The 144,179-nt window shown below is 38.1% G+C and overlaps 1 protein-coding gene, 2 long non-coding RNA genes and 1 pseudogene across 3 annotated transcripts; 3 read left to right on the top strand and 1 right to left on the bottom strand.

Moving 5' to 3' along the window:
* The first annotated feature begins 58,178 nt into the window (after nucleotides 1-58,178).
* Nucleotides 58,179-93,165, top strand: LOC125181329 (uncharacterized). The gene is made up of 4 exons (XR_010826509.1): nucleotides 58,179-58,216; nucleotides 89,033-89,193; nucleotides 89,566-89,737; nucleotides 90,276-93,165. It is a non-coding gene; the product is annotated as an uncharacterized lncRNA (long non-coding RNA).
* LOC136786908 (uncharacterized) lies at nucleotides 60,957-64,571 on the top strand. The gene is made up of 2 exons (XM_066982701.1): nucleotides 60,957-61,249; nucleotides 61,415-64,571. The coding sequence occupies exon 2, from the start codon at nucleotides 61,747-61,749 to the stop codon at nucleotides 63,577-63,579; it is 1,833 nt and encodes a 610-aa protein (XP_066838802.1). The 5' UTR covers nucleotides 60,957-61,249; nucleotides 61,415-61,746; the 3' UTR covers nucleotides 63,580-64,571.
* A 12,824-nt stretch (nucleotides 93,166-105,989) lies between the features above and the next one.
* On the top strand, nucleotides 105,990-109,790 carry LOC125181328 (inositol 1,4,5-trisphosphate receptor-interacting protein-like 1; annotated as a pseudogene).
* Nucleotides 109,791-129,861: 20,071 nt separating this feature from the next.
* LOC125181327 (uncharacterized) lies at nucleotides 129,862-134,253 on the bottom strand. Its single transcript, XR_007160323.2, has 3 exons — nucleotides 133,852-134,253; nucleotides 131,287-131,389; nucleotides 129,862-130,259 (listed from the first exon to the last, which is right to left on the bottom strand). It is a non-coding gene; the product is annotated as an uncharacterized lncRNA (long non-coding RNA).
* Nucleotides 134,254-144,179: the final 9,926 nt, after the last annotated feature.

The following is a 144,179-nucleotide window of genomic DNA, read 5'->3' as shown; positions in this document are numbered from 1 at the left end:
CTGAATGGCAGCACAGCCTTCTGGCGTGTCGGCCACTCCTCCCAGCTTTGTATCATCGGTGTACTTGCTGAGGGTGGACACTATTCCCTCATCAAGGTCATCGATGAAGATGTTGAACAAGACCGGACCCAGCACCGACCCCTGGGGAACACTGCTAGCCACAGGTCTCCAGCCAGACTCTGCGCCATCGATCACCACCCTCTGAGCTCGGCCAGTCAGCGAGTTCTCAACCCACCTTACTGTCCACTCGTCTGTCCCACACTTTCTCAGCTTTGCTAGCAGGATGTCGTGGGAGACAGTATCAAAAGCCTTGCTAAAATCAAGGTAGATGATACCCACTGCTCTCCCCCTATCTCCCCCTATCTCCCCAGCTGGTGATGCCTTCATAGAAGGCTATAATGTTGGTCAAGCACGATTTCCCCGATTTTATTAATTCATTCTCCTCTGCCTGCTTACAAAGTTGCATTCTGCTCAGGATAAAATGTGTAGAAGTGCAATTAATGAGATGAATGACACCTTGTACCAGCTATATGGAAGTCACCCTATCTGAGAACAGAAAATAAGAAAAGAAAATAGTAAAGAAAACCAGTGCTAAAACTATTCAATCTCACAAACAGCTGTCTGAGTCATTTGTTTGTTTGTTTTCACTTATTATGTTGTTAAAACAGCAGTGTTGTACATTTGTAAAAAAAAGTAAGGCTTTTAAATCAGCATCTGCTATTTGCTATTAAAGAATTAATTCATTAAGAATAAGAAATGAGTAATTCATTAAGAAATTGAGATGACTGGATTATCAAATTAAAGGAGTGAATTGAACATCTGAACTCAACAAATTTTTAATATATTAATCTGATACCATGAGGGTTCATTGAGTTGAGAGAGATGGTGCAATGTGTCTGTGTAAATAGATGTATAACATGTAAAATTTGTTCAAACTCTCAAACCCTGCCCAAAGCAATCTAAGGCTTTTATTAAGATTTTAATTAATATTGTGGTTCAGCAATGATATGGTAAGCACTCTTAACTGCTATGTCATTGGGTGCGGTCAATACCAAACAGCGTTACGTTAACTTTAATGTTGGCTTCTGGCATATTTGTAGGCTAATTTTAATATTTTAGTTTTAAGATTAGCTGATAGTATCTTAGTCTTTTCACGTTCTCAATTTGAATATTGAGAGCAGTGTCCTCATGACAGGAGTCCTTGTTCCTCCAGGTTAATTGGGTGGGAAAACAAAACAAAGCAAAAGCCAACCAACCAACCAATTTTTTTTTTTTTCTTTGTGCTTGTGGATACTTAAATTCAATCTAATAAGCTCCATTTTATCCAGCCATCAGGACAGGTATACCTTTATCTACCTGAGCTATATCTTTTACATCTTTTATTCTAGAATATGTGCAGACTGTTCAAGTCTTCTATCTGATTAAATAGCAAAAAATGACTACACAGACACTCAGAATTTCAAAAATCCATCCAATTTTCTGAAAAGAATGAGACCACACTAATTCATAAATTAATAATAACATCAATTATCAATAATAATATCAGTAGCATAACCTACTTCCTTCTTGGATATAAACTGGGAAGGAAGGAAGGAAGGAAGGAAGGAAGGAAGGAAGGAAGGAAGGAAGGAAGGAAGGAAGGAAGGAAGGAAGGAAGGAAGGAAGGAAGGAAGGAAGGAAGGAAGGAAGGAAGGAAGGAAGGAAGGAAGGAAGGAAAAGAACTAAAGAAGGAAAGAAAGGAGAGGAGAGGAGAGGAGAGGAGAGGAGAGGAGAGGAGAGGAGAGGAGAGGAGAGGAGAGGAGAGGAGAGGAGAGGAGAGGAGAGGAGAGGAGAGGAGAGGAGAGGAGAGGAGAGGAGAGGAGAGGAGAGGAGAGGAGAGGAGAGGAGAGGAGAGGAGAGGAGAGGAGAGGAGAGGAGAGAGAGAGGAGAGGAGAGGAGAGGAGAGGAGAGGAGAGGAGAGGAGAGGAGAGGAGAGGAGAGGAGAGGAGAGGAGAGGAGAGGGATCAGGGAGTACATTAAATTAGAAGTTGTTCTTAGTTTCGTGAGAAAAAGCTGTTGATGGAAATAGAGTGATCCTGAAAAAATACACTTTGGGAAGAACAGCAAATTCTCATATTTTTATGAGATAATGAATTAATAATATATGTTTCAACTTTCCCCTCACCTCTCAAAAAAAAAAAACTTTTTTTTTTCTTCATTTTTGTTGTCCAAACTAACTTGATATGTTGGGATTCAAGGTAGCATTCTCACTGAATACTGGAACTAGCCCTGATATTTTAAAACCAGTGAGCTGTGGGATTTCTTGGCTACAGCTCTGTCAATATAAAATGATATCTCCTCATTTTGCCTACCTCTACATGTAATTTTTCTAAAACAGATAAGGAAACTGTGAAGGTAAATATGTACTCCATAGACAGCTTTTAGATATTGGTTTGTCAAAGTTGTATGTAGCTTTGTAAGAAGACACAAGTTGAGTCATGAAAACTGTTTAGTGTGATCAGAATATTTGAGAGTTCCAAACCTTTACTAGGAATCATAAGACAGAATACTTCTGTTGAATATGTATGTGCATCCGTCTGAATGTATACACATAAATGAATGTATGTTTGTTTATTCATATGCAAATAAATATATATGTATATGCATATATGTGCATATATACATGCACGTACATATATATACACATATGTACATATGTGTATGTATACAATTTATACAAAATTTGTGCCTTACCTGAATAGAGTTCTACAGACAATAATGGCATAAATCCCTTTACAAATTCATCTAAGCACTTGATGTCTTGATCCTATTTGTGAATGAGCCCAAAAGTACATTGCAAGGGTTGGGGAAAATATGCTGTCTGGTTTTACAGTCTCCTTTGCTTGTAGTCTGTTCTTGAATTATAGAGATAGTAAAAAAGGATAGCTCATTACACCCTTTCAGTAATAGCATACTACATTTTTTATATCTATCTGGAGGCCTCAAAGTATTTAATAAATTAATACAGATGTTTCATGTAACACAATAAATTATATCAATTACATAAATGAAGACACATAAGTATCTAAGAGGTTAAGCTGAGGCTATGTTTTTTTTCCGTCCATGAAAGGAAATAAGAAAAATAAAAGGAGAAAGGCTTGATAAAGACCTGTGTTCCAGGTAGGAGAGAGACACTTGTAACACTTAATTTTTCAGCACAAAGAACTAGAATGATTATTATTATCTAATAGTGTCACAGTTTGAGATTATCATTGCTCCTCTAGGTCTGATCCTCTCAAAAAGTATACTGCATCATGCATAAATAAAGGATAACTGGTTTGTTTATTTGTATGGATTCACCTTAGGCCTTTTTTGCCCTATAGGTGTAATTCTTTCAGAATGTATTGCTACAGCAGTGTACTCTAATAAATAAAATCCTCCGGGAATCTCAAATTAATTATACCAGTTCATAAAAAGTGCTCTACTTCCCAATTAAATGCATGCCTCAGACCCAATCAGTTGGACTAATGAAGAACCTCAGAATGTTAAAACTCACAGGGCTATTTATTAATTTTGAAACAAACTAACTCCTGACTGAGAAAACAAATAAATCTGTCTTAAATCCTATTATTAAATTCCTATATATTATTTTATTTTATTTTATTTTATTTTATTTTATTTTATTTTATTTTATTTTATTTTATTTTATTTTATTTTATTTTATTTTATTTTATATTTTTATTTTATTTTATTTAAAATTATTAAATAGATAAATAATATATATATATAATTATTAAAAATAAATTTTATTTTATTTTACTTTATTTTGTTTATTTTATTTATTTTATTTTATTTTACTTTACTTTATTTTATTTATTTTATTTTATTCTATTTTATTATTTTATTTTATTTTATTTTATTTTATTTTATTTTATTTTATTTTATTTTATTTTATTTTATTTTATTTTATTTTATTTTATTTTTTGTACAGAAGAATATAACTCTAATGTTTATGGATCATTAGATTCTACTAAACCAGAGTTGAAGAGCCCTAGTGGCAGAAAGCACACGAAGAACATCATGATTATAACTGTTCAAGCAATTTCCTTTGCTATCCTGATTCCCCCAGAAGGATTACATCCTGGTTATGCTGCCCAGAAAGAATGCAGAGCTGTCCAGGACAGCACATAAGCAATATCTAGAAGATGAGCTCATTCACTACATCTCTGCGACAACTTGTATTGGCAAGCTCCTGTGAAGCCCTGGTGAAGGGTTGTACTTTACCAAATCCAAATGGGACTTGGGGAATGGAGAGCAATGCTACAGCTATTTGCCTTTGCCAGCACATCAGTACTACTGAGGCATAACTGAAGATCAGTCTACCAGTCTACACAGCAGCCAAAAGCACAGTTCTTTTTTTTAATTATTTTTAAATATATTTTCTTTTGTCATAGGAAAGTAATAAATCAGGATGTCTCCGTTCATAATTGCAGCTAAAAATTGCAGAGGTTACTCCATACAAATTTCTATTATCTTGAGCTCAGCTGACTTATACTGGAGTTTGTAGACATCGTATAGAAAGCTAGAGGTCCTTGGCAGCATACTCCAATATGTCAAGTTCAATTTGCCCTGTATAAACAGTACAAAGGAAACCTAAACTGACAGGATTCTGGTCCATGGGAATTCTTGCACTGTGAAGTCACAGAAAGCTAGGAAAGTATCATAGTTTTTCATGTCCATCTTTTTTGTGTATTTAGTGGGGGGATGAATTAAACTAAGGCTACAGAACAAAAGAAGTTAAAGGTCTGGTGTCACTGTTTTCCATAGAAATAGATATCTGATCATAAATAGAGAGAGACTATTACTATTGACTTGTATCCACATTTAAATTCCAAAATGCAAATTTAGACCAAGCTGGTATCTAGCAAAACAGTGACAAATTAAATTAGGGATTATAGATATTATTAGTTATGGAGCCAAGACAAATTTCTGTTACCTCTTGGGTAAAAAATATCCTATGTCTTTGAAAAAAAAAAATCAGATCTATTTTATTTATATAAATTTATTCATCTATTTATATGTGTCGTATGCATATGTCTGCTATATAATTAGCATGATTATATGCAGATTAAAAAAAAAAGACTATGCTATTACAAAGAACAACAGTTTGTTTTATGTTATCAACAAAAAAGGATGGCTTCTCTAAAAATAGAAAGTGTATAAATAATGACACTTTTTAATTGGAAAAATTACAAGAGAATGTAGTAAATGAAAACTATATAATATTTCTTCAGTTTTATTTATTTATAAAGTAATGTTTTAAAATACATTTCAAGGGATTTATTATTATTATTATTATTTTTAGATTAAATATTATAAATAGATTAAATATTATAAATGTTTTTAATTATATGAACAATATAAATTCATAATATTATGAATTTTATATATTTTGAATTCATGTTACTGGAAAGTTCTTTCCAAGAACTTGACTACACAAACATTGACATAGTAAGTTAATTTCAATTCTAAGCAATCGAGGAATTAATATTTCTTAGATGAGTGTCCTGAGGGACAGGACATATTGGCTGGGATAGAGTTAATCCTTATAGTATCTGGTATGGTGCTGTGTTTTGTATTTAGAAAGAATACAATGTTGATAGCACACAGTTGTTGATAAGCAGTGCCAAGGACTTTTCAGCTTCTTGTGCTGCCCTGCCAGTGAGGAGGCTGGGGTGCACAAGGATATGGGAGGGGACACAGCCAGGACAGCTGACAGAGAATGGCCAAACATATCCCATAACATATGACATCACACTTTATAAAACTGAGGGGACTTGTCCAGGGGAGCTGCCATAGCTCAGGGACTGGTCAGGCATCAGGCACCTGGTAGTGAGCAATTGCATTGTGCATCACTAATTTTATGTACCATCTCTCTTCCCCTGCCCCGCCCCCCCCCCCCCCCCCCCCCCCCCCACACACACACTTTATTTCCTAGTAAACTGTCCTTATCTCATCCCATGAGTTTTACTTTTTTCTCCCAGTCCTATGCTCCATACCACTCGTGGGGAGGAGAATGAGCAAACTGCTGTGTGGTGCTTCGCTCCTTGGTTTACTGAGTTAAACCCCAACAGACAGTAAATTTATTTTCTGTGAAAATGAACCTATTGTAAATGAAGACTCTTTAGCTCTATTAAATAAGCATGGTGTGGAATCTACACAACTCTGTAGGAAGATAACCTCTGTAACATGTTGTACAGCGAGGAATGACAGGCACACTGTACTGAGCAGGGAAAAAGAATTTATGCCTGAGATTATGTGTAGTTTGAAAAGCCTTAGAAAGAAACAATGTTCTAGTATTAGGCATTCCTTTTACTTTTTAAAGCTATTTTGGCATTCATTTTGTTCTAAACTCAAAATAAGAGAACTAGACTTTATTTTTTATCATAATTTAATACCAGATGGGAAATCATATAAACAAAATATAGGATCAATAGAAGAGAGGTGTGTAGTATTTGTCATTTGTGCTGAAACTAGACTGTTTTTCATAAGGTTTCCAGATGGTGTCCAGCAAAAAGCCTTTCTGATTTTGTAGTATTTTAGATTTTTTTTTTTAATGAGGTCTAATTGACCTCCTCATTTAATTAAACAAATTGAACCTTCTTTTTTGTTTATTCTCAAAGTTTGCAGAGAAGAACAGTATTAATTAATTGCTTTTAAGAATTTTCTACACTGTCACTATGAGTTGTTTACAGGGATTTTTTTGATAGCTTTTCCATAATTTTGTGAGTTTTCCATCTATGCATGTGGGATATGTCTATCAGTTTCTTGAAACATTTTTAGGGCCCAAGTTTTTTATCTCCCTTTGCATAGCTGCCACAGAAGCATCTTGGTTGTAGTATTAATAACTTCTCTGATAACTGACAGGAAAAGAGCAAAACTGACGAGAACTTCCATGAGAGAAAACTGTTGTATCCATTTCTTGATTTAAAATATCAGAAATTCTGAGAGAGTATTTTCTTCCAAAGAAATAAGAGAGGTTGCCCAGAGAGGTTGTGGGGTCTCCTTCTTTGGATATATTGAAAACCCACCTGGATGCAATCCTGTGTAACATGCAATACATGACCCTGCTTGAGCAAGGGGTTTGGATGAGATGATCTCTGGAGGTCCCTTCCAATCTCAACCAGTCTGTGATTCTGTGAAATAAATACTTTCCATAATATATATATATATATATGCTAGTTGTTGAAATAATTTATTCAAATAAAAAGAATATATGAGTGTATTAATAATGGACTTTCATTGAATACTATTTAATTGGAGAAAGATCAGATTAGAATTTACAGTAACATTTTCCAGCAAAATAAATCAAATAAAGCAGTGTTGTAATCAAAAAACTTTCCAGGATAAACATTCTGAAGTTTTATGTGCTTTATCTGCTCTGTGGGTCAAGTTCTGTTTTAGGCTGTTTCTTCATTGATGTAACTTCTGTACGTGTATTTTAGGAGGAGAACTATTAGCTGGTTATATGTAACCTCATTTGGGCTTGGGAAACAATGTAGCAGAAACTAAAAAGCTCTGGTGAGAAGCTGAAAATATGTCAGTGGTTTATCTGCACTCTTCCACTTGTGTCACTCTTGGGCAGGTACTGTAATTTTTATACCTGTAGTAATCTTGTACAGATGTTTTTCTCCTCAGTAAATTGTTTTATAAGTCAGAGCTCAAAATAAAAACTGTGATCATTTCACTCAGTAAATTTTATATGTAGTTATGCACAGAATATAAAAATGTCAAGAGCTGTTTTCAGAGAAACCAGTTGCGATTTTTACTGCAAGGTTAAATGCAACTTTGAGAAAACAGACCTAAAAAAAAAAATGTTACCAGAGTAGAGAATTTTTATTACAAGCATGTAAATGACTTACTGAAGTAATTTTCAAGACATTATTGAATTTCCCTTGGGATTTCCTTAGAAAAAAATTACTTCAGGTTCTCATCTATGCTGAATTGAGGGAATGTGCTGTAGGTAATTAGATATTGATTGTAGATGTCAATTGGTATACCACCTGGCATCTGTTTTCATGCCATGTGAAATGTATAGAGTCAGAATTAATCTTGAAACTAGCTTTAAGTAGTTAGATTTTAATTACATAGTGTTTGCCACCAGGAAAATTAATCCAATTAAAAATTGATGACTGTAACAAATTTTTAATGATTGAGTGATTGTAACATGAACAGTAACTGAATTTTGCTTATTGCTGTTTTTCAGATGTACATGTAATCTGAAATTGTTTGTTAACAACTATATATTGTAAAAATGTCAATAGTAATCACTAGTATCAATCTGAGCTTGATTGTTTATCTTGAAAAGTTATTACAGGAGCAATGTCTGCTTTCAACTACATTAACTATTGTTTTAAGAGCTGATAATGTAACCTTATAAATCTTTCATTATGTTCAAACCATTGAAATGAGACTCTGTGCTCAACTTGATGATATTCTCCATTCCTGTCTTCCTTAAGCACAATTTTTCTCTAATTTGGTTGAAGAGAACAAAGTAAAAGACAAAAGCCAAACTAAGTTTTTAGAAGAAGCACATAACTTTCTGCAGAACTGGCTAAACATACTGTTAAGTTATACCCATGTATTGAATATTTTGCTGGTATTATTATAGGATGATTTTTTTTTAGTCTTGATTGAGTCTCTGCCTGCACCTTTTTCTACAGATAAGGAATAGAGTTCAGAGAGTACAGGGTTACTGCTTAAATATATATTTTCTACAAAAACATATATCAAGTTGAATATGAGGATGGAGATAATCAGCCCTCCCATGAAGAATCATGTTTTCTTTATTTATATAGTGCTAAAATGACTGATCAATACTTAAGTTGTTTCTTTTTCTTAATTATTTTTTGTTGCATACTCAAGTTAAGAAACCTGCTGTTGGGAAATAGAAGAATTAACATAACTGTGCCATACCCTGCAAAACTTGTGTCTCAAATTCTGCTTGAAGTAGTTAATTGGAAACCAGTAATTGAGTTAATCTCTCTTAATTACTTTGAAGCATCACTTAAACAAGGAACGATCAAATTATATGAGCCATGACTAATAATCATCTGACATTGTGAAGACACAAAATGTCTCTGTTATTCCTCTAGAACATTTACAATATCTTAGTTCTTCCATGTCTGTCTGGATGTAACAATAGCAGAAAAATACAGAGCTTCCAGAAAAGAAAATGTACAGTGCCTTTCTGTGCCAATAACATGCTTTCCAATGAATGGATCTAAATAAATAAATAGACAAACATATAAAACACCTCATGGCAAAAGTTAAATGTTAGTGATTGGAACAGTGGTGAATGAAGGAACTGTGTCTTTGTCTTCATCCTAACAAAACCAATTACAATTGCAGCAGCTTTCCCCTCACAACATTTGATGGAGCCAGTTAAAAAGTGGCTGTCAAGTTTCCACAACCTATAGCACTCTTTCAACATTAGCAACAACCGATAATTAGTTATCTCTTCATGGAAAAAAAATCTCTTTTGGGGATGTTAATATTAATAGAATTCAGCTGTTAATGAAAAATTCTGTAAAACAAGCTATCAAAATTTCTGTTTAGTTTTTTTTTTGGGGGGGGGGGGAAGTTTTATTTTTACATGGAGCTTCATAAAATAGCTTTGGTATTAAAACAACCAACCAACCAAACAACAACAACAACAAAAAAAACACAAAAATTAGTACACTGAGACATACTTTGGTAATTGTAAAATAAGATATAAGGATTTTTTCTAAACATTCTAAACTATTACAGATTATTGCCCTTCCCAAAGGAATGAAAGATCCACAGTAACTATAGTCTGAATAAATGTGAATTCTGTCATGGCCCATTAAACTATAGGAAAAACAAACAAAAAATTTCTTTTCCGTTCTTGTAACAATTTTTGAAGCTTACTCTTTTCATGATATTGGAAATGTGTGGTGCTATTTCACACAACTCTCTCACACATATAGCAGTAGTCAACTGACCGATTTTTCTTATTTTATATTTTCAAGATTGTTGGGTATGCACATGAATGAGAAGCTTTAGCAGATTTTAAACAAATGCTCTAGTCATTACTGAAACCTCTTAAATTTCTCTTCTGTCAAAGAACATAATTTCTGTGCAACATATACTTAACATCTTTGAGTATATGTTTCTGCTAGTAGTATGTATTTTTCATAATTAGGAAACAAAACAAAAAAATACTTTTTTAAAATAAAAAAGCTTCAAATAATAATATATCAACTTCCTTCTTCTAAAAAAAAATAAAAATCTGCTAAACAAACATAATTTTCTAGTCCCAAAGTTTTAGAGATATAAAACCATTTTCTATTTCTGTAGCAGTTTATAAGAAGCTATTTTTTTCAAATGTTTTGAACTGCATCAAAATTTCTGTGAAAGGTTTGCATAATTTATTGATACTCTTTCTTTGATTAGGCTAAAAAATATATTCTTGAAAAAGAATGTCTACATGTTTGTATTTAGTTCTAGTTCATTTATATGGTAAAAATGACAACTTGACAACTGGTTTCTCTGAAGTCATCTTTCCTAAGAGAAAAGGCTCAGAGATCTGGGACTGCAGCCTAGAGAAGAGACAGGTTAGGGAGTTTATTATCAATGTATATAAATAACTGGACAGAGGGTGCAAAGATGACAGGGCCAGGCTCTTTTCAATAGTGACCCATGACAGGACAAGAAGCAATGGGCACAAACTGAAACATCAGCAAACACTTTGTTCTCTGAACATCAGAAAGCACTTCTTAACTGTGAGGGTGACTGAGTACAGGTTGTCAGAGAGTTTGAGGAGTCTTCCTTCTTGGAGATTTTCAAAAGCCACCTGGACGTGGTCTTGGACAACCTGTTCTACGTGTCCCTGCTTGAGCAGGGGGGGTTGGACAAGATGACCTCCTGAGATCACTTCCAACCTCAACTTTTCTCCAACTCTGTGATTCCATGAAATAAATAAATATCCTTCAAAACAGAAGATTTGATTTAGACCTGTTATAACCACAGCCAGAATAACTGATTATATTCCATTTTTGTTAGTTTTTCTCTTTTTGCTTGCTTTGATGCAAATTCATAATTTTTCAACCCATTTCTATACCCAGAAGTTCAGCAATTCAAAGTAGGTTTTCCTGACTCAGGAGGCAAATAAAAATAAAATTAAAATAAAATAAAATAAAATAAAAAATAAAAAATAAAATAACTCAATCAACAACAAAACATGAAAACTTAATGGAATGCTAACTATGGTTGACTATTTCATTTTCTTTTCCATTTACATAGCCAATCCTGTGGTCAGAATGTTGATTTACCTCCCACATGTTACTTTGAAGGAAATAGTATGCAATTGGTATTCAAATCACTCCCTGTATACTGCTAGTAGTGGGTTGCTTCTAGAAGGGAATAATGTCTTAAGATTCTTTAAAAAATCCAATAGGTTTTCTTATACGCCATGTTTAATCTGAAAGAATTTAAGTTTAAAAGAGTAAAATCAATTCCACATTTAATCAATAACAAGATTGTGTTTAGAAAATAAATGATACCACGTTAAAGCAAAAACAAGGCAGTCCATCACAATAATTTACATGTATTATTGATCATTTGGGTATACTTCATTTGGTATTCTATGAGATGGCTTTAAATAGAATAGAACGGAACAGAACAGAACAGAATGTCCTCCACATTTTCATGATTTCATTCTTTTTTTTTTTTTTTTTTTTTTTAATCTAATGATATGGAAATCTTCAGTGTTAAAATCAGAACTATTTTTTCCTTTTGTCACTGTGAGATGGTTAAATATATCAAAGTTTAAAACACCATGTGTAGAAAAACATGGGAATTTGAAATGTGTGTTGTGTGCATTTTTGGAGAGTGCTAAGGTTAGGACTGCTAGCAAATGACTACTCTGCTGATTAGGACCTGGCCTGAGGTTAAGAAAACTGAACAGGGTATGAAAAAAAAATGGTCAGGAGACAGACAAGATAAATAAATAAATAAATAAAATAAAAAAGCTGGATGCATTTATGTTGAACAGCTACTGAATAACAAGCTGGCAAAAGTTGCAGAGGACTGGGTCTCACAGACCTAAATGGGAGTTACGTGAGAAACAGATAAACTCTGTAGATAAATGGAGGGAAGCATGGGAGACCCTTTGGGGAGTATGATCTTGGTAGGAGGGCAGTGCCTAGGCAGCCATTTCAGAAGCATCCCAAAAGGCTGAGATTGTCTACACACACACACACACACACACACGCACGCACGCACACACGCACACACGCGCACACACACACACACACAAAAGGCATGTCATCAAAGGCATGTACAAAGTTCTTCACATGGAAAAGAAGGACCCCATGAACCCACGCATGCTGGCGGCTGACTAGCTGAAGAACAGCTTTGCAGAAGAGGACCTGGGAATCCTGCTGAACAGCAACCTGAACATACTGGACAGAGTCCAACAAAAGGCCACAAGGATGGGCAGAGGACTAGAAGAGAGCTAGGAGTGTTCAACCTGGAGAGGAAATGGCTTAGAGGAAATCTTACTGATGTGTTTAAATGCCTGACATGAGGGTGTAAAGAAGATGGTACCAGACTCTGCTCAATGGTGCTGAATAGGAAGACACGAGCTGAAATGCAGGAAATTCTGATTAAACATAAAGCCCACTTCTGTTGTGAGGATGGTCAGACACTGGAACAGATTGTCAAAAAAGGATGTGAAGTCTCCATCTGTGGAGATATTCACAACGTGACTTGACATGGCCCTGAGCAACCTGCTGTAGCTGATCCCTAAGGAACAAGGTGGACAGGGAGGGGGCTGTCCACAGCTGATGGGGGGGCACTGGGCAGGTGGACTGAGCACCCTGGGGTCTCATGGTAGGACCCATCCCACACCTGGAAGCACCGGCAGCTGCCCAACACCTGAAAACATGTAAAAGAACTTTTTGGAACACAATTGTGATGAGTGGCTATCAGAGATATTCTGATTTTCTAACATGGAGAAGCTCTGAGACACTCGTGTTTCACAGCCACAGAGAAATGTATTTCAAGAAAACTTTATTTTAGGATTCAGTTTTGTGGTTATCTGTCAACATTTAGCTGATCAGGTAGAGCTAATTAGAAACATCAGTGGGCTGCATGTCATGTCCCACTGCTTCTTTCAAGAAGCACCTGTGGCAGAAGAATAGTATAGGAAATTGACAGCAGTAGAAGGGTATGAACAATATTTCCCAATGTGTTACCCTGAAGATGAAAACATCTACCATTTTTTTTCTTTTTCTTTTCTTCTTAAATTTTATTTTATTTTATTATCCATTTCATTTATTTATTTATTTTACATTATTTATTTATTTATTTAATATTATTTATTTATTTATTTTATTCTTCCTTTCCTTTCCTTTCCTTTCCTTTCCTTTCCTTTCCTTTCCTTTCCTTTCCTTTCCTTTCCTTTCCTTTCCTTTCCTTTCCTTTCCTTTCCTTTCCTTTCCTTTCCTTTCCTTTCCTTTCCTTTCCTTTCCTTTCCTTTCCTTTCCTTTCCTTTCCTTTCCTTTCCTTTCCTTTCCTTTCCTTTCCTTTCCTTTCCTTTCCTTTCCTTTCCTTTCCTTTCCTTTCCTTTCCTTTCCTTTCCTTTCCTTTCCTTTCCTTTCCTTTCCTTTCCTTTCCTTTCCTTTCCTTTCCTTTCCTTCCCTTCCCTTCCCTTCCCTTCCCTTCCCTTCCCTTCCCTTCCCTTCCCTTCCCTTCCCTTCCTTCCCTTCCCTTCCCTTCCCTTCCCTTCCCTTCCCTTCCCTTCCCTTCCCTTCCCTTCCCTTCCCTTCCCTTCCCTTCCCTTCCCTTCCCTTCCCTTCCCTTCCCTTCCCTTCCCTTCCCTTCCCTTCCCTTCCCTTCCCTTCCCTTCCCTTCCCTTCCCTTCCCTTCCCTTCCCTTCCCTTCCCTTCCCTCCCTCCCCTCCCCTCCCCTCCCCTCCCCTCCCCTCCCCTCCCCTCCCCTCCCCTCCCCTCCCCTCCCCTCCCCTCCCCTCCCCTCCCCTCCCCTCCCCTCCCCTCCCCTCCCCTCTCCTCTCCTCTCCTCTCCTCTTCATTATTCTCTGTCTGAGAACCATCAGAGCCAAGATGAGTGGTGAATCCATTCTGAAGATGTGTTCATTAGAAATTCAGGTTTTTTCTTCTCTTTTAGCAGAGCTTTAGTCAACACTAAGAATACAGCACAGGAAGAGCTGTAGAGTATTTAGAAGTGCTGATGCATACAATCAGTCTGGACAGTCAGGAGGCCTTCCAGGTTCAGATTACCTAATTATGAGTTGAACATAATATTGCCCTCACAAAAGGGCAAATAGGCAAAGTCAAATATAAAACTACAGATGTTTTCTCAGTGTTTGTAGATTTATGTATCCTTTAAAGCCCCATTGCTTGAAAGACAAATGGGTTTTGATGAATTGATAGGTTAAGATTTAGGAAGCTTCTGGTCTACTGGTCTCATCCCTGAATTCTATTGAGTCATGGACATTAGGAAGAGCTTGGGGCACTCTGAATTGGCTGGACATACCATTTTGGCTTTTGTGGCTTTCTGTATTCTTGAAGCCCTCAATTTTTCAGATTTTCTTTAGTTGACTGTAAGCTTTATTTAGTATACTTATTTGTGGAGTAGAGATGGCTATATTTCAGGCAGCCTTTTTTGTGTGCCTCTGCCTACCTACAGAGTTTACTAAAGATGAATGAAAGGAATTAAAAAAGTGACTCAAAGTGCCTATTGGTGTTGACAGATGAGCGTTTTAAGCAAGGAACAATGCCCTTGAAAATTAAGATATTAAAATAGAACAAATTGTGAAAAAGGCCACAGGAACGATAAGTAAATTTTAATGCAAACATATACGCCCAATTAAAACTCAGACTTCAATATAATTGTGAAGGCAAGGGTTACAGCTTCTCTGGCATGCTAGATATGTGACTCAATTATTTGCTAGGAAGATGGAGACAACATTTCTAAAGTTAAACCAGGAAATCATTATCATTTAAAGATTGTTTGGTATCAGAGGGCCTTGTATGCAAAAATTTAGTCATTATTAATAGGAATATAAATAATGATTAAAATATAAATATTTAATTATTTTAAATATAAATGTGAATATACGAGAAAGAAGTGGGCATGGACATGGGCGTGGGCGTGGGCGTGGGAATGGGAATGGGAATGGGAATGCGAAAGGGAAAGGGAAAGGTGAGGGGTAGGGGTAGGGGCAGGGGTAAGGCTGTTTTTTGTTCTCACAGTTCCAGACTTTGCCTTCTGGGTCTTGGTCTATGTGGCTAGAGCTCTTGCTCGTGAAGACTGAGGTGAAGAAGTGTTTGAGGACCTCAGCCTCCTCCATAACCTGGCTAACCATGTGTCCTGTTTCCTTCCAGAGAGGACCCATACTTTCCCTACTCTTCCTTTTATAACCAATGTACCTATAGAAGCCTTTATTTTGCCCTTGACATTCCTGGTCAAATTTAATTCTAATAGGGCTTTAGCTTTCCTATCCTGATCCTGGCTGCTTGGATGATTTCTCTGTGTTCTTCCCAGGCTATCTGTTCTCGTTTCTACCCTCTGTAGGTCTCCTTTTTGTGTTTGAGTTTGGTCAGGAGCTCCTTGTTCATCCATGCAGACCTTGTGGTATCTTTGCCTTTCTCTTTGCTTGGATGCATTACTCTTAAGTTTGGCAGACTCCAACTGCAATGTCACCTGTCCCTGCCTTCTTCCCCATAAGTTCTCTGTCAGCTCCTCATCCATCCCCAGGAAGAGTTCCATGCAATCCAGCTGCTCGTTGACATAGAGGAAGATGCCCTCTCCTTGTCTCCCCTGCCTGTCCTTTCTAAAGAGCCTGTATCCTTCCATTCCAACACGCCAGTCAAGGGAGACATCCCACCACATCTTCATAATGCCAATGAAGTCATAGACCTGCAGGCATGTGTACATGCAAGCATCTCTAACTCCTCTTGTTTTATCCCCATGCTACATACATTAGTATAGATACATTTAAGTTGGGCCCCTGATGAAGTTGACTTACTGGCTGTACTGGCTGGAATTCCTTTGTGCTGCTCTTCAGGTGCCCTCCTGCTGACCCACCCATGACCCTTCTCCAGCCTCTGATCACCTATCACTGACACTCACACCATATTGGGAGGAACAGTGTGGATTGAGGTTCCCCTGCCCCAGCAGTTTTAGTTTAAAGCCCTCTTCACCAGCTTGGCAAGCCTATGACCGAAGATGCTCATCCCCTTCTCTGACAGGTGGATCCCATCAGCTGCCAGCAGACCAGGTTTCTCACAGCAAGCCCCATGGTCTAAGTATCTGAAGCCATGTCTGTGGCATCAGTCCTGTTGCCATCTGTTGATTTGCCAGATTTGACTGGCCCTTTCAATCTTCTTTCCTTTTACCGTAAGGATGGATGAAAACACCTATATATATTATTATTTTTTACTTCCTATTTTCTGAGTTTAAATTATACTGAGCATACCTCAGGGAACCCTACCTTCTGTCTTAGCTCATTGCCCTTAATCACATTCTTTCTTATGATCCACACCTTTATCTCAATGTCCATAGTGGATCTTTAAGTAATGAGCATTCATCTCATTTATCATTTCCTACTCTCTATTTCTCATAAACCTACAGCAATCTTTTCTGGCAGCAAGCATTTTCCTAGCCTGCTGAATTTTTACTGAATAAAGGAGAAAAAAATCTAGCTCTTCAGTCTCTTTGTATCTTAGTAGTATACATAATTTTAGAATATTTTTGAGATTTTGCCATGCTCTTCTAGGTTTTACAGGACCTATGAACAGATCTTGCTGCTCAGTTACAACTGCTGCAAAGAGCAAGCCTATCCTGAAATCCAGCACAACCTCACTCTAATACAAATCTCTGTCTTTGCAGCTCAGACGCTTGTCAGAAGAAATTCTTTCAAACTCCCACCAGCACACCAGTCTGATTCTTCAGCAAGTATATATATATCCTGTGGCTACAATGATTGCTTAGGCTAGAGGGAAGAAACCACTTACTGTCTTTGAAAATATAGTAGCTCCCGGTAGTCTTACTCATCACCAATCTGACATCAGTTAGGCTCGGTGTCCTCATTTTATTTTACAGTATTTCTTGAATCAGCAATAAATCTTACTTTTCATCCTCTTCTTTCCTAATCCTAAATGTATATCAACATTGTCTCTACTCTTAAATTGGGTCAAGTAAATCTATAAATTAGTAAAACTAATCCATTCATCCAAGTCAATAACAATTGTTATTTTTGTTCCCTGTAACTTGCAGGCTGCAGCCAAAAATACTCTCTGATACAGACCTTGAACATAAGCTATAATCCTAACACTGTTTTAAAAATATCTCAATCATTCTGCTTTTCATGCTCAGCATTTGTGTTCTTTCTCCATCACTTGGAGAAAATATGTTCTTAGCTATTTAGCCCATTGATTTTGGAGTAAAATAAATAAATAAATAAATAAATAAATAAATAACAATGATTAAGCTGGCCAACCAATCCTTCGTTGACCTTAAGGTGTTAGGTTACCAAAGAAAGCTCATTTAAATAATTGTATAGTTAGCATAGTAGACTATCTCTTCATCTCTTTCTTCCAAATCTTAAAGCTAAATTTAGGTTGAGAGTAGCACACTGATTTGGATTACACTCTTCTAAACAATAAAGTTTGATGTTTTTCAGCATCAGGCATCACCTTCATTATATGAGTCTTATTAGATTCACAAGGATATTTGAATGTTAAACTCATATCGTTACCATTCATACCCATACCTTAAACATAACAGAGCTCTGAAACACAAGTAATATCTATCCTTTACAAGCCAAAGACATTAACAGCCCTGTCTAGAGACTGTTCTTGCCTAAGCCCTTCAGGTCTTGCAGGACCCAGTAAGAAACCTGCATAATATGGTAACAATCCTAATAATTCAGTTTTCTATTTTTCTAATAATTTACCTAATTACCCAAATTTGCATTTGTATCTGTATTGATAAAGCTACAGAGTGGATCCAACAACTTTTTATTATCATCATTATGTTTTCTTTATTGTTTTAGTTATTTTTAATATATTTTGGGTAGGTATCTCTCACATGATATTTTATTTAATAGAATATGGTGAGAAGAGAATAATCTTAATCAAAGTAGAATCTAAATTAATATAAGCTGAGGGAGTACCAAAAGAATTGTTCAGGGCTGCTTACTGGAAAAGTACCTCCTATTCCCACTGGACTTTGTATAACTGTATATCAGTTCAAAACAAAACAAAAGCACCACCAAATACACACACACACAAAACGTTCATATGGTCATGTAACATTTTAAAAATAATTGTTCAGGACCTTTTTTTCCTTGTGCTCTTGTATCACTTTTTTTTTTTTTTTTTTCCAGATTTCACCCTTACTTGCATTTCTGTGCAGGGTCTCTGAACACACCTTCACAGACTGTTATTCTGTCCAGGTACATCAGCAGAATGAACACTAGGTAGCAGATCTATAATTATGAACTTCAAGAAGCACACAAAAAAAGTCTGATTTTTCGTTTTTCTTGTCCTTTGTAGTAGTCACTTTACACGTATAACACACAACACTAGCTGGCAAGGCATGACTGTATGATCACTGTGATGTGCCATTGTCAGCATTATCCACAATGGTGGTTTTTTCATGTGGAATAGCAAACAGTCAAGATGAATAAAACCTTCCCAAGTTTTATAATTTTCTCCAATTAAAAGATCCCATAACCCACTGTGATGATGTCCAGACTGAAAATAAAGGAAAGAACCATTGATTTTCTGACTAGGTAAGAGATAGGGTTTTCTTGAAAGGTATTCCTTATGTGTTTGAAGACCGTTATTTTTAATTTATGCAATGTTTTGCTTCTTAGACAAAAATTGGGCTGAATGACAAGCTAGCATTAAATTATGACTAACTTAATTGTAGCTACTCAAAATAGTAACTAGAAAGGTTTGCAAGTTTAAATTATTACAGTCTTTATTTACAATTGATCCCATGCAGATTTTACCTCCAGGACTCTAGCCTTATCAGTGCACAACATAGGCACTATTAATATACTGATGAGCTATTTGATGTTTCGTTTTCTTTTTATTGTTTGTTGTATGAGAGAGTCTTTATGCTATGGAGATAAAATTAATTACTTTTTGCATTTTTCTATGGTATTCTTAACTTGCAGCAGTTGAATTCTTCAGAAGCAATCTATTAAAAGATTGCTTTTACACCAATTCTTTTAAGGAGTGTATCAGTCCAATTTTATACAGAGAACTGAAGCTCAAAATTATTGAGAGTAAGGCCAGCTATTGTTTTTTTGGAAGTTCACTTTTAATGTATTTGGTATTAAATAGTATTTTATTCTCAAGCCACTGCTTTCCTTAACTTCAGACGTAGTTTGCAATGCTCTGTAAACAGACCTCAGATTTTGAATCAGAAAATAAGATACGCAGTTTTTAAGCGTGTGATAACTTCTGTTCAAGTGACTTACCTGATATAATTTAAGAACTGAAGAGCAGTTTTCCAAAGATACATACACATACAAATTCATATACATAAACATAAGCATATGCATACACATATACACATAAATATACATATATATTCATCAGATTTTCAGGCCTTAAGGCAGATGCTTTAGCAACAGAAACCTCTTTCAGAACTTCACTTACCTTATCATAACATAATAACTTCTGCTACAAATGAATCTCTACAGACAGTAATTTGTTGATCCACTCCCAAAGACATTGGTCATGAACTCTAGAGTGCAATAGTAAATGTGAAGAAGAAAGAATAAATAAGTAGAAAAGACTGTGAACGGAATCACCACTGCTAATCACCACTGTTTGGGGTTTGACCTTTACCTAATACTCTGGGACTAATAAGAAAACTGAAAAGAAAAAAAAAAAAAGGAAAAAAGAAAAAAAAAGAGAAAAGAGAAGAGAGAAGAGAGATAAGAGAAAAAAGAGAAAAGTGAAAAGAGAAAAAAGAAGAAAGGAAAAAAGAAAAAAGCAAAAGCGTCTCAAGCCCTTGCCATACAAGTATTCTCAGTCTGAATATGTGGTGAGGTTAGACAGTCAGATGATATAAACTTCTACAGCTCCATTTACTTATTGAAGTTTTGATGATTTATTCCAGCTGAAGATGACATGAAATAACGTTGACAGGTATGTATTATCTTACAAACTTTATAGAAATGATTTTGCACAGTTAAGGTTGTCAATGAATGCTTAACTACTTGGATTGCATAAATAAGGGTACAGGCAGACATACAATAAAAAGCAAAAAGGTATTTATTTTAAAGAAAAGACCTACACATTACATTTCTTACACTTGTAAAATTGATACAATCAATGTATATTATATATATCTTATTTCTGTAGTGGTTTTCATGAGATAGCTGATTCAGTAGTATACAATAACAGCGTATGAAGACATTTTTATTTTCCTTTTCCACTCACTTTCTTGCCCTATTTTTTAACTCAATCTCTTTTATATTCAGCTTGAATGTCTGATTCTAATACTGTTCTAGAGTACAACAATTTACAGAGAATTGAAAAAGCAATTTTCTTTGGACAGCTAGCTATTCTCCCTAATTTTCACCTGCCAAACTCTTTTCTATGAATGTTGATTCAATCAGATAAAATTCAGGCTTTAAAGATGTTTGATTAGCTGCCTAGATTACCTTTAGCTACTCACTTTGCATGCGCCACTTTGCATGTACCACTCTTCCCTTTCCACTTATGAACCACAACACAAGGTGAACGGCATGTTAAGCCACACGTTTCCATAGACCTTAACTGAGTAATGTAGGCGTTATCTCAGACAGTAAGGATGTTTCAGTTATAAGCTACTTAAAACTTAGTTCTCTTTCACCAACTGAAGTAGGAATGCACCAACAGTAAAACCAAAACTACTTACACTACTTATACTACTTACACTACTTATAATGTACATGTATAATTTCTTTTATTTTAATTCAGTTACTTATTGCAGCTAATTTGAAATCACTGCAACAATGACTGAAGAAAGGACTTTACATATTTTGTACCCCACCACAAAATACTTTACAAGAAATAAAAACCCAGCGACATGCCATCAGTGCATACATTTTTGTTTTTATAGTGTTCAGGCAGGGTTTTGCCACTTTTAGGTACTCTGAAGAGTCTCTTGTTAAGTAACTAATTTGCATGATTTTAGTGGAATGACTCATAAAATAATCAAGTATTCTTCATCAAATATTAGAATCAATGACTCAATAATTTTTACATGAAATATAAAGGGAAAATGAAAAACTTAATACCTCACTAAATTCTTATGGCACAAGGTGGAAAAAAGAAATGCTACCTGCTTTAACTCTTAGCTGGAAGCAACTAGAAAGTTCTGAAAAAGTTTTTAGGTTTTCAGAATATGTGCAAGCTTCTAACACAATAATGGTGTATTTGAACTTGTTTTGTGTATATATGAAAAACTGGACATGTTTTAGACTTTGAAAGCTGCTATCAGACTAAAGCAGACTTAAAATGAACTAGATAATGTAAGGACTTGATAACATAATAAACCAAAATTGAACTAAATAACATTGTTGAGGCCCATATTAAGGTCAAAGTTAATTGTGCTCTCTCAGTCTAGGAGCTGCTTCAAGCCTCAGGAATACTAGATAAGTATACATTTTCAAATTAGTTTTGTAAAACTATTACCCACCAGTTCAACGCACTGACTTACTGCTAGCATATATTTTGTGAACAACTCATTGCATATGTGATACCTCCCCCAGTGTCTAGCCACAGTTTTTATCCTTAGAACTAACTGAAAGAAAAATAAATAGTATCATGTGACTGCCTGACTGCCAGTACAGACCAACAGGGAAAAAAAAATAAAAATCAACAGTAGCAAATTAAGTCTCCCTAAGGGGATCCAGAGATTCTATGGAGCTGTAATATCTTTCTTAATGAATAAATGATTCTTATCTTCTGTGTAGTATTCTATAGTGTAATAGAGAATAAGATTTCATCAAAAAACGTGTTATAAAACAAAACAAAACAAACAAAAAAAAAGCAACAAAGCACACAATATGCTAACTATAAATATAAATGTTAAGGACCAATATTTCTTGGCAAAGGAAGTGCAAATACCACAAATACATCAAAATGTCAAATCAGGTTCAGGTGATTCAATTTTTACTGATGATTTTTTAGTAATATGCATTTTTTTGTCAAACACATTTGTTTTTAAATGCTTGATCATTCTATTTAAAACATGTTCCACAAGCTCTTGTGTTCATCAGTTTGCATACAGTATCCTTCCAGGTTTTAGTAAGCAGTTAAAAGAAGTCACTGTGTTTCTGATTCTGTGAAGAAGTAACCAAGAACTTGGGAAGAAGGAGAGTAGCTCAGGAGACTAGCAGAGGTATTCTAGTGTGATACCAGGCTTCTGAGTCATCACTTCTGTACATTAAAAAGTAAAAACCCTGAAATGGAACAAAAATAAACAAGCAAACAAAAGAAAACAACAAGAAGAAAATCCAGCACACAGATAAAGGAAAATAGTTTCAATAGAACTTCAAACATGGGATTATAAAGGACTCATTAAATCACTGGTTCTTTTATTTCAGGGACCTTGTTTGATGAAATTGCTGCCATGAACTCATTTTAAACTCTGGCTATCTGGTTGAAGTTTGCATCTTGCACGAAAAATTGAAGAAATTCACTTATCTGAAGATTAGAATTCCTCTAATTTCAAACTTAAATTTGTCATTTGCTAGATCTTCTGCTCATTCCTAAATCCTGAATTAGTCTTTCCCATATATTCTAATTTTATTTCAGTTAATTTATCTTTACTTATTTGTGGTATTTCAGATGAGAGTAAACCTGACTCTTCCTTGCCATTTCTTTAATGGGAAAATAGAAGTTATTATTTCAGATTCCACCCCCCCCCCAAACCCCCCCCCCCCCAACACACACACACACACTTCCATTGGGTTATCTTTTCTGTTATCCTACCATATGGACCTCAGGTTTTAGAGAAATATCTGTTTGGCTGGTCCTTATTTTGTGTTCTCATTTCCAATTCCGCAGACCTCATGGTCATCCCCTTCTTCTTCTAAGGATATGAAGCTCCTCCTTCAGATTTATGACTTCTAGTCTCATGTAATCAACAGATTTTATTTAAAAATTTCCCTTTGCTGTTTTTGTACATCACTGAAAATGTTAAATAACATGCTCCATAAAACTTGTGCTTGAAAAACGTTCTGATAGCTTTCATCTCAACCTATAATTTTTCTCTTTTTACTTCTTCTTTACCTCTTATTCTAGATCATTTCTTACCTAATTCCTAGTTTCTTAAATATAGCTATTTGATTGATGTGTTAGCAGCTTTCATGAAAACCAGATGTGTTAAATTTAGTTCAACACCCAGATTAATGCACATTATTTGGCTTGGTTCATTCCAGCTATTTATCTGTATAATGCTGCGAACTGCTCAGATTGGAAGGAACATGAAACAAAATAGTTTTTTTATCTTAATCTAAAACACATCTGTCTTCTCTCTTCAAATTTAACTTTCAGCTTTTAATTGCTCTAAAATAAATATGAGAAATTGTGAATAACTTAAAAGCGGGTACTGATGTCAAAACCACCTGATGAGCAACCTGATCTAGTGAAAGTTGTCTAAGCCCATGGCAGGGGGTGTGGATCTTTAAAGTCCCTTCCAACCCAAACCATTCCACAATTCTATTCCGTGATTCTAAAACAAAAAGAATATTTTTAGTATAAGTTTCTTCTTGTTCCTATGTGGAATATTTTCTCCAGCACCAAGAAAATATTAGATTTATCTGATCAAATAGAGACTTTTCTACTATATAGTTTCACCATATATATGCATGAAACTGGATTGGTTAGTTTATTTTCCTTGATGGGAAAAGGATTCGATTTATCATAAACAAATGTGTTATTTTTTTTCCCCTCCTCAATATTTCAGACTCCTAGTTCCCTATTCTTTTCATTTTTACATTTCACAGGATAATCTTGTTTGGTATATGAAAGTCTGATGCTTGTTGTTTAAGTATTAGTATTATTCCTAGTATTAGTATTATTCCTATTATTATTCCTACAATGTAGGAAAGTTATCCAAAGTCTGTTGAGATCAATAAAATGCAATAACATCAATAAAAACTCAGGCTAAGACTCTAAAACCAGGATTTAAAATAACTTTTTTTTTTTTTTTAAATCATGAATATTCTAATTACTGAAAATTTGTTTTCCAGTACTTAACATAGTATTGTACAGTTTAAAAAATCTTGAAATGTGCCATTTTGCCAGAAAACCACTTTTTTTTTTTTTCCTAAAACAACTAATAAAATATATAAGTGATAGGAATTTAAATGAAGTTGCATTTGTCATCTTTATTCAACTGTGTATTCAAAGGCTATATTGGAAAGTAAATTATGCCATCAGACAGCAGCTCAAAATGAGTCTGGATAATGGAGTACAAGATGTTATTTCTCACCAGCCATTTCTTGCTGAGTGAAATCTCTGGGTTCTTCCTTCTGTTGTGTATTTCTCTTGCAATCTTATTTATTTTTCAGCAGGGGTCTCTTGCCATTGCAGACACTGAACAGATTGTTACTTCTCATTAGCAGAAGACAGCAAGAAGTTAGGAGGCTACTCCTGATAAGAGTCTTGCAGGTAGTACTGGTTAACACCATAGACTACTTAGAAGAAACAGAGAAATAAAGTACCTAAAGCGTAATGTGTTATGCAGGGAAATACAATTTTTCCAGCATTCCCATCCTGGGATATTGAATGAACTTTTGTCTTTATTGAACTGTTTTAACTTAAACAGTAAAATAAAAGTATTCTATTTTCCATTTCTATCTCAGCTAAATAGAGTAGTACTGATAATAGTAGAATTCCTTTAGTGATCATATCTTTCTGTTTAAGAGCTTGATGGAAGCAGCCATAAATTGACCTAGTTATAATGTGAAAATGCTGTGAAACAATAAGTAGCACAGGTTTTGATTTGTCCCACCTGAAAATGTAATTGATATGCCTGCATTATGAAGTTGGTTTTAGGGTTTTTAGCACACAACAGAAGTGTGAGAAGGAAGCTTTAGATTATAAACTATATATTAACTTTTTTTTTTTTTTGACAAGATTGCCTTATTGCTTATTGACTATTGAGAGTTTAATTTCATCCTAAGGTAAACGTCCAACATAAATCAGATGAATTCTGCCTTTGGAGTTCATGCTTCTGTTCTTTAATCATAAAGGGAACCTCCTAGTGAATCACTGAGATATAAGTATCTACATCAGAAAATCCTAGTTATTTGAAGCAAATCCTCAAAGCCTAAAGTTATTTTTTTTAAAGACCTGTACCCCAAACAGTGTGAAAAACTTGCTATGTCAATTTTTGAAATTGTTTTAAATTTTTGAAATTCCTTCAAACTGACAGAAGAATGCAGAAAATATGTATACTTCTTAAAATTTAAATTCTCACTATCTATGTTTAAAACATCTTTAATGATGATGATAGTGCATTTTTCAGGGCCTTTCTTTTTTTTTTTTAATTTTTCCAGAGAAGTGTTGCAGTATGTTTAGGAAATTAACAATTGATAGTTATGTCGTCTTTCTGTCACCAAACAAAGATTAAGACATAACCGCTGAAGACATGTAAGTGCTATGCTAAAGAGACTTTTGTATATTTTGGATTTATTCTGAATTATGACTTGGTACAAGGACAAAAATAAGAAATATCAAGGGTAAAAAGGTGACAATTTCAGCTATTCAATTATTACAATCTAGTTGATAGTGGATGTTGTTTTGTCATGTTTTCTTCATATAGACAGTTTTGTTTTTTTTTCTCATACCCTCTCTCTCCTTATACACACTTGCACATCCTTAGCAAACCTTGTTTATTAAGGATACCATAATGAAATTATTTTTTTTTTCCAGTTTATGAGCTTAGAGATTGTGCTTCAAATGTTTGATAGTTTTAAGATGGTCCTAGGTGTATGTATCTAGCCTTTTTGGCTGCCAGGGCAACAGATAGAAACCTTGAAGGTGGCAGTATGATTGAACCAGCTCATATCAAAAACCTGTTATATCAAAAGCGAGTAAACATGCTTGTTTTCTGCCTTGTATGTGGGGAATAACTATATTAAATCAATCTTGACTGTCCATGAAAGTTAAATTTATTAAAGCACAACATTGCAACTGAACAGTTTTTGAAATCAATATGACTGATGGTTAACAGCATGAGGTTTGCACCTACATTTACATTTTAAAAGACTGATATTTTCAACCATCTTTGATTTTTCTTTAATGGCCCCCTTTCCAAAACCTAGAAAGTAAGAATGAATAGCTTCTTATCATTATAGAAGCAATACAAACACTATACTGTTTCTTCTAGAATGATATAACCTGCAAATGAAAGATGAAACAGAAAACAGCAGAAATAAACCCACCATTTCTCAAACTGTCAGCTATACAAAAAAGACCCATTAAAGTAGAGTAAGTGGCACACAGAAAGGCAGCTGCTGCTCCAGGAAAATCTCATTGCAAATACTCAGCAAGCCAGAGACATTTCATTTTTATTCATTTAAAAATGCATCCACAAAGCACACCAGATCAATCAAAATGACCCTTAAAGTCAGGACTTCCAAGGAACAGTACCTTGTTGGGTCCAAATTCCTGTAAGATTATTGTTCTTAGTTAGCTTTCCTTCATCACTGGAATATTGATGAAAGGGTATTTTCAAGACTAGGAAAATAATAACATTAATAACAATAACAACAACAACAACAAATCAACAATAATAATAAAATAAAATAATAATAATAATAACAATAACAATAATAATAAATCTATAGATTCTATTTTGGAGACCTGAGGAAATGAATGATCTGATGTCACCTATGCCTTTCCATTAAGAATGGTGAAAAGGGAGGTAGGAACAACTCACCCATATCACAGAATCACAGAATTGTAGGGGTTGGAAGGGACCTCAAGAGATCATCAGTTCCAGCCCCCCTGCCAAAGCAGGTTCCCTAGAGCAGGCATAGGAGACAGAAAGTTAAAATCTCCCATTACTAAGAAAGATTCAAGTCTGATCTTGTAAGAATATAGCCATACATTATACTTTATTTAGCTGTGTAATCAGGTTCATCAATTTCTGCTCCACACCATTTGTTCCTGCTTCTACACTACACTTGACAACCCCTTCTGTTGGGATATGGTAGCTGTTAAAAATACACCTAATTGAATTGCTTCAGGTACAGAAAACAAATGTATAAAATAATTTAGAATAAATAAATTGCTACAGTATCACTGAGGAAATTATTTAAGACATGCAATAAGCATAAGCATTTGAGTTTTGTAAACTCGGAAGTAATTTTGCTTTCTGTGATCTTGAAATGTATTTTCCTTTTAAAAACAAGTTATCAATATTCACAGAGGTCATTGACAAAACATTTATTTCAGGCATTCATTTGTTTAACTAGGAATCCAGCTTACATGAAATAAAGAGTAGTTTGCTTCATGTTTAAAAAATATGATGTTCTAGCTTTGAAGTAACTAAACTAGGGAGTGAGTAAAAAGAGAAACATAAAAAAAATCCCATGTTTATTAAATGGCAATGGAAATCTTGTAAGCATAATTACAATTGTAATCAAAAGACATTTGTTCTTTATGTTACCTTACAGTCTTTTGCTGTTGTTGTTTAATAAAAACAAAACAAACAAACAAACAACAAAACTTACTAGTAAGTATAAATTTTAAAAGTTTAGGCCAGGAATATAATCAAGAAAAAAAAAAAAAAAAGTAGTTTTGGCAGTATTTTCATTCAGAAAATCCTACTGTAAATAATTAATACTAAGGGAACGAAGAATTAGTTGAACCTAGGCTATTAGACTAAAAAGTACTATTTTAGTGAACATTTTCACTATTGCAAATGTGGCTAAGCTAGATCTGGGGTCTGGACCACATGACCTCCATAGGTGCCTTCCAATTTCAAACATTCTGTGATTCTGTCATTCATGGTTGTGGTAAATCTGGCTATCTTCTTCCTCCTTTAGAGGAAATAACTTTTTAAACACACTATGATTATCCACTACAGCAAAAGACAGAGAACCATCAGATCTGTGTAAGTATTGCATCATGCACCAAAGAATACTCAAAGATTTTACACGGACAATTTAGGAGCAGCCAATGAGTCAAGATACAGTTGAACAACTCTGCATATGGAACAAAATTCAAATGCTGCTCAAAACTAATTTGCAAATAAAAGAAAAACAAAAGAAAATAAAACAAAACAACGAACTATATATGCCAAGTATATTAGCCACTATGAACGGTTTGCCCAGCTCCTGCCACGAGCGAGCCTCAGCTGCTTTAGTTAAAATGTTTTAAGGGGATTATAATATGAGTCCTGAACAATATCTATAAGAAAAATAGCATCTAAGCTAAAATAAAGCTTTTACATTTCAAATGGGGCAACTGCAATTCTTTTCTTGGAGGAAGGAAAAAGACATCTAAATATGGAGTACACACATGATGAATGTTACATTTGGGGTATATCCTCTTTAATATATTTATTGATGGTTTGGATGAGGGAATTGAGTGCACCCCCAGTAAGTTTGCAGATGACACCAAGTTGGGGTTTTTGATCTGCTAGAGGGTGTGAAGGCCCTGCAGAGTGACCAGGAGAGGTTGGATCGATGGGAACAGGCCAATGGGATGAGGTCCAACATGGCTAAGTGCCAGGTCCTGCACTTTGGCCACAACAATCCCATGCAATGCCACAAGCTTGTGGGAAAGTGGCTGAAAAGCTGTGCAGAGGAAAAGGATCTGGGGGTGCTGACTGATGCTTGCCTGAACATGAGCTGGAATTGTGCCCAGGTGCCCAAGAAGGCCAACAGCATCCTGGCTTGTATCAGAAGTAGTGTAGCCAGCAGGACCAGGGAGGTGACTGTCCCCCTGTACTCTGCTCTGGTGAGGCCACACCTCAAATACTGTGTTCAGTTTTGGGCCCCTTGGTACAAGAAAGATATCGAGGCCCTGGAGAGTGTCCAGAGAAGGGCTACGAAGCTGGTGAGGGGTCTGGAGAACAAGTCTTACGAGGAGCGGCTGAGGGAGCTGGGGTTGTTTAGTCTGGAGAAGAGAAGGCTCAGGGGAGGCCTTATTGCTCTCTACAACCGACTGAAAGGAAGTTGTAGGGAGCTGGCTGTCAGCCTCTTCTCACAGATAACTAGCAATAGGACTAGAGGGAATGGCCTCAAGTTGGGGAGGTTCAGGATGGAAATTAGGATACATTTCTTCTCAGAAGGAGTAGTCAGGCATTGGAACAGGTTGCCCAGGGAGGTGGTGGAGTCCCTGTCCCTGGGGTGTTCAAGGAAAGGTTGGATGTGGTATTTAGGGATATGGTTTAGTGGGTGACATTGATAATAGGGTGATGGTTGGACCAGATGATCTTGGAGGTCTTTTCCAACCTTAATGATTCTATGATTCTATGATTTTTGGATATGACTGAATAGGAAAAAACACAGAATAGAAAATAACAATTCATTCTTATCCAACTGATGAAAGTAATTTATCACGTCTATTCTTATTATTGTTATTATTTCATAATACTCAGCTGCTTCACACAAAATACGAAAGATGTGATATTGCTCTTCAAACGTTATAGGCAATGAACTTTCATTCAACACATAGTAAAATTTGACTCCTTCCTATTCATATTGTGAAACATGCTTAGAGCAATTTACATATACCTGATCCATAATGTCCCCTCTAGCTTTCTTCTGCTCTACAGAAGGATTTGAATTGCTCCAAATCTCTGTCTGTTGCTGTGTTCTTTTAACTCTGCATTGGCTGTCACAGGGCTGGCAAAGTCAACATAGTCCTACATACAAGAGGAAGGTGGAATGTAGCCAGTTACAGAACCTGTCATGTCCATGATGAGGAATGTCCATGTCTATAATGAGTACAACACACTAAGAAAAGAGTAAAGGGCAGCTACTGTTCTCTCGTCCCCTTTTCCTGCCATGGCTTTTCACTTTGTAGTGAGTTTTTGTGGCAAGGTTTTGGTAGCAGGGTGCAGCAGGGGTGGCCTCTGCGAGAAGGATCCAGAAGGCACACCATGTTACATAAGGGTCAGTTTCAGCCAGCTCTAAAGGGACCCACCTCTGGATGGGCTGAGCCAATAAGCAATGTTTGAGCCTGTATGAGAACAGATTTAAGAAAGGCAAAAACAAACAAACATGCTGTGCAACAGCAGCTGGGAGTGTGAGTAGTGAGAAACAGACCTGCAAACACCAAGGTGAGTGCAGTAGGAGGGCAGGAGGTGCTCCAAGCACGCAGGAGAAGTTTCCCTGCGGCCTGTGGAGAGGCCCCTGGTGGAGCAGGCTGTTCCCCTGCAGCCCATGGGTCCCACACGGAGCAGATCTCCATGCTGCAGCTCGTGGAGGAGCCCCCGGTGGAGCAGGTGGATGTGGCCTGGAGGAGGCTGCGGCCCATGGAGAGCCCCCGCAGGAGCAGGCCCCGGGCCGGAGCTGCAGCCCGTGGAGAGGAGCCCATGCAGGAGCAGGGGCTCTGGGGGGAGCTGCCGCCCGTTGGGGACCCGTGCTGGAGCAGTTTGCTTCTGATGGATGGACCCTGTGCTACAGAGCCATGTGGGAGCAGTTCTTGAAGAGCTGCTGCCTGTGGGAAGCCCCCGTAGGATCATTTCAGGAAGGATGGCATCCCATGGGAGGGACCCCACGTGGAGCAGGGGCAGAGTGACTGTAAAGGAGCAGCTGAGATGATGCGTTAGGGCGTGATCGCAGACCCCATTCCCTGCACCCCTGCTCCAGTTTGAGGGAAGGAGGTGGAAGAGAGTGGATGGGACAAAAGTGTTTTTAGTTTGTTTTCTTTGTTTCTCACTTCTCTAGCTTGTTAGTAATAGGTAATAAATTTCTTTAATCTTCCTATGCTGAGTTTGTTTTGCCCATGGCGATAATTGTTGAGTGACCTCCCTGTACTTATCTCAGCCTTTGAGCCCTTTTCATCATATTATCTCCCCCTTTCACTTTGAGGAGGAGAAGTTGGAGAACAGTTGTGGTGGAAGCTCAGCTGCCCACTTGAGTAAAACCACACACACCTCTTTCCTGGATGACAGTGGTCCTTAAATGATAATGGGAATGATAACAGTTTGTACCAGCATCAAACAGTAGAGATGCAGGTAAATGGCTAGTCACTTCAGTCGTAAATTTAAATGAATAATCAACCACTCAATTGCTGCTTTCGCAATATGGAGTTCCAGTGTAATTTTGCTATTTTTCACCATGTATGTTAGGGTTATTGTGGGCAGGTGATGATGACTGAGCATTTGGGAGTGCTCTGGAACAATCACAGTTCAACAAAAAGGAGTGCTGTTCAAAAGCAGGAGTGCGGATAAAGCATCTGAATTATAGTGGGCAAATGGAAGTGGGGGACAAAACAGATATTGGAGAATGCCTTTCAGTGCCGTGGAAAGAGAATGATGGAAAAGGGAATGGAAATACGTTCTGTACAAGATTGAAAGCCAAAGAGAAACTTTCTTTATATACTTTTATTTTTATTTTTTAATTTGTCAGTGAACATTTCAGTGTCCTACTTGGTCTTTATGATCCTAGATTTCTGTTTTACAAGGCTTTTTCTCACGTTTCTGTGGATACGGCTTTAGCAGAAAAATTCCTGAATGCTTTGACCCATTGGTCAGTGCAGGTGTATTGCTAGGTAAGTCCTTCTAAAGTATTTAGACACCTATTTCATTCATTTTGATAACAGTAGGCATTTAAGGCTTAAAGTTTCTTGTTTAGACAAATACTGTTTCAAGCATGTTTTTACTAGGATAAATGCCACTATACAAGGATTTTTGTTACTGTAGTTGTAATAGAAAGTTTTAAAAGAAATGCGCTAGCTTACATAGTTATATAAGTAAAATTTTGTAAGTGCAGACCAAGCCCATGACAAACTAAGGTGAAGGATTATGTATCCCTTGAAATCCTTGAAACAATTATGTATCCCTTGAAAATGTGCAAATTCACAACAGTAGACAAATGGCCATTGGAAAAGTATTTTTTATGGATTACTCTGAGAGTAATGCAAGTTGGCTGTGAAAGGAGTATTTTTAGAGGGTGAGAAGCTCTTAAAGGAATGTAGTGGAGCTATAGGCCACTAATATGAGCAGCAAGCCTCCAGTACAGTGTGATACAAATGAGTTATGTGTGACCTAGTAAGGCTTTATTCAGGATGATGTAATAGCATAGATTTTGTGTGAAAGGAAAATGTTTTTGGACTTACTATTTCCAATTCTTATTTATTTTTATATCTTTCCAATTGATTTACCTTTCTGTGAAAAAGAATTAAAGCAAGGAAATGAATAAACAAATATAATGTCTCAGTATCTTAGGACTTTAGTCCAAACAATGAACTCAACAAAGAATATACTTTGAAAATTGTCTTCTGGGAGGATTCAAGGACATTAGAAAAGAATGCTCAGAAAGGGTGTTGCTCTAGCATATTGCTGATCCATGGAGAAAAGAAAAAAATGAAGGGTAATTTGAAGACAACCGACCACCACTTATCAGAGAAAGTGTTAGATGAACTGCTAGTTTTGACATTCTGCCTTGGAGAAAACCCTTCGGCATTACAGCATTCTTAATACCTTATTGGCCTTAGTAAGAAAAGAATTGAGAGACATGTGAATGCCCAGTTAGGGAATGATATATTATTTAAATGAAACGAAATGCTCACCAATATTAACTGTCTGCAGATCTGGATGGTTAAACAAAAAGATAAATATATTGTCCATTTTACTGTTTAGGCTTCACTGGTGATCCTGCCCCGATAATTCTGATAAAATTTGTGCAGAACTATTCCATAAAGAAAAGAAACTACTTGACTTTGGCTTCAACACTGGCTGAGATATAAGCTCAGCCATATTTTCTATATAATTTCATAGATTTGCTTTAAGAGTACTTTTTATTAATATTATTTTTCTTTATTTATATATGAATGTCTACTATTAAGTCCTCAATATGTTTTTGCACTATCGAAAAAAAGGAGGGAGACAGGGTTCTGTGTTGATTTCTCACAGCTGTGGGAGTACTCCATAAAGAAAAGATGACTCTTTATTACTGTATGTATAAGAGATACTTTGCCAAGCACCATGTGGTATTTAAGAAAATGCATCTCTGCACTGCATGGCATTTCAGTGTAATTATTGGGTTTTGCAGCTGTAAGAAAAAAATCTTCCTATGAACAGCAAGTAAATTCTCATGTGTAACTTCTACATTCAGATCTTAGTATGGATGATTATAGTTAAAAAGTGAAGCATTTTGAATGTTTGAATGTATATCATATAAAAAACGCAAACCTATTAGAGGTGAAAATGCATGAATTTGTTTGTGCTGGGGGCTTAGGGACAGAGTCCCACATATTCTCTGGTCACTCTTTATCTTCTTGATCCCTTTTTTCTAGACAAGGTCTTTTTGATTCGCAACCTATGTATAAGGTCACAACTGCTTTTTAGCCAAGTGAAACAGTCAACCTGAAACTTGTGGTTACATATTTAAGGCCTTCATTCACAGACTAGATGCATATATGAAAGAAATCAAATCCTTTGATTTACACAAAGTGAAGGCATTCATATGATGACTGAAGGTTTTCTGTCAGTGACCAGCAGATGCAAAAAAAAACAGTCAAATGGCTTTCTTTAGAGGCTGTTTGCCAGGATCTGACTATCAGAATATAAAATGAGACTGTGTGGGGCTTATGAGGCAAGCTTTTGTAGGGGAGGGGAAGGGGCTGCAGGGGTGGCCTCTGTGAGAAGAGTCTGGAAGATACCCCATGTCAGATAAGAGTCACTTCAGCAAGCTCCAAAAGGGACCCGCTGTTGGCCAAAGCTAAGTGAATGACACTGCTTGCACCTCTGGGAGAGCAGTTTTAATAAAGGGAAAAAACTGTGCAACAGCAGCTGGAAGAGAAGACTGAGAAAAATGTAGAGAGATACAACCCTGCAAACGTCAATGTCAGTGAAGAAAGAGGGCAGGAGGTTCCCCAGGTGCTGGAGCACAAGTTCCCCTGCAGCCTGTGGAGAGGACCTTGGTGGGCAGAGCAGATATCCATCCTGCATCCCATAGGGGAGCCCACAGTGGTGTAGGTGGATGTGGCCTGGAGGAGGCTGTGGACCATGGAGATCCACAGCAGGAGCAGGCTCCAAGCTGGAGCTGCACTCTTCGGAGAGGAGCCTATGGTGGAGCAGGGGGTCTGGGGGGCGCTGCCACCCGTGGGGGACCTGTGCTGGCACAGTCTGTTCCTGAAGGATGGACCCTGTGGTATGAACACATATTGGAGCAGTTCTTGAAGAGCTGCTGCCTGCCTTTGGGAAGCCCGCATAGGATCAGTTTGGGAAGGACTACATCCCATGGGACGGACCTCACACTGGAGCAGGGAAAGAGAGTGAGGGTGAAGGAGCAGCAGAGATCACAGAATCACAGAATGGACGAGGTTGGAAGGGACCTCTGAAGATCATCTAATCCAACCCCCCTGCCGAGCAGGATCAGCTAAAGCATATTGCGCAGGATGACATCTAGGTGGATTTTGACTATCTCCTTTGTGAAAAGGATGTGTTTTTATTTCCACTTCTTTTAAATCCAATGTCTGATAATTTCCAAGTTAACTTTCATTGGCTTGTTGTTTTTTTTTCTCCATAACTCAGTATTACACGATCAGTTTCCAAACCTTCAGTTAGTTTTAGATTTGAACATCTTTACATTTTTACTTTTCACAGCTTCCTAACTGTATAGTTTGCCCATTTTTCAGATCAAACTAATGTCTCACACAGGACCTCTCCTTCTCCCTTTGTATATCACTCTCTGCTGTGATAGGGATAGCTTCCTTTTCCCAGTGAAAGAGGATCATTAATGCTACTCCTTAGTCAGGGAAGATCTTCTTGTGGCTAACAGTGGCTAACTGGTATCAATCAGTCCTTATTTCATGACAACTTGGATCTGGAGAAGAAATAATGCTCAGAGAGCTCTTACAAAATCTTTGTGAAATCTTACAGCACTGAAGTTGTCCAGTAAAGTCTTTATTCATCTAAACAAACCAATATTTATTTAACTGGATAATGAATGAGCATTGAAGCTGGTCTAATAAAAATGTTCATTGTACTAGACAGTACAAATTTTAATTAGGCTTACAGTAAATTCTGGGCTTTGTATATGCACTGCAGTTCCTTTTGCCCATTAAAAAAAAAACATCATTTTGACAACACAAGTTGATATGTAAGTATTCATACACTTGTAAACATTGTATTGAGAAAATGCAGCTGCTAGAATATATATATATATATACATTTTTTTTTTCTAGGAAGTGGCATATGTTGTTGTTGTTATTATTTAATAAACCTGTAACATAAATAGCTGTAGTTTTGGAACTGAGGTTGAAAAAGATCTCTGTTAAGTCTTATATATTTTAAACATAACTACTTTTTCATATCTCCCTTCAAGAAGACTGACACTTTTAATGTGGTTCAGTACCGAAATCTTGGTTAGAAAATTCTTCATTTCAGTGTGGGAGAATTTTTTCAGGACATCTCTGGTGTTTATGATAATTCTGTGATGATTTTGCAACACTGAATGGATAGAGGTGCAGTTTTGTCAGTTTACATCAGAAAGCTTTTTTATATCCTTAAAGGCAAGAAAAAATATTTTGCAAAATAACGTACAATATTGTACATTCTGCTTCTTTAGCAGAAATACACACATTCTGATGATGAACATACAAAACACAAAATATATCTGTAGCTTAATTGTTTCAAGTTGCAATATATCATATTACTTTGAAGGAACTTGTTGCACAAATACAAAATAAAATACGGAGAAACTGCATACTTGAATTTGAGAAGACAGAAACATTTGAAAAATTCTTAATGTGATTTAAGCATGGTTTTCAGAATTGCAGTTGGCATTAGTGTGTCACTTCTTAATAGCTCATGTTGACTTATATGTCCTCTGTGTGCCACAAAACTGTAATTAATTATTCCAGTTTTGAAAGGTAACTTGTTTCAAATAGAAGTATGTGAAGTACTGCACCCAGTGATACTTAGAAATATTTTATTCTGAAACTAAGAATGAAATAATCAATGGAAATTTTACTGTCTGCCAAAAATTAATTATCAAAATAGTTTGTTTTAAAGAGTCTCATATAAAACTGATAAACCTCAGATCACCTTACATCAGTTAATTTTTAATTAAGACAGTACAACAGATTTTGGTTGGATGACTCTTCTGTTCTTACTAACAGAAAGTGTCCAACACCAAAGATTTCCCATCAGTTATTTTGTATTCAATTCTTTTGTTCTGTTTTATAACATATTTTTCTCAGTATTTCACTTCAGATACCATATCTGCAAGATTACGCACTAAATTTTCATTTATATATGCTTTAGCATACTTTAATAAAAATTCTAATTGAACTTTTCTGTATCTAGATATTCAACACACAACAGAAAGAAGAATGGTTTGGAATCAAAGGCAAAAATGGTCTCAAATGGTCTCTCCATCATAGTACTTGATGACGAATGGCTTTTGCTGACATTTCAAATATTTTTCCTCAGTCCTTCTTTAAGACTCACACTTGATATCTGCTGCTGCCTTTTATAAGGCGGAAAAATAAATAAATAAAATAATAAAAACAGTAAAATGGAAAAAAGGAAGAAAAAAAAGATGACAAAGGAAAAGGAAAGAAGAAATGAAAATGAAAAAAAAAAAAAAAGATAATCCTTTTATTTGTTTAATTCTGCTCCATATTTCTTATAGCCCTTGCCTGCTTTCTGAAACCAGAGCTTAAGATCTACCTGTGGAATAGCTGGAAATCCAGTAACACCTGAAGAGTTATGAAGTTTTGTTGCAGGCTATTGTTGGCAAGAGAAACTTAAGTTTGAATGTTCTCCATTCTGCGAAAATAGAAGACGACATTGTAGATGTGTTTTAAAAATTCTTACATTCAAACTTAAATTTTAGGAGCAAGATCAAGGTATAGTAAAGGTTTATTAAAATAAGAAGTATCATTTTTTCCTTTATCTGGTATGTGTCAAAGAAAGGATAATCAATATAGTATCATAAGTTTTCTCAGTATTTAGCTACTGAATATATGACAATATTATAAATGCAATTTCAGGCATCAAACATCAAGAATGTTCTAATCTTTCATCTAAGGTCTCTGAAAAGGAAAATCATATTGCATCATCAGGTGGACTGTCTATAGTCAAGTGGGCTATCAGGTGGACAGTCCAGTTCACCATGGACTACATTATTTCTGATGTGACACAAGATTAAATCATGATACGAATAGGCAGTGATTTCATCACATGTTCAAAGACTTAAAGGAATTTCTGTCCCATTTGAAAAAGAAATATGGTTAGTATGTTTTATTGAAAATTATATAACTAGTGTTCAAACACCATAGACTTGTTTTTCATTAAAACATTCTTTTTGTCTTTTTCCTCAGTACAATAATGTTCTTTTTATTTGCTGACATTACCAGGATGCTTCATGTAATCTGCATTTAATACTTCCTTAATATCTAATCTGTACTGCTTCTGAGCCAAATCAACTGCTCTTGTACCATCCTGAAAGTTTCTATAAGGTCAATATATTACACTTTCTCATGGGAAGGTCAATTAGACCTAAAAATAAGAATTTCATTTACATTTATATAGTTCTATTCAAATCACGTTACTTCTAATGAAAAATTCAGAATTCAATGAATAACAGGGAGAATAGGGATGAATATAGGAGAAAATAGGAGAGACTTCTAATTGTCTTTGATTCTTTTTAACTAGGACGATATAACTCAACACCTCTTTTCACTGCTCTATTGGTCTGTACTAACTTCTTTCATTCTGATTGATTAAGATTTTACTGGGTCTAGAAAAGAGTCTAAATAGTCTTTAACTACACATGCTGGCTTTGGTGATTCATCCTGAATTTAAAGAGTATCTGGAGATGTCTCCCCCATATTGCAGCTAGTACCTTTATGAGAAAGTATCAATGTTCTCATAAAATTTCCCTCCTAAAATACATGGAAACATGAAACCCTCAGGCAGAGTTTGGTAGGGTTGTATTTAGCCCAGAGGAGCTATGAATTTAACTCAGGCATTATAAGACTTAAAAGCTAGTCTTTGGGCTCAAAATGCCCTAGAAAGATCATTAGGCTCCCTGTAAAGCCAATCAAAAGGTGCTAGCACCTGGGTGGCTTACAGTGTGTGGATACAAAATACATGTTTTAATCATCTCTTTCCTTTTCACCTTTGCAGAAAATACTTTCTCACAGAATATTGTATTAGGTAACCATCCTTACCTGTAGTGTAATTAAATCTTGCTCTATTAGCCATGTTTTTATGATTTCTTATTATTATGATCTGAATGTGTAATGAAAATTAAGAAAAAAAAAAAACACCTCAAACAAATATTATTTGTGACATTAGCCTGTTTTTGTTTTGTTTTGGTTGGTTGGTTGTTTTTTGTTTGCTTGTTTGTTTATTTGTTTGTTGTTTTGGTTTTTTTGAGTATAAGTAGAAATGGTTCTTACTAGCATGTAAATAACATGTAAATATAAAGATTAAAATCTACTGCGAGAATCTATTGGTAGAAGTGTGTAATAAGATATACTGAAACTCTTTTGTCTTTTCAAAAAACCTTTTCTAGATTCTGAAGCCAAGCTTTGGAATATCAGAACTGAACACACACTGAATTACAAAACTGAATAATAATGTAAATTATATGACTATTATTATTATTATTAACGTTATTATTATTATTAACAATAATACAACAACAACAAAAAACAGCAATTCACTTAAAGTGATACATATAGAATAATGAAAATGTTACTGCTGTTTTGAGTACTTTTTTGGAACAAGCACCCACTTAAAACAGAATGTTCCTTGTATAGTCGTGAGCCCAGTTGTTTGTGAATTGACATAATGCATCTACAATGACTACAGAAGTATCTAATTCCCTTCAAGAACAAGATCACGTTGCACTGACAGATTCTAATATGCAAAGTGATTAATGAAATACGGCAACTTTTACTTGAAGGTCATGTCATTCTTTGTACCTAGAGCATATTAGGCAACGTATGTAGACATTTTCGTCTTTCAGCTATACTATATGAAATGGATCCACATATAGTGGTCTCTTAGGTAGAACTTATGATCTAACTAGCAAAGGAAAAGGTAAAGGTTTTGAAATAATATAATCAAAAAATTTCCTTCCTTTTGGGGATCAATATAAACTCATGTCACTATAAGACATTCTGCTTGAGTTAAGGACTCTTCAACAACAACAACAAAACACACACAAAACAAGAACATCATCAACAAAAACAGTTTATTAAAAAGAAGCTCTAATAAGCTAACACCTTAGGAGACACAGCTGAGCAAAATTATAAAAAAAATATACCATTAGAACAACACAATATTTCAATATTTACGCATCAAGCCCTGATTTTGTCTTTTCTTTTATTTTGCTGCAATATGATCAATAATTTGTCTTCATCCAAGTATATTCTTAAGAGTATAGCAGAGTAGAAAAAAATATATTTGTAGAATGTTACCAATTTAATAACTGTTCTTTTTTAAAAGCTTAGTGTTTTATATTGCCTCATTCAAAATGTTACTAATTTTAACCGTTTAATTAATACAGAGCTGTAGAAATTAAAAATAATATAATTGCTTTCAACAAATATACACAATAAACTGAAAAGCAGGGTAATATGGTGATGGTAACATGGGAAAAATGTATCATCTTCACAGTGTTACAGCAATTCTGACAAAGATGGAAAAAATATGATTACAAAACAATTAATTATATTTAAACAAATGGCTCATTGAAGAAGCATTTCCCAAGAGCATTCATATGTCTGTACTCAGAAACTGCATACTTAACCCCTTTTTTGAAGATCAAATTTGTAGACTATTTATATATTTGAAAGGTAAATCAAATATATGAATAACTTGACTCAAAATTTCTCCAAGTTTTGGAATTAGCTTAAGTATGCTTAGTACCAACCTTTCAGTTGTGCTTTTTCAGTATATTAGGCCCACTCCACAGGAATATATGCATAGTTAGATCTTACCAGTGGTTAGCTAGATCTAGGTTAATGGTGAATCAATGTGGTTGAAAAGAAAAAAAAAAAAGTTTGGGGACTAGTATGTTTCAGCCCTTCACCTTGCTGTCTAAATAATCACCTAAATAAATAAATGCCATGACTTAAATAATATTCTTCCTACACGTTTCAATGCATTTATTCTACGCAGTCCAAATGCTTCTTCTAAGGAAAATCTAAATCTATCAATTAGCAAATAAGACTTAAAGCACATACAATCATTCAGACATTTGAACATTGACAGAGGACTAAAAATAATATTTATATTTATAACCCCAAATTCTGATATATGAGGCAAAAGGCACAGATATTTATACTTTATCTTTCTAAACTTTGCTTTGACTTGAAGTGCATGCTTCATTCAGCAGCAGTTGGACAAAGAGCTGTATAGAAGCCAAGATAAATCAATAATGATGAGAAGTAGTTCATGCTTACAAATCATTCTGTATCTTTAGTGGTGCTAAAATATATATAAATCCAAAGCTGGATATTTCAAGAAACAAAGTGCTAAGAAAAAAAAAAGGTCAAGAAAATAATGTTATACTTGGAAAACAACAACAACAAAAACCCATAACTTCCATGCCTGCAACTGGTTAGGAAGGATATAAATAAAACAACAGGTACCTCAAGCATGAACTAAATTACCAGAGAAATAAAAGAAAAGTAAATGGAAATAAATCAAGCATATTACTAGACGGAAAAGTAACAGATGGCAGAAGAATTCAAGATAGGTACAGGATAAATGCCAGCAAATTGAACACAATAACAGTAGCCTGTATATCCAAAAGGAAAGAAAGAAGAAATCTAACATTAGGAAAGAAAGAAGAAATCTAACATTATTAGTTCTAACAGACGCAGCATATTGTGGGGGAGAAGAAGAATCATGGATACAAGTGTGGTCTTTTTCTAATCAGAGGAACACAAATTCTGATATTGATTCCAAGGGTAACAATATGTTAGAATGTCCTATGAATCCTGTAAATCTGGAAAAAAATCCGCAAATATATCAGAAGTTAAATAATAACTGACCATAAAGGAGATGAGATATCGTGAAGCGATCATATAGTTGTACTCATCATGGTTCCACTATAATGCAAATGTGTCTTTTGTTAAACACAGAAGAAAAAAAAAAAATCTAGTGGTAACTTATAGCAGCAGTTATTTCAGATATATACTTTACAGCAATCAGAAAGAAAAACCACTTTTATATATATTTATATTAATTGTTCCTATCTATTCGTTTTAGCTGTGGTTCTTAAACCTGTGAGAGAAACACCAGTTACATGATTCAAATAATATTTTATATGAAACTTCATCTGTTTACCCTGCTTTCTGACTGCTAACCAGTTCATTTTAACTATTACATCTCCCCAAATTTCTTTTGAAAGAAATTTTCATGGATAAATCACATCTTTTGGTCACCCTGATAAACTTCTATGTGTCACCAAGAAAATTTGTATCTCCACAGCATTTTTCCTAATAATTCCCTAACAAAAAATGGATGTAAGGGTAAAAATGATAATTATAATGAGATGAAGAGTAGACCAAATACCCAGACTCATACTTAATGCAATTTCAACAATGTTTTCCTGAAATGATTTATCTGACACCATTATGTCTTAACTGTCCATCTTGGGTAGACAATGTGGACAGAGATGGTGGAATGCTCAGGGAGTATAAAATATTTAATTTTCTGTGTGCTGATTTCAGAAAAGGGCTTCTCCTGGCCACAGTACCAAACTTGAGTCAAGAACAGCTTCTGTGGCCCCTTGTTCAAAGTAGGGTGATCTCAGGAAGAGGGTCAGTGCTTTGAAGTTGCTTGCTTGCAGGTCTGTGAGACTTCCCTTGGAAGGAATCTAACTGATATGTTTTCTTCTTACTTTTGATGTTTTGATACAGTGCTTTGTAAGATATATAAAAAAAAATTGTTATTACTTATATGAATCCAATTTGAATTTTATTTCTCTCTCTAATAGACTCAATTCTAAAAGCACTTTAATGTCATTTAAATAATTTCATTTTTTAGTATAAATCTGTTTTTCTGGTGAAATAGTGGATAATTTGGAGTCCATTGGAAGGACACATTAATATATACATATATATTAGTCTTTCATTTCAGCAGTATTCTAGTGAGTATACCTGTCTTGAACCCCAATCACCAGGAAACTGGAGACATTTATTTTTCACATTACCGCTAACAATTTTAAATGTTAAATGTCTTTCATAATGGGAAAGGAGAGAATTTTTTCCCAGTCTAAGCCTAAGGTTAATAGAACAAGCACACACACTCTGATTTCCTTTATGTCGGGCTTTGTGTCTGTTCTTCTATAAAATACCACTAGGGCTGAGATTACGTTCTTAGTATAAATTTAAAGAAACCAAGAGGGAGAACAGCATGTCAGTATAGGAAAATATACTGAAATTCAGTGCACGAAAGAAAATATATCAGTATATAGAAAGATCTTTTTCCTCTCTTGAAATGAAAACATTGTTAAGTTCATTAATAGTTAAAATATTTTTTACACAAATAGCTTACCATATATGTTGAAAATCTTCCTAAGCAAAAATCACTGTTGATGTTTTGTTTTTGTGTGAGTGGCATGTGGCGCAGAAGTAATTCAATGTGCAATTATTGTCATCAGTAATTCATTTTTGACATGACATTTATTATGTCAGAAAACGTCAACAGGAAAAAAAATAAGGAAATTATTGTGCTTAAAATAGTTTCTGTTGTTATTTTGACTAATCACCCATGGTACTTTTGTTACCCATAAAAGAGGTGAAGACCTTTGAATAGATTTAAAGAACAGTGAAGAGCAGCCTTTAATGAAAAAGATTATACAAATAATTAATAGAATGATGCATATTTCACTCTAGACAACTCATGTTTTCTCTTGGATATTTTTACAGCTTTGAAACAAATATTTTGTCACCTTCGATTTTGTGGGATACAAGAAATTGTAGTTCTAGCAAAATCTCAGCTACAGGTATTTTTTTCAATTAGATGTCTATATCTTCATTGTAATGCCACATCACTTTTTGGTTGATCAGGAAGATTTATTTATTTATTTTTCATAGAAGTAAACTGAACTAATGCCTGTGAAAACCACACGCATGCAGGCATTAATGTGCAGGATGGCACACATGTTTAGGGAAACACAAACATTTTATACATTTTTTACAGTTTTTATTAATTTCAAAATATGGATAAATATTTGAACTTAAATTATCTTTATATATGATCTTGAAGCAGAGACACAGCAAAATGAAGTATAACTTTCTGAGAAGATGGCTGCAGGATGGCTCTGCCATTTCCTTCTGTGGGACTCCAAAACTGCAAAGCAGCACAGTGAAAGCTGTGTCTTAACATACAGAAATCTTATGGTGTGAGAAATGTTAGTAACAAAAGTACAATTCATGTACAATTGCGGCAACAGAGAGCATGGTTGCTGTTCCATTTGAGACATTCAGTGATAAATAAGACTGTATGAATGATAAGACACTCAGCTAATGTTGAGCTATATTAGATCAGGGCTTTTAAAATGGCACCAGGTGATTATATTTAAATGGAACCCCAGCTGTTCAATTGAGCTCTCGAAATGGTCAATAGAAATCTTGTCAATGTCATCAGTGGGTCTTTATTCAGCTTAAATTTAGGTATGCAGGGCTGTTTGAAATTTCATGTAGTCATGGAGTTAACTGCCTAACTCTGTAGGCAGAAAACCTACCAGAGACCTCTGACTGTTTGGAATGGCCTATTGTTTTTAAAATTAAAGTAGATGATGACATGAATTGATACAAGCTATCATGTACCAAATCTCCAACCTTTGAATTATCAAAATGGTGATCAAAGTACAGCTTAAGACTCACATTCTGTGGATGGAAAAGGCTCTGTATGGTAAAAAGAAATTTTGGTTTGTGTGCTCTGCAGACAAGGGACCTACCTGTAGTAAAAATGAAGTTCTGAAAATCCTGATATAATTACAATCCTTAGAGAGGCTAGGAAAAAGTTATATTTCTGTCTCTTGGAGAAGGAACATCTACATTGCAGCCTTGGCTACTACATACAGTTACATTTATAAACTACATATCTATCTAGTAAAGTGCTAGAGTATTTTCCTCTCTCTCTCTTCTGTGGTTGCTTTTTGGTTCCAAAGCGTAACTTCTGTAGTTGCTGCTATTTGTCATTTTAATGACTGCATTGTGGAGCATTAAGACGAGAGGAAATACCTGTCCAAGACTGACATGCTTGTATTAAGAAGGGCTGGAATGTAGTTAGATTCTGACACTCAATACATCATAGAGGTAAATCTAAAATTTGTCCTATCTTAAAGAACAATTACAATTGCAAAAAGATATTGTAAAAAATAAAAATTATATATATATTTATTGTTACTATTATTCCTTTTTAGAGAAGATGAGGTTCTTAACAATGTGAAAATCTTCTCTGGAATCTTCAGGGTTTGACCGTTAAGCAATTTTAGTAATAACAACAATCACAAAGAATATACACTGGGATGACTGAAATAATATTTTAATTCCTGCACAGAATAATACAAAAAATAACAATTCACTTACAGAACAGAATTTTCAGCTCAGTCCTCTGCTAACCTGTATTTGCCTTCAGTCTATGTTACTTCATCAGAATTACAGTTCTGATTTCAACATACCATTCATTTGCCTTGTAGATCAAAATTCCAAGTTAACCAATTATCTCATAAATGTAATAGTCTCTGTCTCTGTCCTCTCTCCCTCTTTCACTTTCTCCCTCTGTCTCCCTCCCCACAGAATATTATGTATGTCTGGAGTCCTATAACTCTAGAAATTGTGGAAGATACCATGTGTCTGGACTTTCTCACATGTAGAATAAAGATCCTTTGAGGAAACCAAAACAGAATATTTTAAAAAGCCAAACAGAGCATACAAGTGGTAAAAAAAAAAGGTGTCTTGACCAGCATACGCTTGTTAAAAAAAGGTGTCTTGACCTTCCTCTTTGTCATCCATGCATCCATACAGAAAAAAATAATTAGTTTAACAGTGGAATTATCTAATCAATAGTCCCCTAGGCCCTCTAGATAATTTCTTTGTAACTTCTTTTGAAATGTGAAAAAAAAAATAAAAAATCACCTTTTGGAAATTGGAAATTGCATTTATTTTTCAGCTTTCATTTTTCAAATGTAAATTTTCATATATATATATATATTTTTCTTATAGGAAGTTCTCTTTTCTACTGCTTGTGTATTTGCCTTTATTGGGTGTATTTCTTTGGTGTTGATTTTAGTTTGTATTTTTGTTCTGTTCTAATTCTCATATTATAAATCAGTTTGAAAGTTATTTAGTAACATTCTGTCATTTAGTAACATTCTTCTATTCTACAAATTCGACCCTGAAACCAGAATCCTTATTTATCACGTTTTTTACAGAAGTTTTTATTTCTCTCTCTCACCTTTATATCAACTAATACATGGTTTGAATTCTCTTCCAAAGCTCTACTTCTGTCACTAGTTAGTAAAATAAATAAATAAAAAGGTTTTGTTAATACTGAAAATTATTCTCAAGATCAAAAAGTCTTTGTCTTTTACCTTGAGAAGGTTAAAGCCAGATATAGTTTCAATTGGAGAAACACAATCCATCAAGCATGAAAACTGAACCCGATATAGAAAAAGTAATTTTTTACCTTGTCACAGTAAAAATATACCACAAGATAGTCACATGCCTACATAAATCTTCACTCATTGTACCAAGGTGAATAACATCACAAAGTAATTCATCAGTACTGGAAGATGCATTCCACTTCCAAAAAAAAAAAAAAAGAAAAAAAAAAGAAAAAAAAAAGTCTTAATTATATGTAGACAATTACTTAATGTTTCTTACAAACACCTGTCTAACCAAAAATATTAAATGTGTTAAGATATCATACTTTGTAGCTCAATACTTTTAAAAAGAAATTTCTTTGCAGTTGACTTAGTTTAGTTTAAACATAGAGTTTAAGAAGAACATAGAGTTTAAGAAGAACATCAGTTCTTCAGAATACAGGAATACTCAATACATTTTGCTCTCCAAAAGCTGGAACAATAGAGAAAAAAAAATTATATATATATATATATATATATATAGTGTTTTGGTTTTTTTTTGTTTTGTTTTAGTTCAGGAAATCATTATACTAAACCAAAGATGATATGTAGTTGAAAGAAAATCCTACATACTTCAGATTAATTCAAGTTAAGATAGCAAATTTGCATAGTTGTGTATTTAGATCTATGGGGACCTGCAGAGTGCCTAAGGTCCTAAGTGAGAAATCAGTGCTACTTTCTAAAACAGCTTTACTGTCACTTCACCTAGCAGACTTCTCCACTGCTGATAGCTAGCATTTGCAAAGCTGCTGGAGTGCTGACACAGGCTTACACCTAACGAAATCTAGCACAACATGAAGTCCCTGAGGCATCAAACTAGCAATTTCAAGTTTTAGAATAGTCATTGCAACTCTTTGCCTTGCTCGTGAAAAGCTTTAACTCAGTTTCACCCAGAAAAGAAGGTCAAAGTGAAGGTACTGATCAATGATATAAAATGTTTTTGCATACACAGAAATAACCAAAGAGAACATATGGATTATATTTACATTTATAACACTTAAGAGATTTTAAAAATGAGGCTCAGATTTTGTGTTATTCCTAACTTGGAGCCCAGGCCTTAGGGCAGTGCTCTCATTGCTAACTACAAACATCCTAATTTCTCAGGAGAAAAAGATCTACCTAAAGCATTATCTATTTTTGATGCTTGTTTCACGAAACGTTTACATTTGGGAATTGCAAGGTAAAGAAAGCACTCACAACCTTTGAAGAAGTGCAGTAGCTTTATCTGAATGTACTGTGTACTTAGGTATAGGGTTTTCAAAAAAATCTAATTTTTGGAATAGAATCATAGAATCATAGAATGAGATTCATCCTTGGCTGTTTGAAAAACCTGATTGCAAAACATAGAGCATAAGGCTTTGGTTACTGAAGATGGATTATATTCTGCCTTTAGGCATAATAAATCCCAATAATTTTTAGGCCCCTATTGTCTCATGCCACTGTCTCAGGAAAAGTCTTAGTATGCACAAATGGTCAAAGTGCTAGATTAAAAAAGGATCTTCTATTTTACTTTATTTATTTATTTAAAGAGGCTTATATATGTGATTCCAAAAGTCTTCATAGTTACGTAACACAGAGTTTTGTTTACTTCGAGGCACATAAGAAATCCAATATTAAATCCTGAAAAATGTGATTATACCATATCTTTTCAAAGTCAGACACAATCTCTTAGGCTAATAGTTCATAGTTTGTTCTGAGCTGAGAGTGCAAATCTGAGAAATAAAAATACAAATCAGAGAAATTCAAAGCTATGAAACAAATCTGTTATTTTCTTAGTTTACATATATAATCACAAAATGCTTTTAGAAGTAAATGAACCTTTCTATGAAAAAAGTACACTTGAAAGCATGGTACTATGACATAGTCTGAATGCTGGAAATCAAATATTAAATAACAAAAAGAAGTTTAGAAATGTAGAAAAATGATCACAAAGGAAAGTAAGAGGCTGCATGAAGACTGGTAGTGGGAAGAACAGAAGTAGGTTTATAGATACAGATTAAAGCTATTTAGACCAGTTTTCAATCATTGGCTGTTTTTTTGTTGTTTATTTGTTTTGTTTATTTTTTTCCTAGCATAGAATATATAATTTCTTTTGGATGTAATGATTTATTTTTTCATCATTTTTCTTTTATTGTAATCACATTTCAAGGCAAATAATAATAATAAATATTTAAAATACTAACAGATATGAACAGACCATAAAGAAGACAAAATGGAGGACTGTTCCCCTACATGGGTTTACTTCTTGTTTTGATTTTCAGTCTTCAATTCTGCTCACAAATCCTTCTAGAAGAGAAAAAACAAAAGCAACCCCCCCAAACAAATTACTGTTTGTTCGTTCTATGATCAGTTTTAATCTGGAATCACTTAATAGATTTTAAAGCACAATGTGTAGGGTTGCTTTCCAGACAAAAGTACATTCTTTTCTAAAAAAAAATATATCTAGGAACAACAAAAACAAAGAAACAAAACAATATTTGACATATTACTTAAAACATTTAATTTTTAATTATATATATATATAAATCTTCTGAACTAAACAAAGTGCTATTGATTTATTCATTTTAATCAGATGTAGTTCTAACTCAAGTAGGAAGCCTTATTTTTCTTTGTGATAATTGCATTTAAGATAGGATTCAGACCATGGAAATTTTTATATATGATACACTGATCGTAGAATCATAGAATCATTAAGGTTGGAAGAGACCTTCAAGATCATCTGGTCCAACCAACAATGTCACCCACTAAACCATGTCCCTAAGCACCATGTCCAACCTTTCCTTGGACACCCCCAAGGACGGTGACGCCACCACTTCCCCGGGCAACCCGTTCCAATGCCTGACTACTCTTTCTGAGAAGAAATGTCTCCTAATTTCCAACCTGAACCTCCCCTGGTGCAACTTGAGGCCATTCCCTCTAGTCTTATCACCTAGGAGAAGAGGCCAACCCCCAGCTACCCACACCTTCCTTTCAGGTAGTTGTAGAGAGCAATAAGGCCTCCCCTGAAGCCTCTTCTTCCCTAAACTAAACAACCCCAGTTCCCTCAGCCACTCCTCATAGGACTTGTGTTCCAGGTCCTTCACCATCTTTGTAGTCCTTCTATGGACACTCTCCAGGGCCTCAATGTCCTTCTTGTAGTGAGGGGCCCAAAACTGAACACAGTACTTGAGGTGCGGCCTCACCAGAGCTGAGTACAGGTGTACCATCACCTCCCTGGTCCTGCTGGCTACACTGTTCCTGGTACTAGCCAGGATGCTGTTGGCCTTCTTGGCCACCTGGGCACACTTCTGGCTTATGTTCAAGTGAGCATCAGTCCTTATCCACAGGGACTCTACCTTACCCTTCCCAACGCCGATCTCAACAGCATTGAAATACTCTCTAATGTAGAGAGCAACGCCATGGCCTGTCATTAGTTGCCTGTCCCTTCTGAAGAACTTGTAGCCATCCATTGCAGCACTCCAGTCATGAGAGTGGTCCCACCATGTTTCAGTGATGGCAACTAAGTCATAGCTTGCCTGACGCACAATGGCTTCCCGCTCCTCCTGTTTGTTGCCAATGCTGCGTACATTGGTGTAGATGCACTTGAGTCATGCCATTGCCCTCACCCCCAGCTCTGGGACTGCTCCCTCTATCGAGTCTCATTTTCCCCTGCCCTGTTTCCCTTCATATGTAGTTTAACACCCTCTCAAAGAGTCCTGCCAGCTCCCAGGCTAGAGTCTGTTTCCCTCTTTGAGACAGATGGGACCCTGTCCTGGTTTCAGTTAGGACAGAGTTAATTTTCCTCCTAGTAGCTGGTAAGGTGCTATGTTTTCGATTAGGATGAGAAGAGTGCTGATAACATGCTGATGTTTTAATTATTGCAGAGCAGTGCTTACACCAGGCCAAGGACTTTTCAGCTTCTCGCTCTGTCCTGCCAGCGGGCAGGCTGAGGGTGCAGCAAGAGCTGGGACAGACCAAGGACAGCTGACCCAAACTGGCCAAAGGGCTATTCCATACCATCTGACGTCATGCTAAACAATATATAGGGGTGGCTGGCCGGGGTGGGGCGCCGGCTGCTCGGGGATAGGCTGGGCATCGGTCAGCATGTGGTGAGCAATTGCATTGTGCATCACTTGTTTCGTACACATTATTATTAGTAATACTATTATCATTACTATTATTATTATTGTTGTTATTATTATTTTCCTGTCTTAATAAACTGTCTTTATCTGAACTCACAGGCTTCACTTTCCCGTTTCTCTCCCCCATCCCAGAGAGGGAGGGGGGAGGGTGAGCGAACGGCTGTGTGGTGTTTAGCTGCCAGCCAGGTTAAACCACAACAGACCCATTGGCAGCCATCAGGCCAGGTGTTGAGTAAACCTCCTCATGATCAAAAAAAAAAAAAACAAATTCCTGTGATGGCACCAGCCTCTCAGCCATGTATTGATCAGCTGGGCCTTGCAGGTCCACTCAGTATCCCTCCCCACCACTGAAGGGATAGAGGAAAATACCACCTGCACACCCACTCCATCCAGTAACCACCCCAGTCCCCTGAAGTCCCTTTTGATAGCCTCCAGGCTTCTCTCCACAATTTCATCACTGCCAGCCTGAGTTATCACTAAGGGGTAATAATCAGAGGGGCAAACAACGTCAGGAAGTTTCCTTGTAATGTCCCTGACCTGGGCCCCAGCTAGGCAGCAGACTTCCCTATGGGTAGGGTCCGGCCAACATATGGCCCCTTCTGTTCCCCTCAGAAAGGAGCTGCCTATGACCATTACCCTTCTTTCCTTCTTGTTGGAGGAAGTCTTGAGGAGATGAGAAACTAAAACCTGATGGAAGTACAAGAAAGGCTCTAGCACTTGCAGCTCTTTACTTGGAAAATAAGATCGGGCCCCCTTAAATGGATGTGGTGCTATGAAGACTGAGCAATGAGTGTCAGTGACTGCTGACCCTTCTTGTGTGAGAAACAGCTGTCTATCTACCAGACGGGTTATACCAAAATATAATAATGACAAACTATGGCTTGAGAGGTTCAAATTGGACATTAGGAAAAAGTGTGCTTTTTTTTTTTTTTTTCTTTTTTTTTTTTTCCTAACATACATTACTAGAGAAACTGTGTCTGCTCTGACCCAGTTTTGGCAATAGCTATGCTTTGAGGGCAATGATGGACTCAATGAACACCAGGGGTGCCTTCCAACCAACGTTGCTATGAATCCATAAAATTCTACTAGGCCTTCAGCTGCCACTCCATAGTTGTACAAGTCACTTTGAGGTCCTGTGTCATAACTGCCAGGTCCACAGCATTCTTTAGATACCTTGTGACATCTCATACGGTGCTAGATAATTATGTTTTGTAGAAGAAATAGTCTTCAGAGTCCTAAATTATTAACAGGGGTACATCACATAAGCTAATTATCTGACTGTTTTTGATAATCTGAATGTCAAAATCCCCATGTATTTAAAATGAAGTAGTTTACCTTTATGTATCAGAAAGTGAGGGGAACCCTACTGCAGGGACAGCTGTACATTCTCAACCAATTTGTCACAGAAGCAGCTGCAGCAGTAGAACGTAAGGATCGACTTATGGCTCTTGAGACCTTTAATTCTTTCTGCCCACACATACTTTGAATTTTATCACAATATTTTGTGACAGTTGATCAATTAGTATAGCTGTAGAATGCTAACTCTATGTTAAGGAATTAGATGAGTCCTTGCTTAATGCAAAATCTTATTTTTTTAACTAAGATTAATAGCATGATAATATTAAAGAAAACAGTACTTAATATCACTTACAACTCATGTTTTCCTTACTCAAAAAAGTGACATTACAGTAGAATTCTATTTACAGCACATGCCATGGCTACACTGCAGAAGACAAACTCGCCTGTGCCTATCCTGACAGCACAGGTGATATTACCTCTAAGTTCATTCTACTGTATTTACTAGATCGCCACCAACAATGTGTAATACAGAAGCTCAGATATTTGGAGATCAGTTCATTTGCCTAAAAATAGGTGTTTAGTACAGATTGTATGGGTCCTCTTTAGATTTTGTCTTACCTGCCATCCAAAGAATATCTTTGACAAGCTAGCATAGATGTAATTATAGACTGTCTTGAAGCAATATAATTGAATGAAGGGATTAAGTTAACTGCATTTAGCAATGTAGATGTATCCATCCTGTCTATTGTGAAGACCTTATGATACTTACATACTACATAAAGGAGGTCTGAAAGGTGTTATATATGCAGATGAAGAAGTATAATGATCTACAAATGTACTACCAAATAGAAGAACTTAATATTCCACCAGAAGATTAGAAATTAATTTATTTTCTGAATAAAAACAGAATCAGAATCACAGAAACACAGACAAAATTCAAAAGTCATGTTCAGATGGCTTTTGAAGATCTCTGCTACCTCTCTGAGCAACTTACTACAGTGCTCCATCACTTGTACAGTAGTGTTTCTGATGTTCAGAGGGGAAATTCCTGTGTTTCATTTCGTGCCCATTGCCTCTTGTCCTGCCACTAGGCACCGCTGTAAAGAGCCTGGCTCCATCTTCCTTGCACCCTCCCTTCAGGGATTTCTATCAATTGATAAGCTCTCTACTCACCACCACTCACGCTGCCCCTAGCTTTCTTTTCTCCATGCAGAACAATCCCAGCAATCTCAGATTTTCTTCATATGAGAGATGCTCCAGTCCCTCAATCATCTACATGGCCCTTCATGGCTGAACTATCTCTAGTATGTCCATGTCTCTCTTGTATTGGGGAGCTCAGAACTGGACACAGTACTCCAGGTGTGGCCTCACCACTACTGGATAGAGGGGAAGACCACCTCCATCAACCTGATGGCAATACTTTGCCCAATTCAGCCCAGTTTACCATCAGCCTTCTTTGGGGTAAGGGCACATTGCTGACTCATGTTCATCTTGGTGTACACCAAGACCCCCAAATGGACTAGGGGTGCATTCTGCCTTGTTGAACTTCATGAGATTCCTGTCTGTTCATTTCTCAACTTTTTGAGGTTACTCTGTACTCTCTCATGTATCCACAATTTTCTTTCGTTCTCTCTTTCTCTTCTTTCTTTCTTTCTCTTTCTTTCTTTCTTTCTTTCTTTCTTTCTTTCTTTCTTTCTTTCTTTCTTTCTTTCTTTCTTTCTTTCTTTGTTTTTCTTTCTTTCTTTTTCTTTCTTTCTTTCTTTCTTTCTTTTTCTTTCTTTCTTTCTTTCTTTCTTTCTTTCTTTCTTTCTTTCTTTCTTTTTCTTTCTTTCTTTCTTTCTTTCTTTCTTTCTTTCTTTCTTTCTTTCTTTCTTTCTTTCTTTCTTTCTTTCTTTCTTTCTTTCTCATCTGCAAATTTGTGGAGGGTACTATTTGCTCCATCAACCAGATCATTAATGAAGATGTTAAACAGAACTGGACCCAGTATTGACCCTTGGGGTACACCACTAGTTACTGGCATCCACCTAGACTTTTCTCCACTGATCTTGACCATTCAGATAGTTTTCAGTCCACCTCACTCACTATCTGTCCATCCAGCCCATACATCAAAAGGTTGTCTATGAAGATCTTATGGGGGACAGTGTCAAAAGCCAGGAGGGCAATATCCACTTCTCTCCCTTCATCTACCAGGCTTGTCATTCATTGTAGAAGCTCATCTAGTTGGTCAAGCATGACTTTTCTAACTTCATCCATGGATACTTGGAAAATGTCTCTGTATTCCTTTCAGAATACACATACTTGCTTCCACTCTCTGTATGCTTCCTTTTTGTGTTTGAGCTTGGTCAGGTTCCTGGGAAGGGTTAAGGAATCAAACACTACTTCTAATTATAAACTTCCATGCTTAACTGAACTAAAAGTATTGAATATTCAACGACATTTTTCTTATTCCATTTTTTTTGTTTTGTTTTGCTTGTTCATTTGTTTGATTCCCCATTATCAGAGCAAAACCACCCAATTCTCTAAGCTGAAGTAGGCTGTTTGTCTAAAAATCAGAACTGTTTAATCTAAATATCAGAATGAAAAAAAATAGTAAGGAAGGCAAAGTATTTGTTCATGTCTATGACTAAAATGTAAAGAGAATGCCATCCACTAACAGAGATGGTGGTGAATAGTCTTACCTTGTTTCATATAATGATATTAAAGAGGTGTCAGATAGTGACAGCTTCTATTCAGTACCAATTTAAGCTACATTTGAGTGAGTAATCTGAAGCAGAAATACTGTAAAAAAGTTTTAGCAACTTAAGATAGGCAATCCTTCAAACAATGTGCCTTGTGGAAAACATAATTTAACAAAAATGGTAATGGACAATTCATGTGTTGATTACTTCCACTTTTCCACAGGAAAAAAAAAAAAGTTTTTTTTTTTGTTTTTTTTACTCTCCAAAATGTATTTCCTTACTTCTTCCCAATAATGTTTTTAAATTAAAGTGCCATTAAGGATGTGTTTGTAGGCATAAACAACATGAGTTCATACACAATAAGGTATATTTTTCTTTCCACATTGTTTTCTCAGTGAATGTTATATTCAGAATAAGCAAGTCACACCCTTTTGACGCTGAAGACTTATGTATGGATTATTTTGGTTAAAGCTTATATGTTACATTCCATGCTGAACCACAGTAAGGTACAGAACTGCATAATTTCTTAAAAGGATAATAAATATCACGATATCACTTTATGATGCAAACTAGGGAAACTTAATTTCATGCTTTTTTTTTCTTTTTTTAGAAATTTGGGGTAATGAGACATACAGGGATTGTCTTTTAAAATTATGTTTCCTTGTAATTCCTTATATTTCTACAATGTTTTGGTATAATGATGTTAATCTTTTTGGTTTACTTTTCCTCTCTCTGGCAAACAGACAAACTCTTTGGATTGTCTGTTTTCAAAGTAACATTCTGCAAAATAGGTTGCTTTATCATCAGGAAAATAGCAGTAGAGACATAATAAATACAACAATAAGATGTCTATAAAAACATTGTATTTAAGTAACAAAGTCCAGCATTTGAATATTATGCTATCTGAAGCGCACTATGTGAATGTATGAACTAAAACACTCTTTAATTACATCAACTAATTTTAAGCATCACTGTTTTAGTGAGTGCACAGGTTATGATTCAGAATTAACATTAATGCAATTCAGTATTATCTGTGCAAAATCAGGCTTATGTTGCTGGTGTGACAAGCCTAAATGTAAGCATACTGTAGATGTCTTATCCTGGTCAGATGAATCCTACCATCTGCACTTGGTTTGGCATAATGTGGACTTTACACTAGGTAGAATTCTTCTCAAGATAGATATTTTTGAGTTACTCTTCAGATAATGCCAGAAAATTATTTCAGTGTGAGACGGGTAAGTAATTTCTAGATTTCTTTGGTTTTATTTGGACTTTTCCTTAACTGTCTGCTACATTCATACTTTAACTATAAACATAATTTTGTGAAAGTGTTTTGGAAACATTTAATTTTATTGTTTTTACAAATACTAGTTTTGCATAAAAATGTAGCAAAAGAGTAGTAATAAGCCCATTAAATTGTCATTTCTTGCCTTTGTAATGTGTCTGTTAGCATTCCAATTACCAGAACATTTGTATATAAATCAAAGCTGTCTCCTCTATTAAAAGATGAATCCTAGAGATAGTTTTTGCCACAAAGATAATTGTCTTTTTTTTCTTCTTTTCTTTTTTCTTTTTTCTTTTTTTTCTCTATACATATTGGCTTGTACTGGCTCAATTAAAATGAAAATTATTAAAAGCTTTATTTCATTTTCTACAGCCCGTATTTACTTATCTGAATAGCATGTTGTTTACAAAACAGGTTGTCTAACACCTTCCTTGGCCATCACTTTGATACCTTAATGTATTTGAAATTATTTCAATGATCTCAATGTTGCCTGCAGTTCAAAATGTGTGCACACAGCATTTGACCAGACAGAGGTTGTGAATGTGCTCCAGGACAAAAGAGGAAAGAAACTAGATACGCCAGCAGCCCTAAGTATGGTTCCAAACATACGCAGACACAGTGGACAGGCAAGGTTCAAAGTTAGGGGTCTCTTCAGCTTTGGTCAATAACATTCATCCCTTGCAACTTTGAAGAAAGGTCACGTAGTAGTCAGGAGCTCAACAATACAGGCAGAACAGTGTTACAAATATGTTTCTTAGAATCATTGAATCATATAGTGGTTTGGGTTGGAAGGGACCTTAAAGATCACCCACTTCCAACACTGCTGCCATGGACAGGGATGATTTCCTTCTGCTAGACAAAGTTGTTTCAAAGCCCTACCCTGGCCTTGAACACTTCTAGGGATGGGGCACCCACAACTTCCCTGGGCAACCTGTTCCAGTCACTCAACTACACCTCAGAGTGATGAATTTCTTCCTAATACCTAATCTAAATCTACCCTATTTTAGTTTTAAACCATTACTCCCCTTACAGCTAGCAGGGCAGTATGAGAAGCAGAAAAATCCATGGCTTAGTGTAAGCACTGCTCAGCAACAAAAATACTGGTGTGTTATCAACACCATTACCCCTTGTCCTATCACTACATTCTCTGATAGAGCCCCTCTTCAGCTTTCTTGTAGGCCCTCTTTAGGTCCTGGAACACCAGTATAAAGTCTCCCTGGAGCCTTCTCTTCTCCAGGCTGAACAACCCCAGCTCTCTCAGCCTGTCTTCATAGGAGAAATACTCTTCTGATCCTTGTGGCCCTCCTCTGGACTCGCGCTGATAGGTCCATGTCCTTCTTGTAGTGGGGGCCCCAGATGTGAACACAGTACTCCAGGTGGGGTCTCAGCAGAGGATAGGGGGAAGACTGTAGGCTGTACACTGCCTGTAGATAGATAGATGGATATACAAAAAGACAGACTTGTATAATGTACCTAGAATAAAAGGACCATATAAAGAAAATACATCGGAAGGTATGACATATTCTGTTTTTAGCAGCTCTTAAAGACATGCACAACCTAATTTTACAGCTATAGCCTATGAGGCTACTGAATATTTTATAATACTTTGAGATTCATATTCGAAATACAATTAACAGATGGCAAAGGTATTGGTATGTTTAAGCCACATTGTGAACAGGTGCAAATTCCATCTATTTGTGCTTCAAAGCAGCCAAAAATCGTGTAAATATAGTGATACCTTCTCAGAATCTACCAAATAATCCGTATTGGAAGAATGACGATATTAGTTGTGACTTAGCCCCAAAGTCACATACCTGGAGTTTAATTTGTGTACATACCTCTGGGTACGACCCAAACTTATTCATATCTGCTCACCATAAACTGTATAGACCTACATGTGTGGAATGTAGTTGAATTAAGTGCTGGAAGTTTTGTTTTTTTTTTGTATTTTTATTTTTTCACCTACTTTTGACTTCTTCATTTAGACATTTAATATTCTAGGTAGATAAACACACGTTTATTCCCTGAATTTAGGTTCTGTTCACAACCTAGCCCCAGCAGCATATAATTTAAAGTATGTACATTCTTCAAGCAGAAAAGCAAACTGACCTGTGCTGATGTCCATTCTACCTTCATTAACCTAAGGAACTAGCTTATAATTCAGTCCATTTAAAAGCACCTCCAGTGGTATTTCATTATACGGTAGTCTTTTGTTGTATTCATACACGAGTACATAAGTTAGTTTGCATATGCCCATTACTCTAACTTTATTTTGTTTTCTAGGTATACAGGTATATATGTATTTGTATCCTTTATTTTTGAAGAATTGTCTAAACATATATCTTAATGTTGTAATGCCTTTAAAACAATGTTGTTCTTTAGATAATCTGTTCCATTTTACAATACCAAGATCAGATGATTACAGTATTAGGATGCACTACAATCAAATCTAAATACAAGTAAATACACTAACAAGGTGCAGCTAAAAATGTGTACTGTATTTGTGTTTCATGTTAAGATTTCCTCCAAAGGCTTCTGCAACATTTAAAAACAAACAAAAAACACTTAGTTGCTAATGACACCTGTTACTATGACTGGGTTGTTGAAGCACATGAAAGTTTGCAATCACTGAGTGTCCTGGTTCCAGTTAGGACAGAGTTAATTTTCCCTCATAGTAGCTGGTAGGGTGCTATGTTTTGGATTAGGATGAGAAGAGCGCAGATAACATGCTGATGTTTTAATTGTTGCAGAGCAGTGTTTACACCAGGCCAAGGACTTTTCGGCTTCTCGCTCTGTCCTGCCAGCGAGCAGGCTGGGGGTGCAGCAGGAGCTGGGAGGGGACAGATCCAAGACAGCTGACCCAAACTGGCCAAAGGGGTATTCCATACCATCTGACGTCATGCTAAACAATATATAGGGGTGGCTGGCCGGGGTGGGGGGCCGGCTGCTCGGGGATAGGCTGGGCATCGGTCAGCGGGTGGTGAGCAATTGCATTGTGCATCACTTGTTTTCTTACACATTATTATTATTAATACTATTATCATTATCACTATTATTATTATTATTGTTATTATTATATTCCTGTCTTAATAAACTGTCTCTATCTCAACTCACCGGCTTCACTTTCCCGTTTCTCTCCCCCATCCCAGAGAGGGAGGGGGGAGGGTGAGCGAACGGCTGTGTGGTGTTTAGCTGCCAGCCGGGTTAAACCACAACAGCCCTTTTTTGGCGCCCAACGTGGGGCTCGAAGGGTTGCGATATCGACAAATTTGACCAGAGTGTGTTAAACTAAAATTGGTATAAGTATTGGACCTGCTTAATAGTTGCTAGTCACGATGTTGATTGCCTTAATCTCCAGTCTGCTGTACCTGTATTCCAAATTGAGTTTTATAGTGTGTTACTTTCTGTATGTGCTCCCTGTTGCACTGTTTATCCTTTCCGGGCCCTGGTTTAAGATTGTTATGGTACTGTGCGGTGTAACAATGGCTTATGAAATGATGAAATATCTGGTCACGACTTTAACCTGGTATTTGTACTCAGCACTGACGTCGACTCTATACTTTGGAACCCATATCTCGGAAACTATTAGCAATTACACCTATTGCCTGTTTTCGTTAGGGAGCCAATCTGTGAAGGGGACAGGGGAAGACATGTTTCCCTACCTGTTCACTCTCCCTTTCTCCTTCACCACCACCCTCTTATCCCCCGAGCTAGTTACGGTGTTTCTCCGAGATGTTGAATATCCTTGGGATACTCAGACCAGCCTGCTCTTGTTGTTATGTCTCCTGAATGCGCTTCAGGTTTTGTTGAGGGTTAAACAACTACTTAGGAATCTCATCCGGAGATCTGTCTTGAGGCGGGATAGTTGCGAGTGGCAGGGAGTGTGGGAGGATATGGGCAGGTTTCTAGAGCAGTGGTCACCTCCAGTGTTTTGGACATTCACCCCTGAACAACTGCAAAATCCTAAAAAGCTGGCAGAATGCTTGAAAAAAAGGTGTCATGACTCTGGCAGTTCCAAAGTGACACAAATCACTGTAGCGTGCTGGGGTCTGGCTTGTGCCTATCGAGCTGCAATTGATGCTACTAGCAACCTAGCTCCCGCTCCTGCAGCCATTCCAGCTCCAGCTCCTGCAGCCGCTCCAGCTCCTGCAGCCGCTCCAGCTCCAGCTCCTGCAGCCGCTCCAGCTCCTGCAGCCGCTCCAGCTCCTGCAGCTGCTCCCACTCCTGTGTCTGGGTCAGAGAAACGAGCTGTAGCAGTGCAAGTTGACCCCGCAGAGGGTATTCCAACCCCTGTGGCAGACCCTGTGTCTGGGTTAGAGAAACGAGCTGTAGCAGTGCAAGTTGCCCCTGTAGACAAGGTGAAAAAATGGTATAGAGGCTCAGGTCGTTTAGAACGCAGACAGTCTTCTGCTAAGTCTGGGCATAGTGAAGACGAGGCTGGGCCATCAAAGGTGCAGGAGACTGAAGATGAGGATGGGGATGTCGAAAAATCAACAGTAACTACCCGGACTCTATACCAGCGTGAGCTACGAGATGTGCGAAAAGATTTTGGTCGCTGTATAGGTGAGCAGCTTGTCACCTGGCTGCTCCGGTGCTGGGACACGGGAGCCAATTATGTGGAATTAGAGGGCAAGGAAGCCAGGCGGCTGGGATCCCTTGCTAGGGACGCATGCATTGACAAAGCAATTGGAGATGGAGCACGACCTCGCAGCCTCTGGAGGCGTCTCCTGTCAGCTGTGCAGGAAAGGTATCCCTTCAAGGAAGAACTTGTATGTCTACCAGGCCAATGGACCACCATGGAGAAGGGAATTCAGTACCTGAGGGAATTGGCCGTACGGGAAGTCATTTATAAGGACCTAGACGACGCACAAACATCCGCAGATCCAGATGCAGTCCGGTGTACACCACCCATGTGGTGGAAGTTTGTACGGAGTGCACCATCATCATATGCCAGCTCATTGGCAATACTAGCCTGGAAAGCGGAGGAGAATCCCCCAGTGAATGACGTGGCTAAATTACTCCGGCAGTACGAAGGAAATCTCTCCTCTTCCCTACAGGCCTGTGTCTCAGCTGTGGAGAAACTCTCTGAAGAGGTCCACCAACTTAAAGAGAATTTATCTTCCCCTCCACCTGAACGAACCAGTGTCCACCAGCTAAAAGAGAATGCTTTGGAGAAACTTTCTGAAAAGATCCACCAACTTGAAGAGAGATTATTTTCCTCCCCACCTGTACAAACCAGTGTCTCAGCTATTAGGGGTAAACGTTCATCTATGCAAGGAAGACAATATGGTGGGCACACACACCGCGCCACCCTGTGGTTTTACCTACGTGACCATGGAGAGGACATGAGAAAATGGGATGGAAAATCTACTGCGACCCTAGAGGCACGGGTACGTGAATTGCAAAGGAAAACAATTGGGAAAAAGGAGTTCTCTGAAAAGTTTGCTGCTCCAACTTCCGGCAGGCAGTCCTTTAAGCACAGAAACGAAGATTCTGACCAGGACTAGAGGGGCCCTGCCTCCAGCCAGGGGGAGGAAAGGGACAATCGAGTTTATTGGACTGTGTGGATTCGATGGCCTGGCACGTCAGACGCACAGAAGTATAAGGCTTTGGTAGACACCGGTGCACAATGTACTCTAATGCCATCAAGCTATAAAGGGCCAGAGCCCATCTGTATTTATGGTGTGACGGGGGGATCCCAGAAGAGGATATTTCAAGGACCCAAAAGGGTTCCGCTGGGCTTTTGGCATAGCTGCCTTGGAGACAGAGGACATTAAACAGTTGTCTACCTTGCCTGGTCTCTCAGAGGACCCTTCTGTTGTGGGGTTGCTGAGGGTTGAAGAACAGCAAGTGCCGATCGCTACCACAACTGTGCACCGGCAGCAATATCGCACCAACCGAGACTCCCTGAGTCCCATCCATAAGCTAATTCGTCAACTGGAGAGCCAAGGAGTGATCAGCAAGACTCATTCACCTTTTAATAGTCCCATATGGCCAGTGCGAAAGTCTAATGGTGAGTGGAGACTAACAGTGGACTATCGTGGCCTGAACGAAGTCACGCCACCACTGAGTGCTGCAGTGCCGGACATGCTAGAACTCCAGTATGAACTGGAATCAAAGGCAGCCAAGTGGTATGCCACAATTGATATCGCTAATGCATTTTTCTCCATCCCTCTAGCAGCACAGTGCAGGCCACAGTTTGCTTTCACTTGGAGGGGAGTCCAATATACTTGGAATCGGCTGCCCCAGGGGTGGAAACACAGCCCTACCGTTTGCCATGGACTGATCCAGTCTGCGCTGGAGCAGGGGGAAGCTCCTGAACACCTGCAGTACATCGATGACATCATTGTGTGGGGTGACACTGCAGAGGAAGTTTTCGAGAAAGGGAAGAAAATAGTCCAAATCCTTCTGAAGGCCGGTTTTGCCATAAAACAGAATAAAGTTAAAGGACCTGCACGAGAGATCCAGTTTTTAGGAATAAAATGGCAAGATGGACGTCGTCAAATCCCAATGGATGTGATCAACAAAATATCAGCTATGTCTCCACCAACTAGCAAAAAAGAAACACAAACTTTCCTAGGTGTCGTGGGGTTTTGGAGAATGCATATTCCAAATTACAGTCTGATTGTAAACCCGCTCTACCAAGTAACCCGTAAGAAGAATGCTTTTGAATGGGGCCCTGAGCAACGACAAGCCTTTGAACAAATTAAGCAGGAAATAGTTCATGCAGTAGCCCTCGGGCCAGTCCGAACAGGACCAGATGTAAAGAATGTGCTCTACACCGCAGCCGGGGAGAATGGTCCCACCTGGAGCCTCTGGCAGAAAGAACCTGGGGAAACTCGAGGTCGACCCCTGGGGTTTTGGAGTCGGGGATACAGAGGATCTGAAGCCCGCTATACTCCAACTGAAAAGGAGATATTGGCAGCATATGAAGGAGTTCGATTTGCTTCGGAAGTGGTCGGTACTGAAGCGCAGCTCCTCCTGGCACCCCGACTGCCGGTACTAGGCTGGATGTTCAAAGGAAGGGTCCCCTCTACACATCATGCAACTGATGCTACATGGAGCAAGTGGGTTGCACTGATTACTCAGCGGGCTCGAATAGGAAACCCCAGTCGTCCAGGAATCTTGGAGGTGATTATGGACTGGCCAGAAGGCAAATACTTTGGGATATCATCAGAGGAGGAGGTGGTTCGTGCTGAAGAAGCCCCACTGTACAACAAGCTACCGGAAAGTGAGAAGAAATATGCCCTGTTCACTGACGGGTCCTGTCGTATTGTGGGAAAGCATCGGAGATGGAAAGCTGCTGTATGGAGTCCTACACGACGAGTTGCAGAAGCTGCTGAGGGAGAAGGTGAATCGAGTCAGTTTGCAGAAGCGAAAGCCATTCAGCTGGCTTTAGATATTGCTGAACGAGAAAAGTGGCCAGTTCTCTATCTCTATACTGATTCATGGATGGTAGCAAATGCCCTGTGGGGGTGGTTACAGCAATGGAAGCAGAACAACTGGCAGCGCAGGGGCAAGCCCATCTGGGCTTCGGCATTGTGGCAAGATATTGCTGCCCGGGTAGAGAACCTGGTTGTAAAGGTACGCCATGTAGATGCTCATGTGCCCAAGAATCGGGCTACTGAAGAACATCAAAACAACCAGCAGGTGGATCAGGCTGCTAAGATTGAAGTGGCTCAGGTGGACCTGGACTGGCAACATAAAGGTGAATTATTTATAGCCCGATGGGCCCATGACACCTCAGGCCATCAAGGTAGAGATGCAACCTACAGATGGGCTCGTGATCGAGGGGTGGACCTGACCATGGACACTATAGCACAGGTTATTCATGACTGTGAAACATGTGCTGCAATCAAGCAAGCCAAACGGTCAAAACCTCTTTGGTATGGAGGACGATGGCTGAAATATAAGTATGGAGAGGCCTGGCAGATTGATTACATCACACTCCCTCAAACCCGCAACGGCAAGCGCCACGTACTTACAATGGTGGAAGCAACCACCGGATGGCTGGAAACATATCCTGTGACCCATGCCACCGCCCGGAACACTATCCTGGGCCTTGAAAAGCAAGTCCTATGGCGACATGGCACCCCAGAGAGAATTGAGTCAGACAACGGGACTCATTTCCGAAACAACCTTATAGACACTTGGGCCAAAGAACATGGTATTGAGTGGGTGTATCACATCCCCTATCATGCACCAGCCTCTGGAAAAGTTGAACGATACAATGGACTGTTGAAGACTACACTGAAAGCAATGGGTGCTGGGACATTCAAAAATTGGGATACACATTTGGCAAAGGCCACCTGGTTAGTCAATACCAGGGGATCTGCCAACTGAGCTGGACCTGCCCAATCAAACCTGTTACGCACTGTAGAAGGGGATAAAGTTCCTGTAGTGCACGTAAGAAACATGCTGGGTAAAACAGTCTGGGCTACTCCTGCCTCAGGAAAAGGCAAACCCATTCGTGGAATTGCTTTTGCTCAGGGACCTGGATGCACTTGGTGGGTAATGCAAAAGAATGGGGAGGAATGGAAGAGAGAATATAAATTTATGAAGTCTTAGATCCTGAGATCACCTCTTTCAGATAAAATGGTATATAAATCAGAAGTCAGAAAAGGAAGAAACAGACATAATCTCCAGCTGCAGAGACTGTTTGGATCTCAGTTTTCTCAATAGATTAACAAAAAACAACATCCAAGAGACCAAGAAAATTAAACATGAATGATCAGAGAAAGTAGTTCATACTTTTTCTTAATTTACAGTTTTATGGTGATATTGTGTTGTAAAGCTTACCTGAGAGCTTTCTTAGGCAAATGACACCATGACCTTGCCTAAACCATTAAATGATTCTGGCATGTGCTGGGCAAACAAACAAAACGTAGATAACTGGGGTTACCCACAAATTTGTAGCACATGTAGCAGGTAACAACTGCTTATTAGCTTTAAAATATCAAAAAGATTACCCTGGCATGATGTGACCAATGAAGCCTCAGGTGGCTTTTGCTGACCATCTCATTTTGAAAGAAATAATGAAAATTATAGCATCTTGTGGGGAGCATCCATGCAAAGGACTAAGGCTGTGCTCCAAGTGGAGCCTACAGAGGAGCTGCTCTGCATCAGCAGCTGGGCACCATCTGGGAACCTGTACGGTGATTGGTCAGAAGACTTGCCTTTTCTGTGGTGTCCATCTGTACTGGACTGAGGGGCTGGGGCCTGGGCTGGTGTAAGTGTGTGTATGTGCTCTGCAAAGAGCGTGCAGTCAAGCAGAAACCCTAGAATAGAATTTGCTAGTGAGCTGCTGTACCCATACTGCTTAAAAAATAAATGCTATGTCACTGAGGGTTGTGGTTCTGTCATTGCAACTAAATTACGATATTTTTTTCCCTGACATTTTTTTCCTGAGCTATACAAATCACAGCAGCTGTATCTACATTTTATTCTTAGAGAATCAGAAAAAACACTTACTCATTTGTGAATTCAGATATCTCAGGAATCTGTACTTTTAATCCTTACTGGTACTAATAGGGGATATAGCTGTCACTCAAGTCCTTAACTGACGATGATGTGAAACAAGGAAAATATATTTCTTTAAAATAGCTGTATATAGAGTCATAGTATCATAGAATCACCTAGGTTGGAAAAGCCCTCCAAGGTTATCAAGTTCAACCGTTAACCTAGCACTGCCAAGTCTATCACTATGTCCCTAATCACCACATCTACATGTCTTTTGAATACATCCAAGGATGGTGACTGAACTGCTTCCCTGGGCAGCCTGTTCCATTACTTCACAACCCTTTCAGTGAAGAAATTTTTCCTAATATTCAACCTAAACCTGCCCTGGTTCAACTTGTGGCCATTCCCTCTTGTCCTATCACTAAAGTCATAGAATCAGAATCATAAAGGTTGGAAAAGACCTCCAAGATCATATGGTCCAACCATCCCTCTACCACCAATATTAGCCGCTAAACCATATCCCTAAGCACCATGTCCAACCTTTCCTTAAGCACCCCCAGGGACAGTGACTCCACTTGAGGCCATTGACTTCGCCACTGATTTAGCCATTGAGGCTGTTCCCTCTAGTCCTAATACTAGTTATCTGTGAGAAGAGGCCAACCCCCAGCTCCCCACAACTTCCTTTCAGGTGGTTGTAGAGATCAATAAGGTCTCCCATAAGACTCCTCTTCTCCAGACTAAACAACCCCAGTTCCCTCTGCCACTCCTCATAAGACTTGTGTTCCAGGCCCTCCACCAGCTTCACAGCCCTTTTCTGGACACACTCCAGCACCTCAATGTCGTTCTTGTAGTGAGGATCGCCAAAATGAATACAGTGTTCAAGGTGCAGCCTCAACAGAGCTGAGTACAGAGGGATAGTCACTTCCCCAGTCCTGTTGTCTACACTGTTTCTGATACAAGGCAGGATGCCATTGGCTTTCTTGGCCACCTGAGAACAATGCCCTTTTATATTCAGATGGATATTCACTAATACCTCCAGGTCCCTTTCTGCTGGGTAGATTTCCAGCCACTCTTCCCCCGGCCTGTAGCATTGCATGGTGCTGTTTTGCCCCAAGTGCAGGACCCAACAATTAGCTTTGTTGAACTTCATACTGCTGGCTTCAGCCCATCGACCAAGCCTATCCGGATCTCTCTGTAAATCTTTCCTACCCTCAAACACATCAACACTCCTACCCAACTTGGTGTCATCTGCAAACTTACTGAGGGTGCACTTGATCCCCTTGTCCAGATCACTGATAAAGATATTGAAGAGAACTGGCCGTAGTACTGAGCCCTGGGGGACTCCACTAGTGACCAGCATCCAACTGCATTTAACTCCATTCACCGTGACTCTTTGGGCCTGGCCACCCAACCATTGAAGCATACACCCATCCAAGCCATGTGCAGTCAGTTTCTCCAGAAGAATACTGTGGGAAATGGTATCAAAAGCTTTACTAAAGCATAGGTAGACCACCTCTACAGCCTTTTCCTCGTCCACTATGTGCATCACCTTGTCATAGAAGATCAAGTTAGTCAAACAGGACCTGCCTTTCATAAACGCATGCTGACTGGGCCTGGTCATTTGGTTATCTTGTATGTGCAACCTTATGGCACTCAATATGATCTGCTCCATAACCTTCTCTGGCACCGAGGTCAGACTGACAGGACTGTAGTTCTCTGGGTCCTCCTTCTGGCCATTCTTGTAGAGGGGCATCTAATTTCACAGAATCACAGAATCACAGAATCGAAGGGGTTGGACGGGACCTCGGAAGATCATCGGGTCCAACCCCCCTGGCAAAGCAGGCTCCTTAGAGCAGGCTGCCCAGGTAGGCGTCCAGACGGGCCTTGAATATCTCCAGAGAAGGAGACTCCACAACCTCCCTGGGCAGCCTGTTCCAGTGCTCCGTCACCCTCACCGTTCTTTTGCATGCTGGTACGGAACTTCCTGTGCTCTATCTTGTGGCCATTGCCCCTTGTCCTATCCCCACAAACCACTGAGAAGAGGTTGGCCAAATCCCTCTGTCTCCCACACTTAAGATGCTTGTAAATACTAATAAGATTCCCTCTCAGTCTTCTCTTCTCAAGGCTGAACAGGCCCAGGTCTCTCAGCCTTTCCTCATAGGGAAGATGCTCCAGGCCCCGTATCATCTTTGTGGCCCTCCGCTGGGCTCTTTCCAGGAGTTCCCTGTCTTTTTTGTACCGGGGAGCCCAGACCTGGACACAGTACTCCAGGTGAAGCCTGACCAGGGCGGAGTAAAGGGGGAGGATCACCTCCCTTGACCTGCTGGCCACGTTCCTTTTAATGCACGCCAGGATCCCATTGGCCTTTTTGGCCACAAGGGCACACTGCTGGCTCATGGTCAACCTGTCATCCACCAGGACCCTCAGGTCCTTCTCTGCAGAGCTCCTCTCCAGCAGGTCATCCCCCAGCCTGTACTGATATGTGTGGTTGTTCCTTCCCAGGTGCAGGACTCTACACTTGCTCTTATTAAACCTCATTTGGTTTATTCCTGCCCATCTCTAATTTGCTCTAATTTGCTCACGGCCAATCAACTGAGACCTCCCCAGATAGCCAGGACTGATGATAAATGATGGAAAGTGTTTAGGTAAGCACTTCCACCAGCTCCCTCAATACCCTCAGGTGGATCCCATAGGCTTGTGTATGTCTGAGTTGTTTAGCAGGTGTCTAACTATTTCCTCATGGATAGCTGTTTCCTCAGTGATGGCTTCACACTGTTCCTCATCCCTATCTACCAGCTCAGGGGGCTGGGTAAACATGTATGTGTATATGTATGTGTGCATTTATGCACGTGTGGTTTATGAAAACAAGCCTTTTATTTTTCTCAAGTTGGTCAGTTCCTTTGTTTCATCTCTTAATTGTTTTCCCCATCTGCTCTTTACACCACTTGAGCATCAGTAATTTATGTGGAGATATAAAATCTCAAGCTATTAAAAATTATGTTAGGAACACAAAAGAAAAATCAGCACATGGTTCAATAATCTGTAAATTAACACTGAATAGTATTCTAAAATGATTTTTTGCTTTCTTCATCATGAGGAAACAAGTTTAATAATTTACAGAGTGTACACAAGCTGTTATTAATCAATAAAGCACTCAGAAATATATTGCAACACAAACCATCCTCTTTTAGATATTCAGATCCATCTAGTTCCAGATTGCTTCAGTTAAAACTGAGAAAGCACAGAGAATTACTATACAAGGATTTTTATTTCATGATAGAATGTTTAAACTCAACATTCTGATATAAAACATGGCTAAAACTCAGTCTTACTATATATTAGTATAAATTGCAGTTATTCTATACTGTGGCACCTGCAAATATACATGGTCTTTGGTCTGTATGTGCTGATGTATACAATAATGTAACCCTAATCCGGTTGTGTACAGTAAGTAATCCAGTACTTTAAAAAAAGGTATACTGCCATTGTCAGAAAATGGACACAAGACCCCTGAGAATACTAGGATTTTAAATTTACTGTCACTAGAACCATAGAATGGCTAAGATTGGAAGTAACCTTAAACATCATCTAGTTCCAACCCCCCTGACATGGTCAGGAATGAGATCCACCCAGTAGATCAGGTTGCCCAGGACCTTGTCCAACCTGGTATTGAACAACTCCAGGGATGGGGCATCCACAGATTCTCTGGGCAACCTGTTCCAGTTCCTCACCACCCTCTGAGTGAAGAATTTGCTCCTAACATTCAATCTAAATCTCCCCTCTTTTAGTTTAAAACAATTTCCCCTTGCCCTGTCACTGTCTGCCTGAGCAAAAAGTTTCTCTCCATCGGTTTTATAATCCCCCTTTCAAGTATTGACAAGCTGCACTACAGTCTCCCCAGAGCCTTCTCTTCTTCAGGCTGAACAGCCCCAGCTCTCTCAGCCTTCTGTCCTAGGAGAGGTGCTCCAGCCCTCTGATCAGCTTTCTAGCCCTCCTCTGGCCCCTTTCTAACAGATCAACATCCTTCTTGTGCTGGGGGCCCTAGACCTGGATGCAGCACTCCAAATGGGGGACTCCAAAGAGGACTCCCCCTGCAGAGGGGAACAATCACCTCCCTCAGTCTTCTGGCCACTCCTGATGCAGCTCAGGATGCAGTTGGCCTTCTGGGCTGCAAGTGTGCACTGATGGCTGATGTCAAGCTTTTCATCCACTAGAACTCCCAAGTCTTTCTCTACAGAGCTGCTCTCAGTGTGTTCTCCCAGTCTGTACTCATGTCCGGGATTGCCCCAACTCAGGTGCAGCACCTTGCACTTTGACTTGTTGAACCTCATTAGGTTCATTTGGGCCCACTTCTCAAGCCTGTCCAGGACCCTTTGGATGGCATCCCTTCCTTCTGTTGTATTGACTGCACCACTCAGCTTGGGGTCATCTGCAAACTTGCTGAGGGTGCACTCGATCCCACTGCTGATATCATTGATAAAGAATTAAACAGTACCAGTTCCAGGACAGACCCCTTAGGGACACCACTTGTCACTGGCCTCCACCTGGACATAGAGTAACTGACCACCACTCTCTGGATGTGACCTTCAAGCCAATTCCTTATCCACTGAATGGTCCACCCATCGAATCCATCTCTCTCCAGTTTAGTGATCAGGATGTCATGTGGGACCATGTCTAAGGCCTTACAGAAGTCCAGATAGATGACATTGGTCACTCTTCCATTGTTGACTGATGCAGTGACTCCATCATAGAAGGCCACCAGATTGGTCAGGCATGATTTGCCCTTGGTGAAACCATGCTGGCTGTCCTTGTCTTTCACACACCCTGACATTGCTTCCAGAAGGATCTTTTATGTGATCTTCCCAGGCACAGAGGTGAGGCTCACCAGTCTGTATTTCCCCGGGTCCTCTTTTCTACCTTTTTTAAAGATGGGAGTGATGTTTCCCTTTTTCCAGTCACCAAGAACTTCACCTCACTGCTAGGACTTTTCAAATATGCTGGAGAGGCTTGGCAACTACATCAGCCAATTCCTTCAGGATCCTGGGTATTACATGTCATTGGGCCCTACAGAAGAGTACCTGTTCAGTTTCATCAGGTGGTCTGGAATCTGCTCTCTGCTTACAGTGGGAGGGACTTTGCTGCCCCAGCCCTCATCTTCTTGTTCAGGGAAACAAGAGACGTGGGAAGCCTGACTGAAGACTGGGGCAAAGAAGTTGTTGCATACCTCAGTCTTCTCCAAGTCTGTTGTTACCAGTTCACCCTTCTTATCCATCAGAGAAGGACACTCTCCTTGGCCTTTCTTTTTTGAGCAATGTACCTATAGAATCACTTTATATTTTTTGCATCCCTTATGAAGATCAGTTCCATCTGTGCCATGGTTTTCTTGCATGCACTACCTATACATGATTACATTAATAATTTCGAAACCACCTTTCTGTAAATATTTATTTTACATTTGCATAGCATATGGTATGTTTTAATGATAGTTAACAGGTAGATCATAAACAGTTACTTGGAAGCAAACCATACAACAACATCACAAGACAAATGATGCAATTTTCCCAGTATTTTTCTTGGTTTTGTCCGTCCGTCCGTCCGTCCTTCCTTCCTTTGTTGCAATTTTACAGTCAACATGTAGAAAGCTCTTTGAGCTGTCCACTCACAATGTCAATAATTACATAACATCTAGGAGGCTTAATGTTTGTTAATTCTTATCAGAATCATGAAAAATAATAATAATAATAATAATAATCAAATGCTTTCCTAAATCTTGGGAAGGACCACCATCAGCTTGTAAGATCATGTGCGAATTTCTGCCTTTTATTCCTGTTAATGCATGTCCTAAAGAATCACAATACAATCTGCACAATAATGGATGAAGTGTCTCCTCACTTTTCCATTTACTTTCCCAATGTCTTCAGTATTGACATAAATGAATATCTAGAGAGAGAATAAAGAGTCACAACCAGTTCCATTATGTGGGAGTGGGTGCAATAGGGCATGGAAATGATGAAACATTATCTTCCAGCATAGATAAATGAAAAGTATAAAAACTGGTATTTCAGAAAAAAATAAAAAATAAAAATTATAATACTAAGATTAGCAAAACAATCTTTCTTAATAAACATGGGGAAAACACCTGTCTTCTCCAAATCCACAGAAGCACTATATATACAGTCAGGTTTTTGTTTTTCCTTTCATGGGCTACAATAGTTATTCATGATTCCTTATCCTATTTAATTTACAAAAGTCTAGTCTTATGGGAATAATAATAGACACAAGAGTACATGTAAAATATTGAAAGGACACAAACATATAAAGGAATGTAATTTTCTTTGTTAAAACAGTGTACAGAAGGTGCATATAGGTGTTTATATGACATAAACATTGCTAACCCTCTTACTAGCAGAGCAAGAATGATTTTATCATAATGCAAATACTAGGCTTCCAAAACAAAAATGTTACTGCCAAACGAGGAAAAAAGAACCATTAAAAAATACTACTAATAATGGTGTCAGTTTAGGACAATCAAAATGGTTTCATTTAATTAAGTATTTCTATCTCAAATTTTGTATTATAATTACCTTAGAATTATCTTTGAACGACAATTTATTTGAAACTGTTTTGTTTGCGGAAATGTAATCTTTTGACGGTACTATAAGGTTTTTCAATCATATTCTACAATCTGATACCAAAAGACATCACAAATACTTTCTCTAGAAATCAATGTTTTGCAAACCAGATTTTTTCAGCAAAGTCCATCATGTTTCCCATCAGTTTTACTACATGCAAGTACTGCAACATATAGCATTTGTTTAATTGAATCAAAAAAAAGTAGGGTTTGGTATTTTTTATTCCTTTGTGTGATATAACCATTGTATAATCCCTCCAGTGAATAATTTGGTAGTGAAATAAAACAGCAATTCACACTCAGTTTACAGTCTAGAGCTATTGGGAGCTCCACTGCCTTAGCTCAGTGAAGGAGCTTCTCATTTCCACTAGCTGCTTGTTTCCAGATCTTGAGACTCTGATATAACTACCGTCACTATATTTTTAACCCTGTGTTACACAAAAGTGACTCAGGACTTCTATGGCTGAAAAGGAAACAAAGTTTTTTACTAAAGTTTAGTCACAATCATGAGAACCCTACTCCATTAAGGGAATGGGAGGGAGAGAGTACCCCCAATTAAAATTTGCAGTAGCTCATACGCAATTTCCAACAAAATGCTACGCAAACACATTCAGTTATATTAATACATCAGTCCTAATTCTGAAAATTACCTTCTCTCATTTCCATGCACAGCAGAGCTCCTGGTGTGGGACAGGTGCAGGCTTTAGTTTGGCTCTAGTCTTGTGTTTGTATCTCCAAGACTTTGCTCTTCTCCAAATCTGAAGTTATCTCAGAACAGGATTTTTGGTGTTTTTGTCACATAGTGGTTTGTTGCTCCTAGTATATCTTGGGAAGTACTTATACACTACAGCTCTGGGCAGAGAAAAATAAAGCAGTACCTAACTTCTAGGAAGAACAGTTAACCCTTTCCTCATATGCTGGCTGGGGACTGAACCATGTAGAAGGTGAACATGCAAACGTGTTTTTGTTTGTTTGTTTGTTTGTTTGTTTGTTTGTTTAGTTCTCCAAACTTCCAAACTGAGAACAGGAAATAAAATAGAAAGCAAGTAATGACATTAAAATGTACATGCAAACACACGGGCTGAGGCTTGATAATTGAAAGAGAACCTTGAATTAGTTGATTTGCGTGTGTGTAGGCAGAATCATAAAGATATATAAAAGTTGAGTCTTTCAGCAAGGGGATTTTTACAACAATAGCCTGAAAAAAAATGGAATAAATTTCTCTTTGGAGGACAGACTTACCCTTCTCAAGGCTTATTTCACAGGCTTTTCATATGTCTGCAACTTTTAACTGCCTATTCACATACTGAATTTAAGATCTAAAGAATGGTTTATACATCTTTACATCCAGCTAAAACAACTGTGGATTTATTATTATAATCATATTGAATTACAAAAATTTTGATGGGGAAAAAGTATGACTTTTAAAAGTTCAAGATATTTGCACTGGCATAAAATAAATGGAAAATTCATGAATATTTATAAATGCATGTTTTGACAGAAAATGACAGCTGAAACCCTTGCAGAAGGACCATATCTTTTTCACACTTCAAGCAGAATTTGTTTTTAAACTCATTTTTTTCCTTTTTTTTTTTTTAAACATATATGCAAAATCATCTGTATGCATAAAATAGGAAGAAATGTAAATTCAAACTGAAACTCAAAATCACTTTTACCAATTCAAATCTGTCAAACTGTAGATTTTTCAAAGTTTTAAGTATTCTTACCAGGCTCATGAGAACATTGTGGAATTTAAGTCAAAATACTATTAAGTTTCTTTAGAGGACTCTACAGTTATGCATTTCTAAACTCTACCTGTCATTTCTCCCATTATGCTACTGATGCTACTGATATAGTGCATAAAATAAACGTTTGCTCATATTGTTTAAGTTCTTCTATTGCATCCATGGTCTTTCAGCTGTAGTTTGGTCTTGTAGTTTGTAGTTGTTGTGGTCTATCTTCACAAGATGAAGCTGGTTTGCAGAGCTTGACACTGCCCAAAGAGAAGGGCCCCACTCTCTCATCATCGTTCTCTTCCTTGATTTTGGTTTCACTGTATTCCTAGAGTCACTTTTGGCTCTTGTGGGGTACTGGTGTGTGTTGATTTGATTGCAGTCCTTGCAGAAATCTACCCTAGCCAAAAATAGAAACAAAAATGTATAGAAAAAAAATAGACAAATAGAAAAAAATATAAAACCAGTTTTCATGGGTTAGTGGGGTGCATTTACTCATACAGTGAGACAGCACAAGGGAGACCACAGATGGAAAAAAAACAAACAAACAAAAGAAAACAAACAAACAACAACCACAGAACTGTAAAGAAAAACAAACAAACAAACAAAGAAACAAACAAAACTGTAAAGTTAGAAAGAAAAGCAAGGAGAGTTAATATAATTTCTTATTTGGGAAGCACAAAACCATTAGATTGGTTGAGTTCTTCATGGAACTGCACCCTCTTCACTATTCCTCCAAGACTTAGCATCTGCGAAAGATCTTGTACCTTATATTCTGAGCTCATGGTTTTCAGAAGTTTGTCAAACAATTATTCATCTCTTACAGAGTAGAAAACCATGTGATAACAGCGTTTCAGAAGTCTTTTTCTAATGGATAGTAGTGACTCAGCTCTTCCTAACTCTTTTCTTAGGGAGACTTTTATGAATAAAGAACATCTGATAAGATCAAGTGAATAGGGAGATACTGAACTGAAGTGCTGGTACAAATTCTGTGCTACCAAGATGGAGTGAGTATGAGGCATAACTGTAACTGATGTGTCCATTGAGTTACTCTTAATCTTTTATGACAAGCATTAAAACACTCACTTGATCAAATACCTGATTTATGTAAAGACATTCCATATTTTAAATTTTGGCAAAACATTTAAATCTACAAAATAGCTTTTGTAAAAACAAAACAAACAAAAAACAAACAAACAAACAAACAAAAACCATAGCAAACTTTTTATATTGGGTTTATGTGACAAGGTTTTGGCAGCAGGGGGGCTGCAGGGGTGGCCTCTATGAAAAGAGTCTAGGAGCTGCCCCAAGATAGAGAAGAGCTGGTTCCAGTCTGCTTCAAAAACGACTTGCTTCTGGCCAAAGCTGAACCAGTGAGTGACACTGGTCGAGCCTTTGGGAGACCATTTTTAAGAAAGGAAAAATCTGCTTTGCAACAGCAGCTGGGTTGAGAAAATGTAGAGTGAAACAACCCTGCAGATACCAAGATCAGTGAAGAAGGAATAGCAGGAGGTGCTCCAGGTGCTGGAGCAGAAGTTCCCCTAAAGCCAGTGAAGAGGATCATCATGGAGCAGGATGTCCTCTTGCAGCCCATGGTGTAACACACTGGAGCAGATATCCACAGTTTCACAGAAAATAAAATAAATGTTCCAATGATTTTTTATGGGGAAACTGCTGTAGAAAGTGCTGCTTACCTGAGAGAGTAGGAAGTGAATTGTCACAACTATGTTCACTACACATTTCAGTTAAGTTATCCATTCTTTTAATTTTATCTGTATCTCATATAAATATGAGCTAGTAGTTCACAGGAATGGGAGCACAGCGTTTGATTTATTTTGGACGTCTCTGTATTGACTAAAGAAGTATAAGATATCTGGATCACATGTACATAGCTGCAGTACAGATATGTACATTTGGCTGCATAAATCTAGCCCATTGTTTTCCTATGCTCACAGAGCTGAAGGCCTGAAGGCAATTAGGTTACCTAGGCTGACGTGTCTATATGTACTTGTGTTCTTCATATTTCCACCACGACAAACACTACTAGGGTTACATACGAATCATTGCTGGTCTCCCTGTGCTCTGTTGTGTGTGTGTGTCTGTGTAGTTCTTGTGTGTGTGTGTGGTTTTTTTTGTTCGTTTTGTTTTGTTTTTTTTTTGTTTTGATTTGGTTTGGTTTTTGTTTTTTAGCTTTTGGCTTTTGGTTTTTGTTTAGTTTTAGTTGTTGCTTTTTGCTTCTCTCTTCCTTCCTTCCTTCCTTCCTTCCTTCCTTCCTTCCTTCCTTCCTTCCTTCCTTCCTTCCTTCCTTCCTTCCTTCCTTCCTTCCTTCCTTCCTTCCTTCCTTCCTTCCTTCCTTCCTTCCTTCCTTCCTTCCTTCCTTTTCCTTCCTTCCTTCCTTCCTTCCTTCCTTCCTTCCTTCCTTCCTTCCTTCCTTCCTTCCTTCCTTCCTTCCTTCCTTCCTTCCTTCCTTCCTTCCTTCCTTCCTTCCTTCCTTCCTTTTCCTTCCTTCCTTCCTTCCTTCCTTCCTTCCTTCCTTCCTTCCTTTTCCTTCCTTCCTTCCTTCCTTCCTTCCTTCCTTCCTTCCTTCCTTCCTTCCTTCCTTCCTTCCTTCCTTCCTTCCTTCCTTCCTTCCTTCCCTCCTTCCTTCCTTCCTTCCTTTTCCTTCCTTCCTTCCTTCCTTCCTTCCTTCCTTCCTTCCTTCCTTCCTTCCTTCCTTCCTTCCTTCCTTCCTTCCTTCCTTCCTTCCTTCCTTCCTTCCTTCCTTCCTTCCTTCCTTCCTTCCTTCCTTCCTTCCTTCCCTCCCTCCCTCCCTCCCTCCCTCCCTCCCACCTTCCCTCCTTCCCTCCTTCCCTCCTTCCCTCCTTCAAGATGAACTTGAAGTTCATCTTTTCCATGAGGAGGATTTAGTTTGTGTTTGGAGAAAAGTAGCTGAGGCAACAGAAAAACTCCTTTGCTTCATTTCTACTTTAGCTGCATATCAGGTAAAATACAAAGCCTCAAAGGCATTATATTTCCTATTTCCCACTTTTAAAACTTTTTTTTTCTGCTTGTATTTTTCACACAATGAAAGAAAACATTATTTTTCTTATCATTCTGTTAAGCAGGTGGCAGCAAGATAATTATTTTCTCTCTATAGGTACTGACATTTCATCAGCAAGAAAATTTCATATAAGGAAAGAAATAGGTAGCATATGATTTAGTGTTTGTGAGAATCAGTGGATTTTTGAATCAGGTACGTAGTTCATTCCAGAAATCTTTTAAAGATGTGAAGTGATGCAGGTGCAGAATACTGGCTATTTTTAGAATCTGCTAGTGTGAAAGAATATTTGAAATGTTAAATTTACATAGAGACACCGGGAATCAAATAAACAACTAGTTATTAGCCCTGATTTTTGAAGAAAAAAAAAAAAAAAAAGATTGCACATACAGTAGACTTATAGCATTTGTCAGCTTCAAGATCCTAAAACCATTTTTCCAACCATTATTGTTAGCTTTCATGGTATTTAAATATAGTGAAATGTGTTTATGTATTTACCACATAATGAAATTTCAGTTGATGATAAAAATAAAAACCTTACAAATAAATGCAGTCTCTAATGCTAAGAAGTGAACATTAGAATAGCAATTTTCCATAAGTATTTGAGAAAAATATGCATAAACCCAATGTCATTAATGAACTGCCTTATATTGTTTTTTGGTTTTGTTTTGTTTTGTTTTGTTTGTTTTGCTTTGTTATATATATATATATTTAAGTGCTTCTAATAATAAAAGCATATACAATGGAAATGGTACCAAAAAAAAAAAAAAAAAAAGGACACTGGAAAACATTGAACTATTTTATCCTACTTCCTGCTTTTTAGCTTGCCAAACTTTGGCTGTTAAGGGTTTAGACTGAGCTCCTGATCTAAGTGCTGTCTGTAAACAAGAGCGAGGAACCTTCCATAGGCAAATTATTCCACCTGAGCATGGATAGCTAAGGTAGACAGTATGTAATACTCGCAGATAAGAACAAGTTCACTTTGAAGGAATCTATCTACATTTTCTGACTGCTCTGAAAGGCTGGACCTCCACCCTAGACTTTTACTCAAATGGAACTCAGTCAGATGAGTTAAATATCTCATTTTTTTATTGCAGTTAAGATCAGGCAACAGCTTAATCTAGAACATGCTTACACGACAATGATTCTGCTTGTGTGTCCTAACCTGTTGCCTTTCTGCTCTTTGTCAAGATACTGTTGTCAGAACTGAAGCTCTTTATTTTAGTCTTACCAAGACCTCCTTTTTCCTATAATTCATTGCTAGATCTTTTGATAAGATATTCTTTCAGGTAATAAATCCAGTTTTGTACTGCAGAGTCTATATTGCACATATTATATTGCATTAGGAGCTACTGAAAGAGTAATTGTTCTCTATGTCTAAATGAATCAGGTCTTTGTAAAAAACAAATCTGTATTAAGTTATATAGCCAGAAGCAAAAATAAAGATTAATACAGCTCATAAACACCTCTTTTTCACAACTCTCTAGGCCTAAAGTGATTAAGAATTGATCATATAGCAAACAGAATGGAGACAGCTTCAAGGCCTGCCATAGAACTGGAATGTAGTAAATGAAAATGGTGACAAATATGCAGTTAGATTAAAACTACTGTATCCATGTGAAAATGTCACATACTCTAATAGTTAGAGTTAAATCTTAAAAAGCTCCCTCAAAATATTGGAAGCCAAGAAATAAAACAGAAAGGGAAATATCTTCAGCTCTTCTCTGAAACTCTTTTACTGGATTCAATCAACATTCCTTCTTAATCAAGTAATTGATTTTACAGCATTTATTAAAGTTATGAAACCCAAGACATTTTCAATAAAAAGCCTGTGTACATGTAAGTAGCTATGAGATATTCAAATCTATAGGATTTGAAGAGGCACTAAGATTTAAGTGCTGCTATTGGTAGAAACATGATAGCAAAAACAATTGAAGACTATATGTTTTATACAAGATATCATTATACAAACTTGTCTCCTCTGAAAATCCAAACCTGATGTTGAGATGCATACAAGAGGTAATTCCTGCTTGTATGGCATTGATCACATTGTATTTAATCAATTTGATTGTAAAATTTTGAATATTAATGCATAAAATGTTAGTAGAAGGAAGAAAATATAGAGGGAACCAAAGTAACATTCCTAAAGAGGTTAATCTATGATGAGAAATATGAATTGTCTCCAACAGTTTGGTCAGAAGTGATGAAGAGATAAAGAATTTCCCACATATTCTACAGAATTATATACCCGATGTTTATCATAGGGTTTAGATAAAGGATAATAGAAGACCATTACATAAAAGAAAAATTGATGGAACGGAAGAAAATATGAAAGTTGCTACAGTTTTTCAAGTTAAACAGCAGAATTAATTTCACTGATTAAAACTGATCTAAGCATTATACCATTGGTTTTGTGGATAATTACTTGTGTGTTCATTTTTTATTTTCTAACTCTGGCTAACAAGAATAAAATTATCAGGAGAATATCCCGAACATTAAAGGAATACATTTCCTCCCTGAATATCTCCTTCTTGTTTTAATATTTGAATGTTCATCTTAAGTTGCAGGCTCATCCATTGTATTTAATAGTCTGATGACAGCTAAGAAAACTAGGAAAGAAAAATTTAAATAGCATAAAACCAGCATGCGACGGATCATAAACAGCATATTACAGTTTACATAAGGTAAACTTCCTAAATGTTGCTCCTCTAATTAACCTAAACTAATTTATACAGATCTATCCACTATACCAAACTAATGTATTTATCAAAACAGCTATCTAAGTCATAGAACTATAAAATCATAAAATGGTTTGGGTTGGAAGGGACCTTAAAGATCATCAAGTCCCAACACCCGTGCATTGGGCAGGGACAAATTCCATCCACTAGACAAGGTTGCTCAAAGCCCCGTGCAACCTGGCTTTGAACACTTCTAGATTGAGTCATCCACAACTTCTCTGACCAACCTGTTCCAATGTCTCACCACCCAGTACACCCTCTTAGCAAATAATTTATTCTGAATATGTAATCTAATATTTCCCTCTTTTAATTTAAAACCCTTACTTTTTATCCTATCACTACACTCCGTGATAAAGACTCCCCCTCCAGCTTTCTTGTAGGCCCCCTTTAGGTACTGGAACACCACTATAAGGTCTCCCTGGAGTCTTGTCTTCTCCAGGCTGAACAATTCCAATTCCCTCAGCTGCTCTTTGTAGGACAGGTGCTCCGCTGATCATCGTGACCCTCTTCTGGACTCATCCTAATACTTCCATGTCCTTCTTGTGCTGGGGGCCATACAGCTGAACATAATATTCCAGGTGGAGTCTCACAAGAGCAGAGGGGGAGAATCACCTCCCTCGACCTGCTGGCCACACTTCTTTTGATGCAGCCCAGGATACAGTTGGCTTTCTGGATTGCAAGCACACATTGCCGGCTCACTGAGTATCTTATCAACAAACATCCCCAAGTCCTTTTCATCTGGGATGCTTTCAATCCACTCTCCACCCAGCCTGTATTTCTTCTTAGGATTGCTCTGACCCAGGTGCAGGACCTTGCACTTCATAGGATGGTTTGGATTGGAAGTGACCTCAAAGATCATCTAATTCTACATCCCCTGCCATGGGCAGAAACACCTCCCACTAGACCAGGCACTTGGCCTTGTTGAACTTCCTGAGGTTTGCACAGGGCCACCTCTCAAGCCTTTTACATTCCTCTGGATGGCATCCCTTCCCTCCAGCGTGTTGATCAGACTATTAAATCCACACAGCTTGGTGTCATCTGCAAACTTGCTGAGGGTGCATTCAATCCCATTGCCCACGTCACCAACAAAGATGTTAAACAGCACTGGTACCAACCCCTGAGGAATGTCACTTGCTACTGAGGATGTCTCTACTTGGACATTGAGCTGTTGATCTCAACTCTTTATTAAAGTCTTAACCGTGCAGCCAATTCCTTATCCACCAATAGATCCATTCATCAAATCCACGTCTCTCCACTTTAGAGACAAGGATATAATGGAACACAGGGTCAAATGCTTTGCACAAGTCCAGGTAGATGATGTCAGTTGCTCTTCCCCTGGCTATTGTTCCCCATCATAGAAGGCCACCAGATTTGCCCTTCATGAAGCCATGTTGGATGTCACCAATCATCTTATTTTCCATATGCCTTATCATAGTTTCCAGGAGGATCTGCTCACAGTGAATAGGAACTTCACCGGACTGCCACAATTTCTCAATATGTTGGATGGTGGCTTAGAAACTTCATCTACTAGTTCCCTCAGGACCTGTGGATGAATCTCATCAGTTCCCATGGACTTGTGCACTTTCACAGTCCTTAGATGGTCTCATACCTGATCTTCTCCTACATTAAGCAGTCCTTCATTCTCCTAGTCTCTGACTTCGCCTCCTGGGACTTGGGCAGAGTGGCTAGAGCTCTTGCCAGTGACGACTGAGGCAAAGAAGTCGTTGAGTAGCTCAGCCTTCTCCATATCCCAGTTAACAAGGTCTCCCTCTCCTTATGGAGAGGGCCCACCATTTCCCAAGTGTTGCTTTTGTCACCAACATTCCTATGGAATTCTTTTTTTGTTGCTCTATTTGTGTTTAAAGAAAAATATATGCAAAATAATTTATATGTTCTTGATCTGTTTCTTAATAAGGTATAGCTTATGCTCAAATGTCAATTTAATTCAAAAGCAAGCTACTATTTTTTATCCATACAGACTTTTTATTCCCCTTGTGAATCCAACTGATATGGAATGATTTAAGTAACTTGAAATACTGTCTTTATAAAAACAATCCCTTGCATTACTTTTATCAATGAAAATCTCTAAGCAGAAAAAAAAACTTTGATACAACAGACTGTTTGTCAGACAGTTGTCACAATCGTAAACCTATTTCTAATAAATATATAGTTATCTGCATGACCTAATAGCCGAACGTCTCTTTACAAAAAAGTCAGTAACACAGAATAACATCCTCTGTCATGTAGTCAAATTGCTCTTGCCATTGTGCATGGGTATCTAAAAACAAATAGATGAAATTATTGTATCCATAACTGCTGGGTACTACCCAAGTTTTTATGGATAGGGGAGGCTGAAGTATAAGGATTTGCAACTGTTCAAAACACCTATTATTTAAACAGAAGGTAATTTTACATATTGCCCAGTTTTCCTGAAAAACAAACAAACAATACCCCATACTATGCTGGAAGTATTTTGAAAACACTCTTTGAAGAAAAACAAATGAAAAAGAAATATGATGGACTGGCTTTTCACTGCTTATTTGAAAAGCATTCACATTTCCTAATATTTCTAACAACTGTCATTTAAGTATCATTACAAAAAGGCAAAGACACAGGAAAATTTGTTACTCTCTGTATAAGACTTTCTGATGTTATTCCTCCAGAGCAGCTCTGTGAATGAGTGATGGATAGATCAGTGGCTTTGCCTTGGTTGGCAATTGATGCAGCAGATGGAAAGGTCTGCACTGTCTTGTACAGTGGTTTGTCCCAATGAGGTTTTTCTACCTTTTATGACAAAAATACTCTTTGCTTTGACACTAAAGGCCAGCAATGTTTCTTTTGAAAATACTCCTATTAACGATAGTGACACATTTTTAAAGTGTAAATTGTCCTCCTATGCTAGTATAGTATTTTTTACATAATTTAGACCACACTAAGAATATGAAACATTAATCTCTAGTAGTATATAGCACTATATGGAAAATATATAGTACTATAGAAAGAAAATGAAAACTGTATAAATATGCAATCTAAAAAAAATGTACTTGCTTGAAAAAATTGTCTCTTCAGTGATGCATTATTTCAGATTAAATCATTGGAAAGATTACAATTTTGCACAACAACAAAAAAAGATCAACGTGCATTAAGACTGGTAATCTAATAATGCATTATCTCATTGTGCAAAAAATGATACTTGGGAATGCAAGAATAGGAAAGCACTGAAACAGAGACAAGGAAGAATATTGTTTTACATTCTCTTTGTCCCATATCTTTGTAACATTGCTCACATTTAATTGCTTACCATTTTAAAAAGTAATTATTAGTCAATTTGTCCTTAAACTCCATAGTGAATTCCTACTAATACAAAGTCAGATAAAAACCGTAACATTTACAATAGCCAGCTCTCTTGCTTCCTTGCAGTTGCTGCAAAGAAACACGGGAAAACAACAGAAAATTCAAATAATATAAAACTATTTTTATCCCCCATGACAGAAAAAAATATATATATTAAAATTGCCAATAGACATTGACTAGAAATCTCAGTAACTGAACAAGTAACACTGCCTAAAAGAAGAGGGGAAAGCAGTGGGACACCCAACAGCAGTGCCTCCTACCAGCTGTTAGGAAAGGGAATGAAGAGCATTGCTCTATGGGAGATAAGCACCTGAGTTTGCATGTGACACTTAGAAATTAGATTAAGAAATTAAAATAGATCAGTTGAAAGAAATCAATAATGAAGTCCAACTACTTGAATACTTCAGGGCTAACCAAAAGTTAAAGCGTATTATTGAGGGCACTGTCCATTATCCTTTTGAACACAGACAGTCATGGGGTATAAATCACCTCTTTACACATCTTGCTTGACCACCCTCACGGTAAAGAAATTTTACTAATGCCCCATCTGAACCTCCCTTGGTGCAGCTTTGTGCCATTTCCATGTATCCTATTATACAGTGCCTCCCTTTTCACCTCTTCTCCTCAGGAATTTGTAGAGAGCAATGAGATTGCCTCTTAGCCCCCTTTTCTTCAGACTAGACAACCCAAGTGTCCTCAGCCACTCCTCACAGGACATGTCTTCCTGCCCTTTTACCAGCTTTGTTGCTCTCCTCTGAATGCATTCAGGTATCTTTAAGTCCTTTTTACATTGTGGATCTCAGAACTCCACAGAATATGCAAGGTGAGGCCACACCAACACTATTTGGAGAATATCCTCTTTTGACTGGTTAGCTATTCTGTGCTGACTCTTGATTCTTGACTGCATGCCTTTTCCTTTAGACAAGTGTGTCGTAAGAAGGAACATAATTACCAATGAAATTGTTTGAAAATATTATATTGAGTGTTTAATTATATATTATGTAAATAACAGTGAACAGAGGGACACATACCTCAGAAGAGAGAGAAACTGTGAGAAACAATACAGAAACTATGTAAATGTGGTTGAAGGTGAAGTAAGAAAAGGAAATAATACATGACAAAAATAACAAGGGGTGCTAGTAATGTTAACTGAACATGAAATTGCTTTAAAACCTTCAGACAAGGTCTCAAACAAAAATTCTAGAGGCCTGATGAAAAGAATTCCTTTGATTTTGAGGAGTTTTAGATTAGGCCCATAGAGAGTCTATGTGAATCTTTTCCCACCTATTTAACTTGCTCAGTTAATATATAACATAAGACAATTTAGAACTGAATTTATTAGGAAGAAAGGTTGAAGAAAATTAAGCTATTTTTTCAGTTATTGCAACCCCCTACAAATTGCAGGTAGAGAAATAAAATAAGTTGAATTTTCATTATTATTTGGGATGAGTAACATTTCAGTTTGTTTGTGGAATAAGGTTTCACCAGAAAGTGGTGGAAAGCATGTTAATCACAGCAGGTACACAAGAATCTGGCCCTGTATAGATAACAGAGAGCGCCATAAATTTTCCTGGGAAAGGGTTTGCCAGGGGCTATGGAACATAAAGCTGTATTTATTCCAACTAGAAATTAGCACAGAGAACAGATTAAATTAAAGCAACTGTTCTGACTTAGTTGAATTTGAAGTTGGCTTAGAGTGTAAATGCCAGAAAAACTGCAACTGCAACTGAAACTCCAATCTTAGCCTAAACTACATATTAAGTTACAATAGATGATATATAAATACAGCACTTTGATAGTATCTTGAGTGCATTTTAAGGTTTGAATGTCTTAATTCAAGGAAGCATTCAGTGGATAATTACATGGAAGTTCAAGAATTAAATGAAGAAATGATAATCCTACACAACAGTGGGTCTCCATAGAGATCTACTGTCTGTACTGAGATCCGCTAGTGACCTCAAATTCCACCCCTCTCATAAGACCAGCAGTGACTTGAAGATTAGATTATCACATGGTTTCTACTAACTGTGTATAATATCTCTCTGGTAGTATACAAATGGAATAATGACATTCTTAGGCAGTTGCCACTATTTTATGCAATTTAGCCATCACTACGAAAGAAATTATAGAAGGAAGTAAAGCTTTGGCTCTGACAGATAAACTGGATGCTCAGGAGGCTGAATTATAGTTCAATGCCCTTCAGACGTGACAAAATTAAAAAAAAAAAAGGGTGTGTGGGGGGTGTGCAACACCTAAATTTTGTTATACAGAGACTAACATCAATTAATACCTTTCAGTAGAGAACAGATTTGCTAGACAACTGTGAGAGTTTGCAAAATATTCCTTTGAAAGAAACATCATATTAAATAATCATGCCCCGAAACACCTAGTACTGAGATATGTTTTATTACAGTAGATTGTGCTACATCTTTTTACTGCCCAATAAAGGTTTCAGCTGTTTTTAAAATCAAGCTCCATCTACATGGAAACTAAAGCCGTGAGATATATTTGGCTATATACGTCATACTCATATATACACACAAATATATCTCACATTAAAAAAAAAAAAAGATAAACTTCAGTTTTTTACTGAACTATTCATACTAAATCAAAATAACCCCATTTGATTTTTATATATAGAGAAGTTTTGTATTTAACATTTACATGTGATAGAAATTACATATTGGGAAAAAAATATTGTCTGAAACCAAAGCTTTAACATGTTGATAAATATATTCATTGTATTTATTTTGACCATTGCTTGAAATTAGGTTATCAATCCATCAGAAAAGAAAGACTTTCATTGTGTCATGTATATCTTTTATTTTTCATTTCTATTATCTATATTAATTTCATTGTTTAGACTTTGTCTGTAAAGTAATTGAATATTCAAAGTTATTCTCATACTTATTGATACTTTTCCCTATATAGTGCATATGAGAAAAAACAATTTATGTGTTGTATAGATTCCTCTCTCCTCCTCTCCTTCAGGGATTGCATTAAACACCTTATATAATTTTGTGGTCAGCAAATACGCTAACAACTTGCAGCATGCTATTGCCAGTGTCTATTTAAAGCAATCTTGCCTCACCAAGTCATTTACCAGCAATTTACTTGAGACAGGCAAACATAATCATTAACACTCTGAAGCCACTTTGACCTAGGTCAGACCTGGTAAAAACAGCTGCTTCTTAATGATATCCAATTTCCTTGTAAATCGTGTTCAGATAAATTCATAAATCACAGGTTGCTATCAGGCCATGGCAAAACTCCCTTTCAAATGATAGTCCCATGGAGATTATTTGAAAACATATTATACAACTGTCCGAAAGGTCAGGTGTTGCCAACTGGAGCATTAAAAGCTCATTTATACCTGTTTACAGCTAGCTGCTGTCAAAGGCCCACGATTTGGGAAGCAGAAATATAATACACCCATCATTTTTATAAGTCACCTTTGACTCACACTTTTCAAACAAACAAACAAAAAAAAAGAAGCTACTGGCTCTAAGCCACAGACAAACATTTTGTGGAATTCAGATGTCTATGTATTTAGTGACAGTTAAGCTACTCTGAAAGTATCCTGTTTGGCCTTGAGATGCAACTCTAGAAAGGTACAGGTGCTATATGCTTCATCCACCAGACCCTAGCATGTCTTGGATGCCTTTCACCATCTAAAATCTCACTAGGCGACTATGTTTAGGCATCTCCATTACTCTTCCATTGTACCCTGAGGGCAAAAAACATTTTCCGCAATTTACTTCTAATCCACAGATATGGTGCATATATAGAATATTATTCATGAGCAAAATACCTATCTTCCCCTCTGTACAGTGAATGCACAGATAACAATTATAGAATGCCAAAAAAAAAAAAAAAGTTTATCAGAATAATACTAGATGTAAAATAGCATAGCACCTAGCATAAAATTGGCTGCTGTCTTAGATACCTGAGGAAAGGTTCGGAAACACCAATAATGTCAAAATATTATATAACTTGTGAATTCCCCTGTATGCTTATCCCCAAGCAAACTTATATATGCAAGAGCTCCCAAAAAGAACGCCCTATAACTATGCATTATTCCTAGATTTACCAACTAAAGTAAAAAGAAACCTAAAAATTGCCTGCTGTTAGTGTTGTTAACTCAATGGGACAAAGCATGTAAAAAATAATAAAAAAAATATAGCTCTATGAATTTATTTGAAATTTCTAATCTTTTAAACATATGCAAAACTGTTAAACTGTTTACGATTCAGCAGTAAAGATTTAAATGAGACTACAATGACTGATATTGATACTGATGGTATTAAACTATATGTGGAGTCATACTTTTGGGTGCATCACCACTTGTATATACTGCTGTGAAAAATCCTTGAAATACGTGACATTTCAGTATTATACTTGCAATTTTTATGTACTTTTGTCTTCTGGTCTTAACCAAGAAACCTTATTAACCTCAATGTCAGCAGACTTTTAAAAAGCCAGATATTAGTCCTCACCTTTATTTCTGTGTACAACTGACACCTTACAAATATTTAAACATAAATCTGTATTTCTATCCAACATTAAATTTTCTTCTTTCAGAATACCAATCAGCGAAGAAAAAAAAAAAAAGTATAAAAAGTTGTTTGGGCTATTAGAAATCTTCTTACTAGTATTCCATGTAATCTATTAAGAACTCATTGGAGATAACAGATTTTATAGGAGTAGAGGGAGTTTGTTTGACAAGTGTAGTGGTGCAGGTCATTATAAAAATTACAGTAAATTGTAGCAAGGCTAATTTCATGTTAGTAACTGACGTATTTACTGTTAATGATGAGGGCTGTGTCTTCTGCTTTTTTTTCATAAATGAAAAGATAGGTGGTTTAGATTATTATTATTATTTTAACATTAAATCCTACTATTAGAAGTTTCTTCCTTTTTTGAATTAAGAAACTGAGAATATTACTAAGAATATAAATTAAAAATGTGAGTATCTGATTACGAAATTTATATGAATGGCTAGGTAGATATATCTCAGTGCTTTATCATGCTATTCACAAAATTAGACCCACAATAGCTGATCAGCAGATAAGGGGAGCTAAATGAAAAATATATATATATACAAATACCTGTTATCTGTGGATAAGTATATTTTATTACTAGAATATATTATATAGCATTTGTAAAAGCATAAATTTAAATAGACTTCAGAAAAGAAAATGTTATAGGACTGATAAGAATATGGTGCCCAATTAATTCAGAACTTACTGTTAAAATTTTGCTGAACTTTAGAGAAATAAAAAATTTGGGGCAGACTATAATGTTTTTCGATTAACTAAGTGACTAAAATGTTTAAAGTGTTTCATTATGTTTCTCCACATCACTGAGGCCATTTAATCCCTAGCAAAACAAATAAATAAAATTGGTTTCCATCCAATTCACCTCTTCATTACTTGTTCATATATGGTCATAGATAAAATAAGGCATCTAAATTAATATCTTATCTCTACGTATAATCATAGGTAGATTCAGTATGCTGATATTAATCAATATCCAAAGGACAAAAATATATAACAAATTAATTATAAAATATGTTGACTGGAATTGCAATTACACTTGTTTTAATTGTTTTCCCATATGCATTGAACCCTAATGCATTAACAGTTTCTGTTTTATTACCCATATAACAGATAAATAACATCAAAACAGTCTAATTTATTTCTGAAACTTTAAGCGAATCTTGACAATGGCAGTCAGACACCAGTCCAATAAAAAACCTTTCTTTTTCAGGGAAATTAGTGGTTTCTTTTCCTTATTCTGCTGAGACAAGGATTTAAAAACCCAGTTTCTATTTTCATTCAGTTAGTGGATATTCTACAATAGTGATGCTATTTTTCACCTTGTTCAATTACTCTTTTATTACTTCAGTGCAATTTGTACGGTAGCTTTTGAAACTTATCTTCTTCATTAATCATTTTGGTAGGTTCAGTTTTTGTGATTACAGTCTTTACAGAATTTCTAAGTTTAGAAGCATTGTTTTGATCCGCAAAGAAATTTAAGTGATACTAAAGGACTTAGTAATCCTTTAGGTACTTATATTCAAAATATGGATTCTCAAAAATAATGTTAAAATCCAGGAATTCTGGTATTTATCTAAGTTTAAGTTCCTGAAGTTTTACGTTTGAAGATCTTTAGGATCATCTGTGCTGTGGTTTTACTCGGCTGGGCAGCTGAGCTCCACCACAGCTGCTCTCTCACTCTCCCTCCTCAAAGAAATGGTGGAGAAAATACAATGAAAAGGGCTCAAGGGTTGAGATAAGGACAGGAAGATCACTCAAGAATTATCGTCACAGGCAAAACAGACTCAGAGTAAGGAGATTAATAAAATCTATTACCTATTACTTAAAAGCTAGAGCAGTGAGAAACTAAAAAACATACTAAAAACACCTTCCTCCCAACCACCCTCTTCTGCAGAGCACTGCAGGGGAATGGGGAACAGGGGCTGTGGTCAGTCCCTAGCACTCCCTCTCCACCACTCCTTCACGGTCACCGTCTGCCCCTGCTCCATGTGGGGTCCCTCCCATGGGATGCCGTCCTTCCCGAACTGGTCCAGCAGGGGCTGCCCACAGGCAGCAGCTTTTCAAGAACTGTTTCACATATGGTTTCATACCAGGGGGTCCATCTGTCTGGAGCAAACATGGGTCTCCTGCAGGCAGCAGGTCCTGCTAGATCACCTACTCCTGCATGGGCTCCTCTCCACGAGCTACAGGTCTGGCCTGGAGTCTTCTCTAGTAGGGGTTCTGCATGGGCCGCAGCCTCCTTCAGGAAGTCAAATCCCCCTGCTTCACTGTGGTCTCCTCCACAGGCCACAGGGTGGAAATATGGTCCGCCATGGTACACCATGGGCTCCAGGGGCGGAGGACAGCCTGCTCCACCAGGGGCCTCTCCATAGGCCACAGAGGAACTTCATCTCTGGCATCTGGAGCACCTCCTGCCCTTCTTCTGCACTGACCTTGGTGTCTGCAGGTCTGTTTCTTGCTACTCACTCTTCCAGCTGCTGTTGCACAAAAGTTTTTTTTTTTTTTTTGGGGTGGTGGGTGGTGGTGGTTGGTTCCTTTCTTAAATATGCTCTCACAGAGGCGAGGCGCAAACAACATCTCATATTGGCTCAGGTCTGGGCAGTGGCAGGGCCCTCTGGGGCCAGCTGAAATTTGCCCTTATCTTACATGGTGCATCTTCTGGATTCTTCTCACAGAAGCCACACATGCAGCCCGCTGCTACCAAAACCTTGTCCATGTAAACACAATACAACCTGCTATATTATGAACATGTTAAACAGCTAAAATTGTCTGGGAATTATGTCTCTAAATTTACAATCTAAATAATTCTTTTTTCCAGGTTGCCTCAGATTTGATCACGTTGGTACATACCCTACTTCAACTGAAGTATCACTAGATATTCATCTTTGCCAAATGAATTGAGCCCTAAATGTCTATTTTTGGAAAACATGAGCTGTTTTCCAGACTCAGTTGACTTTGTAGACTATATAGTCGTCTTCTACAGTAAAAGAGTAAGCAACTGTTTGACATACAGTATTTACATTTTAGGCACGTATATGGTGATGCCTTAGTCTATCAGATGACTTTTGTTCATGATTTATGCTTTTCATGTTTTCCATATTTTGTAATAAAAAGTGTTTTTTGTTTTGTTTTGTTTTGTTTTGGTCCATTATTTCTTAGTAAAAGTGAGAGTTAAGTAACAGAGGTAATTATTAATTCAGCTAATGAAATTGGCAGATATCCAAAGTAAGTCCTAAACTAAAGAACCCTGAAAGACATTTATCTCTTAAGTGACCTTCACCAGAGTAAATGAGTAAATCCTACATTTCATGGTATTTAAGATATTAAACAACAAAACAAAAACTAAAACCCACTATCGTTATATAGTATTCCTTCTGTTTTCTCAGTTTCTTACTGTTATCAATCATCTGCTGACTGGCAAGTTGTCCTCCTTGTTGTGTTTGTAGAATACTTTGTGAAGGGATGATACAAAACAAATCAAAATAACTTTTTGTTTTTCTTTTTTTCCTTCCCATTTCCCTGATTTAGACTCCAGTACTGCTGCATAACAAAGAATTGCACCAACAAAACTGAATGATTGGAACAATAAACAGAAGTGGATTGGGCACAGTGGCTGTTTCTAAAAAGTGATTCTAAAAGTGATTCTAAAGGAGCATTAAGAAGGAAAACAAACAAACAAACACAACAGAAACAAAAACAAACAAACAAAACAAAAAAAGAAACAACAACAACCAATTACACTCCCATACAGAACATAAACTGATGTGTAGAGCACCACCTCACAACATTAATCTGTAGGGGCAAAACACTTCACTATTATCTGTTTCTTCAAGGTCAAGGATCATCTCCAATTAGAAACTCTGCACAACCTTTATTGGTAATGCCTGCAGGACAAACATAAGGTGCTACACTTTAATGGAAATATAAAACAATTAAAGAATATACATAAAACGATTAAAGAATATACATAATGTCATGGTGGATGATAACTTTTTGCACCACATAGGTGACAGGAAAAGGATAACACAATGTAAAAAAAAAATAAAAATATGAGAGCAGTTCAGTTCAAGCACATGCAATGAGATGGAATGGGCTTTCATGAAAAGAATAATAGGCTTTCATGATGGTCCTGTTGAGTAAGAATATGGTTTAAAGATACTGAAATCACTTAGGAAAGAAAAGATTATGTACCTCACAGTCTGGCATTTCTGAAGATCTCTTACCAAATCCTGATTCCCTTAGAGTGAAAGATTTGGAAGTTGTCACATCTTTAATACCCCAAGAAGCATTAGTGGGAACTCACATCAATCTCCAGCCATGGCTGTAGAGTTTGTGGAGTGGAGGGAAATGAATCAGAAAACCTAAAATACAGTTTTCAGTTCTAACTTTAACTATAGGTCAGTAGAAAAGTATTATCTCAGCATGATGTCTTCCAAAGCAGCACAGAATCTTCTTTAAGAGTACTATTACCACTGATGATCATTTTAGGAGAGCTGAACTGTAAAAGGCTACTGTAAATTAAAAAGTGTAGTTGTCACAATTACTGCATAAAGAAAAATCAATATAAAATTAATATATGAGAATAAAAAGGTTTACATATCTATCATGAATAATCTGAAAAACAAATTAGATTTTTAAAACTTATCTCCCTTTAGATATAGGTAGAAACACTACCCATAAGAGGCATTCTGAGCTTTTTCTTGTTTACATATGTATTTAATATATATATATATATATCGCAATTTTGCAAATTTTCAAAATCTGCAATTTTAAGATGTATTTCAAGTTCACCAGTTTCAGGACTTTAACATTTCTTTTGAAAGGTCTTTCCTTACTACACTGTCTGGTAAATGTAAATAGTGAGATGAAATTAACTGTCTTGAGTAAGGCAGAGATCCACATCAGGCCATTGTGCTCTTGCTGAATGACTCCTGTAGCATTCAGCTACCTTTGTGTTTGAAAGAGATTGTTTCAATCTGGAGGGTGGAACCAGACAACAGATGAGACAATTTGTTTTAGTGATAATGGTGCCAAGGAAAGAAAGTCAATGAATGACAGTAAAAATGTCCATGGATTTGCATACAAGGTTTTGTAAACCCCAAGCTGAAACACCAAATTGACAGCTGAGCTTTTGTATAAGGATTCTTACCGAGACAGGATTTGAGGCTTAGCAGTAGAGATCAGCCACTGCCTAGAGGAAATAAGCTTGAAAAAATCCACAGCATCTTCTTGATTTTGTATTATCCAGCACACATCAGGTATGCCTTGAGCACTGTCATTCTATGAAGTGAACATTCTGAGTAAGGAAAATGACCCTTAATAAATAACTTTTATGAGCTTTAATTTTAATGACCTATAAAGAAATTCATTGTGTCAGAAAGATGACATAAATATTAAATATTTATGGGAAAAAAAAGTCAATATACAAATGTATACAGCTAATTTTTTCTAGTTTAAATTATAGTAAAATTTGTGATTACCTAAATGTATGACAGGTAAATCTTAAGAAGTGTAGAAATAGCTGCGGCCCATCAACTCACACTAACATTTTCTCAGTGGTATTGAGGGATTTTTTTAAGTTCCTTGGGGCTCTACGAGACAATACTGGAGTGTCTTTGGTAGCAGACTTTGATGGTGTGTCAAAAGCAATGTAGGTCTTTAGACTGGCAAAAGACACTGAATTTGTGTTTGCAATGGGCTGATGTTTGAGCTATGTTGTACACTTCGTTCTTGACAGAAAAAAGAACAAGTAAAACTGGCAAAAAAAAAAAAAAAAAAAAAAACCAACCAAACAAACAAACAAAAACAAATTGTTTTTCCTGGCTTCTAGAAGTAGTTCTGATGTTTACAGTTTGTGGGTTCTTGGGATCAGACTAGATTAGATAACTGTCCTTATTGAACACTGACAGCATATTTACTACTGCTTGCGGGCCAGGGTACTGGCTTCTTGGCTAGAATTCTTCCTAGAAGAGAAAAGCTACGGAGGTGAGGGGGAGAGAGAGAGGGCATTTTGTCCCCTCTCCAACTTACCTCAATTTCTTCAGTTACTTCAATTCAACAAAATGGAGGGATGTTCAGATTCATTATTTTTAAATTAAAAATAAAGTAAAATCAACAAATGAAACTTTTTATTCAAACCCCCATTCTGTCAAGACAAGACTAGTTTCTACTGTTTAAAAATAAAATAGCTACACTGAAATTTTCCCTTGATTATCTAGAAAATAAATAAGTATAGTATACTCAATTTCAGCTGCATTTATATTTATGTATATAGGTGTACACAGAAGGATCAAAATTTCAAGGTAAATAGAGTAAAGCTCACAGAAGTAATTCAAGCAACTAATAACATTATGGACTTCCTATAGTTTGTATGTGGCCTGCCTTTAACTGTCCATTGTGGCATTATAACTAATTTCATAGCATTCAAGTGTCTTAAGATTCTGTTCTCACAAGAGTACAATGCATTTTTTTTCCCCAGGGTAGCGGATGGGGTTTGGGTCGTATTTTCATACATACCCTTCCCTTCCCTTCCCTTCCCTTCCCTTCCCTTCCCTTCCCTTCCCTTCCCTTCCCTTCCCTTCCCTTCCCTTCCCTTCCCTTCCCTTCCCTTCCCTTCCCTTCCCTTCCCTTCCCTTCCCTTCCCTTCCCTTCCCTTCCCTTCCCTTCCCTTCCCTTCCCTTCCCTTCCCTTCCCTTCCCTTCCCTTCCCTTCCCTTCCCTTCCCTTCCCTTCCCTTCCCTTCCCTTCCCTTCCCTTCCCTTCCCTTCCCTTCCCTTCCCTTCCCTTCCCTTCCCTTCCCTTCCCTTCCCTTCCCTTCCCTTCCCTTCCCTTCCCCTCCCTTCCCTTGGATCTAAAGGATCTGATAGCTGGTGGAAGGATCTTGGAATCCTAAAAGAAGGACATTGAAATCATTTTTTCTCCTTTTAAATGAAGATTGAATATCATTGTCTTCCTTTTCAGATTTTGTATTTTAGTCATCCTTTGTCATTTGGCTTGTCACTCTCCCCTGGTGCTTTCTTTTCTTCCTATAGTCCTTAGTAATTTTGCCTAGTAATTTTCCTGTGCAGCTCCATGGACTTTCCCTTTGTGAGGCTTAGTATATTCAACATCACTTTAATCCTTCAAAAGGTTGAGAAACGCATTCAAAGGGCAGCCTTAGGAACTGAAAAGAAAGAAGGAAAAGGTGAAAATAAAGCACAGGGGGAATATATATATATATAAATATATATATATATAAATAAAAGTTTACTCTCTTTCTGGTGTTGTTACTTCTGGAGGAAATGATGGAGATGAAGGACTGATAATGGCTTTTGTGTCTGTTGTTAGTAAATTCTTTATGCCCTCTGCTCCTCCTGATGCTTCATATTCAGGATCATGAGGATGGGAAGAATAAAGTAACATCTAACAGGTCTGCCACTAAAATAGTCAGTGGGATAGAAAGTAACTGCTGCTTGCTTCCTGCTGCTTTCACTCTATTCACTCTTTAATATTAGGACCAAATTCAGCCCTGTTGGTGGAAAGGGTGGAATAAAGGAGTGTCTATTAACTTCTAATCATCACTGCTGAAGCTCCTAGGTAGCTCGGACACAGCTGTGCTTAGCATTACGTAGAAGTGTAATAAAATATGGTTGCTGCCTCAAAGACTTTTATAGCCTCAGCTTTAAGACACAGGTGGAGGATCAACAAAGGTGTATGAACCTGTTCTAATGTAACTTGCTTTATGCATAGTGCCCAAGTGTAATTAATTGTCAGCAGTGATCAGCACATGCTGTACTCGTGACTGTCATGCAGAAGTTTGACATCATCACTGGAAGTCTATACCATGTTGTCTTTGGTAGTAGACTGATGATGGTTGTGAAGTCACTGTAGCAGCAGAATTACTTCTTTGTCTGATAGCCCCGGACCGGCTTTGCAACTGGCTTTACCCTCATCTCCTGGGTAAATGTGTACAACCATCCCAGTAAAGGGGGTGTAGATGGGTGGTAGGTGGGAGCAGGAGTTGGAGCTTCCTCTGGCGATTCCATATGCTACTGCTCTCAGGCACTGATAAAGACTGAGAAGGGCCAAATGTAAGGAAGGAACAGTTTCCTGTTATTTGGCTGTCAATTAGCTTTAGCTCTGCAAGCCACGTCGTGTCTCAGTTAATTAGTCAATTAGCCAATTATTCATTGATAATGCCGCAATAACTGGTGGGAGTGTTTTGACCCAAAGTTAGCTCATTGTCAGCATGATGCTATGATTTGGCTATTTAGTCCTACCATGCTGCCAACTTCATCATCTTTGTACCACACTTCATGGTATAGGGTACACATATGCTCCAGTTCTGTCTTCCCATATGAGAAATGAAATTTTATCTGATTATCTTTAGTGAAAATGTCACTTTGTTGTTGTTGTTGTTTGCAACTAAGATTTCTCTGAAGATGTTCAGATGATTTTGTACTGTTCAATAATGTCATTTTCTGGTAGCGACAAATTTTCTGTTACAAATGATCTTCATGTTTTGTATTTTTCAAGGACTATTAAATGTTAACATTCACTCTGGATCATAGTATAAACTGAACAACATCAAGTTGCATCTATATTATTATTTTAGTTTGGAACTGTAGCTTGGTTTTGGCACAAATCCATCTGCGATTTCTAGTTACCATGGATTTGTAGATTGTTTTTGGTTCAAACTAATTATATTCATTTTCAGAGGAAACTGAGCAGTCCCAGCTCTCTCAGTCTCTCCTCATATCAGATGCTCCAGCTCCTTAACCATCATTGTGGCCTTTCCCTGGACTTACTTCAGTTTGTCCATGTCCTTCTTGCACTGGTGAGCCCTTCACTGAACCCAGCACTCCGGGTGTGTCTCATCAGTGCTGAGCAGAGGGAAAGGATCACCTCCTGTGACCTGCTGGCAATATTCTTGCTAATGCAGCCACAGAGGCTGTTGGCTTTCTTTGCCACAAGGGCAGATCACTGGGTTATGTACAGTTTGTCCACCATTAGCCCCAAATCCTTCTATGCAGAACTCCTTTCCAGGCAATCAGTCTTCATCTTGTGCTGGAGCAAGGGGTTATTCCTTCCTATAGCCAGTACTTGGCATTACCCTTCACAGTCATTAAGTCATTATAATTCCCTTGCAAAACTCCATGTCAGTAGTGATGCTTTCACACAATTTTTGTACTGAGCAATCCTGAGTTTCTTCACTTTGTTTTGTTCTTTACTAGATTACAGGCCTTTTATTCTTTCATAACGCTGTTAACTATAAAATTTACTGTACTGATATGTTCTCAGTTTAGTGTTACCTAAACAGAAATCATTGATACCTGTTGATTTAATTGCAAAATATCTCTATAACAAAGCCATATAACTTTTATGGAATTTGAATTTAAAAAAAAAAAAAAAAGTATTTAAAAAGTACATCCTTTTTATAAAAATTGAAATATTTATAATCTATCATTGATGTTTTAACCCACATTTTAGATCATATTTCCTAGAATTATGGTTATTCCTTAGTCTATACAGCATGGCTATCTCATTTTAACTTTTTTTTCATATTGTCTTTGAAAGAAAAAATATAAGTACCTAACAGTTTTATTGTACACTTTACAAGCTTGACACCAAAAGACAGCAGATTACCACTCTGGTGTGAATATATATTTAGTTTTTCCATTTCCTTTTCTCCATGGCTTGAGTGCAGGTGCTCTGCAGTTTTCCTGTTCTCCATTTTTTGCCATTCTTCCTGAGAGCTATCTAGGGCTGCTCTTTTATTCCTTTCCTAACAGAAAGGTGGAATTGCTGGCAATGGTTTTTCTTTTCTTATCTTGACCCAGTGGCTGACTGCATTCTGTGATGTGGCCTGGTGCCTTTCATCCCCACTCCTGCTGCGTGAGAAATGCTGAGCCTCGGCAGCAGCATTTCTCCCCAGTCAGTTGCTTCAGTTCTCTCAGCTGAGTAAGGATAATTACTTCAGTGGGATACTGCCAGCTCTGACTGAAGTCCAGAAGAGCTAATAGGATCTCGAATAGCTCACAGAAGCACAGCTTTGTTTCATGTGGGGTTAAATATGACAAAGTTGGTTCAGAGTGATATCTACTTCAAACTACAGTACTATGACAAAACTCAACTTCTGAGATTTAATTCTCATTTTACTTGGACTGTTATGTTCCCAGGGATGTCTTTGTCTGAAGTTAGTGCAGCTCCATGCAAAAACATAATTAGCCATGTGTTTAGTTGATTTTCATAATTATTTTGAAAATACTAGTGAAAAAGTAACTGGAGAATGTATAAATCAGATCCTCAGAGGCTTAAAAAGGATCTGGGCCTGTCTGGTTAGTTATGACATTAGTTCCTATTTTCCATTTCCATTTTCCAAATGGAAATGACCCTTTCTGTTTTCTATTTTGTCTCTTCTTTTTTTTTTTCTTTTTCTTTTTCTTTTTCCTTATTTCTTTTTCCTTTTTTCTTTATCTCATCCTATTCACAATAAAATAAAACCAAGTAAAATAAAAAATATGCATTTGTTGTTACCATCCCCCATAATGTTGTACTTAGGTTTAATATTTACCAAGATCAAACAATTAAAAAATGCTCCAGTAAAAAAAAGAAAGAAAGAAAAAAGAGAATGAGGGAAGACCTCATGATGGCCTACAGATTCCTCATGAGGAGAGTGGATAGACAAGAACTGATCTCATCTCTCTGGTGACCAGCCATAGTACCTGAGTAAATGACATGAATCTGCATCAGGAGAAGTTCAGGTTAGATATCAGGAAAAGGTACTTCACTGAGAGGGTGGTCAGGCTCTGGAAGAGGCTCCCTGGGGAAGTGGTCATGTCACTGGGCCTGCTGGAGTTCAAGAAGTGTTTGGTCAGCACTCTCAGACACATGGTCTACTTTTTGGGTAGTCCTGTGCAGAGCCAGGAGTTGGACTCGATGATCCTTCTGTGTCCCTTCCTGCTTAGGATATTCTTTGTTTCTTAGGATATTCTTTGATTCTATAATTCTATGATGATCCAGAAACAAATATAATCAGACCTTCTAAAGAATCCCTCTCCTGTATTAAAGTCTTAACTTCCATTTCTACTCGAAAACATTCAAGTATGATGTTGTCTTGCTCTTGTCACCAGGAATGATCTCTAGATTTTGGCTCAGACTCACTTCACATGCAATTGGGAAGTGCTCCAGCTTTTCTAATCAAATTGGACTGATTGATACATAGGCACACTGTCTGTGAAAGAGGTGCAACAGCACAAAAGTGCTTCTTCAGTGTTAATACCTTTGCTGCTTCATTACATTTTCCTCCTCAATCTTTCCTTTTCCCTTTATGTCATTAAAAAACATTTTTCTTTTGTTCTTTATAGGGATCATTTAAAGACAATCATAATAAATTGACTACTAGATACCTATGGAAACATTGCTAGCAGTGGATTTCACAATTAAATAATTTATTTCTGTATGAGAAAAACAAAAATAATTTCCTCTCTCATTTCTGCTTCTTCAAACTGCTAAGCTTCATTAGGCTCTTACACAGTGACTTTCTTTTCATAGGACACATGACCCAGATGGAATAGCTGTTCAACACAGAGTAATGGCAAGCTATAATTTGCCACTAAAAAGTTGGATGTTTCATAATGAGCCAAATACTTATGTCCAGTGTCCTGGTTTCAGCTGGGATAGAGTTAATTTTCCTCCTAGTAGCTGATACGGTGCTGTGTTTTGGATTTACATTGAGAACAATGCTGATAACACACTGATGTTTTAATTGTTGCAGAGCAGTGCTTACACAGAGCCAAGGGCTTTTCAGCTTCTCTTGATGCTCTGCCAGCGATGATGCTGGGGATGCGCAAGGAGCTGGGAGGGGACAGAACCAGAACAGTTGACCCAAACTGGCCAAAGGGGTATTCCACACCATATGATATCATGCTGAACAATTAAAATGGGGTGCCTGGCCGGGGTGGGGGTTACTGGCTGCTTGGGGTTGGGCTGGGCATCGGTCAGCGGGTGGTGAGAATTGCATTGTCTACCACTTGCTCTGTACATTCTATCATCATCATCACCGTTGTTGTTATTATTATTTCCCTTCCTTTTCTGTCCTATTAAACTGTCTTTATCTCAACTCATGAGCTCTTACTTTTTTTCCTCCTAATTCTGTCCCCCATCCCACTGGAGGGGCCAGAGATGGTGAGTGAAAGGTTGTGTGATGTTTAGCTGCCTGACAATTTAAACCAAAACAACCAGAAACTTATGAAAGATCAAGATGTCATAACAATGGATAATTTATTTATTTATTTATTTATTACTTTGCAGCAGCACATACACAGAAAATACATAGAAATACATAGAAAAATATCCAGATAAAAACGGAAAAGGTAAGGGAGAGCAAAAGCAAGAAAACACTTGTGGTTTGAGATAAAAATTGTTTAATAAATGAAGAAGAAGAAGAGAGAGGAAAAAAAAAAAAGGCAAAACAAGGGATGGATGTAAACACAATCACTCCACTTACCACGTCCCATGGGTAGACCAATGCCCAGACAATTCTGAAGTAAAATATGGCTAACACCTAAACACTCCCTTTTCCCTTTTTGCAGTTGAATGGGGCATGGGTTTTCTATTTGGTTAGTTTTGTCATCAGCCCAGTCAACCTCTTATGCACCCCCAATCTATTTGCTCTTGAGTGTGGGTGGGGTGTAGAGTGTGAAACAGAAAAGAGTTTGAAGCTGTACTAACACTGTCCAGCCACAGCTTAGCTAGTGTTGTGTTATCATCATTGTTTTGGTTGGAAAGCTAAAACACAACACCATATGAGTTGCTATGAAGAAAATTAACTCCATCCTAGCAGACATGGTACAGGGGTAAATTTAAACTCCTAGTGCTTTCTAGAGCTTAGGGATCTAACTCAGGTCTGAACTTTTTAAATGCTGAATTTATTTTTTTTTCTTTTTTAATTGTATGACCATTAGGTATTTGTGCATTGCCAAAATGACCTCAAATTGTTCTTGTCTGATAAGAAACATAAACCACATGATCAGAAATAGTTTAATGTGATTTCTCATTGAGATAGTAAATAATGTGTGTTCCTGTAATTTTCAGATAGATACCTATTTGCATGAACCACAGAAATAATAGAAACAGATCAATAGAAGATTATAAATATGAATAATCTGAATATGACAAAAATTAACTAAATTGAAAGAAAAATCCTTATGAAATTCCACTTAAGTCATTTTTCCCTATTATTATTCTTGTTCACTAGGTCTCTTGAAACAAATTATATTTGTAGAATGAAGTGAAATTAATAATCTGGATAATATTAAAATTCTACTGTATTATGAGTAGCATACTTATATGGCAGCAGACAAATTCATTTGCTCCATTTTTTTTTTCTTTGTGTGTGTGAAATAATCAGTGTGAATTAGAACTTGTGTTCAAATAGGTATAAGTCGACCCAAGAACTGATATTTGTTTTAAAGTGTAATTACAGTGAATAAAATTAGATTGAGAACAAAAACAAACCTGGAAGCAATAACATGTAATGCTTGTTAAGGGAATATCTATAACCATACAATTTATAGTGTTGATGCACTGGGAAAAATGCTCTGGGATTTTCCCTTTCATGTGCCAAGTTAAGACAAACAAAATTCGACCACTACATTGAACCAGCCTTTGAAAGAGGTTGTTTAGCTATGAAACTATTGACACAGCTATTACTATAACTTAAAATTGCTGTAATGTTATATTTTGTTTGTTTTGTTTTACTTTAATGTAATGTGGCACTAACCTGGAAAAAAATAACCTTGTTTAGTAGGCAGCAGGTTTGATTTAATCTATGAGACAATGACAGGGAATGTTTCCACTTGCTAGAAGCATTAGAAATGTTCATTTCAGTCCCTGTGAAAGCTGAATTTTACTGTAGAGAATTGGATCAGAAAGTACAGACTAAAACATCTCAGCGTGCAGGATATCTCTTCTGCTGGCTGTTTCAAGACTTACCTTCCTGTTTTCATCCACTTTGCATGAGCCTGAACAGAAATATTCATAGCCATTACCATGATCAATAATAGCAGGCAAAATCACTTCCTGTTGACATTTTCCTCACTATACCTGGATTTTTTGTTCCTGAACGCAGTTCAGTTTCTAATGCCAAATCAGTTTGACATGGATGGTTTCAGGGAATCTTAGCCTTACCAACATACTTTCTTCTGCTGATAAATGACTTCTTCCGACCACTTCCTTTTCCTTCAGTTCACACATCGAATGCCTTTGCCTTCAAATTTATTTATTTATTTACCTGTTTGTTTGTTTTCTTCTAATTCCCTTGGGACTGTTCCCCCCCCCCCCCCCCCCCCCCCCTTTCTTTTTTCTTCTTTTTCTCATAACAAGTATTTGGCTTTGGAAAGAGAGAGTGGGAGAGAGAGAGAGACTCATACACTCATTTCTGTTATACTAACAACATTTTAACCCATGGCTTATGTTAAAAAGCTATTTTAATTCTAACTCCATAGATTTACTTGGAGACAAATTAAATGAAAAATTTGTCACTGTGATGCCCCATGTCATATGGCTAAAAGTTAGATTTCTTGGTCTGTGTTGGAGTACATAAGTAAGATACCTATATTGTGTATAGTTAGTGCTGACAATTTTTTTAAATTTTTTGAAAATGGGTTCACTGCAAGCTGCTATGTGAAACAGGAATGCTGCAACTGTCAATGGAAAATGCTAAAACCTGCTATGTGTGTATTCTCAGTTCCTATGCAATAGGAACAAATAGCATATTTATAGCTACCTCTTCTAGGTTAGACTCAAAGCCTGAAGCATGAACTCAGATGTTTATTTGAATGCAGACAACAGCTATCATACTTTTTTGGTACTTTCTTTTTAACTGTTGGATCATAAGATCATTTTTCTTTTAGAGGAACCATCTTGTTTTTCTGGAGATACACACATTAGAGAAAATTACAGTCCTGACCTGAGTTGGTCATACTACAATACTTTTAAAACTAATGAAAATAATAGGTATTTTAGGTATTAGTTCTGCTGATTTTAAAGTAGTTGCATAAAGTAGATAAGGTGAAATCTTTGTTGAAGTCCATATTCTTCCCATTTTACATAAACAGAATCTAGGATGGCAGATTTAGGTGTAATTGTCAGTTGAATACCACATTATGTGCCTGTGAATGTTTCTGCTATATAATAAAGAAGGAATGAGGGAGAGCTTCAGTTAGAGAGTTAAAACAAACAAACAAAAAACCAAACAAACAAACAGAAGAAAAACCACCAACAAACTGTGCCAATTCGTGTATAGCTCTGAGAACAATGGCGTGAATTAGAATTCCACCAGACTTTGAAAAGGCCGTGATCCTTTTTTTTTTTTCTTTTTTCTGATGAGTTAATTCATTTAAAGGAAAAAATGAATGATACGGCAATGTGTTCTCTTCAGAAATCCTCAAAAAGAACGTAGCATCTTTAAAAAAACATTCAGTATTCGACTAGCACACGTCTGTATGTCTGTGCACATGCTTATAAACATATGTGTTTGTGCGTTTATAAAAAAATCATGATAAGGCAGCACAAATTTGTAAACATAACTTTGCACATTAAAGCAATAGCTATGAATAGGAACAAATACAAAACGTGTGCATTTTTTTGGTTGTTTTTTTTTTGCTTGTTTTACACTGAGGTCAGCAAAAGCACAATGAATTATTCTGAAGATTAAATGGTTTAAGGTGTTATTCATTTGGTAATGTTAGAACACAGTCAAAATGTGTCAAAGATATGTAAGGAATTTAAACTCTTTTTTCAACTTCCTCAGATTTCAAACAGATAATTTAGGGTCCTGAATTTTGATCAGGATCTGTATCAAAAGTAGGGTTTTTCATTTTAATTTGTTCAAAGGATGCTAAGATATTATTATCAGCTGATGATGATTTTCATTTAGTAGCCTGTTTCCATTCAAATGATCGTGCAGCATGATGAAGATAAATCTTAAGATATTTACTAAACTGGCAAAGATATATGAGTTTAGAAGTCTGCATGTGTGCTGTGTACATTTCTGCAAAATAACTGACGTCAGGAACCTCGCAAGTGGGAGCCTTTGCTTTCAGGTTCTGGCTGACTATAGGACTGACTACACATCTAGGGAGGAGAGGGGAGTTATACTGGAGGGAGGAGAGTTAAAAAAAAAACAAAACAGTTAACTCCCCCAACCCTTGCTTAAATAAATAAATAATACTAATTAGGAATAATAACAAGAAGAAACAGACAAAGGAATACACACCAAAAAAATTGACATATGAATAAAAATTGTTAAGCCATTGGAAATAAATGAACATATAACAAAAAAACATCATAACCTCTCTAACTAACTAACTAAATAACCCCCATTTAAAAAAACAAAATAACCTAAGTAGGTAAATAAACATCTCCCCACAAGTAACTCCTAGAAGAGGGGAAAAGAAAACCACACCTAGCTATCCCCCCTCAAAAACAAACAAACAAACAAACAAACAAAACCACACCATTGTCTAAATAAATATATAAAAACATAGGAAGGAAGGAATCATGGAATTATAGACTGGTTTGGGTTGGAAGGGGCCTTAAATATCATCTAATTCCAATATCACAACCCCTCAAAAACTACAAAATAAAAAGGGAGATAATTATAAAATAAAACAAAACAACAACAAAACAACAACAACAATAACAATAATAAAGAAAACAAATTAGACAAAATGCTTTCATACTTTCAGAAAACCAAGGGAAGAAACACATAAAGGTTAAAAACAACAACAACAAAAACCTCACTCATACCAAAAATCAGGAAACCAACCAAACCAACAAACCAACCAAACAAAACAGTTGCCTTTCTGTCTTGAAAGTACCTATTATCTGCCTGTTTTCTGTGATCTGCAAAGCAGAGAGGCAGAGGATGCTGCTGTCAGAGGATGAAATACTAGTACTGAATCAAGCGTCTTGTGTAAGCGTATTTGCAGGTTTCTTATATCCCTAAAAAGGTTTTGTTGCTATTGGCATTTTAAGTACTGTAGGGTCTGCCTAGCTTCCAGTTGTTCCTCAAGATGAAAGTGGATTTATCCTAGGTTCTGTGTAATGTCTGCTCATACACAACGCCGACACCCCAGGGCATGTGGCTAGAGGCAACACAGCATAACATAAGGCTACATATATGGTCTTAGTTTCTTGTATTTTGGCAACTGAATCATGCCCAGAATCCTATAGTGAGTTTATATCTACCTCTGAGACAATTAGCTTAGTATTTTTTTGTAGTTCATGAAGATAAACGGCATGTTTTAAGGTATGATTCATGAAATCATGCCTGATTCAGAGGAGCCTATTTCTTCACTGACCAATGAAAAAAAAAAAATAAAAAAAGAAGACAAGCTAAAATGTCGAAACTGACTGTAGACATTTGAAGCTAGGTAGTTTTCAAGGGAAGTTCATGATTTTTATACAGTACCTAAATGTATTCTCTATCACATTTGTTACACTTTAAAGAAACAAAGCCAACAAACACTTTTTGATAAGCATAAAGGCACCTCCTACATTTAGACTCTGTAGGTTGTATTTGTGACAACACAGTAACTGTTTTCTCCAGCAGATGAAGAGACAGAGAGAGAAATAATAAGAATTTCTGATATGCTTTTCCACTGTCTTTTCTGAAGACCTCTGAAAATAACAGAAGTACCTTTGAATTCTGTACTTATTCTGACTACAAACTACTCTGTCTAGCTTATCAAACTGGAGATTTTTTCCCAGGGTCCAAAGGCTATTTTGAACTCATTATTGAACCAACAGGTCAGTCTCAAACTATAAAACATACAACAGCCTTTGAAGTTTATAAGCCAACTGGAACACTCTGATTGCTTTGTATTTTAACAGAGAAAAGTAATGATGTCAAATCCTGTGGTGATTCTTCTTTAAGAAACATAATTTACTCACAGATCTCACAGATAGCAACCAATTTCTAATTCATCTGTGAATAAAAAAGTGCTCAGTGAGCAACATATCATAATTTGTTGTAGACTTGGAAGAGGCAATGATGTCCTACATGCATGTTTTGTTTATTTGAAATTTACAGTTTAAAACAACTGACAACTATAGGAATAGAGAAACAAGCCAACATTCTTTCATTCCTTGCTTATATCTGCAAAGTTGATGACATTTATGATAGCTGGGTGCCCAAGTTTTAAACATCAGTGGATCTGAAAAGATCATAGCTACATCTATTTTGGAAAACTTAATAATACCCACTCCCCCCCCCGCCCTTCCCCTTCTATATATGTGTATTATGTATGAGGTTACTAAAGAATTACTATCAGGGTATTTCTGGCAGAGTAAAAAAGTCATATTTCTTCAAATGGTTGTCTTCAGCACCTAAATTTACAGTATATCCTAGGTAGTGTCACTGCAAGGCTACTTGTGTTTGAGCAATACTACTTTTTTTTTTGTTGTTGTTCCCTATATGAATTGTGAAATTGTGGGGAATATATATTTCTCGCAAAAAAAAAAAAAAAAAAAAGTAAAAAATTACCACTCCCTCCTATATTTTCAGTTTTATTTTGTTCTGTTTTGTTTTCCTGATAACAGAGTATACTTCAGGAGATTAAACAAACAACCAACCAAACAAAAAGTATATATTATATATCTTAAGTGGCTGCATTTTACCTGTTTTTTAAATTTTTCTATAGAAATGTTTCCCTAAGAAAATTGATAACATATCAGATATCATTTTGCAATGAATTTCAATTCCCTCTTCCCTCAATTAGAAATGGGTTCTCATTAGAAGACAAAAGGATTTTTGGAAAAGGCCAAACTTAATACAACTCTTTTTATATTTTCAGAAACAGAAGCACATGAATACTGATCAGATGCTAATCTAATTCATCCTAGAAAGGGTCTAGGGAAAAAAGACTTGGCGTTTTCTTCAAAAATATGGGGAGATGTTATGGGACAAAAGATACACTGATGTCAAATAGTAAGCTTCACTCTTTTAAGACAACCTATTATTTTTCATAAATCAGAAATAATTTCCACATCAAATGAGGCAAATCAAAAAATACTGCTCCACAATAAACAAGAGTTAAAGACAGTATCTTGAAGACATCAAAGTGTGATAAAAGGAAAGAATTATCTTTAGAACTGTAAGCCTCAAAAACTTTGCTAGGTGCCACATAAATATCAAAATGTATCAACAAACAAACAAACAAACAAAATAAGATCATTAGTTAAGGAAGGAAGGAAGGAAGGAAGGAAGGGAATGAAAGAGAAAAAGAAAGAAAAAGAAAGAAAGAAAGAAAGAAAGAAAGAAAGAAAGAAAGAAAGAAAGAAAGAAAGAGAGAGAGAAAGAGAGAGAGAGAAAGAAAGAAAGAAAAAGAAAGAAAGAAAGAAAGAAAGAAAGAAAGAAAGAAAGAAAGAAAGAAAGAAAGAAAGAAAGAAAGAAAGAAAGAAAGAAAGAGAAAGAAAGAAAGAGGAAGGAAGAAAGAAAGAGGAAGGAAGGAAGGAAGGAAGGAAGGAAGGAAGGAAGGAAGGAAGGAAGGAAGGAAGGAAGGAAGGAAGGAAGGAAGGAAGGAAGGAAGGAAGGAAGCCTGTACAGGCACAAACAGTCCCTCAGCATATGTGTATTAAGAGTACAGTTGATACTGAATGCCTAAATGGACATGCAGCTGGGACATTTCTGTCCAATGTACAAAAACCTTAGACATTCCAATAATTTTAAATGAAGAATTTGCAGCTTCCTTCTAAGATTATTTTATTTTATATTATATCATAAAACAGTGGTATATGTTGGGAGCACCAATTAGAGGCTGAAGTAATCTTAATTCCAGTCACTTCTTGTCCAAAAAAAGTTCTGTATTTTAATGGCTTATTATTATTATTCTTGATGTTGTTGTTGTTACTATTTTATTATTATCTGTAGTGAAACCATTCTATAAATGTGAACAGTTTTCTTCATAGATAAGTGCCTTCAGCACATGGGTGTAGTGTAGTGTCACATTCACATGTTTTTCTTTTGTGAGAACCTAAGAATGCTTTCAAGCTACAAGATCATTGTGTAGCAATGGGAAGAAGCTACCTTATTTTCCATAAGAAATGACAGCTCACCCCTCAGTTGTTTTCTTCCTGTGGTTTGGAGACCTCTAAGTACCCATGAAATAATTCTAAGCTGTTTATGAAATGTAATTAAGAAAAGAGAATTCAAATATATGATACATCATTTACATGCATAATTTGTAGCAGGAGTTCATAAAACAATAAAGACTATGAACCAATTAGATTTTATCTGAGCAAAGGAAAGGTGCACTGAAATGAAATTCTACACTGTGACCTCTTTATATACAGGTAGGGAACAACAAACAAATAAATAAATAAATAAATTGATTTCTCCCTTTCTTAAAGTGTGGTTAAATGCTGAGAATAGGCAAGCAGGATAGAATCATATCGTAGAATCATTAAGGTTGGAAAAGACTTCCAAGATCATCTGGTCCAACTGACCTCCTACCACCAATATCACTCACTAGACCATGTCCCTAAGCACCACGTCCAACCTTTCCTTGAACACCCCCAGGGACAGCAGTGACTCCAGAACCTCACTGGGCAACCCATTTCAATTCTTGACAACTCTGTCTGAGAAGAAATGATAATTTTCCACAAGGCAGTTCAAGAAATCATCTTTATATCTGAAGGAGTAAGAGCAAGTATGTTTTGCATCACCTATTAAGAAAAGATGAAATTTGTCACTGTTTTAGAGACCTTATGTGTGACATGATAAGTCTTCTCATGTCTAAGAGCTGCAATGACCTTCACACAAGCTTAAAAGGTGCGAGGCGAGGGGGATTGCAGTGATGTGGCTGTGGTGCCTACGACAGCACAGAGGATGAGTCACAGCCTGGGAGCTGTCATCAGGGTCAGCAGCAGGCAGCGCCACCACACTGTGGCCTGGGCTGTCGGTGAGTGCAGCTTGCACCTCCTGCAGGCCATGGCTCGGCTGATCTTCCTTGCCCTGACTGTGCTGGGCTTTGCCCAGGAGCTGTGGCTGGTGGATGATCACATGGATATGGATGTGCATGAGCGAATGCAGCAGCACGCAGAGCAGCTGAGCCAGGGCATGGCTCAGCTGCTGCAAGAGATGGAGCAGAGGAGACAGGAGCAGAGTGCGGTGGCCCTGGGAGCTCTGCTCTTCACTGCCTTGCAGCAGTGGCAGCTCTGGGCCTCGGTGGAGCTCCTGGTCCTGCTCTTTGGGCTCTGCTAGTAGCTCAGGGAAAGGAGCTGTGAGCCGGGCAGAAGCAGGAAGCAGGGCAGCTCCACAAGGAAGGAGAAGGACAACAATGATGCAGAAGACAGTGACTCTGATGACACCTGGGATCTGGGCAGGGTTTTGGCCGATCGCACCCAGTGGCCGGCACCGTACATGGCTGACAAGTGCAAGGTGGTGGAGGAGCTGGTGGATGAACTTCTTGGTGCCTGCTGAGGACTCTCCGGGAACTGTCTCTTCAAGCCACGACTGCAGCCGGCCATTGGTGTGGGCTGCCTCTACAACGGCTGGAGTGCCTGGGACGACAACATCCTCTACCGCCTGCTTGTGCCCTTGAGGCCTCCCCCCAGGCACGCCTTCCACCTGGAGCTAGGTGCCACAGGGGAGAAGCCTGCGAGGAACTCCTGCCTGCGTGTGGAGCTGGAGTGCACCTGCGCGAGGGAGCGGCTGGTGGGGGACATGCTGTGCTTCCCCACCACCTTGAGGATGAGCTGAGGAGAAGACAGGAGCCCAGCCTGCTACACACCCTCTGCACTGGCTCCTACCTAAATGTGGAGGAAACCACCCACTGGTTCCAGGCCTTGGTGAAAGCAACCTGGGAGCTTCTGCCACAGTCACGCCACTGCTGCCTGACAGTGCTGCCCTCCCGCTGCTCCTGCAAGCTCAGGCTGGCCAGCGCCTCCAAGAGCACCTTCTCTATTGAGATCATGCTTGGGGTGCAGGTAGATGACTCGGACTCCTTCCTGAGCCTGGAGTAGGCCGCGGACAGCTTCACCAGCAGCCCAGCGCAGCTGCACGACACCAGTTTCTCCAGCAGCGCAACAGAGACAGTTGTTAGCAGCCAGGCAGTGACCACCCAGACCCGTGGAGAGAGTCCATTCCATCCAGGAGCTTCAGCCTATGCAGATGCCGATAAATTGCTCATGTTAACATACACTCTGTCCGTGATTGTGCAGCACTTTTTGGGGGAATGTGGACATTCCCCCTGCTCAAGTAAGGCCACCTACAGCAGGCTGTCCAAGACCGTGCCCAAGACGTGGCAATTGTATCATAGAATATGCTCACATCATAGAATCATTAAGGTTGGAAAAGACCTCCAAGATCATCTGGTCCAACTATCTCCCTATCACCAATGTCTCCCACTGAACCATGTCCCTAAGCACCATGTCCAACCTTTCCTTGAACACCCCCAGGGGGAGTGACTCCACCACCTCCCTAGACAACCTGTTACAATGCCTGACTACTCTTTTTGAGAAGAAATGTCTCCTAATTTCCATCCTAAACCTCCCCTGGCACAACCTGAGGCCATTCCCTCTTGTCCTGTCACTAGTAAACTAACATCCTATAGTACATCCTGACAGAAAGGAGACATTCTCTGGTATTGATAGAGCTAAGAAGAAATGACTAGCCTCTCTGAAAGCTGTCAGGGTATTTTTATATCGGTCAGCCTACCAGTTCAACTCGTAAAATGACAATGGTATATAGTGGCCAGTCATTGGCATGTAATTCTGCCTGAACACTGTGTCGGAAGTTCAGGAATGTGTGTAGGACAGATAAGTAATGATGAGGACTGGAGCCAGGATGAAAATGCTTAAGGCCTAAATCTGTTGCTGTACTTTACATAAAATTCCTTCTATTAAAGAGGAAAGAAAACAAGCATGTTACTGTGCTAGGTTCTAAGAGCTGTTCATTGATTCCATAACCACAACTGATAAATTAAGTTGGAGAGATGACTGTCAGTACAAATACACAATGACATTTATTTCCTTGTGCATTTTAATAAAAGAATAAGTAGACCATAACCAGAGTGATCATTTTGTATATTTATATATTTTTATAGAAAATAGACGTAATTCCTAACTCCATAACAACTGTTTTTCCTGCATTTAAATAAAAAGTGTTTTTTAAACAAAGGATGTCTATTCAACTGGTCACTGTAACATTTTGACCAGTTTAACAATTGATATGAGTTTATTATAATATGTCCATAGATGTGGTGTATTAAATGAAGTAGTATGACTGGAATAAATAATAACTTCAGTAATTCTAGGTGGACTTGCATGTATGTGAGTCGTGGGGGAGCATGCAGAATTGAATGGGTATGTTGAAGGGACCTCTGGAACTCATCCCATCCAATCAACCTGTGCAAGCAGGGCCCACCTAGAGCTGATTGCCAAGGACTATGTCCTGGCTGCTTTTGAAGATCTCAAAGGAGCAAGGCTCCAAAATCTCTCTGGGCAACCTCTGCCAGGGCTCCGTCACCCATACAGTGAAGACGTGCTTCCTGATGTTTACATAAAGCCTCCTGTGTTTTGGTTTGTACCCATTGCCTCCTGTCCTTGTCACAGGGAACCACTGAAAAGAACCTTCATTGCATCCTCTCTTCAGGTGTTTATATACATTGATGAGATCCCCCCCTTGAGCCTTTTCTAGGCTAAAAAGTCCCAACTCTCTCAGCCTTTCCTTATAGGACAGATGTTCCAGACCCTTAATCATTTATGGGACCCTGCACTGGATTTTGTGTTCCTAGGTGTCCATGTGCTGGCTGGCCACCTGCCTTTTACACGCAGCAGTTCCAACAGTTGTGGGTATGTTTCCCAAGGGATTCTTGATCTCACTATTGCTTTCTAACTTATACCATTATCAAAAGCCACCAATGGCCTTTTTATTTATGTCAGCTGAGAGTAATCTCTTTGATATATATATGTATATATATTTCTATATTATCTGTCATTACAGAGTTTACTATCACCTCCTGCTTTCCAATGCTAAATGTTTTATAAGGATTAAAGTAATTAAGTGTCCCGTGCTTCTTTGTTTTATTCTTATGCATGCCTAAACCGTCACAGAAAAATAAATAAATAAATAAATAAGAATTGTAGTCGAATTGTGATAATTCTCTGTGTATTGTTTGTTTTCCCAGCACATATCAGAATCATCTAATGAGTTAGAGCTGGACAGATACACAGTCAATATTTTACTTCTCTCAGCAATGTTTCTGTGTCTCCTGCTCAGACACCTGCTGCAGGAGGTTTCCCACCTGGGCATGCTTTTTACAGGCAGGTCAGCCACTCGCCCCAGGAGGAAGGCCTAGGCACTTCCTGCAGTCTGAGGTCTGCACCACAAACTCTTCCTTCAGCAGCTCCATCTGGGTGGAGGCAATGAGTCTACTCAGTGTTGGTTCTGAAAAGTGTTCTAAGGAGTAATAAAGGTCTGCATACGTAACTGCCAGCAAAGAAGACCCTTTAGTCCAGCAGATCCACAAAACCTGGTACCTGTGTGTGCAAGGGGTGCTGTACATTGTATCATTAAATTTCAGTAATCATTCCACAGTAACACCCCCCCACCCCCCACCCCCCAAATGCCAGGTCTAAATCCAGGATACAATGATATATAAGTGAAGATGATTGAAGTGTGTGGTTAATGAATGCAGACTCAAATCATCATCCAAATGTCAGCAAAAAGAAGCTGTAGAATCCAGGCAGGTGAGTCAAACCTCACTACAAGTGTGGCTAAAATTAATAGGTTACAGATTGTGGAAAACTCTGACTTTTTTATTTTTATTTTTTTATTTTTTATTTTTTTTACCTGGATCAACTTGAAATAACCAAAAGACATTATACACAATATTTTCATATATTGTAGAGAAAGGACATGCTTTAAGTATTGAAAGAAATGTATAAATACTAATTCTTATTTCACCAAATTGTGTATCTTCGTATTTATTTTTTCATTTCATTTCATTTCATTTCATTTCATTTATTTCATTTCATTATTTCATTTCATTTCATTTTTTCCTGTAATAAGATAAAATATTTGTTCTCAAAACATGGATTTTAGGTTCTGAAGCAGGAGTATAATGTTTGATACCTGCTGGGAGGCTGAGTTTTCTGTCCGAAATGGCACACTGCTTTAATTTTCTGGGGCCAAATTAAGATTTGTCATGCACACCAAGTAGCTATCCAAGACATGTCAAGGCAGACCAAACTTTGTGTTACATTTACATAATGTATTGAAAAAGATGCCATTTACGTGACTTGCAGCCTCCAGTAGGATAAGCATATTAGAGCTGTTAAATCTTTCATTGCAAAATCAGTTTTACCTTCAAAAAGAAGAAAGACAATGACAAAATTCTGGCAATCATGTGACTCTTTAATATTTATTTAAATTAATATACCACTTATAGTCACATTCTGTGGTCAGTGACCTAATGTTTACCTATTTATAAGCGATTAATTTTCTTTATTTAGCTGGTAACAAGCAGGTAGTGTTGTTAAGATTAAATTATTTATTTTAAAAGATTCTCATGACTGTGGAGAAAATGTCTAGGTCTGCTCCTAAACTTGAGAAAATGAATAAAGTGCTACTGACTAGAAAGATCCACAACAATTCATAGCAGAGAAAGGTCTTACCCAGATTGGTTTTTAACAGGAATTGTGTAAGAATGTAAAATATTTGGCAGAGGGAGGTTAAAGGGATCCAGTGTGTTTTATTTTCAAAACAGACACTAAAAATTGTTTTAAAAATAGTAATAAATATGAAATGTAGTCAATATTTTTTAGAATGTATTTAGTAGATAAGCTAGTATTTGCAAAGATGTGTTCTAAAGCATCTTCACAGATATATCATGAAGCAACTAACAAATGAAGGATTTCCAGCAAATCATTAGCAATCAATGTCTTTTTCACGGATATTACACAGGACAAAATGCCATAACTTGAACACTCAATTAAATTACCACTTCCCTACAACAAACCCATATCAATTTTTCAGTTACCACTTCCCTTAATACAGAGTTTTCCTGGATGCTTTAAAATTACTAACAAGTATCATGTTGGCTTCTCTACTTCCCAGTATTTTTCAGACAGCCTTTGGTATTGATTTGCAGAAGGATAGCTTGGCTCGTCTGTACCCGTAAGAATAGAAAAAACAAAACAAAAACAAACAAAAAAACAAACACATATATATCTGTTTGAATGTATTGTGAAGATCTGTCTGCAGATGCTTCTAGAGGAATAAAGAGACAGGAGCTCCCAGGCTCTGCCTCTCAGGTGGGAAGTGTTTCCACTGTCAAGAGCAGCAACTTGTTCTTTTCAGCTGTGCACATATCTTGTAACACCTCTCCACTTGATACATTTACATCGAAGATAAATTCCGTTGTTTTCATTGTCCAGGTATCAAGGTGATGAATTGTTATCCAACATGTATATTGCACAGCTGGGGACTATTACTCCAGAACTAACAAGTCTTACATGCCCTGCAGGTCCTGTTGATACTTCAATCACCAAATCCTTTTCAGCAGAACTTCTCCCCAGTCAATCAGTACTCAGCCAGTTGCACTACAAAGAGTTAGTCCATCCCTGATTCAGAACTTCTCCTGTCTTCTCGCTGAATTTTCTAAGTTTTCTGTTGGTTCATTGCTCCAACTTGTCTGGGTCTCTCTGAAAGACAACCCCAGTCTTGTATAAGGTGTTGTTCCCAATTTGGTGTTAACCAGACTTAATGAACATGCACTGCATTTTTTTTTTTTCTTCCAGATCACTGACATAGGTAACAGAATAGGCCACAGAATAAACTTCAGAGAAACTCCATTTGTAACTAGACTGTAGGTAGAATATGAACTACTAGCCACTAGATATTGAGCCTGATGATTCATCCAGTTTTTCACCCATCTATTAGTTTACCAATTCAGACTGGAATGTCCAGCCTTGGATAGAAGGATTCTTGTAAGAGACTTTCAAACCTGTTGCCAAAGATAAGGTAAATTACAACCACAGCTCTCCCTTTATCCACAGATCCTGTCACTTCATCATAGAAGTCAGTCAGGCTGGTCAGGTTTTTTATCCTTGATAAATCCATGGTGATTCTTCCCAGTCACCTTCTCCCTTACGTGCTCAGAAACGTGCTCGAAGAGGACTTTCTCCATAATTTTCCCAGGGACTGAAGTGAAACTGACCAATGTTTAATTCCCTGTGCTGACCTCATCTTTTTTCTGAAGTACAATGTTTGTCTACCTGAAGTCATCAGGAATCTCCTCTGTCATCCTTGACCTTTCAAAGCAGACAGAAAAAATGATAGCAGGTAGCTCTCTTCAGATACATCCTGTTTGGTATATACATACATGTATTCTGTTCTCAAGGAAATTCCTTCAGCTGCCCAGACATAATTATTCACCACTATGCTTTCTTGACACTTCAGTCAAGATGAAAGTATGATCTGGCTACAGATGTTGCTAAATTTCAGAGAATTTATTTTTGTATAATTTGATTTAGTTATTTCCCTTTGAACTATATCTGGGGTCCTTTGCTAATGAAAATTTAGGAGAAATTGAAAACATTAAATTACACAAAACCCAAGCCACTCTAATTTTTATTTGATATTATTATTTATTGATATTGTGTGATATTACTTGATATCCAAAACTCATAGCAAAAAGCACACTCCCATAGCACCGAAATCAGAGAAGTTCCAAAAAGGTTTCAAAGACAGCTGAATCATAGCCAGTTACAATTGTGCTTTTTAGTTTTATGAATTCATATTGATTCATGTTAGTGTCTGTCTTAATATGATAGCATTTAATAACTATTTGCGTTCAAAGTAAATATTATTATTTACCAAGGGGATGAGGGGAGGCAGTATCGGAAAAATATTAGAAAACACAGCTTTGTGAGTAAAGAGACAATCATTTCACTGGGATATTGTATTTGCCACTCATGAACCTTTCTATGGAAATTACATAGATAATAGGATGATTTTTTTTTTTTAAAATAAAAATAATTATAAAAAATATTTAACATTTGGCTTCTACCCCTATATATGTTCCATCTACATGTAGTAGTGATTGGAGCTTGAATAATTAAGCACAGTAGTTAACAATACCATATTACAATATTATGGTTAATTATGCATAAATATTCAAAGTTATAGATGTACAAAGTTCAGCTTCAACAGTACTAAGAAAAACACAAAACTTCATCTTTCCAATTAACCCAGTTTTCAAAAAGCACAAAAAATAGATAGAAAAGCAAAACAAAACAAAACAAAAATACCACAAATATCTCTTATTTCCATTGAAAACTGTAAATTTCCCCTCCTTTGTAAAGAAACCTATCAGCCCCTTATGAAAAGTAACTATCCTGTGATATATATATGCATATAGATACATCTATATTACATATGGAATTGCTGAATCTAACAGTGGGTAAGACATTTCCCTTGTATTTGAGGGATTCAGGGACTAGAAACAGGAGATAGTATCTGCTGGAATTTCTTTTTCTTTTTTTTTTTTTTTGTTTTTTTTTTTTGTTTTTTGTTTTTTGTTTTTGTTTTTTTTTTTTAATTTTGGTAGTGGTCTAGTCCAATATTCTCATCTATTCCTAACCCTACCTTAGGAAGTCAGCTGTTATTAAGACTGTGAACAGAAAGGCTACAACTGGTTATGAGGTGAGTGAGAAAACTGTAGGAGCCAGCCACAATTTTCCCCCACCTTTCTATTTATTCAGTGTTTTTTTTTACTACTCTGATGGAAATAAGTAAAGCAGGAAGTCCCGGTCTGCAACTCCATCACTACAGAACGTATTTTTGCATATATAAGCTAAACAAAAGAGTGATGTAAGAAGGAAATGATGACAAAAATTGAATATTTCATGAGTTGTGCTCATTACATTAAGGATCAAGTAAAGATTCTGTTTACCCGTACATTCTAAAATGGAGGTACAGTACATTCCTGAAGAGGAAAGCAAAACAAAGCAAAACAAACAAACAAACAAAAAAACCACCTGTATTTAACAAGATCTTTTCCTACAGGGCATAAGGAAAGAGTATAAAACACGCTATTATGTTTATAACATATGGAGTTCATAAGACTGTACTAGATGTCTTAAATATCTATGAAGAAAGATCAAAAAGAAAGATTTTTTTTTAAATGGAGGTTACATTTCCCTTCTTCCCATCAGTGGGAACTTCACGAGACTACCATGACTTCTTAAATATGTTGGATAGTGGTTTCGCAACATCATTTGCCTGTTCCCTCAGGACCTGTGGATGCATCTCGTCAGGTCCCATGGACCTGATAAATTACTATTTACTTGCTTTTGGTCAGGAAAGATATATATACTATGATTTCAGTAACTAACCAATGGGTCTGTCTCCAGTTAAGCTCTCTGCAGGTTGTCCTGAGAAAATGTCAAATTCAACTGCAGTTTATATATGGAGAAAACACTAAGAAAGAAAGAAACTTCTTCTAAGTTGTTTCTGACTAATTTGTCTAATGTTCTCTTTGTGGTATATTAGATCTCTATGGAGAGAGAAAAAATAAAATCATTCCTCAGGCAACTGGGATGGGTTGTTGTTACTCTGGCTGAGCAATTCATATTGCTGAAGGGAGCAGGGGAAATGGGATTATAATCAAATAACCTTGTTCCTTATAAATAAAAGTGTTAATTAGCATTTTAATTGCAGGACTTGTGCACTGTGAGTGGTATGTTATACTGTTTTCAGCAGCAGAGCACTGTTTTATTTTGAAGTGCCCAGTACGTTAACATTTAATTTAATGACTTACTCTCCTAATTATGCTCATTAGTACATGAAAAAAAAAATAAAATAAAATCTAGATATTGATAGCTCAAGGCAAAGCACATTGTCTCCTTTTGTGTAACAGCAAGCTTCTCATACATTTCATATACATATTGTGAGAACCATAAAACAAATCTATTGAATGAAATTCATTGTCTTTTTTCTTTACCTGACAGTGCTGTGCTTTTTCACAAAGGATATACCTCATCCCTTGAAGACCTCCTCTCAGAAGTCTGACTTCAGTCAAATACAAAGAGATTCAGTTTACTATATCCATCCTTTAAGTAGTATGTCTATAAATGGCCTTCAGTGTGAGAAGTTCTTTCCACAGAGAAATTATTACAAACAGGAGTCTGTAGCACAAAACAACCATAAAGGTTGGGCTTTTCTTTTTTTTTTTTTTTTGGGGGGGGGGGGCTTATTTTAATATTTTTTCCATCTTCTGAGGTCTTAGGATAGAAAAACAAATAGTATAGTTAAAAAACAACAGAATATCTTCTCAGGTTACCACAACAATGAAGGTCGTGTTACTCAAAGGAGATTGGGGTCATTTACAATAAAATATTCAGTTATCTACAAGATATATACCAATGTTATTATCAAAGAAAAGTTTTCTAAATTTGATATTATACATTCACCTTTCTAGGCTTCATAAAGCTCCATCTCCATTTCCTCAGATATATTTCAGAATCTTAGCCTGAAAATTGTTACATATTTCAAGTAATTTAGCAACCCTTCCCACAAACATTACAGTCAAATACATCTGTACAACTTATAAATAATGAAGATATACAAAGATGAACCCTGTCCTACCGCAATTGCAGTGAACTTCTCTGCGCTGCCTCCATACTAATAACTATGAAATAAGTTTCTGTAAGAGATGCAATTGGAATTCACAGGGGCTCTGAAACCCTTGAATGGTTCAGTGATTTTGGCGTTAATTTATAAATTGCTTTTGCTTCCAAAATACCATGAACAAAAGAGAGACTATTCAAACAGCTTAGGGTGTTCAGCTGTCTTCACCACCACTGTTTGTTTAAAAAGATCTGACTTTGTTGTGTTGAGGGCCTGCCATTAATGACAGTGAAGATGTATCTGAAACAGGACAAGAATAGACTCTATTCCATCACTGTGAGCCAACAAAGATGCTTTTTTTTTTTTCTCAGAAAAATTATTTCTATTAGAATATAGCAACCTTTCCATTCAGACAGCAAAATAAGAAACTAATTTCATATTAGAATGACAAAGTATATCACAATTACACATAACAGCCAGAAAACAAAACAAAACAAAACAAAACTTGGATGCAAAAGCACAGATTCTAGCAAAGAAGACTCAACTTGCTCTTGAGAGTAGTCTGATGCTTATGCAGAGCTCATATCAGGAATGTCACTAAGAGACTACCAAGACTTGTCCAGTCTAATGTCTATTATCCACTGCTGTTTTATGTGGGCACTAGTGATGAAGCCAGAAGCAGTCAGAGGAATATCAAGAAAGATTACAGAGCCCTGGGAGCAGCAGTAAAGGACTCAGGAGTGCAGGTAGTTGTTTTTCATCAGTCCTCCCAGTCAAAGGGAAGGGGATTGAAAGGGCCAGTCAAGTCTCACAAATCAACAGATGGTTGCAGGACTGGTGCCACAGACAGGGGTTTATCTACTTAGACCATGGGACTTGCTTTGAGAAGCCTGGTCTGCTTAGGACTGCTAGGGTCATTCTATCACAGAAGGGGAAGAGCATCTTCAGTCATAGGTTTGCCAAGAGGGTGAAAAGGGCTTTAAACTAGAGTTGCCAGGAGAGGGGAACCTCAGTCCACCCTGTTCCTTCCATTTTGATGCCAGTTTCAGTAATAGATACCCAGAGCCTGGAGAAGGGTAACGGGTCAGCAGGAGAGCAACTGAAGAGCAGCACAAAGGAATTCCAGCTACTACAGCCAGTAAGTCAGCTTCATCAGGGGCCCAACTCAATATCTCTGTGCTAATGTGTAGCATGGTAAATAAACGAGGAGTTAGAGATGCTTGCATGTACACATGCCTGTAGGGCTATGACCTCATTGGCATTATGGAGACGTGGTGGGATGTCTCCCATGACTGGAGTGTTGGAATGGAAAGATACAGGCTTTTTAGGAAGGACAGGCAAAGGAGACAAGGAGGAGGCATTGTCATCTATGTCAATGACTAGCTTCAGTGCATGGAGCTCTTCCTGGGGATGGATGAGGAGCTGACAGAGAGCTTATGAGTCAGGGTTAAAGAGAGGGCAGGGACAGGTGACATTATAATGGGGACTTCAACCACCCTGACATCTCTTGGAGGGACAGCACAGCAGGGTATAGGCAGTACAGGAGATTCTTGAAATGCATTTGTGGTAACTCCTTTTCCAAGTAATAGAGGAGCCAATGAGGAGAGATGCTTTGCTGGGCCTCATTCTCACTACAAATGAGGGCCTGGTGGATAATATGAAGCTCAAGTGCATCCTTAGCTGCAGTGACCATGAAATGGTAGACCTGAGAGCAGCAAGGTGGGAACACAGCAAGCTCACTACCAGGACTTTGGAAGAGCAGACTTTGGTGTCTTCAGGGATCTACTTGGTAGAGTACCATGGGACAAAGCCTTGAAGTAAAGAGGGGCCCAAGAAAGCTGGTTAGAATTCAAGGATCACCTCCTCCAAGCTCAAGAGTGATGCATCCCAGCAAAGAGGAAGTCAGGCAAAAAAGCCAGGAGGTCTGCATAGATGAACAAGAAGCTTCTGGCCAAACTCAAGCAGAAAAAGGAATCCTACAGAGGGTGGAAACAAGAACATATAGCCTGGGAGGAATACAGAGAAATTGTCTAAGCAGCCAGGGATCAAGTTAGGAAAGCTAAAGCACTGTTAGAATTAAATTTGGCCAGGTACATCAAGGGCAACAAGAAAAGCTTCTATAGGTATGTCAGTGATAAAAGGAAGACTAGGAAAATTGTGGGCTCTCTCTGGAAAGAAATGGGAGACGTGGTTACCTGGGGCATGGAGAAGGCTGAGGTACTCAATGACTTCTTTGCCTCAGTCTTTATGGGCAAGTGCCGTAACCACATAGCCCAGGCCCCAGAAGATAAAATTCGGGACTGGGAGAACGAAGAACTACTCACTGTAGGAGAGAAGACTACATTTCAGACCATCTAAGGAATGTGAAAGGTGCACAAGTCCATTGGACCTGATGAGATTCATCCATGGGTCCTGAGGGAACTGGTAGATGAGGTTGTTAAATCACCATCCATCACACTGAGAAGCTGTGGCAGTCTGGTGAAGTTCCCACTGACTGAGATAATATAACTCCCATTTTAAAAAGGGAAAAAGGGAAGTTGTAGGGAACTACAGGCCAGTCAGTCTCAGCTCTGTGCCCAGCAAGATCATGGAGCAGATCATCCTGGAAACTATGCTACGATACATGGAAAATAAGGAGGTGATTAGTGACAGCCAACATGGCTTTGTTGATTGTGCCTTACAAATCTAGTGGCCTTCTACAACAGGGTTACAGCATTGGTGGATAGGGAAAGAGCAAATGACATCATCTACCTGGACTTGTGAAAAGTGTCTGACCCTGTACTGCATATCCTTGTCTCTTAATTGGAGAGAGATGGATTTGATTTGGATGGAGAGCTCGGTGGGAAAGGAATCAGCTGGATGGTCTCACTCAAAGAGTTGTGATCAAGGAGTCCATGTCCAGCTGGAGACAACTGGAGACCAGTGACAAATGGGTTGGTATTGGGACCAGTTCTGTTTAACATCTTCATTAGTAACATGGGCAGTAGGATTGAATGCACCCTCAGCAAATTTTCTGATGACACCAAACTGTGTGGTGCAGTTGACACACTGAAGAAAAGGGAAGTCATCCAGAGAGACCTAGACAAGCTTGAGATGCTTGTCATGTGAGCCTCATGAAGGTCAAGTGCAAGGTCATGCACCTGGGTCAGGGCAATCCCAATCACAAATACAGGCTGGCTGGAGAACGGGTTGAAAACAGCTCTGAGGAGAAGGACTTGGATGTATTGGTTGATGAGAAGCTGAACATGAGCCAGCAATGTGTGCTTACAGCCCAGAAAGCCAGCCATATTCTGGGCTGCATAGAAAGAAATATGGCCAGCAGCTCAAGGAAGGTGATTCTCACGCTCTGCTCTGCTCTCATGAGACACCATGTGGAGTATTGTGTTCAGCTCTGTGGCCCCCACTATAGGAAGGACATGGAGCTATTAGAGCAAGTCCAGAGGAGGGTCATGAGAATGATCAGAGGGCTGGAACACCTCTCCTATGAAGAGAGGCTGAGGGAGCTGGGGTTGTTCAGCCTGGAGAAGGGAAGGCTCCAGGGAGACCTTACAGTGGTCTTCCAGTACCTAAAGGGGGCCTACAAGAAAGCTGGAGAGGAACTCTATCAGGGAGTATAGTGACAGGACAAGGAGTAATAGCTTTAAACTAAAAGAGAGTAGATTTAGATTAGATGTTAGGAAGAAATTATTTACTCAGAGGGTGGTGAGGTGCTGGAACAGGTTGCCCAGATAGTTGTGGGTGCTCCATCCCTGGAAGTGTTTAAGACCAAATTGGATGGCGCTTTGGGCAACCAGATCGAGTGGGTGGCATTCCTGCCCAATGCAGGGGGAGTTGGAGCTAGATGATCTTTGAGTTCCCTTCCAACCCAAACCCTTTTATGATTCTACAATTGTATCAAAATGATGGAGAAGATAACTGTGGGAAATATTCAAAAACACTTGAAGGGTAATGCAGTCATTGGTAACAGCCAACAGGTTCATGAGGATAAAGTCCTGTTTAATGAACCTAATATCCCTTTATGAGAAGGTTACAAGGTTGCCCACTTACTTGACCAAAGGAAGAGAGTTGGTGTAAATTTTTTTTTATTTCAGCAAAGCTTTCTACTGTTTCTCAAAGTATCCTTCTAGATAAAATGTCCATCATACAGCTATATAAAAACATAATGCAGTAGGTGAATAATTGGCGTATGGGTCAGACTCCAAGGGTTATAGTAAATGGGGATGCATCAGGCTGGTGGCCAGTCACTAGTGGTGTTACCCTGGGCTCCATTTTAGGGCCAGTTCTCTTTAATGTGTTCATAAATTACTTGGATGCAGGATTTGAAGGCATACTAAATAAGTTTGCAGATGATACTGAATTAGGAGGAGCTGTTGATTCTGTGGAGAGTAGAGAGGCCTTTCAGAGAGATCTCAGCGTATTAGAGTGCTGGGCAATCTCCTACCGCATGAAGTTTAACAAGAACAAGTTCTGGATTCTGCACCTGGGAAGGGGTAACCCTGGAGATACATACAGACTGGGGATGAGAGGCTGGAGAGCATCCCCACAGAAAGGGATCCAGAGGTTTTGGTTTATTGAATATTAAATATGAGTAAACAGTATGCCCTGGCAGCCAGAAGGCCCAACCATATCCTGGGGTGCATCAAGAATGGAATTGCTAGCCAGTCAACGGAAGCAGTTGTCCTGCTCTACTCCATGCTGTTGCCTCAAGTGATGGGTGTAGTTTTGGTCAACACAATATAAGGACATAAAACTATTAAAGAGTGTCCAAAGGAGGGCTATGAAGTTGGTGAAAGGTCTAGAGGAGAAGATATTTGAGGAACAGCTGACAATAGCATGGTTTATTCAGCCTAAAGAAGAGGAGACTGAGAGGAGGCCTCATGGCAGCCTGTAGCTTCCTCACGAGGGGAGCAGAGGGGCAGGCAGTGATTTCTTTTCTCAGGTGACAGCAACAGGACCTGAGGGAACAGTGTGAAGCTGCAACAGGGAAGGTTCAGGGGAGGTTCACCTTGTTGTAGCTGAGGTTATTGCAGATGAGGCTGTTAGTGACTATTTCTAACCACCAGAAGTTCTTTCATAGTCATCTCACTGACTTTCTTTATCAAGAAACTGTAATCACCACAATTCAGAAATCTACCACTTTGCTTGTACCCAGCTATTTTCCCCATGCAGTAAATATCTAAGTGGTTAAAGCATTTTGTGAATACCAGAGCCTGTGATTGTGAGGCTTTTTTTGGTTGTGTAAAAATCAATTTCCTTATGTTTTTTAGATAATTTGTAGCAGAGACCCACCAGTATTTCACTGATATTGGTCAGTCCTTGCATCTCAATTCATAAATTATTGATTGGCTTATAATCCTTACCAGAACAGAGATCCACACTTTTTATTTCTTTGTTTATGTGTCTATTTTGTGTAAGGCACAATTCCCACTTGTCAGATTTTCTGCAACCTCTATTCGTCCACGGCACTTAAGTCATTTGAGATATATCACCATATCTTTTTGTGGGACTGGCCGGAATACGTGAATGAGACTCGGATGGCCTGTATACCTACCCTGGGGGAAACTGTTCCTGCTCAGCTGTCACCAGGACACTAAACCTTTTCTGTGAGTGTACATCATCAGTAGAAAAACAGTCTTTTTTGGCTGTTAGTCATCACACGTTTCTAACCTTTTGTCTGCTCATACTTAGACTTTGGCTGTCTCACTTTCCGAGTAATGTACTGGAGATTCATCATCTGGAAATAAAAGGGTGTGGCTGTAATCAAACAAGTTATTTAAAGTTGCTAAAGAATTTAATTTGCATCTCTAATTTGAAGGTGCAGGCCCATAATACCAAAAATAGTTAAAATCACCAAATACTTTGTTTCACAAAATGCAAAATAATTACTTTGAAAAGAGTGATTGGACCATAGGGAATATAAGCCGCAGGACGTTATCCCATAATGCTATATGTACACTAGATGGGAGGTTACTTAAAGGGGGAAATCAGTGGATTTTGATACTGGAATCATGACATTAATATAATTTAATAGCTGGTAGTAAAAAGAAACTTGGGTATATAGTGCTCATATATGAATACTAACTAAAATGTATATAAAAAAGTGTAAGATATTTTTAAAACCAGAAACAAACAAAAACAAACCAGCATGGCAAAATGCTTCATGGAAGTTCCTGCCCCTGAAAGCAAAGACTTATGACTGAAGAAATATGGTCCTTTAGAGGAAGGAAGGAAAGAGTTCAGGAAGAAAAGATAATGCTTTATCACTGTGCTTAGTGTATACATTTGATTTTTTTTTCAAAGTGTTTATTTCAATTGGAATTAAAATGATACTGTTATGCATTGAGACATGAGTGCCTAAGCACAAAGAGACTCATAACAGAGACTGGTGAGCACAAAGTCAGATAATGACAATCTGCATTCGCATGATTTGAGAATGATCTACCTAACTGTCTGGAAAGATTGGTACATTGATATAACACTGTTTTGGATTTACATAATACAGTTTTGGTGGGGGGGGGGGGGGGGGGCGCTGCAGGTGTGGCCTCTGTGAGAAGAATCCAGAAGATGCCTCATATTAGCTAAGGGACAATTTCAGCCAGATCCAAAGGGACCCACCGCTGGCCAGAGCCGAGCCGATAAGCAATGTTGTCTGTGCCTCTGTGAGAGCAGGTTTAAGAAAGGAGAAAAAAAACACCACCTCCATCACTCCCACCACCCCCAACAAAAAAATACTTCGGCATAACAGCAGCTGGGAGAGTGAGGAGTGAGAAGCATCCCTGCAGCCCCCAAGGTCAGTGCAGCAGGAGGGCAGGAGGTGCTCCAAGCACGCAGGAGAAGTTCCCCTGCAGCCTGTGGAGAGGCCCCTGGTGGAGCAGGCTGTACCCCTGCAGCCTGTGGGTCCCACGGCAGAGCAGATCTCCATGCTGCAGCCTATGGAGGAGCCCCCAGTGGAGTAGGTGAATGTCGCCTGGAGGAGGCTGCGGCCCATGGAAAGCCCCTGCAGGAACAGGCCCTGGGCTGGAGCTGCAGCCTGTGGAGAGGAGCCCACGCAGGAGCAGGGGGTCTGGGGGGAGCTGCCGCCCACCCGTGGGGGACCCATGCTGGAGCAGTTTGCTCCTGACAGATGGGCCCCGTGGTATGGAGCCATGTGGGAGCAGTTCCTGAAGAGCTGCTGCCTGCCTTTGGGAAGCCCCCACAAGATGAGTTTCGGAAAGATGGCATCCCATGGGAGGGACCCCATGTTGGAGCAGGGACAGAGACTTACCGTGAAGGAGTGGCGGAGACAAAGTGTTAGGGACTGGCTGCAGCCCCCATTCCCTGCACCACTCAGGGGGAGGACGTAGAAGAAGGTGGATGGGCAGGGAAGGTGTTCTTAGTTTGTTTTAAGTTTCTCATTGCTCTAGCTTGTTAGTAATAGGTAATAAATTTCATTAATCTCCCTATGCTGAGTCTGCTTTGCCCGTAACGGCAATTGTTGAGTGATATCCCTGTCCATATCTCAACCCTTGAGCCCTTTTCATTGTATTTTCTCCCCATTTCCCTTTGAGGAGGGGGAGTGAGAGCAGTTGTGGTGGTTTTCAGCTGCCTTTTGTTTCCTTTTATTTTATTTTATTTTATTTTATTTTATTTTAATTATTTTTAGTGAGGGAAATAACTCACATTAGGAAAGCTATGAATACTTTCCAAATGATAACCTGTGATTAAGTTATCGCAGTTATGATTCAATGTTAACATCCCCACAGGTAATACAAAACAAAACAAAACAAAACAAAATCCTATCTTTCTCCAGGTGCAATACTTTTTTTTTTCTTCTTTTTTTTTTTTTTCTGACTGAACACATAAAACACATGAAAGCCTCCTTTGCACCTAAAAGAATGAAAAACCTCTTTTTTCTATGATAAAAATTAAGCAACCTTTATTATTATTTTTTTCTTCTACATTCTTATTCATATGGTAGAATTCTTCCTACCATTAATGGGACTGTATACTTTGGGGATATCTACTCTAGGGGAAGGTGTCCTTGCCCAGTTCAGGGGGGTTGGTATGGATGATCTTAAGGTCCCTTCCAACCCAAACCATTCTATGATTCTATGATACACACACACAAATAAAAGGAGCGTAAAAAAAGTATCAGTTTCTATGCCTTACACCAATGCATACGCCATCACACAAAGAACAGCAATGACGTTATTTAAGAAAAAAAGATTTTACTCATGTAAGTCTAGTTACTGATTTTTTGTTGAATAAGGGAAATCTGGAATAACCTTACTGATCCATCACCTAGAATTTTAATAAAAACATTACTGGTGAATACATAGCACAGAAAGTAACGCTTTCATCTTGGATAAATGGCCATCATTTTAAGTCAAAGCAAATTAGCAGTAGAAAATATCAGTATAATCAATATAAGGTGCTTGAAACTGGTGATATAAGATTTCGGGTGTACCATTAGATTTCATCAGCTAATATTCAAACAGGCTTGAAAACAGGTACAGACTTTGAAGGAAAAAAAAAAAAAAAAAAGAAAGAAAAACGAACAAACAAACACCACCAAAACACCCTCTCAGACCTACTCCCTCTTTGGGTGCTGTGGGACAGGACCCGACTCAGGGCCCTCACAGCACCGTGACACTTCAGATAAATGACACAAAAATGATGAAATTTTACTATGGATTTGGAAATGTCTCATCAATAAACTTGTTTTGTTTTGTTTTGTTTTACACTGTTGAGCATAAAGAAAGACTTGGGTAGATGGAAATCTCTCAGATGTCAAACAGCTGTCACTTTTTTTCATTTCTATATACCATGGACTGAAGCTGAAATGATCTTGAGGTTTACTTTGAATATCATCATACCAAAAACTAAATACATAACTGACAGAAAACTGTCACTCCGAATTATTCTACTTTGAAAAGAGTCAGAAGCCCTGACTCTTGATAATTTTAAGCCCTTGACTGTGGTAATTTTCACAAAGATATTGCAAGGATATTTTTTCTGTTACAGCATCCTTAAACAATGCATGTAAATGAGCATCTCTAAAATGTATAAAATACATTACCCCTCACTGCCAGCTATTCAAATGAGAATACACATTACTAAGTTTCCAGAGATCCAACCCAACAAACTCATATACGCATGAATAATCTTACATGTGCATGCAGCCAAACAGGATTCAATCCCATGTTGCTATTTGAAAAGAAAACAAACTGCTTTCTATGGACTTTTTCATATGTTTTTTTCATATGTTCATAATTTGTGACATAAAGATAACCTTCTTTGTTCAAAATCCATGATGGCTGTGGAGCAACTCCTTCATAAATAGTGTATAAAATGATGTTTCACATAACCTACAAATAAGCTAAATATAACTTGATATAGTTGAGCTGGTCTTAAGCTTCAAATTGTTCAAGTTTCCTGCATGCTGCCTGCAAAATAAATTGAAAATCTAAACAGGAACAAATAAGCACAATAGCACCATGATCAGTCTTGAGCTGTAAAGACAGTCATGGCAAATGTCTTCAGTTTCTACTCTCAGTATCTTTATTTGCCTGACCTTCAAAGATTAAATTTAAGAGGATTTTTCCACCTCAATTATCTTTCTGTGGAAATCATTTAAGGTCTGAAAAAAAGGAGTATCATGTTCTACCTGCAAGCACTGTTGTTTGGCAGTGATAAGTATAACCCATCTCTTGACAAGATTATAGAATAATTTCTTAAGGGAAAGAGTGGAAGATTAAGTGCTTGAGGTGTTTAAAACTAAAATGGGCTGAATTAAATTCTCAATAATATTCCAGCTGATAAGAATAAACCCAGATTAACAACGAAATTAAGTATCTGGTTGACAACTTTGAGGAGAGAGATTTTTAAATAAGCATAGTTCCATGCAGTAATGGCTTCTAAGGAAAACACAAATTTGTTGGTATTTTTTCTAAAATATGTTTATTTTGCAAGATGATATACTTGTGAAATCATACCTTCTCATCATTAAAAAATAAAATAAAATATGTAACACAGTTTTAGGGGGAATTATCAAGAAGTAAAGGACAGGATTCTATATTCAGTATTGCCATATGTGCATTGATATGCGTTCGACATTGACTTCACCTGACTCTAGAGAAAGTTTCAGAACTAGTGCTTCAGCATGTATTTACTGACCTTTTTTCCATTTCATATTATCTGTAACTGCTAATTACAGGTGTAATATATACAGTTAATATTTGTTTACTTACATTCATTTATTCTGTGATCTATGTAATTTACTCTGTTCCAGAAAGTATTTATTATCAACTTTTCTATTATTATTATTGTTATTGTTTGTTATTGTTATTGTTATTCCTAATCATGAGCAATCTATAGGTTGAAGCATGCTATATAAGATCCCAGGACCAGAACTTGTTTTATTTTTATTTAAAGATGTAGGTTGTCTCTTGAAGTAAGTTTGCCTTTATTTTTATTATTATTAATTTATTTATGTATTTATTTATTTAAAGTGCTGAAGTTTTGCAGCTATCTTAAAGTCAGGAGATGTTTATATTGGCTTTGTTTATCCATTTACCTTTGTGTTTTTGTTTTGAGAAAAACATGTTAGTTTTGGATGACAACATGTTTTACAGTTGGATAACATAGTCTGTAAGATCTCAGTTTCCAAATCCAAATATTTGTATCATACTGGAACCAAATTTTTCCTTGGGAGAAAAAGTCAGAACTTTGATAGTTGTTTCTTACTACAGTCTTACATTAACTTCTATAGTTTAAAGATGTTAAAATCTCTATAACTCCATCTTAAAAAAAAAGCCATGAAGAGTGGAAGTATCATTTATTTCAGATGAACTCCATAAGCAATTAACTTTTTTCAAAAAGTTACTATTGGATATAGCAGATAGCATAGCTTGAAATATAAATGTGCATAAAGAAGGAAAAACACAATTAAAGGAAACAAAGTGGAAGTGTTTAGTCTATGGAAAGTTTTCCTCAAAAATGACTTTTATTTTTTTTTTCTTTTATGTTGTTTGTGCAAAAATGAAAATTGACTAAGACTGATTCTAATTGCGGTTGTCCCTCAATCATCAGGGAGGGTGGAGGGTGAGGTGGCAGGGAGTGGAGGGGGAAGCATGACCTCAAGGAATACAAAATGAGAACCAAGAGTAATTTTACTAGTAGCTTTCCTGTGAGGCTGTCATTGATAGATTGTCTTTCTGTATATCTCTTGGCAAAAATCAATGTTTTCCTTTAAGTAAAGCAGTCTTTGTGGAAAGAGAATACATGTTTTGAATATTTTAAGAGCCCACCTAGCTGATGGGCACCATAAGAAATAGCAATTTATTGCTAGATTCCTGATCTATAAGACAAAGTTTTGCAGTAGTGAGACTAAATGTCTTTTTAAATTACCGTTGCTCTCATATGTGTATAGAGTAGTTTATGTGCATGGGTTTATATAAAGACATTTTTCATTGTTTTGAAAACAGTTGATCTGAGATTGGTCCATGAAGTTACTTTAAAGCCTTGTGAAGCACTGAAATAATTTATGCTGTGAAGACTGACATCCCTGTCTAGCACTTAACTGCTTGTTTTTTCAATTTGCAATTTTAAAGCTATTCTTTGTTTTCTTTGGATTTTTCCATGATACATATTTTAATAGAATAATATTTTTCTGACATAAAAAAAAGGAAAAAAAATGACTATTGATATTTATGTCAAAATAAGGTAGTAATTTGTGAAGCATATAATGTCAGATTTTCAGTGAGAAACATGTAGTTAGAATCCACAGATTGATACAGTAACTTGACCAATCACTGCATACCATGAAATTTGAAAGTTAGACAAATGAATAAATTTTAAACTCCTCTTTGGTTATTAAAAACCTATTAGCTGCTTGTTGTATGACTTGAAAAATATTTCTCCTGGTATGAATGTATACGTGAGAGTCAGCTGAAACTCAAATTAAGTGCATATTTGGCTATTAAGGGTAGAAGACTTGAAATATGCTGGTATGGCCAAGTATTATTAAAGAAAGAGAAAAAAAAAAGATTAGATTTATGACCAGCTTGCAATCTCATAATGTATGGAATTCAAGAAAACCTTATTTTCTTCCTTTCCCTCCCCCATCCCATTGTTTGTTTCTGACAATATGGTATGTTAAACTACTGTAATATTTTTTACATGGTTGTAAAAGTAACTGAAGAAAGGCAATGGTAGTCTGAGATAAAACTAAAGCTTTGTGTTCTCTTCTCCTAGAGAAGGGCTCTTGCTGGTTTCACTCGACGCGAAGGAGAACAAGCAGGTTCTTAAAGGATCCTTGGCAGAACGACCCTGGCCAAAAGGGGTTATGGTTATGATTAGATATTTATTATTATTATTTAAAAAAAAAAAGATATCTTAGTATATAATTTCTAACACTTAGCTTAGCATATAGCACAGAATGTTCAGTGTTCTCAGTTGCACAGGCTTTTCAGCCACTTGCATGGACTCCCTGGATGTCTGCAGATCAGGTCAAATTCTTAGCTATCAGCACGATACAATCATAAACAAGACTCAGTTTACATGGAAGATCACGAGTCACTCACTCAGTCCTCAGAGGAAGAAGTTGATGGTGGAGGTGTCCCTGGCCACTGGGGATCACGTGTTTTACCATCCAGTAGCAGTTCCAGACTAAGTCCTGCTTACGGCTTGTAGTACATACTTTAATAGACAGTACTCCCTGTGCTGTCATGCCTCCTTGTTCCAGGATGGGTGTCACCATCTCCTCGCAACCCAGTATCTGTACATTGATAATGCTCAAACCACGCTGTCAACAGGTGCTCTCCAGATCCTCTTGGTGGCTCAGCACTTGGGTCTTGATCTCTTTATCATTCTATCTTTATCTTGATCTCTTTTATCAATGGATGCCCTCACACTCTGGTGACAGACAGGGGAAGAGAGAAAGGGGCAGGGATATACATTAACAGCCCACTTACATATTTTGGATATTTGCCTTATTGCTAATTATATTAACCATCCTGACAGGAGTCAGGAGCAGGGGGTACTGGTCAGAGTCAGGTACACGATTTCATTTTGAGTAACCAAAAGAATACATTTACCTTATGTGGGAATCCAAAAATTAGAATTTGTTGCTAAATTAATTAGTGCTTTAAGAATTTAATGAAAATATAACAACCACTCATTACTAGACAAAGTATGAACAGATGATTCTACCATGGATCCTTACTAATAAAGTACACAAACAAAAATATCTGCTGCTATTCTTTGATTTTAAATTTTCATCCTTCCTGCATATTATTACACTGAGTCATCAGCATCCCATCTTCTTTGCTGGGAGATATATGGGTTTTTTTGTCCTCAGTCTTGCATTTTCTCAGGACTATTTTCATGCATTTCAACTCCATACCTGTTAATAGACTGCAATCTTTTCTCTCCTGTTGGTTAGCAGTAATAGGAATGAAAAGAAATACTCCCTTATTTTTATACCATGGAATCTATTTTGTAATAGGAGTAAGAATCAAAGTATTTTTTTTAATTTATTTTATGTAAATATTTAGCCGAGCAGCTCAGTCCATCTTAGATCACTTGACATTCTTTATAGGTTTAGTTTCCCCAAGGGTGTTTTACAAGTGATTTGATTTTCTCTGAAAATCAAGAGTATAACTCAAGTTTCCTCTACCAAAAAGAGATATGTTGTCTTACCAAATACTTGTGCTTAACTTAAGCATAAGTTCAGTGATTTGTTGTATAACAATAATGTTTGTAATTGATTTTTCAATTCATAAAATGAATTAAGTATACCTTCCTTAGTGTTTCATTTTTATAATTATTTAAAAATGTAATTCTGAATATTTCAGTGGAATCTCAGTACGTTTCCAATTGTATTTCAGCTCCTAAATAATTTTTAGATGAAGAAAACGATTTTGAAAGTAGTGTCAATTACCTTTAGGTGATCTTAACTGTACCAAAAAGAATCTATTTTATGGTTTAACCTTGGTAGGCAGCTAATCCCCACACATCCACTTGCTCATTCTCTGCCAGTGGGCCTGGAGAAGAAAATCGGAAGAGTGAAATAGAGAAAATTCATGGGATGAGATAAAGACAGTTTGATATTTAAAGTAAAATCTGTGCATACAAATAGAACAAAATGAGGAATTAATTTACTACCCAGGACATGCACTGAACCCAGGCCCTCTTGGAGAGGCAGCTGAATACTAGGTATGGCATCATAAATGACAGTGGGTCTACATGGGTACAGTGAGACTGAGCCCATTCTGTCCAGGACACTCCTATGTTTTACCTGTAAGGGGAGTGGGGGAGAAATCTGTTCAAGAAAAACAGTTGGAAAATGTACAGTATTTAACAATAAATAAGACCACTAGATTTTGATCTCAAATATTGTTTGATTTTCATTTTACCCGTATTATATCAACTGAAAGTTAGTGGCAGTCTCATAATTAAAATACCTCAATTTTCTGTATCTCCATGTAGGCTAGATATCTGTTGGAATAAATGGAAATCTATTTAGCAAAACTGGTAATAGATACCTGAGAATGATTTGCACTATGTTCACTGATTTTTTTCCCTAAAATCCGTCAGACAGGACTAATATACCCATAGTTATGCATCTAGTACTGTTTTCCAGATCCTACACTCTAATTTGACTTAAAGTTTCTATTTCAGAAGGGATTCTCCCATGGCTCTAGTACACCAGTTGCCAATCCCATAAAATTTCTCACAAAATCCAAGACATCTTAAATGCTATTATACGTCTAATTTTTAGAAACCTAAATTTCTCACAGGTATCTAGTTTATGCTACATACTTCTGGAAATAATAACTGTTCTTGCCCTTCCACTCTTGGTATATCACATGGGATGATATTTCTGATACAGGAAAATTTTAATTTTTTGCTGCTGCAAGAATCATTTTATCCTATTGTCTTTGAAAATTATTGTTTCTGACAGTCATCATAAACAGAAAGTAGGTGATTTTTATATGTTTGGAAGGGACAGTTAAAAAAATCCCAAAATATAGTTATATAGCAACCTTATTTAATGAGTCAATTTTTCTAGTAGTATATTTCTGACCAACAACTATAGCAAGAATTTTTTCAGAGAGACATCAGAATCTGAGGATCCAAATTAGTCCACTGTAACAGGAAAATATGTTCATGAAAGGCAAATACTATAAGCATGACGGAAATAGTTTAACAAGTTTAAACTTAGCTAACTAATAAAAAACTTACAAAGTATATGATATCCAGAAAAACTATAGTCTAGAGAGAGTTATATATCAAAGTACATAGTTCCTAAATTTCTACACATTTTTAATTCTATTTAATGGCCAGTCAGATGGATGAGTATAATATTAACCCAAACTAAATACAATAATTTGTTGACACCAATCAGAAGAGAAACATCTGTCTACAATTCCACAAAATTCATACGATATGTGGCATGGTTTATGTGAATCATGGTCTTAGAAGTATTTCTAAGAAAACAGAAGTGAGATCATTTAGACTCATTGTAAAAGGTCAACATTTGAATGTAACAAGTAATGAAGAAATCTTATTTAATCTGGTTTGTATCAACAGATATCTTGGCACCAAGATCTGAAACAAGAACTTTGCTTCAAACCAACTTTTTTAATACCTACATCTCCAAAATATTTTCCATATAATTTACTTTTCAAACTTTTATTTTTATTTGTATTATTATTTAGAGTAGAGACCTTCAAAGATCTACACAGAACACAAAGAGTTGAGTAGCTGAAAGAAATCCCCCTGACATTACAGGAATCATTTCTACCTTAATCAACAGATGCCACTTTGCCATTTATGGAAATCTTCTGAAGCAAATGCTACACTGTTCTGCTAGACTCACAGCATAGTCTAAATTGGATTAAGGGTATTAGAAAAACTACATGTGAGAAAATCTGGGGAGAAAAAAAATAAATGTGGCTATACTTAGGACACAATTTCTTTGAGAAAGTCCTTGAAATTTTTGGCACTAAAATTAGGGGCATTGTTTGGGACAACGACATCAGAAGCACTGCAAAAATCCATATGTACCGAAGCTGTCAAATGCAACTTAGAAAATGTCAAATATCTGGAAAACAAATCTGTTGTGCTATGGGAGGTAAGCAGTATTTATCAATTTGTTTTTCAGCGCCAACTTTTCTATATCTCAGAAATTGTGACAGATCATCCATTGTTCCTTCACAGATGATAATAAAATAAATTTAGTCACTGATGCTAAACCCTTAGATATTGGAATCTGCCAAAACCCTGAGTTAGCTGAACTAGCATCTGTTAGTTAAACTTGAGACATATAATGTATTTCTCAAAATAAAAACATAGTTCTGAATGTGCTTGGAATAAGAGTTCGTTATATATGCTTTAATATTCAGAAAAAGGTTTCTACTTAGAATGGAGCCATAGTCATACAATATTCCTTGTAGCTGTTTAAATTCCCTAATGATAAATAAAATGCTTAAGCTTAACTCACCTTTATTTTTGTCTCATTTCAGTTATTTCCATTGTTCGTTTTCAAAGCTCATTGAAAGCAGATGATAGTGATACATTCTCAAAAATGCATACTTTTTACCACAAGTCACTAAAAAAAAAAAAAAGTTACAAAATCCAATCTTCATAGATTAAATAAATGTCTGAGTAGCAGATATTTCTCTATGGTTTTGTCACAATGAACTAGTAATTTCATTTGGCTTATCACTTCATCTCTGGGTGGTATTTCATTTACACCAGTAATAAAATATAGTATGATCAGTTAAAAGATTTTTTCTGCAATGCCTTCAGTTGTCTATTACACAATGTTTTAAACAGGCAAACATCTTTTCAAAATTATGTGATACTGACTGGGTCTTGTTGTACTTAAGCGACAGCCACAGCAATTGCAAGTGAAGGACTGAGTGAAGGAGTTAGTGCCTCCAGCAGCAGCCGTAGGTGCCATCATAACTGCTGACAACAAAAGTAACTCTCATCTCTGTATAGCTGAAGATAGATATGAGATAGATATGAGATATATCTCATCATAGATGAGATAACTTACTTCTTCCCAGCACCATCAGACACAATTTGAACAGTACCATTCCTTTCTTAAAGCAGTCAGGCAAGGCTTTCAGGTTGTGGCAGTGCCTACCATCATTACACTGCCAGAAGTTGTGAAATGATTTCTTAATACTACCAAGGTCATGAATATCCTTGATAGAATAAGGACAATTAAAATGATGCCACTGAGATGAAAAGAGAGATAAAGGTGCATAATACAGATACAGATTTCTCTACATAGGCTTATAAATTAAATTAAGACATTACAAATGTGATGATGAAAGCATCAAGAATCCAAATAAGAGAGTAAACCCAAGGGGTCCATTCCACAGGGTGCAGTACTTCAGGAAAAGACTGCTCCAATGTGGGGCCCCCATGGGGCAGATACACTGTTCCTGCATGGGCTCTCCATAGGCTGCAGATTCACAGAATCACAGAATCATCCAGGTTGGAAGAGACCTCCAAGATCACCTAGTCCAATCTCTCACCTAACACTAACAAGTCCTGCACTAAACCATATCACTAAGCTCTACATCTAAATGTCTTTTAAAGACCTCCAGGGATGGTGACTCAACCACTTCACTGGGCAGCTATTCCAATGCCTAACAACCCTTTTGGTAAAGTAGTTTTTCCTAGTATCCAACCTAAACCTCCCCTCTGTTCAGGTGCCTGGAGCATGTCTTCCCCCTCCTTCTTTGCTGAGGTTAGTGTTTGCACGGTTGTTTCTCTCACATTTACCTCAAGAGTACAGGATGCTCGTGTTTAGGTGATTAAGTCAAGATTTAGTTCTGCTAAGAGCGTAACGGCAGCTTAATTTATATTTTAATTAGATTATTCACATTTATAGTTAAATTTACACTTTCACTAAGTTTTCTACAAGTGCATCATTTATGCCTAAACATATATCTTAATCTTGACACAAATTCTACCATAAGAATAATATTCAGACTCCTAAGCAAGGACATATAATGCCATTTTGGACACTAGTTACTCTAACCATCACCTGTTGCTCCAGAATGATTCTGATTTCCATCAGAAAATGTACAAATGTATTAAATTTGTACAAATGTCTAGAATATCATAGGTAATAAAGCAATAACATCACTTTACTTGAGAGTTCCCTTGAAAGCTTGAAGCACGTCAGATTCATAGTCATAATACAGTGCTTCATATCAGTGTCATGTTTTAAATTTTTTCTGTTCTACTAATTTTTTTTTGACATTATAACTAATACTGAATTAATTGTTCACCAGCCTTTACAATTTGCCTTTACAAAATATACGAGTATTTTGTTGAATGACTAGTTGTTTTCTTTTTCTTTTTTTTTTTTTAATTACAGTATTCCTTAATATTTATTTTCCTTTACTTAATCATATTGACTTTGTTTCAGCCATAGGCACACAGACAAGATTGGAATTAATAGCCGTTTAAGAAAACACTGCAGTGAACATTGAATTATCTAAATGAACACATTTTCTTAGCGTACACAGCTGAGAGAGGTTCATTTTGTACATGCATTAAAAAAAAAACAAAACAAAAAACAGGAATGAGTTACTCAGATGAACTACACATCTGTTCTTATTGGCTTACCATATATAGCAGACAACTCTTGAGAGCACTTAAAATGGTATCCTGAACATCAGCAGCTAGTGCTTTTTGAGAAAATTCTGAGCATATCATCTAAGCTTCAGTAGTTGGTGCAGGGGGCAAGATTCCAGCAGGTCCCCTGTGCTAAGTCTTTTAAGCCAAGCAGGTCTCATGACTGGTGAATGTCTCAGATGATAGAAGATGTTTCTAATTAAGGAATCAAATCTCACACATAAATCTGGGCGGCAACCAGATTTTAACTTTGTGCATGTTTTTACCCAACAGAAAAAGTCTTAGAGCTTACATTTACATGAATTACTGATATAGGTATGCATTAAATTGGTATTAGATTTGTTTAATGAGTGCTTAAGTCTCTAAATTGGCTGTACACCTGGCAGTTCTGAAGCACAAGGTGTGTGCTAGTATGTCACTGAAAATATCATAGAATTATAGAATCATAGAATATCCCGAGTTGGAAGGGACCCATAAGGATCATCTAGTCCAACTCCTCGCACTGCACAGGTCTACCCCAAATTTTAGACCATGTGACTAAGTGCACAGTCCAATCGCTTCTTAAATTCAGACAGGCTTGGTGCAGTGACTACTTCATTGGGGAGCCTGTTCCAGTGTGCAACCACCCTCTCGGTGAAGAACCTCTTCCTGATGTCCAGCCTAAACTTCCCGTGCCTCAGCTTGACACCGTTCCCGCAGGTTCTATCACTGGTGATTATGGAGAATAGGTCACCTGCCTCTCCACTCCCCCTCGCGAGGAAGTTGTAGACTGTGATGAGGTCCCCCCTCAGCCTTCTCTTCTCCAGGCTGAACAGGCCCAGTGACCTCAGCCGCCCCTCATATGTCTTCCCCTCTAGGCCCTTCACCATCTTCATTGCCCTCCTCCTCCTCTGGACACTCTCCAAAAGTTTATCGTCCTTTTTGTACTGTGGTGCCCAGAACTACACACAGTACTCAAGGTGAGGCCGCACCAGCACAGAGTAGAACAGGACAGTCACTTCCCTCGACCGACTAGCAATGCCGTGCTTGATGCAACCCAGGATACGGTTGGCCCTCCTGGCTGCCAGGGCACACTGCTGGCTCATATTCAACTTGCTGTCAAGTACAACCCCCAGATCCCTCTCTGCGGGGCTGCTCTCCAGCGTCTCATCGCCCAGTCTGTGCGTATAGCCAGGGTTGCCCCGTCCCAGGTGCAGGACCCGGCACTTGCTTTTGTTAAACTTCATGCGGTTAATTAATATATTGCGGTTAATTAATGCAGTTAATTAATTAATGTATTTCTTAACTTTCACAGAATCACAGAATCACAGAATCGTCTAGGTTGGAAGAGACCTCCAAGATCATCTAGTCCAACCTCAGCCCTAACACTAACAAGTCCTACACTAAACCATATCACTAAGGGCTACATCTAAATGTCTTTTAAAGACCTCCAGGGATGGTGACTCAACCACCTCCCTGGTCAGTCCATTCCAGTGCCTAACAACCCTTTCAGTAAAGAAGTTCTTCCTAACATCCAACCTAAACCTCCCCTGGCACAACTTTAGCCCATTCCCCCTCGTCCTGTCACCAGGCACGTGGGAGAATAGACCAACCCCCACCTCTCTACAGCCTCCTTTAAGGTACCTATAGAGAGCGATGAGGTCTCTGAGTTTTATTAAATTGTACTTACTGAATATTCAATTTAGATATTTTTAACTAGCTAATGCACAGCTTCAACACCAAGTTTACATATTTCTGCAATCTATCATGTAGAGACACTTGGAATTCCTGTGAAAAATACAGCTGTGACACATGTATAGCTAATCTGGTCACTCACATTTTCTCTATTGCTAAAAGAATATAGAATATGCTCATACCATAGAATCATTACAGTTGGAAAAGACCCCCAAGATCATCTGGTCCAACCATCACCGTGCCACCAATATCACTCACTAAACCATATCCCTAAGTGCCAAGTCGATGGCAAGTTGAATCAGCAGTTTGGGCACCACAGTAGACAGAGGGTACAAAACAACTAAGGAGTGTCCAAAGAAGACCAACGAAGACGGTGAAGGGTCTGGAGAGGAAAACATATGAGGAGCAGCAGAGGTAACTTGGGTTGTTCAGCTTAGAAAAGGATGAGGAGCGACCTCGTGACCATCTACAGCTTCCTCAAGATGGAGTGGAAGGGGAGGTGCTGATTTCTTCTCTGGTGACCAGCAATAGGACCCAAGGGAACGGCATGGAGCTGCGACAGGGGAGGTTCAGGCTGGGTGTTAGGAAATGTTTCTTCTCCAAGAGGGTTGTGGGGCACCTGAAAAGGCTTCCCAGGGAACTGGTCACAGCCTGCTGGAATTGAAGAGGCATTTGGACAATGCTCTCAGACGTATGGTTTGATATTGGGACGCTCCTGTGTGGACCTAGAAGTTGCACTCAGTGGTCCCCGTGGGTCCCTTCCAACTCGGGATGATTCTATGTCCACATAGCTTTTCACTCTCTTTCTATTTAGTTCTTCAGCCTTCACCAGGAGATGTTCTTTTCACCTAGACAATTTACCACAAAGCAATTCAAGAAATCATCTTTATATCTGAAGGAGTAAGAGCAAGTATGTTTTGCATCACCTATTAAGAAAAGATGAAATTTGTCACTGTTTTAGAGACCTTATGTGTGACATGATAAGTCTTCTCATGTCTAAGAGGACCTTCACACAAGCTTAAGAGGTGCAAGGCGAGGGGGATTGCTGTGATGCGGCTGTGGTGCCTACGACAGCACAGAGGATGAGTCACAGCCTGGGAGCTGTCATCAGGGTCAGCAGCAGGCAGCGCCACTACACTGTGGCCTGGGCCGTCGGTGAGTGCAGCTGCACCTCCTGCAGGCCATGGCTTGGCTGATCTTCCTTGCCCTGACTGTGCTGGGCTTTGCCCAGGAGCTGTGGCTGGTGGATGATCACATGGATATGGATGTGCATGAGCGAATGCAGCAGCACGCAGAGCAGCTGAGCCAGGGCATGGCTCAGCTGCTGCAAGAGATGGAGCAGAGGAGACAGGAGCAGAGTGCGGTGGCCCTGGGAGCTCTGCTCTTCACTGCCTTGCAGCAGTGGCAGCTCTGGGCCTCGGTGGAGCTCCTGGTCCTGCTCTTTGGGCTCTGCTGGTGGCTCAGGGAAAGGAGCTGTGAGCCGGGCAGAAGCAGGAAGCAGGGCAGCTCCACAAGGAAGGAGAAGGAAAACGATGATGCGGAAGACAGTGACTCTGGACAATGACCGTGCCCAAGACGTGGCAATTGTATCATAGAATATGCTCACATCATAGAATCATTAAGGTTGGAAAAGACCTCCATGATCACCTGGTCCAACCATCACCCTGCCACCAATGTCACTCACTAAATCATGTCCCTAAGCACCATGCCCCACCTTTCCCTGAACACCTGCAGGGACGGTGACTCCATTGCCTCCCTGGGCAACCCGTTCCAATGCCTGACTACTGTTTTTGAGAAGAAATGTCTCCTAATTTCCATCCTAAACCTCCCCTGGCACAACTTGAGGCTATTCCCTCTAGTCATTCTCACTTCATTGCCAGGTGTCAGTCACTATGGAGTAAATTATTCTGGGAGTTACTGAAAAACTCCCAGAATTGAGTTTATTGAGGCTTGCTAATGGGCCTCAGTGTGCCTGCCAAGGGCCAAGATGGAGAATCTGCCTGTCCCAGACATCCCATGCGTGCTGGTGCCTCAGGACTGAGCACATTGGACACACAGATAACACTGCTCAACAGGCAGTGGGAATTGCTCTTGAACAGTTTCTCTGCAGTCAGACCATATTTGGGGTCCCGGGCAGCTAAGGAAGGTGTTGTGTGAAGGCTTGCAACAGAGACAGCTGTTAGAAGCCAGGCAGTGACCACTCAAACTCAGTGTGCCTGCCAAGGGCCAAGCTGGAGAATCTGTCCGTCCCAAAAGGAGAGAAATAGTTATTTCTAGTACATAATTTCATTCCGATGTCATAACCTGAAACAGATATGATATGTGCCCTAAATAAAGTAACTTCTTTCCATTGACTAGCTAAGGATATTACTACTCTCCATTGCCTACTGAGGATACCCACAGTTCTATTGATTACCTATGCAAAGGTATCTCTGTCTTTGAAGATAGCCTAAGTTATTCAAAAACCTGCACTGTGCTGGCAGGAGTGACCCTACATCCGCATTTCTCTGGATCAGAAGTAATAAGGTAAATGAGGTTGTGATACTCAAGAACAGATAAAATCCTTGCTTTTAGGTAACTAAATTGTTCCCCTTGAGTGACATTCAACTTCTGATTAAGACAAGTAAGCTCAGATGTCTGCAATGCAGATACCTACATTTAAGCTACACACGTAAATTCCCATTGTCACATAGAGAATTTATTCATTTGCCTGAGTTTAGATGTCTAGTGCCATGTGAAATATGTATCCAAGCTGATTTTCAGATGCCCCTTTGAAGTGGCTTGCATTTCCCTTAGATCTCATGTCATAGATGATATCCTGTGACACTCTGCAGCATCTCAAGAGTACTAGTTTTCCATAGGGAAGTTGTTGTGGTTTAACCCGGCTGGCAGCTAAACACCACACAGCCGTTCGCTCACCCTCCCCCCTCCCTCTCTGGGATGAGGGAGAGAAACGAGAAAGTGAAGCCGGTGAGTTGAGATAAAGACAGTTTATTAAGACAGGAATATAATAATAACAATAATAATAATAGTGATAATGATAATAGTATTAACAATAATAATGTGTAAGAAAACAAGTGATGCACAATGCAATTGCTCACCACCCGCTGACCGATGCTCAGCCTATTCCCGAGCAGCCGGCCCCCCCACCCCAGCCAGCCACCCCTATATATTGTTTAGCATGACGTCAGATGGTATGGAATACCCCTTTGGCCAGTTTGGGTCAGCTGTCCTGGGTCTGTCCCCTCCCAGCTCCTGCTGCACCCCCAGCCTGCTCGCTGGCAGGACAGAGCGAGAAGCCGAAAAGTCCTTGGCCTGGTGTAAACACTGCTCTGCAACAATTAAAACATCAGCATGTTATCAGCACTCTTCTCATCCTAATCCAAAACATAGCACCCTACCAGCTACTATGAGGGAAAATTAACTCTGTCCTAACTGGAACCAGGACAGATATCCACCCCTTATTCCATACCATTTATGTCATGCTCAGGTTACACTCTTTCCAATACATTCTAATTAATCACCATTTTCATCTATGATATATAGCAATCATGGTAGTGATGACATACAGTATTATATAATAATTAACATACTACAATTCAACTCATGGGCTATTCTCACCCAGTATCAAATCCCCTTGAGGTACACACCGGACCTCCCCATTCTTTTGCATTACCCACCAAGTGCATCCAGGTCCCTGAGCAAAAGCAATTCCACGAATGGGTTTGCCTTTTCCTGAGGCAGGAGTAGCCCAGACTGTTTTACCCAGCATGTTTCTTACGTGCACTACAGGAACTTTATCCCCTTCTACAGTGCGTAACAGGTTTGATTGGGCAGGTCCAGCTCGGTTGGCAGATCCCCTGGTATTGACTAACCAGGTGGCCTTTGCCAAATGTGTATCCCAATTTTTGAATGTCCCAGCACCCATTGCTTTCAGTGTAGTCTTCAACAGTCCATTGTATCGTTCAACTTTTCCAGAGGCTGGTGCATGATAGGGGATGTGATACACCCACTCAATACCATGTTCTTTGGCCCAAGTGTCTATAAGGTTGTTTCGGAAATGAGTCCCGTTGTCTGACTCAATTCTCTCTGGGGTGCCATGTCGCCATAGGACTTGCTTTTCAAGGCCCAGGATAGTGTTCCGGGCGGTGGCATGGGTCACAGGATATGTTTCCAGCCATCCGGTGGTTGCTTCCACCATTGTAAGTACGTGGCGCTTGCCGTTGCGGGTTTGAGGGAGTGTGATGTAATCAATCTGCCAGGCCTCTCCATACTTATATTTCAGCCATCGTCCTCCATACCAAAGAGGTTTTGACCGTTTGGCTTGCTTGATTGCAGCACATGTTTCACAGTCATGAATAACCTGTGCTATAGTGTCCATGGTCAGGTCCACCCCTCGATCACGAGCCCATCTGTAGGTTGCATCTCTACCTTGATGGCCTGAGGTGTCATGGGCCCATCGGGCTATAAATAATTCACCTTTATGTTGCCAGTCCAGGTCCACCTGAGCCACTTCAATCTTAGCAGCCTGATCCACCTGCTGGTTGTTTTGATGTTCTTCAGTAGCCCGATTCTTGGGCACATGAGCATCTACATGGCGTACCTTTACAACCAGGTTCTCTACCCGGGCAGCAATATCTTGCCACAATGCCGCAGCCCAGATGGGCTTGCCCCTGCGCTGCCAGTTGTTCTGCTTCCATTGCTGTAACCACTCCCACAGGGCATTTGCTACCATCCATGAATAAGTATAGAGATAGAGAACTGGCCACTTTTCTCGTTCAGCAATATCTAAAGCCAGCTGAATGGCTTTCACTTCTGCAAACTGACTCGATTCACCTTCTCCCTCAGCAGCTTCTGCAACTCGTCGTGTAGGACTCCATACAGCAGCTTTCCATCTCCGATGCTTTCCCACAATACGACAAGACCCGTCAATGAACAAGGCATATTTCTTCTCATTTTCCGGTAGCTTGTTGTACAGTGGGGCTTCTTCAGCACGAACCACCTCCTCCTCTGATGATATCCCAAAGTATTTGCCTTCTGGCCAGTCCATAATCACCTCCAAGATTCCTGGGCGACTGGGGTTTCCTATTCGAGCCCGCTGAGTAATCAGTGCAACCCACTTGCTCCGTGTAGCATCAGTTGCATGATGTGTAGAGGGGACCCTTCCTTTGAACATCCAGCCTAGTACCGGCAGTCGGGGTGCCAGGAGGAGCTGCGCTTCAGTACCGACCACTTCCGAAGCAGATCGAACTCCTTCATATGCTGCCAATATCTCCTTTTCAGTTGGAGTATAGAGGGCTTCAGATCCTCTGTATCCCCGACTCCAAAACCCCAGGGGTCGACCTCGAGTTTCCCCAGGTTCTTTCTGCCAGAGGCTCCAGGTGGGACCATTCTCCCCGGCTGCGGTGTAGAGCACATTCTTTACATCTGGTCCTGTTCGGACTGGCCCGAGGGCTACTGCATGAACTATTTCCTGCTTAATTTGTTCAAAGGCTTGTCGTTGCTCAGGGCCCCATTCAAAAGCATTCTTCTTACGGGTTACTTGGTAGAGCGGGTTTACAATCAGACTGTAATTTGGAATATGCATTCTCCAAAACCCCACGACACCTAGGAAAGTTTGTGTTTCTTTTTTGCTAGTTGGTGGAGACATAGCTGATATTTTGTTGATCACATCCATTGGGATTTGACGACGTCCATCTTGCCATTTTATTCCTAAAAACTGGATCTCTCGTGCAGGTCCTTTAACTTTATTCTGTTTTATGGCAAAACCGGCCTTCAGAAGGATTTGGACTATTTTCTTCCCTTTCTCGAAAACTTCCTCTGCAGTGTCACCCCACACAATGATGTCATCGATGTACTGCAGGTGTTCAGGAGCTTCCCCCTGCTCCAGCGCAGACTGGATCAGTCCATGGCAAATGGTAGGGCTGTGTTTCCACCCCTGGGGCAGCCGATTCCAAGTATATTGGACTTCCCTCCAAGTGAAAGCAAACTGTGGCCTGCACTCTGCTGCTAGAGGGATGGAGAAAAATGCATTAGCGATATCAGTTGTGGCATACCACTTGGCTGCCTTTGATTCCAGTTCATACTGGAGTTCTAGCATGTCCGGCACTGCAGCACTCAGTGGTGGCGTGACTTCATTCAGGCCACGATAGTCCACTGTTAGTCTCCACTCACCATTAGACTTTCGCACTGGCCATATGGGACTATTAAAAGGTGAATGAGTCTTGCTGATCACTCCTTGGCTCTCCAGTTGACGAATTAGCTTATGGATGGGACTCAGGGAGTCTCGGTTGGTGCGATATTGCCGCCGGTGCACAGTTGTGGTAGCGATCGGCACTTGCTGTTCTTCAACCCTCAGCAACCCCACAACAGAAGGGTCCTCTGAGAGACCAGGCAAGGTAGACAACTGTTTAATGTCCTCTGTCTCCAAGGCAGCTATGCCAAAAGCCCAGCGGAACCCTTTTGGGTCCTTGAAATATCCTCTTCTAAGATAGT

This window comes from Anser cygnoides, chromosome 1 (assembly GCF_040182565.1).
Source record: "Anser cygnoides isolate HZ-2024a breed goose chromosome 1, Taihu_goose_T2T_genome, whole genome shotgun sequence".
Classification (NCBI taxonomy): Eukaryota; Metazoa; Chordata; class Aves; order Anseriformes; family Anatidae; genus Anser; species Anser cygnoides.
This window is presented reverse-complemented; position numbering and strand designations above follow the sequence as displayed.

Excerpts from the sequence above, each read along its gene's own strand:
- LOC136786908 (XM_066982701.1), top strand. The coding sequence starts at position 61,747 with ATGGATGTGATCAACAAAATATCAGCTATGTCTCCACCAACTAGCAAA.